The sequence below is a fragment of the Microtus pennsylvanicus genome, chromosome 18, assembly GCF_037038515.1.
Source record: "Microtus pennsylvanicus isolate mMicPen1 chromosome 18, mMicPen1.hap1, whole genome shotgun sequence".
In the NCBI taxonomy this organism is placed as follows: Eukaryota; Metazoa; Chordata; class Mammalia; order Rodentia; family Cricetidae; genus Microtus; species Microtus pennsylvanicus.
In genome coordinates, this window is record NC_134596.1 from 41,245,678 (window position 1) to 41,365,170 (window position 119,493).

The following is a 119,493-nucleotide window of genomic DNA, read 5'->3' on the forward strand; positions in this document are numbered from 1 at the left end:
CTAGGTTCCACTGGGATAGGCCTGGCTACACATAGCTCCTGCGATGAACCATTTATGTTCAGATACAGTGTGCTGCTCCTAACCCCATATCCTGGTTTAACCCGGCTGGGCTGGCCCAGGCATTGCGGATCTGGGCAAAGTCTGGTGAATCTGTCCTGCAGTGTTGACAGCCTGTGTGCCCAGTCTGTGGGTACTCTGTCTTTGCCGCCTCAACAAGCCCTAACCTGGCAGGCAAAGCTGCCGGCGCCTGCCCAGATCCAGGCTGCTCCAGCAGAGCAGGGTGAAAGCAGACTAGGAACAAAGATGCTTTGTCTCCATTCTCCACCCAAAGGTGGAGCCTGGGCTGGACCTGGACAGGGAAGGGCTGTGGGAATTTCCCAGTCACCTTTCCCAAGGTTGCATCAGGAAGTTCCCACAGGTCAGTCTGCCATAGCAGAGAGATGAGAGTTAAAAAAATAATAATAATATAAGGTGTAAACTCTTCTTTAAAAATAATAATAAAAAATTATAAGGTGTAAAGATTTATTACTTTTTTGTTTGTTTTGTTTTTTCAAGATGGGGGTTCTCTGTGTAGCCCTGACTGTCCTGGAACTCACTCTGTAGACCAGCTGGCCTCAAACTCAGAGATCCGCCTGCCTCTGCCTGCTGCAAGCTGTGATAAAAGTATGTGCTACCACTGCCTGGCTAAGATTCATTACTCTTGCATTTATGTGACTGTGTACAATCCTTTGTGAGTTTCGTATGCACCGTGTACATGCGGGAGCCCCAGGAGTCCAGCAAAGGGTGTCAGATCCCCGGGAACTGGAGCTAATAGTGGTTGTCAACTGCAGTGTGGGTGTTTGAACCCCAGCTCACCCATCTCTCCAGGCCCAGCCCTGTGATTCTACGGTAAATCTGAAATAAGTCAAAGAATAAGATGCCCAAGGGCAGGAGGACAGAGCAGATGTCAGAAGGGATGACAGCCATTGTCCCCTACACCGGGAGCTGTGCTCCCGACCAGTCAGCTGTCAGCAATGTGATGACCTAATTTGTCCAAACCTCACTTTCCACATCTGTGGAATGGGAATTGTGTGGGTCACGCATGTGTCTGTACATACTTATGCATGTGGGGTGTAATGGGACGGCCTATGAGGAGCAGCATCAGGGTTGGCCAGCATGGCATCATCCTTCAGCTTCCAGCATCCAAGAGAGGAGTCAACCTGCTCCACTCTCCTTCAGCCTTATTGGGGCTGCGCACAGCACACTCCCACCCCAGACTACCCCACTGGTAGCTCTACCCCTGCCTTCTGTCCCCTACAGAGGATCCGGAGGGAGGGGCCTGGCCTCCAGGGTTTGCACAGGCTCCAGATCTAGGCCCTTTCTGAGAAGCACCGGCAGGCACAGATAAGCATCTCAGGGGTTCTCGAGAAGTCCCTTGCGCAGCCAAGCAGTCGGGGCATGCTTTGTTCCAGCAGGTGCTAGGAAGTGTCGGGCTGAGGGACAGGCAGGCTCCCAGGGCAGCACTTCCCACCGCAGGCCACACACACCAACACCACGGGGTGCCCATGGTCAGTCCATCGCTTCCCTAACAGCTAAACTCAGCTCTTCCCCATGGGCCTCATTGTGCTTCACAGGCCGGCTGCTCTCTCATTCATTTCACAGACAGAAGGAGAGGGGGCTTGCTCTGGCATGCCTTCACCACAGCTACCCCTAACACACACGCACGCACACACACACACAAGTACACATGCACATACACACGCACCCGCGTGCGTGCACACACATGCACATACACACACGTGCACACATGTGCAACACATACGTGCACACACCCACATGCGCACACACAAGTATACATGCACACACACGTACACATGCACCATTCCCCAGGGCAAAGGACAGCGGGACATCATGTCATCCTTGTTTCCACATCCATGTCTGACTTTGATCTCCCACAGCCTGGGCAACCCTGGCAGGTAGGCACAAAGTCCCGTGCATCTCTGAGACCCTCTACCAAGCCCAGTACAAAGCCTGGCACAGACGATGGTCAGTTAAGAGTGAGCACATGACTAAAAGAATGCCTGAGTGTGTGAGAGCGAGCCAGACCCCAGCCCTCAAGAGACATAAGCTGGCAGATAAGTACACAATAGCACCCGGGGGCAGCAGCTCCCGCAGGCCCCAGGATTCCTCGTCCACACCCAGCCTTTCTGCCCAGGTGAGTTCAGGAGGACAGTCGGCGACAGAGACTGCCTTGGGGCACCGTGGAGGAAATGTCTTCTTTGCACACTGTCTACACACCAGAAAGACATGGCACAGGAGAAGGGGGAAAGGGCTGGCCACAGCCACACAGCAGCCTGTGCTCAAGTCTCCTGCTCTCTGGCCACCAGGAGTCCTGCCCTCAAGGCCAGCTAGTCCTGGCTACTGAGGGAAGGGAACAGAGGGTTCTGGAAACCGTGACCAGAGAGGATGGTTGGGGAGTGGGATATGGGGTGTTGAGCTGGAGAAAACACCCAAGGGACTATTCATGTCTTTCTTCCTTCATTCATTCAGCACTCAGCAATTAGACAAGCTCTCTGAGAAGCCTTCCCAGGGCACCCCCGGGACGCTCCAGGGGTGCAGTGCTGAATCTGACCTGCCTGTACCTGCCTCAGAGAAGTGCCCAAAAATAGAGGACAGAACCGTTGCCAGCCCACACTACTGTGCGTGGATCTGAGGGGGTGCTGGCTGGGCAAATGGTTTGGGAACAGTTGTAGAGACATGTTTTCTTCATGATGACAGAGCTTCTGGGCACCTAGGACCACCACAGAGCTGTGGTCTCCAGGAACACGATGAGGAACATAGACTAGGCAATATCAGGGTTCATTTAGAGGCCTGGAAATGTAGTTCAGAGGATAGAGCGCCTGTCCAGCAGGCCTGAAGCATGGGTTCCAGCCTCAGCCACCCATGAACCCTGTGTGGTATCACACAACTGCAGGGCTTGCTCTCAGAAGACAGAGGAAGTTCAAGTCATCCTTGGCTACATAGCTAGCCCGAGGCAGAGCTAGGTTATATAACAGCCAGTTTCTAACTAATCAATCAAAGAATCGATTAATATAACATAATATAATTTAATGAAGAGAAAGTCTATCTCGGACCTAAGGGGCCTGAAATGCTGGCCAGACATCCAGGAGACAGCAGGCTGGGGACAGAGCCTGTACGATGTCAGGGTAGAGAGTAGTGATGTCTCAGGGCCACCGTGACAGCTAGGGAGCAGGGGACAGTACAGTTAGGACAGTAAGGGCTGACAACCCTGATGGAGAGGAAGTTCCTCCCCAGGGGAGCCCAGGGAACTTCCGCCCTTCACTCGGAGCTGGGCAGTGGATAATAGCTGGCCTCGGGCCTTGAAGCCATGGGGCCTTCCTGCTCAGTCACACAGCACACGGAGGAAATAACTTTATTAGTTAGCGGGTGAAAAACAGGAAACGTACACTGTGACTCGGGCACCGGCCGGGTTTCACTCACATCTAGTTTCTAGGAAACAGATAGGCGGCCTCCGACAAAGTTGGTTTTTCTCAGCCAAATCTTTCTGGAAACACCAGGCTTTTCTCGGGGGGGGGGAAAAACATGTCCTCCAGACAGTAGGGTAACAATGACACACATCCCCACTCTAACGAAGGACTTACTCTCCCTGACAGCACACCCTAGCAGACCGCTGCAAGGCATGGGGTTAACATGGCTCTTTCCCTGAGCCCCTACTCAGTATCCATCACTCAGCACAATATTGAGAGTAATTCTGTCAAAGTAGCCCCCCCCCCACCTACCCAAGTCAACGATAAGAACTTAGGACAGCTCGGAGAATAAAGCAATGCCCTCCGGATAGATACAAATGGAAAGATGATTAGTAGGTAGAACCGGTGGAAACATTGCTACAATGTCTATATAAAGTGACCCCATTAAAGATTCAGCCAACCAGGAAGAATTAAAACTGTTGAAGTCCTATCAGACAGTGGTAACAAGGTTTGGTGGACCAAGTAAACAAAAGGTCACCTGTGAGATTTCAGCAACTGCAGAAAGAAATGGCCAACACAGATACTGAACCAGACTGCAATGCCTGGAAAATGGAGCCAAACTGAAAGATTTCAAAATTATTATTTTAATTATGTGTGTGTGTGCGTGTGCACCAGAGTGCAAGTGCCACAGAATCCTGAAGACAGTGTAACAGAATCCAGAAAATGGTGTCAGATCACCTGCAGCCTGGTCCTAAATAAAGTTAAAATCACAAACAGTAAGCAATGCTTTTAACAGCTGAGCTGTATTCTCAGCCCCTGGGTAGCCAAATTTATACAAAACACACACAGACCTCCTCAATACACTGATAATGAACTGAGCTGTACAGCAAAGCTAGGAGACCCCAAAGTCCCAGTGTCATGGGACTCATGCTCCCTGTCAAAAGAATTCAAGAGTAGGAAAATCTGAAAATGAATTGTATTTGTATTAGGAGAGTAGGGGGAAAAATCATGATTCAGGTCAAAGCATCAATTTAAAAAATTAGTATCTGTTCATGATAAAGTTCCCAGCAAGTAAGAAACATTAGAAACTTAAAATTTGAAATCTAACATACTCACCCACCCCCCAAAACCTGGTAGCAAACATTTTATGAAATTCCGAGAGCTGCTTGTATTTGTTTGTTTGAGTCAGGATCTCTTTCTGTAGCTCAGGGAGGCCTTGAACAAGGAATTCTGCTGGAGTCTGCTGTGTGATGGGATTGTAGGTGCGAGTCACAGGGTCTGGTCAGCAGTACTGTTTTAAAAACAGGAATAAGGGCTGGCAAGATACCACAGCAGCTAGAGGTGCTTGATTTGCAGGACCCACAAAGTGGAGGAAAGAACCCATTCCTGATGTTGTCCTCTGTTTTCTGCAGGCATGGTGGCAGACACATCCGCATAGATGGATGGGTAGATGGATGGGTGGGTGGATGGTGGGTGGATGGGGGGGGGGTGAGTGGGTGGGTGAATGGTGGGTGGATGGATGGATGGTGGATGAATGGATGGATAGGTGGATGGATGGATGGATGGATGGATGGGTGAATGGATAGGTGGATGGATGGATGGATGGATGGATGATGAATGGATGGATGGGTGGGAGGATGGATGGATGGATGGATGGATAGATGGGTGGATGGATGAGTGGGTGGGTGGGTGGATGAGTGGATGGTGGATGGATGGATGGATGGATGAATGGGTGGATGGATGGATGGGTGGGTGGGAGGATGGATAATGGATGGATGGATGGATGATGAATGGATGTATGGGTGGGAGGATGGATGGATGGGTGGATGAATGGATGGATGGATGAATGGGTGGGTAGATGGGTGGATGGATGAGTGGGTGGGTGGGTGGATGAGTGGATGGTGGATGGATGGATGGGTGGGTGGATAGATATATGTAATTAAATTTAGTAAAGAGAGAAGCAAGTATGCCTGGTATTACTATTTCTATTCAACATCATATCAGAAGCTTGGGGAATTACTAAGGAGAGAGCAAAAAACTGTAAAGATTGAGAACCAAAAGAAAGCTAGCAATTGGCTTTCTAGATTATATGATTTTTTACACAGAAAAGCAAAAATAACTAAGTCAGACTTAAAAGAGTTTAGCAATTTTCCTGATGTAAAATCAACACACAAAAGTCAATTGTGCTCCTATACGATACCGGTTTTTACTAAGAAAAGATATTTTAACAAGGATATACGATTCCCACTATCAATAAAAATACGTATCTTGGAAGAAAGCCAACAAACTTCACTGGAGACTCTGAAGTTATCTAAGTGAGCTGTGATGTATACCATGTTCATGAGTAGTTTTTCTTATTCGTGAAGACGTTACTTCTCCCTATAGAGACCCACAGAGGCACAGAATCCTCATGAGATTCCAACCAATCTTGTTTTGGGAGAAGAACTGACTGTGGGCTTGTTCCTTCATGGTCTGTATGGAAGAGCAAATATCCAAAGCGCTTGGCTTTCCCTAGCCAAGGAGCAGGAAATCTGAGCATCAGCAGGAGTGATGGCAGACAGGTTGGCATAAAGACTAGTGTGTCATAACTCTGAAAAGAAACCCTTGACTGTTCACCTTTGGAGAAGGTCAGAAACTAACTCACGGCTATAAAAACTGATGAGTCAAGGGGGAGACACATTTATCCCGACTCGCTATTTAAAGTAAACCTCGAGGAAATGGGCTCACAGTTGTGGAGAGGAAGTTGTTTTCTTTAATAAAGGAACTGTAGCTAATAAATAGAGAATAATATAATCAGAAATCACCACCTTTGCATTTCCTTAGAGAATGGGGACAGGAAAAATACAAAGCTAGCTTGGAGCAGCTTGCAATGCCCAGGGTAAGGACATTCTCGGGGAGCGATGGCATGCCTTAAAGGGACACAGAAGCCAGTCTGAAGCCTCCACCCCCACACCAGGCCAAATTGGGGAGGCTCAGTGCGTCATCACAAACCCACTGAGCAAGGCAGAAAACAGCAAGCCTGTGCTGTAAAAACAAAGGAATGCTTTAAAAACCTGATGAGAAAAAGCTGTCGCTGCCTGCCTGACATTTCCAAACGTTTCCAGACAGCTCCCAAACCTTACCAACAGTTATTTAAAAGACAGCCAGGGAAATTAGATATTAGATGTGTGATTCTGATAGATAACTGTTATTTATCTGTGTGGGGCTGTTGAAGACCCTGTATCTGTGTGAAATGAGATGAGATGGTTAATACCATTTGTCTCAAAATAGCCTAAGACTGGGGGTCCAGCCTGAGCGTTGAGAGTCAACGTAATGCTGACGGTACACCGTGATTCATTATGCCATCCGTACCGCTGTGTCTCCAAAGCACACAGAGCCCTCCTCAGAGCACTCAGCATGAACTAGGCTGCAAAGCAAATCTGAATAAATTCCAGTGTCCTAGCAACCATGCTCTCTGACGAAAGAAAACAGTCGGAAAATCTGAAAATGAAGAGTTTTCATCAGCAGACTAAGGGGCTAGCATAGTAGATGCGAACCCAGTCAGGGCCAGGAAACATGCTCCTTTCACTCCTTGCTAGGTCTTTAGATTTATTTATCATGTATACAGTGTCTGCCTATATGTCTGCCTGCAGACCAGAAGAGGGCACCAGGTCTCATTACAGATAGTTGTGAGCCACTGTGGGGTTGCTGGGAATTGAACTCAGGACCTCTGGAGGAGCAGCCAGTGCTCTTAACCTCTGAGCCATCTCTCCGACCCGCTTGCTCGGCCTTTAACTGCGCCTGTGCAGCTACGTCATTCAATGCACCTGTTAGTGTGGTCAGCGTGACATGATGCCAATGGGAGGACAAATGAGAACAATCTCTTTGTGGGAGCCGAGCATCGGAAACACTTATTCTTAAGACGGGTCATTAGGAACTCTCCCAAAGTATCTCTTCGGGAATTGGTTAAATGTGTGAGAGGATTTACCTAAGGTGTGAATCTCCATAAAGACGGTTTTTATAAAAAGCAAGGCCGTTCTCTTTTTGCACCGTGCAAACAGAGATTGTTCTGTCCGAGATGTAGTCCCGGCTGGCCTTGAACTTCAGATCCTCCTGCCTCCACCTCCAGAGGGCTGGGGTCACAGGCATGGACAACTTAAGATGTATTCATACGTGAAAAGGTTAAAGCAGAACATGGAGCAAGGTGGCGTAACTAGTTATAAATGCATCGTGCATACATTGCTGCCTACACCAAATGAGAGCCTCTCACAGGATCCACGCAGAACTATGCCTCTTCTCTCTGTTATGGTTTACAGACTTCAAAGTAACTCATTCACATCAATCGCGATATTAATATTATTTCGAGAGAACTTTATGTAAGGACATGGTTGAGAAATTTTCTAGGGCTGGGGCTGTAGCTCAGTAGTAAAGAGCTTGGCTGGTGTATGGGAGGCCTGGGTGTGATCCTCAGACTGATAGAGGGAAGTGGGAGAGAAAATGACCGTATGTGTGGGGGGGTAGCATCCATATATGGCATATAAATATTGCACCCCAGAATAGCGAGGTGAAGACAGGATGGGCTTTGTTCCGCCAGCTTAGGATGCAACCTGGTAAAGAAGCTCCAGCAAGGCCTGCAAGGAAGCCGCGTGGATGTGTTCATCTGTGATCCTGGCTCTTGGGATAAGGCAGGAACATGGAAAATTCCAGGCCAACCCGGGTCTACAGAGACGCCTTACCTCAGTAAACAAACAGACGCAAACCAACACAAAAATCAACTGCAGATGAATAAAAGACATTTGCAAAAGGTAGTATTAGTTTTTTTTAATTAATTTATTTATTTAAGGATTTCTGCCTCCTCCCCGCCACCGCCTCCCATTTCCCTCCCCCTCCCAAGGCCAGCTGGCCTGGGTCTGAAAAAGCATGGGATAAAACCGGACTAGCTGAACATAGCAGACAATGAGGACTACTGAGAACTCAAGAACAATGGCAGTGGGTTTTTGATCCTACTGCACGTACTGGCTTTGGGGGAGCCTAGGCAGTTTGGATGTATTAGTTTTTTTAAAAAAAAAAACAAAAAAGACAGGTGCCTTTCTTTCAGTGCTGGGATGTAAAGCAAAACCAAACCAAACCCATTCTTTTCAAAACTAAAAACAGAAGCCGACAGCTTGCGTACAACCCAGGAAGCACCCTGCACTCACTCAGAGGCAGAGCAGATGGGCGAGCTAAGAGTCCCCCAGCTCAGCCTGCTTCCAGAGAGGCTGAGGGCAGAAGGAGGCACTCCACCCTGTGGGTTCCCTAGCATGGTAGCAATAAAGTTCCACACACGGGGACACTCCAAGCAACAAAATGTGTGGTCTCTCCTCTTTATTCCCTGTGATTTTGAGACAGGATCTCACGGTAACAGCCCAGGTTGTCCTTGAACTTACAAACTTACATCTAGCGCAGCCTCCTTGAGTGCTGGGATCCCGAGTCTGTGCTGCCTACCACATCCCATGCATCATTACAGGAGCGCCAGGCACAGGGCCTGGAGTGGATGGGGTGGTGCAAGGGGCTGGGGCTGAGGGGGTGTCGGGTGGGGATGGGGTTGGCTCCGTTGGCATAGTGTCTATCTTGACTTCAAGGATCTGAGCTGGTAAAGTTCTTGCCTTAAAACATAAGGATCCGATTTCAAACCCAAAAACTACACAGAAGTACCGAGGGCACAGTGCACCGTGCTCAGAATCCCCGAGCAGGGGAGGCAGAGACAAGCAGGCCCCTGGAAGTCATTCAACAACTGTCTAGCCTCCTTAATGAACTCCAGGCCAGTGAGAGGCCCTGACTCTGAAAAACAAGATAAACAGTGCCAGAGGAGGAACAACTGACTCCGGCCTCCACACGCACACACATACGTGCATACAAGAGTAACGCTAATCATCTTGGGCTAGGGCCCACCCTTGTTACCGTAACTTGCTTAACCCCTGCAAATACCTTGCTCACGTTCGTGTGTACCAGAGTGCATAAGACTCCCTAAATATGTCTTGGGAGGACCCAGTGCAACCTATACCTCTAGCTTCATCTTTATCTTATCACAGGTAGCCCTGGGATCCTTTAATCTAACTACCAGTCTCCAAGTGGGCAGTGGGAAGCCAGCATGGCCTTTGAGCTAAGGATGGAAAATTGGTCCTGATGGCAAAACCCCGAACAGATCATGCCCAGATACCTTGGTGGCTTAGTTTGAGGGCCAAGGGGACACTGGCATTCGTGGAAGCGGCAGGTGTGTGCCAGTGTCATCTGTGGAGGTAGTTGGTGTGCACTCAGCTTTCTGTGAAGGAGAGGCCTCTTACTCCCAGGGTTCCAGGAGTTTCTTGGAAATAAGAGGAAGCATAGCAGGTCTCCCCATGGCTAGGAAGCCCCTCCAAGGCAGAATGTGTTGTATTTTTCCTAACACCCCCACACACCCGTGCATGTTCCCTTCAATTGTCCCACCAGCGTCATGATGTCTGGGGAGTATGACCCCGAGGGAATGGCCAGCCTGACCTAAGAAAAGCCAGTGGCCTCTGTGAAACCAGCATGAGTTTCTATACTCGTGTCAGGAAGCGAAGTCTTGACCCCAGGAAAGGAACCAAAGGATTAAACCTGGGCCTCTCAGTAGGCGGTCAGCAGTGCCCCGGTCCCTCTTCCCCCTCTCTAGAGTCTGGCCCCATTGAGATCCAGGGATATTTATTTGTGTGTGTGCGTGCATGCGGGAAAACAGAACGAGATGAAAAATGCCCTTGCATCTGGAAAGCTATTTTGAGCAGGGCTGGCTGGGCGGTGCTCCTGATAACGAACCCTGGCTGACCCAGGCTGGGCTCTGGCCTTGCGGCCTTTCTCCCCACGGGGACCCAGAGTTCTAACAGCTACACAGCTTACAGGATTGGGGGCTCCAGACCAACCCAGTGGCTCATTCAGGGGTGCTCTTGGGGAAGCCTCTGATGCTCCCTCCCTAGGTCTGTCTTCCAAAGGGGAAACTGAGGCTTCTCCTGCCCCCTCCTGGGGATCTGGACAGGGGACGTTGGCAGTAGGAATGTTCTGTTAACTCTGTGTATAGGCAGAGATGGGCCACATAGCCCACCAGCCTAAGACGCTGGTGGGAAGAGGCTCTCTGGGACCCTCCGGCTCCCACCAGCGTGCTCCCTCCTTCCCCCTTCAATGGATACACTGCATTCTGGAGACAGCTAGCCTGACTTGATTCCCAGCTCACCTGACCCTCTGCCTGCTTCCCATCGCTCTCAGGAATAAGTGGCGGTCCACCTCCCAGTCCCCCACATCTGTCAGCCCTTCTGGAGCTGGACCCCCCACCCCAGCTCCCTCTCTGGGCTCTGAAGCCAGGCTGATCTCTGTCTACTCATCCTGCTTGTGAGTCAGTCACTCAGAAAGCTGAACACACTCCATCTGCTCTGTCCCTACCACGTGGGGTGCTTCAGGGCTGGCTGGGAGTGATGTTTTCCAATGTGCCTGTCACACAATGGACCTTAATGCACGCTTCTTCCTTCCTTAGGCACACACGCCCTCTTTTCTTTACAAAACCCCAGTGGCACACACATAAATCTCACTCCAGCTGTGGACAGGGATGGTGGGAGGAGCAGGAAGCAGGGAGAGCCAGGCTCTGAGATGGAGACACGAAAGTGAGGGGTACCACTCGTGAGTTTATCCGCACACGAGACAGAAAGCTGTATGCTGAGCTCCCATAAGCTTGGCGGAGATGGGGACCTGTCTTCTGCCAGACAGTTTGGGAAGGGGGTTCTTCAGGGATGGGAGGATTGCTCAGCCCGTAATGTGCACGCAAGGAGACTTGAATTCAACCCTGAGAACCTATGTTTAATAGCCAGACATGGAGGAGAGTGCCTATAATCCCAAGGCCAGTGAGGAACAGACAGGTGGATCCTTGGGACATGGTGGCCAGCCAGCCTGGTACTCCAGTCAGTGGGAGACTCTGTCTCAAAACCCAAGGTGAATGGCTCCTAAGAACAAGCTCCAAGGGTTATCTCTGGCCTCCACATACGCACTCTTACATAGGCGCACACACATGTGCACATACACACAAGCTATTAACAGCAACAATGAAAACAATCGAAGCGGAAGGGTGACCCCAATTCTAGAGAATGAGGTCATGCTCCCAATGAGTTCTGCAAACCTCAGAACAGCAGTGGGGGCTGGGATGAGGAAGGGAGGCACCTCAGAGCCCCAAAGTCACCAAACGTCTGATCCGGTAGCTGGTTTGGGACCGCAGCACTGGTAGACTTGGAGCTTGTTGGAAACAGAGGCTCAAGCCTTGTCCTGGCCTGAAAGGGAGAATCTGCAATTGGCAGCCCTCTGAGCTCACGGGGCACTGTTACAGTTAACGGGAGCTCCACTCTCAGCGATTGCTCCATCTTGGGAGCATCCTCTGTCCTGTTTGCCACTGTGTTAGTGACAGCCCTGAGCCTGGATCCTTGAACTGGCATAGCACATCCTGGTCTCCCCCATGCAGGAAGTCATCCCCTTTCCTTGGGTGGGGGCAGCGTCTCTCTAGAAAAGGGTTTGAAGCCTGATAGTGGTGCTTTTACCAACTTGAGGACACTGTGTATTCCTAGAGCCTCACATCCCCGAGACAGGGTGAGGTAGGCAATAGTCAGGAAGGGCAGAAACGGTTTTCTCATAGATGCCTGGTGATAATCTAGAGAGTCCAGGTGCTGTGATTCACCCCTCAGCCCGGACCTCCTCTTTAATGGTTTGTCAGCTTCTGTCAGCTATCCGGCGCCTCAGCGTGGCTGGCTGCTGGTGCCTGGATGCCCACATTCCTGGGTTGTGATGGAGTGTGTACTGGGGGCCCAAACTGGGGGTACCCAGAGGGGTGTGCTTGGCTGTGAGCCCTGAGGCCTGGCTGTCTAAGGAAAGACAGGAAGCTTTCTCTCTTCACTGACGGGGCCAGGAGGTATGATGGGAGTCTAACGTGGCAGATGAAGATGCAGCCAGACCTCGAGACAGCGCCTATCCCTGGTACTGGGCAGGGTGGAAGAGAGGGTCGGGGTGAACTGAGGTTCAGCGGCTGACCAGGGGACAGTTGTTGAACAGAAATACTGAAAATTCCTGAGCTAAAGTCAGACTTGGCCGGGTTTCCATCCAGGCTTTGTCACCTCTGAGGCATGTGGTGTGGGGACATGTTACTGCCACGTCTGGTCTCAGGACGCCACAGGAAACTGGTGGTGTAACCCTCCTGAGGCCATGATGACACGCACAGGCCTTGTGACAGCAATGGACTTAAAAGGACACCCGAGTGAAGCCGTTACAACAGGACATTCTTTGGAGAAGGAGAAATGCATGAAAGCATAGAGCCCTCCAAGAACCCACTTCTCCCATCTACTCCTGCTCTTTGCCTGCTTTGGTTTCTCTCTCAATCCCCTGGAAAATTCCATCCCCAAATTCCAGCCCCTTGTCATCTCTGTCCCACAGGGCTTTATGCTGTGCACAGCCTGGCCTTTCCCCTAACAATAAGGAGAGGAGAGGAGAGAGGAGGAGAGGAGAGGAGAGGAGAGGAGAGGAGAGGAGAGGAGAGGAGAGGAGAGGAGAGGAGAGGAGAGGAGGGGAGGGGAGGGGAGGGGAAGAGGGGAGGGAAGGGGAGGGGAGGGGAGGAGAGGAGAGGACAGAGGAGGAGAGGAGAGGGAAGGGGAGGAGAGGGGAGGGGAGAGGAGAGAGAGACAGAGACAAAGACAGAGAGAGACAGAGAGAAAGCTGCAGGATGGGGCGGACGATCCTGAATGAGCAGCCACATCTTATCCCAGATCCCAGTTACTGTCACTATTTAAAAGACATAGTTTAAATATTTTATGCTTGTGTGTGTTTGTGTGTGTGTGGAGAGAGAGAGAGAGAGAGAGAGAGAGAGAGAGAGAGAGAGAGAGAGAGAGAGAGAGAGGGAGAGAGAATGAGACTACATGGGTATCCAAAGAGGCCAAAAGAGGGAAAGAAGGCATCAGAGCCTGGAACTAGAGTTACAGGTGGTTGTGAGCCATCCAGCATGGGTGCTGGGAGCCAAACCTGGGCCCTCTGGAAGAGCAGAAAGCATTCTTCCCCGCTGAGCCATCCCTCCAAATCCCTGAAGGACAAAATTTGACCCAAGAGAATTATCCAAAGAGGAGGCATCCTGGCCTCGCACAACTCTTTCTTCATGGTTCCATCCTTTCCCTTACAGCAGGTATCGCCATGGCAGGGGGCATCCTTCACCTTAGCAAGGAGAACTGGAGAGTGGGCAGAGAGGAGTCTAACTGAGGGAGGCAGCAGGGCAAGGACCTGGCAAGAGGGTGGGTGGGATTCTAAGAACACAGGAAGGAGTTAGCTACTGCTCAGGACGTCTTTGTAGAAAGCTGACCTCCTACCAAGAGCCAGTGCTGCACCCTGAACCTTAAATCTCTCTCCAGAGCCATGGGTGAGGGGTTGGCCCCTGGTTGATGGGTCACTGGAGGTATGCCCCGCAGGGGTAGGTTCTCCCCGCTCCCTCCCTCTCCCCTCTGTCCTTCCTTCCCAGCCTCTACCATAATGTTCCACTTCACCATAGACCCAAGAGGAGAAGACCAGGCGACCGTGGACTGAAACCTCTGAACCCATATGATAAAATAACAGCCCCCCGCCCCAAGTTGATGTCATTCATTTATTGTTTTTTGTTTGTTTGTTTTTCAATATAGGGTTTCTCTGTGTAGCCCTGGCTGTCCTAGAACTCACTCTGTAGACCAGGCTGGCCTCACACTTAGAGATTTGCCTGTCTTTGTCTTCTGAGTGCTGGGATTAAAAGCCTGCGCCACGGGGCTGATGTCAGATAAACTCAAACTGTAGACCACCTTTTCTTTGCCTTTGTGTGTGGGGGGGGGGTTGGGTGTGTGTGTGCTGGAGATTAAACCCAGGGCCTTGTGCATGCTAAGTACATACTCTACCAACGAGCTACACACACCTCAGCCCCTTGCAGACGTGCAGTGATGGCAGAAGCCTGACCAGGGATTACTGAGAGCCCGCTCCCAACACCCAGTTTGAGTCTTAATGACAGACAGTGGTAAGATCTAACCCTAGAGGAATGGCAAGTCTATGATGCATTGAAGGTGACCATAGTAACAAGGCCTGCCCAACCAGCTCCTGACCAAACTGATCCCTCTACACCAAGGGTCTGCCTAAACAGGAACTTGCAGCCCTACTATCCCCACTGTTCTACAGACACTGTCTGACAACCAATCAAACATAAAAGACAGCTGCCAGGGCTGGCAAGATGACTCATGGTTAAGAGCACTTGCTGCTCTTCCAGAGGACCTGGGTTTGGTTCACAACTCCCTGTAACCTCAGTTCCAGGTAATCCCACATCTTCTCTGGCCTCCACAGGCATGACTGCAGGCACATGGTGTCCGTGTGTCCATGCAGGCAAAACTCTCATGCACATAAAATAAAGACAAACATTCTTCAAAAAGGCAACTATTAATAGCTCCTCGGATAGGAGTGGGACTTCATGAACCCCTTCCCCATCCCCGCTGGGGTTTTGGCTGACGTGGCCTTGTGGCAGTCTGGGCATGATGTCACAGCCACTTGAGCTGCTGTGCACAACAACTGTCGTGTCTGGTAAAACACTCTTGCTTCAGTCAGCCCGTGGCTGGCTCTTGCAACCCTTCTGCACACTCTTCCTCATATTCCCCAAGCCTGGTGAGAAAGGGGTATGAGACAGATGTCCCAGGTAGAGCTGGGCACTCTGAATCTCTTATGACCAGTTTTTCTGGGGGGCTCTCAATATTAGTGACCACCTACAGCCAAAAGAAGCTTCCCTGATGAGGGTAAGAGGCACAGTCACCCATAGGTATAAAGACAAGAACTAAGGGGCGGTTCAATACCACATCCATTTAGCAGAATAATCGTATTAGGTTCTTTCCGAGGACCCAGGACCTAGCCAGATAACCATGGGGCTCGGGCCCAGTGACTAAAGTGAATCAGAAAAGATGTACAAACAGAAAAGTCTAACAAGATGGATAGACTTAAATCCAACCATGTCAATAACTACATTCAATTTAGGTATCTTAAATACAGAATCAAACAGAGATTGTTATATTGGATGAAAAAGCAAGACTCAACCCTGTGTTGTGTGCAAGAAACTTATTTTAGACAAAAAGATATAGATAGATCAAAAGAAGGGAAGGTTGGGAAAGTAGCTCAGTTGCCAAAGTGCTTGCCAGGAATGCACAAAGTCCTGGGTTCGGTTCCCAGCACCCCATAAAGTGGGCATGGTACATGCCTGTAATCCCAGTAAACAGAAGGTGGGGGAGAAGGGTGAGGAGTTCAAGGACATCCTTGGCTACACACACACACACACACACACACACACACACACACACACACACACACACACACCAAGCTCCAGGCCAGCCTGAGCAACAGGAGACCCCGCCTCAAACTAGCAAACAAAAGGTCATAGAACATTCTGTCACAGAACGTTAGCCAAAAGAAAACTCAAGTGCTTTTAAGACTTTCTCTCTTTGTTGCTGGCCTTGAGCTGATTGACTATGAACTATCTTGGTATAATTTGCCAAATTCTTTATTTACCTAATATACCAATTACACACATGCCAGGTTGCTTGATACTGTCTCCCAGTTAACTGATGCTCTATTCATTTAAAAGAATATTCTTCAGGCTGGAGAGATGGCTCAGTGACTGCTGACCCTGGTTCAATCCCCAGCACCCACATGACAGCCTGCAATTGTCTGAAACTCCAGTTCCAGGAAACCCAACACCAAAACACCAATGCATATAAAATACAAAATAAGTTAAAAGAATATTCTTTTTGAGTCACCTCATTTTGGACAGTTGCTGTTATTAAATAGTCCTCTCATCTTCTGAAACGCTTCATCTACTGTAATTTCATACACGTTTCTGTAGCTTGCGCGTTGCAGTCTTCACTGATGTGCAGTTTAGATCTTCTTTATGACTACACCTTAACTTTGGGCGCAACTAATGCAGTCATAGCGACAGTTCCCATCCTGTCTGCAGTTTTCACATGCCAATCCCGAGTCAGTTTTGATAGTTTTTCTCATTGTGGTTGTATTTTCCTGCTCCCTTGCAAGATTGACATTAAAATCTTTAATTTTATTATTTCTTTGGTTTGTTTTGTTTTGTTTTGAGACAAGGTTTCGCTGGGTAGCCCTGGCTATCCTAGAACTTGATCTGTGTTGGGAGCAGTGAGACCCCAGATCCTGAATTTCTTGTAATCCCCTGATCTGAGTGCCTACAGCTGCTCTGAGCACGAGATCTTCAGGAGTTCCTGATGGCAGGAGAGTGGTTTTTGGTGGGTTTGGCTGGGGCATGGCTATCTCTATATAATCTGCCCCTGAACACAATAAAGGGGGCATTCTTGGGGAATTCAGGGATGACCCTTGTCACTGTCTCTGTGTGTGTCTGTATTTTAACCTCTAGCCCCCTTGCCCGAAGCTCGCAAACTGGGTGCCAGCGCACAGAGCGCAGACACGGGGACGCGGTGCGCGGCATTTGGAGGTCTCCACCGAGATATCGGCAGATCTGTAGACCAGGCTGGCCTTGAACTCACCAAGATTCACCTGCCTATCCCTCCTGAGTGCTGAGATTAAAGGTGTGCGTGCCACCACTGCCCAGCTTTAATTTTTATACGCTTTTTAAATGCCACGTTTATGACTGCTGTGCCTACATGTTAGGTCAGTGCCTGAAGATCCAGAAGGGGCATCAGATCCCTTGGACCTGGAGAAACAGACAGATATGAACTGCCATGGGGGTACTACAAATCGAACCAGGGTCCTCTGGAAGAGCAGCCCTTAACCATGGAGTCACCTCTCCAACCCTCGACATTTGATTTTTCGAGGCAGGTTTTCTCTGTGTAGCTTTGGCTGTCCTGGAACTCGCAGACCAAGACAGACCAGGTTGACCTCAAACTCAGAGGCAGTACCACTACCCGGCCAAGCCTTGACATTTTTAAAATGTAATGCTAACAACTATAATTAGCATCTGAGTGAGGCACATGTGTGTATAATGCATGTATATTCTACAGCTTTGCTCTGGGACAGTTACTTGGAAACACTTGAATCCTTTTAAGCATTTGAGATCTGCTCAGCTGGACTGGAGCAGCAAAACTCTCTGGGTACTCTAGCCCAGTGCCTTATGAGGCATGAAGCTTTCTGGGTACCTGGCAGGAACGTGATTTCCTCTAATCCCTCGTGGTCCTTCTCTCCATAGTTTTGGGACACCGTTCTGTATGGATGCACAGGTTCCTGGCATGCTTTTAAGGAGGCTACAGAACTTAGGAACTGAGGTCCCTGCATACTCTTGCTCCCCGGGGTCTCTCTGCCCTGTCCCTGTTTCATTAATGGAGCCCACTAAGCTTTGCCTTGGTTCTGCTTCCTGTGCTGGGCAGTGAAGCTTTCTCCTCTGCTGCAGTTACGGATGTCAAGGATTCGGCCGTTGGTGCTTGACGTCCGATGTCTTGAAAACCATGGTGCCACTTACTGTTGGCCCAGGAGAAGAGAAAATCCATACACTATGGCTCTGCGCTGATCAGAACCAAACAACAAAGGCCCAGGGGGCTATTCTGAGGCATGTTTATAAGTCAGGATGATCAGGAGAGGAGACAGAGAGGAAAAAGAGTGGGGGCAGTGACAGAGGGAAGGGAGACCATGCTGAAGAGAAAAGGGATCCCTTGGTGCTGGAGAGATGACTCAGGGGTTACAAGGGTTCTTGCAGAAGATCTAGGTTCAGTTTCCAGCATCCAAATGGTAACTCACAAATTTCCTTAGCTCCAGTTTCTGGTGCTTTGACGCCCTCTTCTGGTCCAGGTGGGTACTGTATGCACGCGGTGCACAGACACATACACTTACAGACATGAAAGCAGTACAGTATAGACATGAACGAGTTTCAGGAGGAAAATCCTAGAGCAGGGTGGAGGGATGTGGTGGTGGAGAGTGTGACCTTAAGAGGATACTCTCCCCCTGGGACAAATGCTACAATCCATGTGAGTTCAGCGGTAGGGAGGTCAGAAATGGCAGGATGGTGGGAGAAAGTGGCTTAACTTAGTTTCCCCAGCTCCAGACAAGCTTAGCAAGAGCCCCTGGGAAGCCGGGTTGAGAGGAGGAGGTTGCAGCAGAGAGAAGGCAGCAAACAAAGGGAACATTCCCAGGAGTTACTGATGTGTGGGAGAACTCGGCATGACCCCAGCACGAATCCCAGGGGGACTCTGATCAGCTTCCAATAGCTCTCAGCTGAATGAGGGGCATGCCTGTCTCCCAGCACTGTAATCCCTGCACTAAGAAGATGAAGGCTGGTAGACCCCAGGGCTCACTGGCCAGCCGGTCAAGTCTACCCTGCCACAACAAACAAAGGGAGATCAGTCAGTCAAATGTCTGCCTCTTAAGTATAAGGACCTGTGTCCAGTCCTCAGAACCCACATGTGGTGGTGTACCCAGAAATCCCAGCACTGGGGAAAAGGCAGGATCTCTGGGGTTCACTGGCTAGCTCAGTCTAGCCTAACGTAGAGTTCCCAAGTCAATGAAAGGCCCTGCCTCAAAGGAAGTGGATGAGGTTGTACACCCACGTAAGCATGCACGTGTGACCCACAGAAATACACATAAATAAAACATCAATACTGGCTTGTGAGGAAAGTCTGAGGCCGACCACTGGCCTCCACACCCTGGAACACGTGTGCACACATGCAAACACACACAGATGGAGAGAGAAGATTAAGCACGCAGCACCAGCATTTGCCACTGTTTTTGGGTGACACTCCTGTCACCTCACACCTCCGGGCCGGGAAGGACTGTGCCCTCTCAGACTGTGAGCCAAGACCCCTTATTTTCTCAGCTCCTTTTGTCACAATGAGAAAACAGATACCAGGTGACTCAAAGGCACAGGGAGAGCTAGTCATGGCAACCCATGTCTGCAATCCCAGCACTTGTGAGGCATTTGAGGCAAGCCTGGGCTAAATAGCGAGACTGAAGCTAAATAAGCTACACACGGGAAGCAGCACACTGAAGCACTTCTATGGCAAGCCAGTGGCCTCTGCTTTAGGTTTGCACTCTAGACCAGACCTTCTCTGGAGACTCTGGGCCCTAGGTGACAGCACTGAACTCCCACTTCCTTCTATCCCTTCTCCCACCAGGCTGTGTTCTCGATGCTGAGCTGGGAAGTTACTAAGCTCAGCAGAACAGTTTGAAGAAACACAGACGCACTCACAGTCGAGGGATCACGAGAGCGAGCTTCTGGAAGCCCTGTCCCATGGTTAGAATGAACAATAACAACATCAACAATGTCCTGTTGCTTCATTTATTTGTGCTGTAGTCACCGGAAAAGTCGTCAACCCCCAAATGACTCATTCCCTGAGGTTCTGAATGGGATCCTAAAACCACCACCCGTGTTCTTCCTGCCTTTGAAGCGGCAGAACAAATGACAGCAGAGATGGGCACTGTCCCCCGCGTCCAGAATGGATGCTGCACAAACACCATCTCAACAATAACATCCTCATCTAAAAACAACCAAAACAAGCTTGTTATTTCTGCCGTTTGCCTGTGCCCTTCAGTGAGGAAGCATGTGCACCTGTGCGCAGAGACCAAAAACCAAGATGGTTTGTGAACTTGCTAGGGCAGTTTGTGAACTTCATGCAGGCCCTGCTCTAAGGGCAGGAAAGTGAACTGGATTCTCACAGTGAAAGTTGTGGTACCCGGTGGAAACATCCAGAGAGGAGGTGTGGATGAGGAGACTAAGGGGTAGAACAGGATGTGTCCTGGGAGGTGACTTGAGATAAAAGATTAAAGAGGGTTTCATAAACAATTAGGGGTCAAGGGCAGGGGCATGGCTCAGTCTGTCAAGTGCTTGCCATGTAAGCATGGGAATCTGTTGGTTCTCCAGCACCCATCTGAAAACCCCAAGTGTGGTGGCATGCATTTGTAGTTCCAGAGCTGGGATGCAGACAGAGGGTCCTTGGAGCTCACTGTCCGGCCAGCCTAGCCTAGTCAGAGAACCCCAGTCAGCTCCCAGTGAGAGATCCTGCCTCAAGGAAAAAGGTGAATGCTGTGAATGAGGAAGAAGCAACTAAGGGAAAAGGCTTGTCAGAATCTTCTAGCAAGACACGCCAGCTCCCTGGCACCCCACAGCTATGCCCAGTTCCACATTCTGCTTTCCTGTTTGGATGCTCTTACTGGAGCATATCCTACACCTCTACCCACAGAGAATGTCAGCCCCTCCTTCTCAGCACAAATGGGACGCTGCGGTCAGGGGAGAGCAAACAGGAACCAATGCATCTATTCGGCCATGTGCTAATCCTGGACAGCTTCCTCTCTGGGAGCCCAATACCAGCTAGACCCTCTCCTGTCATCCGAGGCCAGTGTATCGCCAGCCTCTCCCACATCGAAAGCCTCTCCGGAAGAATCTCACCAGGAACAATTCCTTACACAGAAACTAAGTGAGCAAAATCAGAGAACCAGGTGGGATGCACAGCTCTAGTTCCCGAAAGGCGGAGGCAAGAGAATCACAACTAGGCTGGACAAGAGTGAGGTCTCACCTCGAAATAAACAAGCTAGCACCCCAGAAGCAGCTATGGTGTGATGCATGCCCCCATGCCCAGCCCTTAAGAGGCTGTGGTGGGAGGATTATGGGTTTAAGACTAGCCTGGACCACATAGTGTTACTCAATCAATTGTTTTCTAAAATTTCTTGACTCCATTCTTACAGAAATGACATATTTTATAGGTTTACAGTAACTCTTGGGATTATCTGTGTTTTCCAATTCTCTCCATTCTCCTAGTTTCTGCCCCCAATTTCATTAGAACTGAATTTTCCCAAGCTCACCAATGCCTTCCTTGGGGTGGGGGCTGGTGAGGTGGCTTAGCCACTAGTCACTAAGCTTGATGGCCTGTTTGACACCCAGAACCCACATGGAGGGGAAAAGAGCCAACTCCTAAAAGCTGCTCTCTGGCTCTCTCTAAATGAACTGCTTCTTCATCTGAGCCTAGGACACCAGAGTCCAGCTTCTCCCCCCACCCTTCTGGCCGTCCCTTCCACCTCTTTCTGGTTCCGACTCACCCTGGCCACACGTGCCGTACTGTCCTAGGCTGACTCACTCACTCTCCGGCTTTCTCCATCTGATGTCTAGCAAGCACCCTGAACTTTAATGGATGACAGACTCAGTCCTGCTCTCGCTCCCTCATACGAGAACTTGCCAGTCTTTCCCACTTCAATGGCCATTTGAGTCTTCCAAGGTGCCCGGTTCAAATACCTTGGTGTTGAGTGACATTAATAAAATGTTCTATGCTCCCATCCCCCAACAGAAGCATCGGAAACCAAGCAGAAACCGTGAGAAGCAGCCTTGTCAGAGTTCTGGAAAACAGAGTTACAGCAGTAGTCGAATACTCAGTAAAGACAGAAGTGACCTCACAACTTGAGGGCACTTACCAGGAACTGGGGGAGGCAGGGAAGGGAAGCCACTGTGCAGATTCAGCTGGGTTGATGGAAACACCCAGTGATGGACAGCGGTGACGGTGGTGGCTCAACACGGAAGGCACTAAATGCCACCGAGTTACACTCTGAAGACAGTTAAAATGGTAATTCCAGCGTATGTCTATTTTGCCACGAGGGTGGGGGGACTGATAGCACTTTCTGACACTGCCCATCTCATGTCCCCACTGTGGGACCCTGGTCCCCAGCTCTAGAAGCAGGACAGAGATGCCAGGCACGTTCACCTTTAGCTCACAGTGTCCTACAACACCGAGGACAGCTCACAGGTGCCGAGGGTAACAAGGTAGATCACCCTGAGCCCGGGAGCAAAAGGCGGGGAGGGAGGCAGATATTCAAAAAGCATTTCTTGAAGAGGGAATTTGAAAATGCTCATCCCAGAAGACCTGAAACTGTCACCTCGGGTAGGTCCCTAGGATCTGTGGAAGTCTGGGTAAGGCTGAAGAGTCAGATGAGGGAAGCAAACTGTAAAGATTTTTGTCTGCTCAGCTCCTGGGATCCACGAAAATCTGTCAAATATTAGTTGTACACCAGCTAGAAACACAGATTTCAGTAACCACCGGTGAGGAAGAAAACACTCCATGGGAAGTACAGGAAAAAGCACTACGCAAATGGACTGCTGCTACAGCTTTCAATAGCTAGCCCGAAAACCCAGGCTGAGTCTGCGTGCCTCTCAACCCAGCAGAGCAGACAAAGCTCTGTGAGTTTGGGCCAACCTGGTCTACACAGTGAGTCCCAGGCCAGCTAGGACTATAGAGAGAGACCCTGTCTCTAAAATGGGAAGGCTTAAAAGACATTCATTTACATGATCTAAAAGACAAAAGTATAAAGATGATTATAAAGCTATGTTATTGGGCACATAAAAATATACATTGTGACAACATGGAGAGGAGCTATAAAAAAAACACAGGTTTGGAAGGTAAGTTCGTATCAACTCAAACTGAATTGCTACATATTTAGAACATTCAATATAATTCCCACAGTAACCACAAAGGAAATATTTAAATATCCTAGAAAAGTTTCTCAGTGGGTAAAGGTACTTCCCTCTAGGCTTACACCGTGAGTTTAGTCCATGGCTTCCATGCATGGTGAAGGGGGAAGAGTCTTTGTAAGTTGTCCTCTGACCTCCACAGGTGCACCATGGCACAGGCACCTTCCTCCCTCGACAAATAAATGTGATTTTAAAAGCTTAAAAAAAAATCCTTAAGATGTATACCAAAAAAATGAGTAAGGAACGAGGACAGTTCCCAGGAAACAAGAGGAAGCCAGGAAGCAAAAGAGGACATAAGACAACTGAAAACCAAACCAAATGGCAGAAGCCATTCCTCGTTGGTAATCCATTAGGCACAGAGTTAAAAAAGAGCTGGGGTCCAAATGTAGCTTAGGGGTGGAGTGCTTGTTCAGCATGCCCAAGGGTCCTGGGTTTGATGCTCACGGGGGAGGGGAGACAGGAACTTCAGAACAGATTTGAAAACCACGATCTAATTAATATACACTCGACATACGGTTCATCTGCGACCCAGCAGACTGTAAGGAAAAACAGAAACAAATAGTACATATAACCAAAAGAGAATAGGGATGGCTAGAACACGGTATGAAACAAATGGACTAATGTTTCAGGAGACGAAGGACAATGTATAAGTTATAAATGTATAAATGAGCTTGAAGATGTAACAATTATTAGTGGATATGTGGCAAGCAACATTGTATGGTACTATTCACCAAAATGAGTCAATATTTACAGAATCGAAAGAAAATATCCCACAATAATGGAGAGTTGTGGAAATATCAATAAACACGTTCAATAAGAAACAAAGAGCTGGGCATGGTAGCACATGTCTTTAATCCCAGAACTTGGGAAGCAGAGCCAGGCAGATTTCTACGAGTTGGAGACCAACCTGGTCTACACAGTGAGTTCCAGGACAGCCACTCCAAAGAAAAACTGAAGACTAGATGTTATCATTGGTGATGTCTATCAACTACTTAAAGAATCAACATTAATCCTTCTCAAAAAATCCTGTTCCACAACTTCATTTTGCCGGGCGGTGGTGGCGCACGCCTTTAATCCCAGCACTCGGGAGGCAGAGGCAGGCAGATCTCTGTGAGTTCGAGGCCAGCCTGGTCTACAAGAGCTAGTTCCAGGACAGGAACCAAAAAGCTATGGAGAAACCCTGTCTCGAAAATCAAAAAAAAAAAAAAAAAAAAAAAAAACCCTGTTCCAAAAAACTATCTTCCTAACTCATTTTGATGAAGCTCAATTACCCTATGAAAGTTAAATAAAGACATCAAAGTTATAGACCAACAGCTATTAGGAATACAGATGCAGAATTCTTCAACAAAACATTCATAAACTCAGTTCAACGTCACTATAACCAACTGGGATCTAACCAGGAACCCAAGGATGGCTCCACGTAAGAAAATCAGCATACTACACAATAGAGCAAAGTAAAGAAGAATCTAATCACCTCCATTGATAAAAAAGCAGACACCACCCTTTCAAGATGCAAACACTCAGAAACAGGGACCCAGTTCTCTTCTGAGCTTCCCTTTCTCCTCATTCATTCTCCTTACTAGTGTTTGAAGCCTCGGAGCACACACCTCGTGACTCTCAGACTCCTCCCCCTGGCGAGCTCTCACGTCATCCAGGTTTTCGCAAGTCACTTTCTCAAAGAAGTTCTCTTTGTTTAAACTTCCATTCACACACCTTGGGACTTCTCCCTTCCTATATTTGTTTTATTATCACCCAAATGTTATGTAATGTTAAATCTATGCTTAAAACCTAAGACGGACACAGGGCTCTACACTAAGATGCTATGCAATTTTAAAATGTATATTTAAGTGACACATTCTTCTGGATTTCATTAACTACACATACTTGGGAGGTGAAGCTGTAGCTACAGTATCGAAATGTGCATGAGAAGGGCTGAGCACAAATCCCGGTGAGCATCAAACAGAGAAGCCTGCGGTCCTCAGAAGACAGGGTGGTAGTGTTACTGAGTTGATGCGTGTTATGAAGATTACTAAGGATCTTTCTAATACCAATAATGGAGCACAGACACAAGACAAAAAGAAAGGAGGAGGGGGGACTCAGCTGAATTCTGAGGCATGATTGAGACTTCAAACGCACAGCGCAGAAGTAGCAAAATGGGGTACGAATTCTAGAACACAGGTTGAGGCTTTGGCTAAGAACCTTAAAGGCTCAGCTTCTAGAGTCCTCAGATTAGATGTCACGTCACTGGAGGGAGAGAGATATAACTGCCTCAAGTCCACATGGGCGAGAACCAAGGGAGCCAGGGGCTCACATCCAGGGCCACCCTCTGCCCAAGCAGCCTACAGTGAGAACCTTAGGGAGCAATGCATTCAAAGAACAAGCTTCAGTTCTAAGATACAGTTTTAAAAGGTTAAGCAATGCTGCACCAGAGGAAGAACTAGAGCCGACTCCAGAGATTTTAACGGTGAGGAATTCCTTTCTCCTAACAGCAGTAAAGCTTCTTGTATTTCACAAATTCACAACTGAAGTAGTATCACCAAAAAGAAGCAAAGGGATATTTCTCCAAAGTAAACCAGTGACCAAGACACGCAGGAAAAATGTTCATCACTGGCTGTCAGGGAAATGAATGTGGTAACCCTGTAGACACTGGGATGACTACATTAAAAGTGCCAACAGCAAGTGTGGGCAAGAAACCCTCATGCACAGGGAGGCTGAAAGCAAAATACCTGGTCTCTGTGGCCGAACAATCCTGACAGTTCCTTAAAAGGTCAAAGGTCAGGAGAATCAAAATGTAGGCATGATTTATGCACAAGCACCACACAACACGTGTGCCCATCAGCTGATGAATTTTTAAAGTGTGATACATCCACGTACTGGAACGGCTATGATCAAAGAAGCACGGATACATGCTCTAACATGGAAAAGTCTTGAGAAATGACACCAAGTGAAAAGCCACCATAAAAGACCATTTCTTGTATTCTAGTCATGAGGTGTCCAAAACAGGAAGTACATAGGGACAAAGACGAGGGCTAGAGAGGTGGCTGTGGTGACGCAGTTTGGGGTACTTTCTTTGGTTAATTGACAAAACTGCTCTAAAACTGGTTTTGGTATTGGGTGTCCTATCTGTGAGAAAAATCCTAGAAACCACTGAGCCGCACATGTTACATGTATAAGCACACGGCATGAACACTCAATAAAACTGCATCTCTTTGAGTTCAAGGCCAACACAGTCTGTGTAGCCAGTTCCAGGTCAGCCAGAGCTACATAGTAACACCTGTCTCAAAAGCAATAAATAAAAATGAAAAATATTAGGAGTCTTCTAGATTCCCCACAAGTTACACCTGTAATAGTAGGTACTTTTTAAAATTTACTTTAAACCAAATCCTTTTTTTTTTTTTTTTGAGATACTACGTTTGCCCTCAAACGTATTCTATGGCAGTGAATGACACTTTCCTGCCTCTGCCTCTCAAGTACCGGAATTATAGGCATCCAACACCATGGCTAGTTTTTCTGTGGTGCTAACGACTGAATTCAGGGCTCTGTGCATTAGAGGCAAGCCCTCTACCAACTTGAGTTGGAGATGAATCTCATCACCTCTAAGTAGCCTTCAGAGACAGCTGACAATCACTTTTAATTTATGGACTTAAACATGAGACAAAGAAATAACGCTATCAGTTTCAGCAAAGCACGTCTGGAGATGGATCCATCCACGTTATCATCATCATTCCACAGAAGAAACCTCTAGAGGGCCTGGGTTCACTTCCCGGAGCTCACATGGTGGCTTACAAGTCTCTGTAACTCCAGTCCCAGGTGCATGTGCACGGTGCACCAGGTACATATAGATAAAACACTCACATGTATAAAATAAAGGGATGTGCAAGGGGGGACCGGGGTGTGGTCAAAGAATTATATAATTAGATGAAAATGTTCCTAAGAAAGCTAGTGCTGGGGCTGAGGAGAAAGGTCAGTAAAACGCTTGCTACACAGACATGAAAACCGGCACTCACTCCAAGAGCCGGGCCATAACTGTGTTTGTTTTTTGTTCTTATTTTTTGAGACAGGGTTTCTCCGTAGCTTTTGGTTCCTGTCCTGGAACCTTGTAGCCTCTTGTAGACCAGGCTGGCCTCGAACTCACAGAGATCCACCTGCCTCTGCCTCTTGAGTGCTGGGATTAAAGGCGTGCACCACCACTGCCCGCCCATAACTGTGTTTTTAACCCCAGCACCGGGGAAGCGGAGACAGGCAGCTCCTGGGACTGTAGACTGCCAATCTAGACTAGCCAGCTAGCTCCAGATCCCTGCTTCAGAAAATAAGGTGGGGGCCAGTCTCAGTGGGTAAAGCCACCTGCTGCCAGGCCTGGCTGCCTGAGTCAGATTCCCAGGACCTAGATGGTAAAAGAGCCGACTCCCACAAGCTGCCCTCCAGACATGTAACATACATAGACATAATAAATACACATATACACATAAATAAAATACATAAAATGTAATTTAAAAAAAAAAACAAGAACCAGGAAAATGGCTTCTGAGCAACAACCTCAAGGTTGATCTCATACACAGACAAAACCACAAATACACACACTGAATATGTGCCAACGAGAGAGAGAGAGAGAGAGAGAGAGAGAGAGAGAGAGAGAGAGAGGACTCCAGAATCATTCCTGCTTCCCCTCCCCTTCCTTCACAAGCAGGAAGCCCTGTCTGTAAGCTCCAGATGGGTAGGATTTTCCATTTGCTCACTGCAGTATCCTTGGTGGTTAGAGCCATACCTGGCACTGAAAAGGGAATGAATATTAGCTCATAAATTCATGCTCTAGTTGAAATTAGAACTATTAAAAGAAAAATAATTAATTCGTGTGTGTGTGTGTGTGTGTACATGTGACTTTTTAAATGTAGACTTATTTGGCATTTCAGTTGCTGGAACACAGTAAGGCTAAATTCTCAGAGGGACACTGGTATGCTATGCTCACAGACGATATGAAACATAACTTGTTCAAGTTTGCTCTTCTTTCCTGATCCATGTGAATTCAAAAGGCATTTTATTTTATAAAAACTTACACCTGTAAGCAATAGATTGACTATAACAGAGGGTTGAACCTGGAATACACGGATGCTCTTGGGAGCCCACAAGCCCCGAAAATTGTATGCAAAATCTAACGTGTGTACTGGTACTGGCATGTGCATATTTTTGGTGACTGAGTTCATAGTTTAGTCACATTCTTAAAGATGCCTATGACCAGAGAGAGGTTAGATTCTGTCTCAGCTAGAAACAGCCACAGTGGCTTAAACCAATCTGTACAATAATACGCTACCCAACAGCTCCATCTATGGGTGAACAGTTGTCACCTGGCAGAAGAGCAGGCATGTCTCAGGGACGGATGCCCTCGCTCTGGTGTGAGTCATTCACTGCGGCTTCCACAGCCTCTTCTTCCCAGGTGGAGACGCGAAGATGAGGAGGCAGTTGGTAACTTCGACTTACAGTACTTCAGCACCAAAATAACCTGGGCAGTTACGCTGATAAATGTATATACAGTTCAACATCTGTCAGTCTTAAAATGCTTATTTATAGTGAAATTCATATAAAACCGTTAAAAACTTTTCTATTTACACTTTTTAAAAATGAAAAGTATAGTTTCTTTTTCCACAGCTTGTCAAAATTCTTTCCCTCCCATCCCTTACCCTTCACTCAACTTGTGATAGACAGCAATCACAAGACCAAAAAACTGCACGTAAACAAACTGCTCCCTAGAAAAGTAAAAACTTAAAAACATTACATTTAGATCTGCGAGTGAACTTTTCCATACACTTTCAAAGGGGCTTAAACAAAAGTAGTAAAAGTTGTTCTCAAAGTCTCAGTCCAACATGGGTGTGCAACTTGGGTGTCAAGAGAGCATGAACGACAGAGTTCGTTCTCCTCGACACTGCTCAACATTTCCTTTGGGCTAGACACGTCTTTTCCTTTGCGACCAAACCTCCTCTAATCCATCTTCTTAAAGCGGGGAAGGGAGGTAGGAAAGCCAGGTGATCTGGCTTCCTAGGACATGTAGGAGAAGGGATTCCGCCTGCTTGGAAACATTTACATTAAATAAATAGGCAAGTGTGGAATACCACAATAAATTAGTATACAACCAAGGAGCATATACAAGCTACCCCAAACACTTCCCGGTCAGTGGTCTGATGTCCACCCTCTGGCAAGGACTCGTCAATGCCAGAACTTCCCTAGGTCTCCATAAACTAACCATGAACTGACCAAATGTAAAATGTTAACCAAATCAATACCTCCAGGGATATGCAAAAACAAATACGATTTTGAAAGAATGTTCAGATACATCATTTCAAAAATACAAACGCTCCACATTTTCCTCCTTTTCCTTTTCATATCCTCTGGTGGCATCTGCCCAGTGGAAGGCAGCTGGGACCCACTCACAGGAAGTCTCTTTCCACTCCCAGCTTCAGCAGGACGCCAGGGCTCCATGGGTGTGCACCTTTTCCTTTTTTTTTTCTTTTTCTCTATTTCTTAAAAAGTACATTCCTCCGTGAGTTTTATCTTGTTAAAACGCTGCTCCTGCAGCAACGTCTCATTGGAACGCTGTGTTTCTAAGTCCACAGCCTAAACGAGCAAAGTGCTTTTCTAAGTTCCCCTGGACACTTGGTAACCAAGCAGGCTTTAAAGTGCACTCGGGTGTCTGAAGACTAGGAGCGGTCGGCAGAGTTCTGGGAGGGGCTGGGCTCAGGCCCATCCTCCGTGCCACTGTCCACGTCCTGCTCCATTGCCGTCTCGTCGTCATCCAGCTGCTGACTGGTGAAGTTGTTTAGCTCGAGAAGCCCACTGGGCTCTACGACCACGTTGGAGCTGGAGTGACAAGGAATAGCATACTGAGGAATGGCCTGGAAAAGAAGATGCGGGACAGTGTGCTTACAGTGGAGAAAGGTAGCGGGGAATGCACCCCCTCCCCGCCCCGAAATAGGCACAGAAAACAGAAAACTGGCATGGACCAGACAACTTCCACATGGAGCACTGTGCTAGATCTCACATAGGGCATTCTACTACATTCCGTGGCAATGTTGCATAAATGAGATTATCATTTTCATGTTACAAGTGAGCAACCGTGAGGTGAAAGATGTCCTTCAGGTCACACAGCTGTCAAGGTTAATGCTGGATTCCACCTCAAATCCCATACAACCAAAATGGCCTTTGTACTCCTTTATTGGGGCCTCTTCTAACAAAGAAGGCTAACGGCTCCTGCACATTTAAAAGCTAGGCCTTTTGCTTTGTTTTTTCCATCTTATCTGAATTTTATCAGTTTTGTTTTTTGAGACAGGATCTCACTATGAAATCCTGGCTAGCTTAAAACTCACAGAGATCCACCTGCCTCTGCCTCTCAAGTTATGGGAATAAAAACATGCACCATCACACCCAGCCTGAATGATACAATATTTTGTTCTTCATCTTCAAGATGAATGACTTGTTGCTGACACACAATCGGTTTTAAGCCTCTTCGGTGGTTCAAAGAGGAAACCAACTTGTTTAGTCATAGCAAAACACTTTTATCGCAACTAAGTAATAAAGGTATGCCAAAAACCTGCCATTTAAACAACAACTACAACAACAACAAAAATTACTAGGTTAATACTGGCTGGAGCCCCTTGGTAAGCACTTATTGGTGACTTATGGTCCTACCAGAATCTTTTGTCTTCAAAGTTGGAGCGGGGGTCTCAAGTATCCCAAACTGGCCTTGAACAGACTATGTAGCTGGGATGACCTTAAACTTCCCATCCTCCTGCCTCTACTCTCCACGTGTGGGGATTATAAGCATGCACTACCACGCCTGGAATATCAGCTATATCACACTTCTGCTCTTAATCCTAGACATGAATAAATTGCATTTTCATTCCTGCTAATACAATGCAGAAAAACATTTCAACTACGCCACCCCAAATGAGTATGGCCATCTAAGCCCCCAGATGTTACAATCCATTTTAGTAAAACCAGTAAGAGTCACCATCTGTTGGTCACACACTGAGGCAGTCACTGTGCTAGGTGCCCCTTACACACACTCTACAGATGAGGCGTGACTATTCCCACGCCCGACGAGGAGATGAGATGAGGGTGACGTCAGTAGTGCAGGCCACAGTCGTGAGTGGCAAAACCAGAAACCAAAACAGTCCACCTCTTCAGGGAAAAGACAGCAATCACAACAAAATCTTTTGTTAAGAAATATGTATTTCACTAAATTATTTTTATAGATGGGAAAAATAATTGAATAATTTAACAGCTACTTTTGACACATCTTAATTATCAGCCCTCGTATTATGTCTCATTTGGATTAATTATGGTTAATCTGCATTCTCGCAAATGGGAAGTTTATTTATGAACTTTGAAGCACACAGCAGTGGCTCTACGCCAATTCTAGATTCTCCACAGGTCCGTAAGTGGGAACTCTCAGTGAACTGAAATGGGCTGCTCTCATACTGTGCAAACTATGTACCAGTTTGGAACAAATAAAAACTGCCAATAACAAGGAAAATAAGTCTGAAAATCCTGCATTTAGAGACTGAAATAAAACACAACCCTAAGGGCTAGTCTGACTCAGTCTGAGTCATCAGCCTTAACCCACAGCCCAGAATGGCGGACGGCTTTTAGGACAGACGATAAAGGCGGAGAAGGAGGCTGCCGATGAACTGCCCACGGTGGCGACAACACCTCAACAAGGTGATCAAATGACACTGACACAAGAAGCAAAGGTTATGGTTATGCCAAGTTAGACACACACATGGGGAGCGTGTTTCTGCAGACATTCCAGCCGGCTGAAGTTGACTATTCTGGGAACCACAAATTCAGATGAGGAACAAGAAATGTTTACAAAGTGTCCCTGAAATCCAAACACTTATATTCCAGTTTGTCAGACCACACAGCCCAAAATGTGAGCCTCGGAAAGCAATGACCTTGTGAGTGACATGAAATCGGGGTGACACAAAAACATGGTCCCTAAATCACACAGTGCGCTGTGTGATCATATCTACCAAGTTTCTGTGATTGCTCTCAAAACAAACAACAATAAAAAAAAAAGCTAAATATAAATTCGTATATTGTAATAGTCTCTAAACCAACTCAAAAAAAACCTATCTCTGCTTTTTGTTACCACCTTAGAGTGGCTAGTCTGGTGACACCCCAAAATGTATCAAGCCCACAACCTCCCATCTGCCCAAGGCGTCTGTTTTCCTTCCGGGTCTTACCTGGATGATAATTTCTGCTGGGCTCTCTTCAGCTTTCTTTTGGCCTACATTCTGAATACGCATGAACTGGCCTGTCGCAGGCACTCCTGCTGCTTCCAGCTTTCTGGTCGTTAGGGAAGGGCCAACAGCAGATGGACTCGAACAGGACTCTCTACATTTCGCCATCCCTGCCACCACCACGTGGGTGGAGGGCAAAGCTCCTGCCTCACCAGCGAGCACACTGGTGGCTAGAGCCTTCTTTGGGGGATCCACTACCATATGTTCTACATTTGTATCAATCTGAGCTTCCATCAAAGACATTTGCAAAATGTCTGACACTGCTGTCTTCTCAGAGGCCTGAATGGGAGGTATGCTTGTAACTGGTGACGTCAGCTTAGGAACAGAACTGCCACCAGATATCTTTGTAACTGTGGGAGGCTGGCGCCCCTCAAATGTTATCTTTGTAACAGAGGATCCTTGGGTTATAATTGGCTGCTCCACCTGAAAACAAATTGGGGTTGTGTGTATTATAGCTACATCTCTTTGAGGAAAAACTAATCAAACACTCCAGAAAATATGGTAAAAGAAACATTTGTGCAGTATACTAGAAGACATTTTGAAGCTCCATGTTTTAGTAAGAGGGCTGGATGGGAAGGATCTGTTTTCTTTTAAGGAACCTAGGGAAAGAGGAGGGGTTGAAAGAACCTTTGTTCAGCCAGCCAAGCTTTGAGGCAGTAAAGGAAAAAAAAAAAAATCACAGCAGCCTAGTTTTTCTGAGATTTACATCCCGAGATACCTTCGACCCGCTCAAATGATTTTACATAATCTACTTTTAAAATTAAAAGTGAGTTGGATTTTTCAATCTTTTCCTTCAAAGTACAACTGTACAAACATATTCTATATATGTAATTGCAATATATAAATATATACATATATATATACACACACACATCAGTCCAGAATTATCAATTAGTGCTAATAAAATTTTTTTGATTATCCACGTATTTCTTCTGCTATCTAGGTGATAAATCTAGAGGGTAAATTCATCAACTAGACGAAAGGAAGACAGATGGTCAATTTTGTTCCTTAAAAGCCTGCGGTTTACTTAGCTGACGTGATTCTTTAGAAACGGCCTAGGAAAGCCCAGCTCTCAGAGTGCTTTTCCCCCAACACCAACACCAGCACAATGAGGCTTTGGGGTTCCCTTGCTTGGAGGAAGCACTGCTGGCTGTGATGACAACCTTAAAAAACAAAACAAAAAACCTCACCTATGCCCAAACCCCCGCGAACAAAGAAGTAATTTTGCAAGCTATCAAAATTCTGTTACCTGGCTTGCCGGTTGTTTCTCTGATGACGTTGAAAGCGCCATTTGGCTCTGGGGAGTTTGGGGTTGCACGTAGATTTTTGGTTGGTTTGGAGCTTGCTGTAGTTTAGGGAGCTGCTGCGTGGTTTTCACAGCAAGCACCTGTACTACAGTTTGCGGGGGCTGTGCCATTAAGGTAGGAAGCTGCCTGTCTTTGGCCACCACGGGATGCTGTGTGTGCGGTGCATCTGGCTTGGGCTGTGCTTGTTCCTGCTGGAGAGGACTCAGTTTCTGATGTCTGATGGAGAGCTGGGGCATCTGCGTGAGCTTGTGCTGGAGCTGGTCTGCCTGCAGGTGGAGGGTCTGCTTCTGCTTGGTCTGGAAGCACTGCAGAGTCTTCACTTGCAGCTGAGTTTGCTCCAGCTGGGGGCTAAGTTTCTGCTGTTTAGCTGACTGAGACTGAGTCAGGGCAGATCGGTAAAACAGACCTGTCTGAGGATCCAATGTGTCCATCTCTTCAACCTCACCCTCCTCAGTTCCAAGTTCCTCACTGTGTTTGGTAAAAGCAGTGTGACTGCTTAATGCCTAAGTAAAAGAGACACAAAATAAGAATGAAATAAGAAAAAACAAACGAACAAACAAAAACCACCTACAGTGTCACATTTTTCTTGAACTGGAAAATACTAGAGATTCATTCCGATATTTTTAGAGGAGCCTAAAGAGACTACAAAGCTTCATGGGCTTTTAATCAAAACCCATATTTTGAACTCTCAAACAGTAATTACTTCAAAATCCAGTCCACTCAATATTACACAGAAAGTCCTGGAGAACCCCAAATCTATAGATTAGGGGAATAAGGTGCCCTGAAGAACAGGTGGCTCCCCAGGTCAGGAGCCACACTTCAGCCTTTGCTTGAGGGACACTCACCTGTCTAAAGGCTGCAAAACCAAGGCTTGGGAAAGCCCTCTTTAGCCACATGCAAGCCCTTAACCCCAAAGGTCAGCTAGACTGTCTTGGAGATACGTCCATCCCAATCTCCACAGCAGGTCTCTCTGAGGAGAGGTTGTGTCACCTCAGAGTCCAGACTCACTAGGCAACAGCTTCCTAGAGACCTATTTCCTAGAAGGGAGTGAGCCAGGGGACAAGGCAGTCCTCTTCGTGGGCAAGGAGACTGACCGCCCAGGGTCAGTTCATCTTAACTGTGCTCTAGCTATCTAGCACTGAGGGCAACTGTTAGAGCCAGGCTCTCTGGCCTCTCTGTATATAAGAAAGATCAACGTCAGGACAGACTAAGAGCTCCCACCCAGTGAAATCTTGAGACGGGTGGCTTTCCTTCGGGACACAACAAAATCCACCTTATCCTAGCTTTCCTGCTGCCTTGTCATACAGTACACCATTACTCTAACTTCAAAAGTGGAACGTGCCCTTGGATCAGACTTGATACACACAGTTGTGGTTCAGCGCCTCTTCACTGTCTTTCGGGTTTGCTGGCAGCCAAGTGCCTAAGGAGAGTCACAGCCGAATCTGATACCCACAATGAAGCTATGAGGCAGAAATGCCACTATAGGTTTAAATCATGGTTCTGCCACCTGGAGCAAGTTACATGATTTTGGCTAGAAAGAGGTACGATATACCTACCTTTCAGAATCATAGTGAGGTGTACTTACAGCTCAAAACATGTCGTCACACAAAAATCAACTTAACAGCATAGCTTTCTTTTTCCTCACTATTTCCTCACTGAATACCAGGTTCCTATCTGATATCAATTCATTTCCTTCCTGTTGAATCTTCTTTTACTGGTCACACATAATTAAAGGAGTAAAATATTTCCCTTCTTGTTCATAATGGCCTCATGAGGGTTCATTATAAAGAATAAAATAAAAGCAAAAACAAACTTAGCAAACAGCTGAACAAGTCAAATGCTACTTCGTTTTGAAAAATCTTACTTATACCATTAGTAAATCCGTCTGCAATAGTAAGAGACACAGAGACAGTGACCAACTCTGAAGTTAGGAGACTCACCCAGACAGCCCAACCCTTCTGAAATGCCAAGAGTCTCTGCAACGTTAAAAACAAGAAAATACTGCTTTCTAATTATTTTCTGGTGTCCAGACCCCAATTCAGACTATTCGTTCCTCACAGATGGATGAGTTACACATACATTCTACAATTCAGATAGAAAATAAATGAACCTTATTTCAGGAATAAAGAGGTTACAGAACAAAAGAAGAAAAAGAAGAGATACAACCTGTTGCATAATGTGGGTGATTGCTCCAGGGGAAGACGCTGGGATTGACTTTACCACAACTGAGGTCTGTGTCGCAGTCTGTGACTGAGCCACATGTTGGAGCAGGGTCCGCTGGGGCTGGGAAGGCTGTTGGGGCTGGGAGCGATGGCTGACTGAAAATAGAGGAGGTGGGTGATGTTTCCTTAAAAATCACCACAGCAACGGTAAACAGTGACCATCATTTTAAACACACGCATGAACTTGTATCTAGGAACTCTGTAAACCCTAAGATCTTCTTATGAAACCACTTCCTCATCTGCAAAATGGGAACAGAGCCACTGTATGTGGAGGGGATGTGCAGAGAGGCACAGTGAGAACTTGCCTTTAAAGCAGCGCCCTCTTGTGAACTGTTGGGTTTTCTCTAGAGACTTTAGCCCACTGAGCTCACAGGGAAACAAAGCGTTTCCGCAGCCCCAGACACGCACTGCTCCTCTAGTGGAGAGAACGTCACAGGACAAAACGACGCTGCACAAAGGTCCCGTCTCACTCCTGTGAGTCTGGAGCCACTTGGTTTCTATTAAAGCACCAAAACTCAGAGCCTGGCTGTTTACCTGTGTTTCAGTGGAATAATAAAAATTTGCTTTTTTTCTTACAAAAGGCAAATGAAAAAAAAAACTGGGTTGAAATTGGTCCTTAAACAAAGGATCAACAGGAAAAAAAGGTTGCTCTGCCTGCCACCTCAGTTTTAGCTCAAACAGACCAGCAAGAGTGAAGCTGTAGGGATCAACCCCACTTCCTCCTCTCCCACCACAGGGCTCATTCACACTACTCATCCTTATAGATGTCATCATTTACCAGCCGCATTTTCTTCTTTTTTAAAATTTATTTATTTTTATTTATGTGCATTGGTGTTTGCCATGGGTGTTGGGACTCCTGGAACCAGTTTCACACAGGTTAAGTGGCCATGTGGGTGCTGGGAATTGAACTTAGGTCCTCTGGAAGAACAAGTATTCTTAACTGCTGAGCCATCTCTCCAGCCCCACATTGGTCTCAACTTCAAGTTTTAACAGTATAGACACTTGCCACATTCAAACCCATAGAATACTCAAATGCCTTTAGTTACTGGGAAGGAAACCCTTGAATCAAGAACAGGTAAAAAACAAATCTGTAAATGAGCTAAGAGTTTTGAGAGTATGAAAACTCCTCCAATAACCCATAACTGTAAGGTTATGTAGCTTAGCTTCAATTTCAAGGAGCACTGCTCCATGCTTAGAAAGAGTGAGCTGCACCTAAGATCAAAGCGTATGTGTGGTGGTCTAAGGACTAGAGTCCAGCTGTGACTGGTCACAATGCTCTTCTTTATACACTCAGAAATGCCGCAGATGCGCCATGAGGTTATAGACAGCATCCCCTGGACTCCTCTTATGCTGCGGTGGACTACCTCACTGCATTTCACAGTATGCTTTTATGTGTATTTTAGATTATATGACTTAATAATCTTCCACATAGTCTCAGCTAAACTGAAAATAAAGACCCAGGATTTAAAGTATTACTGAAATCATTTACAATAGAACTAAATAGGAAAAAAAATTATGACATTAAACTCAAGCAAGCAAATCAATGAAAATTTTAAATGAAAGCAATATAAAAAAACGAATGACATCTGAAGCATAACAATAAATTTCTGATGAAAATGTTTAATTATATAGACCATTTTGATACCCATACTAGCTTTCATAATTATTACAGTAAGCTTTTTTTTTTAAAGATTTAGTCATTCACTAATTTATTTATTTTGGAGAGTGTGTGTGTGTGTGTGCGCGCGTGCGTGTGCACCACATATATCTGGGTGCCTACAGGGACTAAAGGAAGGTATTTGATAACGTGGATCTTAAGTTATTACAGGGGATTGTGAACCACTGAATATGGGTACTGGGAACCAAACTCAGGACCTCTGGAAAAGCAGTATCCATACTTAACTGCTGAGCCATCTCTCCAGTCCCAGTAGTAAGACTTTTTAAATTAAAGAAACAAATTAGACTTAACAAAATATCAAAAAATACTATGTAAAAATAATTCTCCTTCAAGTTTCTATTAGTATTTTCTTACCAAATGCTCATATGTAGGTCACTAAAGTTCAGTGACCCCAACACTAGCACTCACTGCAGAACAAAACAGGGCACAAAGCAGCTTAGCTGCCCGACACTGCTGTAGGCGTGAGCGGTGGGGACAAGGGATGGAGGCCGCGGAAAGGCCTTTACGAAACAGATGGCGCGACCTTAGCTGGCCCACAGAAGCCCCACACAGTCATCCATTTCTCTAGACAATTCTTTTTTTTTCCTTCAGCAAAGAGTTCGTTTTCCCTCTACTTTGCAAAATAACCTTTCTTTCCCTTCGCTAAGTGGAGCTTACCTTCCCTCTACCAGAGCAGAGCAGAGCAGAGCGCATCCATTTAAGTAGTTCCCCATAACTAATCATCGTCTACCTTTCATTATGCTACAAATGGATGCACACCACTTACCTAGAAGGGGAAAAGCAATCTCTGTCCCCTCATCAGTGCGTTCTGAAAAGGATAAGTAAGGGAAGAAATCATAGGTCTTTCATCTATTCACTATGTGTTTGTCTAGGCTTCTGGAGGCGCCAACATTCAGTGCTCCAGCACACCGGCCTCTGCACCAATGGCTTTCTGCTAAGTATCTGTGAAGTTCATTGTTTTCTATTATCGTCACTGGATTTTCTTTCTGGGCAGTTTCACCCATGAGTCTCAGTATCTGCTCAATAACACTAAAGAACTCCCGTTTCCCTATGGCCTCTAGAATCTTCAGATACCGGAAACTTTACCTTCTCCCTTAACCACTGCTTAGACAAACCCCGGGTGTCTGCTCTCTTCCACCCTGGGTTACTCACATCATGAGCTCCACCAGTTCTCAAGCTAAGTAAGTGTGCAATATTCCAGGTGTGACCTCACCTGAATGCAAGACAAAGAATTTCACTTCTCCATGAGTACCATCCCCAAAATCTCATTAGTATTCGGTTGCTGGACCATAGGTAAATATCTAATCTGCTTCCCGTGTGTGTGTGTGGGGTGTGTGTGTGTGTGTGTGTGTGTGTTTGTGGGATGGGGAAAGAGAGAGAGAATGATTGAGATGAAAAGGTCAGGGAAACCCCCAAGGATGCCGATCTGCTCTGAAAACAAACAGAAGAGCTAAGATATAAAGCTATGACCTCCCCCACATGAGCACCCAGGAGATCCACAAAGGCAGCACTACCTTAATACTATGTTGCAAGAGGACACCTACCAGTGGTGATGTATTCAGCAACTAGTTCTGACTCTACCACAGCAATGGATGGACTCTCAGGAGAATGTCTCTTTTCCTGGGTCATCTGAATAGGTACTGCCATTTGACTCAAGTCAATAGTGGGTTGTCTTGGTTTAGATTCCAATTTTTCCTTTACTGCATAAAAAAGTCGGGGAAAAGTTAACTTTTATTATAAACAAACACTAAAACCAGAGTTGTCTATGGGAATAATGAACCAGACCTCTGGGGTGCCACAATGCAGTGACTAGAAAGACAATGAACTGAAAACTGCAGACTGCCCAGTGTGGTTGGATAGCCTGCAGCCTGCATAACCACGCCCAGCAGCCTACAATACTTCCTAGTCAGTCACACTCAAGTCCCCCTGTTACTCCAGACAGCCAGTTGTTTCTCTTTACATACTCCTCCCAGGATGCTATTCCTTTGTATCCCCAGTACACAACAGCACAATCTGCTCTGGGGTATACCCCAGAATAGCACCTCCCATTGATTGATTACTTCATCTGACCTACTCAAAATCTAAGGGCCGGGAATGGCACCCAGAGGTCAGGTGCTTGTCCAGCACACACATGGTCTTGAGTTTGATCCTCAGCACAAGGGGGAAATTCATATAGCCTTTACTGAGGGAGGACTGCAGAGTTCAGTGTTGACCTGGGCAATATCCAGGCCAGCTTGAGCTATAGAGTGAGACCGTGTGTGTGTGTGTGTGTGTGTGTGTGTGTGTGTGTGTGTGTATGTGTGTAATTTAAGGTATGGCCAAAAAAGTGTTATAAGTCTTTAATGACTTTTAAAGAATAAAACAAAGTTTTTCACTGTTAGGATAAAAATAGGTTCTCTGCTTAAGTGTCTAAAATGTCTGATAAAACAGCCTCTAATTAATACAGATAGTGCATATGTATAAATGTACTTAATTTATACATATAGTAGTATATGTATAGATATATTTTTTAACTTCTTACCACTTTTTCAACAAAATCTCTTTAGTCAACATTCCTATCTATATAAATGATTGATGGAAATGGTTGAATCTGTCAAAGACAAGCAGCTACAAAATGTACCCAAGGCTAAAAAATATTACTAGAAGGAATCATCTACAATTTATATCAAATATAAGTATACAGTTTAGCATAGAATTTACAATACACAGTTTTCAGTAACTAAGTCCACTAAAAGACAGCTCCCACCAAGAGCAGAATCAGAAAAAAGAGAACAATCATTTTAAACAAAGAAGCCAAACCCTGCTGTGATCCTGGCCCTGGCCAGGATCCTGCCACTGAACAAGTGGGTAACCTTTCTCAATGTCAGCTAGCTTCTCCAAAACATGAAAGGGTTAGATGAGATCATCAATACAACCCCCAAAATATTCACATAAATGTCCTATTATAGCAGAAAACTCAGTGTAACTTACATAGGGTGTCCTAGAAGATATCAAAGATATTTAGTAACTACAAACACCGACAGACTCTTACTACACACAGACACTCTAGTGGATAACCTACACAAGAAGTAAATAAATCAATCAATCTGAAAATAAGGTGAGAACATGAGCATGTTTACAATCAAGTCTAACGGCATTTTATGGTGCAAAACTGCTCCGGCAGCATCAATGAGGACAGCAGGCCCTTCGATCTGTGTCCCACTTGTGCTTACAAGTGACAAGCCCATCCCTCCATCTGAAACAGAAGTCAGCCCTGTCTGTCTGTCTGTCTTCTAATGACAACTCTCCATCTATACATCGTACGCCGACGTGTATCTTAAGGAACAGTGATTACAAACAAGTCCAGAAAGGGAGAAACTAAGCAACAGTGGTGTATTCCAGCACAACCCATCTCTAGAGAAAACATGCTTCATCAGCTGAGCATGTGAGTTCATACCTGTTGTCTGTTGGAGTTCTAACAGAGCTTTGATTGTTGAAGTAGCTGATTGTGATTCACTGGATACATCCTGATATATTATGGTAGGGCTAGTCTCCATTGCAATCTCATGTTCTGACCAATCCTGACGCCGGGAAGCAATTACATGAACTACAGGCTGGGAATCTGTTTTATATTAGTTAAAAAAAAACAAACCCTATAAACAAAGTTTCTCTTAAAATAAAGCAATTTTTTTTTATCTTCGTATTTAATGTAAACGTCACACTTGACTTCTCTAAGAAGACTGCAGCTATCAGAAGGCACACTGTCTCTCACTTCTGAGCTCACTTACTCATTCACTCACTTAGCTTACACTGGACATCTAAATATCAGGATCCACATTTAAAGGTTCAAGAAACCCACAGAATAATCCAAGAATGCTCAAAAAGCACACAGTCTATTTGAGGAGACGAACATGTAAAAAGACAGTACAATTCAATATGCTAACTGCTGCCTACACAGGTGTGCATCTATAAAGGTGAATGCTTGTTTGTGTTTACCAAAAGCAAAACATTCTAGGAGACTAGCTTTCCCCAGTGCACATGAAAACGTTTCTATACACAGCCTGAGTACTTGGGACAGTAAGGAAAGAGAGTCAGTCTAGAAAGATCATGATGTAACACAAGTCTAACAGGTCAAAGCCAGGTGAAAAGCTTCAACCCTGTCAGTTACTAGCAAGATGATTCTTCGGGTCTTAGCTCTACTGTTGAATAAGAACAAGACTGGTGGGTATAACACATTGATAGTCTGTGATGCTAATGCCATTCCGAGGAATACCTTAGGCAATGGTGTCACTGTGAGAACTGAGAAGAAACAGCTTGCTACATGTCAGCTACACAGCACCCCAAACTGTCATCATATATTTACAGTCCACTGCAGAGCAAAACATTATTATAAGGTGTATGATGATATATAAATAACCTCAATGAACTATAAAGGTCAGCAGAAATGTGGTTGTTGGGAGATAACTGAAAACTCGATTCTATTTAAGTTGGTTGGAAAATAAATTTCAGCACTAGAAGTTCTTTATGTCCAAGCTGTGGAGGCACACATAGAAATACAGAATGTGCATCAGATTAAGCAACACATACTTAAGAGCTCTCTATAAACCAAATAAGCCAGAGCACTATGTCTAAGACACTGCATAAGGAAATGGAGAGAACACAAAGATAAGATCCCTAAGGCTCAGATCTGGACATCGCAATGGGGGAAACAGAAATGGAGAGATAGCTTCACGTTCTGGGGTAAACATCAAATGATTAAAACAAGGAAAGACTGCTTTTCCTTGTGCTGCTTAGTTAAAGCATCAGAAAGTCTTCTGGTTGCTCAAAAATACAAGAAAAAGCATGGAGGTCCACCCTCTGAAAACATTACATCTGAAAGTCAGGAGGATGCCCAAAAATACTGGAGCAAGGGAATAATTCTTATAATGAAACAATTTTCCTGAAGAAAATATACAAGAGGTTCAGAATGTGTAATCACCATTAGACAGGTCAGGGGTGGTGGCACAGGCTTGGAAGCCAGAATACGGGAGGTGAAATAAGAGGAGCAGGAGTTTGAGATCAAACTGGACTATCTGAGACCCTGTCTTTAAGAAACAAAACCCCTGAGTAGAAAACATCACACAGAGACACACCAGTTCTATTAAGCTTCCTACCACATGTGCAAGACCAGCTGTTGTTGCCTATAATGCCAAAGGCCATGTGAAGAATACTGTAATTTTTCTTCACATAATAGAAGAAGAAATACAGGAAATTGTGTTTGTTTGTTTGTTTGTTTGTTTAGAGACAAGGTCTCTAGCAGTCAAAATGACCTTGACCTCATGAATCTCCTACTTCCACCTCCCAAGTGCTGGGATTTGCAGGCATATACCACCTTGCTGTTTATATAGAACTGGGGATTGAACCCAGGCCTTCATGTATACCAAACAAGCACTTTTTCAACTGAAACACATCCCTAGTATCCCAATAATCAAAATTTTAACTTGAAACTGATTATACTAAGAAAACACTATTTTATATAACTTAAGTTCTTAAAAATAAGAATGATGAGCACAAGCCCTTTGTGGAACAATGTATTTGTACACTGTGAAGTTGTGTTGCTCTTATTAATTTAATAAAGTGCTAAATGGCCAACAGCTAGGCAGGAAGAAGTATAGACAGGAACTCTGGGTACAGGGGGAACTCTGGGAAAAAGAAGGGAGGAGTGGCCAGCCAGATGGAGAGGCAAGGAAAACGCCCTAAGTCATGTGGCAGCATGTAAACGGATAAGTATGGGTTAAGTTGTAAGAAGTAGTTAGTAACAAGTCTGAGCTATCGGACCAGCTTTTATAATTAATAAGTCTCTGTGTGGGTATTTGGGAGCTGGCAGGTGGGAGAGAAAATTCAGCTACAAATGGCACCCCATGGGGGTCCACATACATCCACATAAAGCCTGAGAGAGTTTGAAACAGAGTAAAATGTGTCTTTCTGATGACCACACACTCTGGGGTAGGCTCAGTGCTATCAACAAGCAGAGGCATGGCTCTTTTTAGAGGCTCAAGCACCTGCTTGGGGTTTATGAGCAGCGGTTGGCACACTACTCAATGGCATGTGACTAGGTAGAAACACCTACAGCACCGTGGACCCAGAAACTTTCCAAAGCTGGAGCGAGAAATATGGCTCCTGCCAGTACCTCCACCATGCGGTCAGGTTCTCAGGAAACAAAGGCACCCGGGTGGAGCCAGCAGCCAGCAGCCACTAGCTAAGATGCATAGCAGTTTATAAAGTCTTTAAAGAAAGAGTAGCAATTTAAAAAAAAAAAAAGCCATGTAAAGATGAAAATTACAGGGAGTCAGCATCCTGTAACGTAATAAACCTTTTGATGGCTGATGAATGGGTGACAGTTGCTGAGACACACTGGGTTATGGATGCTGCTGGATCAAACCAACCTCTATGTTTTAAAAGTCTTGACTTCAAAATGCAAAAAGTTATAGTTTTGTCCCCACAGAAAACAAAAGGCTGAGGATTCATTCAGGGTTGAAGAAGATCAGGTTTGAGCAAGGAAGATCCCCTGGAAATCCTGGCTACAGACAAAACATAAACCTAAAAAAACTACAGGATAGGTGATGTATATTTTATCTGCTCAAATATAAAACAAAAAATCATCTTTGGCTGACTTGTGTACATTTGAAAGTTTATGTGTTTTCAGAGCAAGGAGATGAGACAGCAATAAAAACGAAGGCCAGGTGGTCCAACAACTCAGAGTTCCTCAGTTGCAGTTCCACTTCCAGAACGCTTTAAGGCTGCTGGCTGAGATGGTCCAGCCTCAGACTACTCCAGTCAGGACTTGACCATTATCCGGATTTCTCAGAGTTTCCCCCAAAGATGTTAGTGGCCCCAGACAACAGAAAGCAGTCTAGAGAAAACAATGTCCACATTCCCAAGAAATGGGTTATGGATGTTTGTCATCATTTGGGGAAGTTAGATAAGTTATCATTGGTCATGGTCAGAAAAAAACCTAAACAAAAGAGTTAGATACACAGATCTCATTCTAAAGGAAAAAGGGGGGAATATAGTATAGAAATGATGGGTTTATTATTAAAGGCTTTATTAAACATTCTTTAATCCAAAAAGCAACTATTAATCTCAAAATATTTTACACTGGTATGGCTTTTGGTTTATTGGTACAAGTTTAAAGTTATTTTTGTTATATTGTATGGATATACTCTACTCTTGTTTGGGGTATTGTGTTTATGCTGCTCATTTAAATTGCAATGTATAATTAAGAAATACATCTCTAATAATAAAACTTGTAGTCATATTAGGTATGTTTTCAAGGTTAAACAGATATTAGATGATAGATGGTCTTCAAATACTTCAAAGACATACAGATTATGGTATTAATGATGTTTAATAACCTGAGGCTTTTCATGACAATGAGACAAATTTGCTACTGACAGCACCAATCTACTTCAGAGAAGATGATGGGCATCGAAGAACCTCTACATGGAGTTTACTTTCTTTGTGGCAAACCTAGCCACTTGGGCAAGAAACTGCTCTTGCCTTGACTGCTGACAGTAGCTTTCCAAATTGGACAAATAGAACACAAAAGAAAGTGACTGCTGAACTTTACCAAGACAAGGTAGGTCAGGCCTTCAAATTTTCCTGCTTCTCAGAAAAGCCTGTCAGATATTCCAGGCCTGTATATCAAAGATGGATGCCCCAACATTGCAGAAGAACTTTGGGTGACTGTTCAGGTAGTCAGATGCCCCTGCCATTAGGTAATATTATTTCCTTTTGGCATCTTTGATGGAGTTAAAGACTAAATAGTTAAACTTATAGTTTTCTTTAGTTATGATAAAAAGTAAATTAGGTATGAAACTTTAGATCCACAAAGACAAGATAGATAATACAGAATTTTTTCTAAATTTGCCAAAAACAAATGGACTGAATATTGTAACTCTAACTCTTGATAACTGTTTTTGTTGTATAAAGTTTTACTATGTTAAAGTTAAAACCTTCCTTTTTATAATTAGACAAAAAGGGGCAAATGTTGTGGAACAATCTTCTGGTACACTGTGAAGATATGTTGTTCTTATTGGTTTAATGAACAGCTAAATGGCCAACGGCTAAGCAGGCAGAGGTCCAGATGGGAGGGCCAGACAGAGAGCACTCTGGCTCCTTGAAAACTATGAAAGTCTAGTTCTAGACTAGGGCAGAGGTAAATGTCATGAGTTATGTGCCAACATGTAAACTGATAAATATGGGCTAATTTAAGTTGCATGAGCTAATTAGTAACAAGCCTAAGGTATCAGCGAAGCTTTCCTAGTTAATAAGAAGTCTCAGTGTGGTTATTTGGGAGCTGGCAGGCAGGACAGAATAATGTACCTACAAGCCTATAATCTGAGCACCCAGGAGGAACATCAATTGGATGTCATATAATCTGAGCCATATAGTTTCAGACTAGTCTGGGTTTCTGTCTTCTCATTGGTGATATAGGCAAAGAGAGTCTCTTCAACCCAACTCTGAGATACACTGAATATTGAAAGTAGGGACAGTGTAAAAATACGGTGGAAAAGATAGAAAAAGTAAAAATTTCTGTACAGGAGTGCTAACCACGTAACATCTCCTCAAATACAACCATTCCATAGGGACTGGGAGACTATGCCATCTCTTTCTGTCTACATGTAACAACCCCAACCATTACGATACAAAATGAGAATGTGACCCTAGGAGAAAACCCTTCACAGTCTCCCCCTCTTGTGCTCTTTTGGCTTAGGCTCAGACCTAGTGATGATTCGATCACAGGACACTTGGAGGCTGATCTGACTGCTACTACTTGTTTCTGCAATGTGCACTCAGGTGTCCAGCCTTCTGACACTTTAACATGACAATGTGGTACTGGCATGCCTAGAACTAGACCTCCATACTTCTCAAGGATGGTGGCCTGCTGCAGATTTCCCTTACATGTTATAACAATTATTTATTGAATGTCTTCTATGTTAGGTACCAGAAATACATACTTTAGTGTTACATTCAAAGGCAAACCCAGGCATCTCTATGCCTTTGTCATAAACTGTCTATATCACACTTCCATAGTCTCAAGACCTCTCGGTCAGAAGGGACTTATAGGTCAATGTTACCATCCATTCACCCTACAGTCCCACAGGACCCACGGCTCTCTAACAGTTCCTTCATTTCTCTTGTGCTGCTGTGATATAAAGATCTCCCTGTGGTTTCTACAATAGTACTATTGTCTCTCCACTTACCCACAGAGACCCAAACACTTCCTTCATCTATATCACAGACTGCAACATGACTAGCGGTTCCCAGACTACTCCCAACCAATCTATCCCCACCAATCCTTCCTCACAGAAAATGACTACCAGATGTTTACCTCCCTAAGCCAGCTCTTCTAAGCTAATTCCACAAATTTTCTGCAAAAGAGGGTTCTGTTGTCAAAAACACTGGGAAACATTTTATATTATGTAATTATATATCCTAGTTTTCATCCTTAACAATATAAATTACCAAATAAATTAGCTAATGAAGTTCTGGGGGGGCGTTTTTTTTAAATTGTCTTTACTCTAAATCCCTAAGATGATGGATCTCCAGGGACTGAGTTCTGACGTAAAACAATGTCTTTATGACACTTATTCTCACATCTGCCTCATGCCCAGCTCCTTTAGATCTCTACTCTGAATTCATCTCCCTGTTTTCTTCTGGTTTGCTTAATATAATCTTGCATTTAATCCACTTTAAAACCTTTTAGATGGACGGTGGTGGTGCACACCTTTAATCCCAGCAATCGGGAGAGAGAGGCATAGAGATCTCTCATGTCAATTTGGTCTATAAAGCAACTTCCAGGACAGCTAGGGGTACATAAAGAAATCCTGTCTTAAAAAACAAAAAACAAACACACACACACCCCAAAAGAAAAAAACCTTTAGAGATAAAACTGGATATAAATGAACAAACCAGTACTTTTTAAAAATCTGGAAACCAGTAAGGATATCCTTTATAAATATAAGAAAGAAAAAACAGAAGAAATATTTAGGAATGGGAAAAAAGCACTGAAAACAAAAAAATATGGTCTGATTTCCAGTGAGTGACTTAGGCAAAAGTGTCTTTGATCTAAGAGTCTTGGTTAACTCACTGTCTGTTAGTATCCAAGCAACAGTCAAGAGCTCCTGCAAGGTTAGGAGAAACTGCAAAGGTGATACAGTGGTTTGGAATGAGGGAATTAAAATGAGTTTATAAGCATGAAGCTTACTCATTCCCTGGTTATTATTATCCTTGAGACAATAACAGAGAAGGAAATGATAAAAGTACAAAACAAAGTGATTAACATTTAAAAAGAAGTATCAGAAGCATAATGTGGTATGATGAGCCCTGCCAGGGTGGTCAAGTCTCACATCAGGAGGACGTCCATGGTGTCTACCCTACCTATGAAGACACCGTTCAGGATTCAGCTATGGGGCTGAGATGTCTCCTTGTGGGGGTGGATATACTAAGAAGGAACCTTAGGACTTTTGAAGCAAAAAAGAAAAAAGAAAAAAAAAAGACTGATTCTTCCTTAGAATAGAACAAAGAATAATGAACTTTAAAGAATCATCTACAGATGTTACATCTGTGGATAAGTGATTAATGAGGAACCCTGTGGGTACAGCCTCAGAGTAACTCCTCCCAGAGAGGGATGCGCTAACTTCACAGTGGGTAAAACCAGAAGCAGGCGTCCTAACCAAGTGTTCATCTTATCAGTGTGGCAAATGACTAATCAGGGTCACACAGTGACAAGAGGAGGGGCAAACGGAAGAGGATGGCTGCATGCAATACAGCGGAGCATAATGTGTGACCCTGGCTGGACGTGACTAGGAGACACAGCCATAGGAGCATCACTTAGCAACTGGTAGTATGGCAACATGAATTATAAATTAGATAATAGTACTATTAATGACATTAAATTCCTTGACTTTGATAATGGTGATTTAGTAGCAAAAAGGATAGCCTATAACAAACAGAGACCTAAAAATGTAATTTAGAGGTAAAAGGATTTGGTACCTATAACTACTCTCAACTGGCTGAAAGAAAACTTTAAAATTGTACACACATGCAATGGACACAAGAGAAAAGAAACTAGAGACAGAAGCAGTAATGCAATGGTGTGGATATTGTTCACTGGGAGAGCATATGTTTAGCCAGGTATAAGGCTATAGGTTTCATCCTCAGAACCAAAAAATAAAATACAAAAAAACAAAACAAAACTGGAGAGATAGCTCAGTGGTTAAGAACACTGGCTGCTCACAACTGTGTATAACTCTAGTCCCTGAAGAATGAATGCTCTATTCTGACCTCTTCCAGAACCAGGCAGGCACATCAGTACATAAACATACATGCAGGCAAAACACTCATACACATATAGAATAAATTAAAAAAAAAAATAAAGCCTCCAATCAAGCAAACAAAACAAAATATAAGTAAATAGAAATCAGTGGTAATAAGAGCTACACATAACTAGTTTACATACAGATTCACACTCAGCAGGAAGATAAAACAGATATTAGTAAAGTACGTTGCAAGTTATTATAATCCCTGATGACAGGCTGAAGAAAACGATCTACTTTCTAAAATCGGTGTTGTGGTGTTTATTGAAATCAGCAGCTTCTTCTGTAATTAACAAGCTTTCAAAGATCATCTTAAAGTCGACTTGTTTTGTGAATGAACGTTTCTCATTTTCTTGGAGTGTGGACTTTTAGCCTTCGGAATAATTTTGTTCGTCACTAACAAAAACTTGTATGCTGCAATTGTAGGTAAATCTTTCTAAATCTCCTGGTGTGGTGGGACCCTGTCCGCCCAGCACTAGGAAAACAAAAACAGGAGGAGCACAAGGCCAAGGTCACTACAGAGAGGAAAGGCAGGTTGGGCTGTGCGGAACCTTTTCTCTACGGTAGGAGCAGGAATGAGGCAAGAACTGTATTTTACTCAACATTTATAGGGTCTAACACAGTTCTTAGTGCATAGTACAAACCAAGAAATAATTTTCAACAAACATCAAACTATGTAAAACAAATATGAAGGCATCGTTAAAGAATTAAAAATAACGAAGGGTATGATATCAAAAAAATGTGCTTTCTAACAGTGTTTAAAAAAATAAAAAAGCAGCAGGCATGCCAGCAAGGCTGATGCAGAGGAAGAGAGGAACAAGGACTAGGAGGAAAAAAAGAGTGTATAAGCACAGACATAAACATAAGCAGAAAAACTCTAATCCAAAATGCTCCATGAACTGAAACTTTCTGAGCTAAGTGACACGACCAGCAGAAAATCCCACACCCGACCTCACATGACGGTCAGTCAGAAAATGTGCAAGAAAAAAACCTGGAAACTTACCCTCTGACTAAGTGTATAAGGTTTATAGGAAACATATATGAATATCATGTTTAGACTCGAATCCCATCTGTAAGATCTCTCCACTCTCTCTCTCATGCATGCATGCACACACACGCATACACAAACACTAACACACAAATACAAAATCTGAAATCAAGACACTTGTTATCCCAAGTATTTCAGACAGGATCCTCAGCACCCAATAAGGGCAGTCAGGATAACTGAGTCATATGAACAGAAGACAATGTCTCAGGGCTTCAGAGTAGACCCTGAGTGTATATTCTGAGACTTCCTAGATAAACGTCATAATGATGGTAATACTGAAAATTATCTCCTACTGTGATATTCAGTTTCTAATAACTTTGAGGGTTAAAGGAAATGTTACTCATAATTAGGCAGAATAAAAAACATAAACTAGGACTCCATACAAACAGGATGCACAGCTACCCACCTACTGCTCACCTCTGGCCACCCTGACTCTTTCTCAAGGTTCAGCAATAATCAATTCTAAAAGCATATTCCTTTCTTATATACTTCTTCTACTTACCCAAACCAAAGAGTAGAACATAAACATTACCATCTGGAAACTACAGCTCTGCCCAGATCAATACTACCTACCTGATAAAAACATCACCTTTAATCTATCAACAATTTGATAAACATTTGACACGAGGTAAGAATGGTAAGCTATATCAAAATGAAACATCAACTCACTTATTAAACAGGCAAAATCAAATCAAATCAAAAGAACTACGAGCATACAAGTTTGGTCTGGAGTCCCTAGAGGAAACTGAGGCACAGTGTTATCAGGGTTTGTGCAATCAGAAGTACAATAAGTCTTACCTTGGGAACTCTGGGAGGACTCCGTGGAAGAGGAACTACTATCTGTGTAACCCTGTGGTTCTTCTTTTCCTTCCTGAGCAGATGAATTACCGGCCTCTGCGACCCTGGATGCTTGCTGTAATGTTTCTGTTACCAGCTGCCTTGTTTGTTCACTAACAACTGTAGCTTGAAATGTCACTGGTTTGGGTTTAATGAGAACCTAGAAGAAAATCAGAAACATCCCCAGATGAAATGTCAGAGCACCATTTAAATACTAAACTAGCCAGGCACAGTGCTTTATGTCTATTACCCCAGCACTCGGGACGGGCTAGAAGACTGTCACTAAGTCCAAGACAGCTTTGGCTAGAACGAAATCTCAAAAAGAAACAAAGAACAACAGAAGCTAAACTTGTAGGCCATTTCCAGATAAAGAAATTATCATCATGCATATTTATTATTAGGTTTTGGGTCCGGTATTGCTTACCAAAGACTATTTCACTCCACAGATGAACAAGAAGCTAAGCTATGCACAGTATTTTAAATGGGACATGCTAAACTGCAACAGATATGGTTCTTTTTATTTTTTGTGTGTCTGTGTATGTATATGGATGCCCTCAGGGGCCAGAAGAGGGTTTTGAATCCTCTAGAGCTGGAGTTCCCAATGTGAGTACACAGAATAAAACTCTGATTTTCTGGAGAAAAGGAAAGAAAATTTCTATCTGAGAATTTTAAATATTCAAAAGGCAAGAAAAGTTACCACATCTTACAACATACCTGCGTTTTTCCTTGTTGTCCATAGACAATTTTTGTGGGGATGATTTTAGCTGCTGGCTGGACTGTGGAACCTATTCCTTTGGGCTGTGTTACAATCATCTTGGTGATGGGTCTTGTAGCAGTAATGATAGCTGGTTTTGCTCCAGCTGGCACTGTCTGCAGAGTCTTTTCTCCCTAGATTGAAGCCAATCATTATTCAGTAGATTTATATGCATTTAAATTATTAAAACAAACAACTGCCATTTTACTGAAAAAGGACAGAAAGATTTTGCCAGGATGGGAAAAGGACTGTAGATTATGCAACACAAAAGTGATTAAAAAATCCTGGACTTAGTTAAATATTGTAAGTCATCTGACCAACTTTCTAGCCAGAAGGGGAAAAAAAAAAGAAATTAGGTAAGTTTTTAAAAATCACCACATCTGAGAACATCTAAGAACTTATACTGCCCTACTCATAGAATACCTATATTAAAACAGAAATTTCTGGAAGAACATACACTAAAACCTTAACAACTGTTATATCTGAGAGTTGAAATTGTAAGTCATCTCCCACACTAATTTTTACTTTTTAATAACCTGAAGTGAATTATTTATGTAACAAAAAAATGGTGCAGTATACCACAGATAAACATACACAGACAAATAAGGAGCACAGCGCAGGATGCTGTAGAAAGGACTATGGAGAGATAGAAAGACAAACGATATTGACATTCTTTCCAAGGCTCCATGGAGGGAAGGGGGAAGAAACAGCACTTCTCATGTCTTACCAGGACGTATGAATACCACTTTAGTCTATTACAGATTCAAGCCCATTAACCTGTCACCGTCTTCTGAATTTTCACCTGCTTTATTCTGTCTCTCTGTGTGTGTGCGTGTGCGTGTATGTGTGCGCATGTGCTGCTAGAGCCTGAACCCAGGGCTTCAGAGATGTTAGGTAAATGCTCTACCACTAATCCTTACCCTCAGCCCTTTGTTTTCTTCTGAAGTACCAGTTTCTGGTCACAGTTTTAATATCAGCACAGTTTTATTTTATAATTTTCAAATTAAATTTCATAAAAGTTAGCAGTTTTCACAGTAGCAGTTTTTTAATTTTAGCTATCACCATCATAGATGTGTAGCTTTCAAACTTAGCAGGTGGTAAGCTGAAAGCAACCTGTGAGCTGTCTAAAGAGTAGCCATTCAAAATTCATATCTACATCTGGGCCTAAGAATTATAAACCTAACTATCAGCTACAATTATCTAAAGGAAACAATATGTCTTATTTCAGCTCACATCCTGACTGCAGCAGCGTTCCCAGAAAGAGCTGTGATTTGTCCTCCAATGGCCACTAGTTTGCAAGTATGCAGCCTGTCCAAGCACGGTGACCCACACAGAACCCACGTGCAGCTTGCAGGATGTCATGTGGGAACGCTCCTCTGATGTAAGTGGGCCTGCATGGATGCAGGTGGGGAGTAGGAGCATGTGCTGTGTGCTTCGTGTGCTGATGACAAAGGTCCCATAGACCGATACACTTACTGGCATTTCCTGCCAAATTACTGCTCAGTATCTACTAGACAAAATTCAGACATGACTCTTAGATCTCCAATAGCAGACAAAATACCCTGCGGGAGGGAGGCAGTTTCAAGACAGGGTTTCTCTAGTAACAGCTCTGGCTGTCCTGGATCTCACAGAGATCTGCCTGCCTCTACCTCCCAAGTGCTGGGATTACAGGTGTGCATCACTACCACACGGCTATACCCTTTTTTGTCTTATAAATTCAAATACTACAGAATCCTGGCTTTCCTACTGAATTGCTATGTAAATTGAAAAAGGCCTAATGCGGACCATTTTCAATATTACAAAAGATGTGGTGCATAAGCTTTTAGGATCGACTTCTAGTGAGGTCAGAAAAGGTAAAGATGCTTCTGAGTCTGAGTGCTTAAATACCAACAACAGTAAGAAGCCAGTGACTGAGAACTTCCCATATGTTGTTAGACACTGTTCTAAGCACTTTCAAAACACCCATCATCACCCTACTGTAGACATGAAGAAATAAAAGATTACAGTGGCTAATAAGCCACCCAAAGTCAAAGAACAGTGAGACAACAAAGCCTAAATGTGTCTAAGTCCAACCTCTTAACAACTGCCTTCAGAGTTTAAAATGGGAAAAACGCAACAAATCCCCATCTATCAATTTTATCTTAAACTCAAATATTTCTGTTTGTCCAGCGTAAATCAAACACTAATCTACTGGCCATAAGCAGGAATAAAATTGTTCCAAGTCTTCCTGCAGTTAAGCATGAAACTGAGCACGCAAGCCATGGTCACAAGCCACCTTCATTAAGAGCAGTTATGAACAACATGCTTTCAGACTACTGTGAAAATGGCATCAGAAGACAGATAGAGGTGATTCTATCACAGCACTAGAGACTCAAGCTGGTCCACCCACTATGGGGTTCTGACGTTGGATGGCCTTTAAAATATTTAGTGGAGTGATGGAGGAATGGCTCAGAGGTTAAGAGCACTGGCTGCTCTTCCATGGGACCCAGGTTCAATTCCGAGCACCCACATAGCAGCTCATAACTCTCTGTATCTCTGGTTCCAGGGGATCCAGTACCCTCACACAGACATACATGTAGGCAACACACCAATGTACATAAAATAAAAATAAATTATTTTTTTTTAAAAATGTTTATTGGACTACTGAGTGTGTTCAAGGTCTTACTTACTCCAGCATTTAGCAATGTTGTGACAACGTTTTTGCCAGGGAGGCCTTGAATGGTCGTTCCTTTTCCTGTGGTCTTTTGAACAACAATCACATTGGGCTTGGAAGTCATTGGGATTGTAGTGATTTTGGTAGTCGTTCCTTAGAGAGTGGGAAGAAAAGGAGGCCTGAGTTAAGGACTAGTGATACTTGGCTGTTCCTGTTCATGATGTATACAAGTAATACAAGACTACATAATGTCATCGTTAGGTGATGTGCGTGTGATCCTAAGGACAAAAATGAAGGCTTGGAATAGTAAATTCTAAATCACCCCAGAATAATAAATATTAAGAATTGACTTTTTTTTTTTTAAGGTTTCTAAGACAGTTTAACTATATAGCCATAGCTGGGCTGGAATTCACTATGTAGACCAAGCTGGCCTCAAACTCAAAGAGATCTATCCGGCCTACCTCTGTCTCTGCCTCCCAAGTGCTGGGATTAAAGGCGTGCACCACCACAGCCCAGCAAGAAGTGAGTCTTAAAGCAACCCTCTTCTGAAAATCTGAGGACCTACACCAAATTCCAAGTCTACAACTATCGCTGTCCATTTCTCCATCAGCACTCTTTCCTGACTGGTTTAAAATGAAGCAGAAATCTTATGACACGTGTTCCCCTCAAATCTAATACTAAATTTATGTGGTCAGCATGATGGAAAAACTCTTCAAAAAAGGAACATTAGAGGCATATATCGAAATTCAATAAATTGTAGAAAGGATTTATGGAGAGACATAAAACAGTTGTGTGTAGTAGTCAAAGCCTATAATCCCAGCATCTGAGAGGTGAGGGCAGGAGGATTGTGAGTTTTAAACCAGCTTGCACTAGAATGAGACTCAACATTAGAAAAAACAAAAACAAGAAAAAGCGAACACAGATACGCAGATCAAGTGACAGTCAGTTTGAGCATCTAAGTGTGCACAGCTCTAGAGACCGAAAGGAGGAAGTAGACTTCCAGGGCAAATTGTTTTCAGCCATTAAGATCTACTTTCTTATTATACTAAGAGAGATAATTCAACCTCAGGAAAACAAGCACCTCACGCTCTCCCTCATATTTGGATCCTTTACGCATGAAAATAAGGGAATGTGAGGGTCAACAGGTGTCAGCAAAGGAAGGAGAGCAGTGGTGGTGCACGCTTTAAACCCAGCACTCAGAGGCAGAGGCAGGTGGATCTCTGTGAGTTTGAAGACAGCCTGATCTACAAGAGTGAGTTCCAGGACAGGATCCAATACTACAGGGAACCCTGTCTTGAAAAACCATTAAAAAAAAAAAAAGGAAGGAGGGCGAGCAAAAGGGACATCGAGGTGGAAAGGGGGCTACTAGTGGAAGCAGAAGGGAAGAAGGGAAGGACAGGAATGGGGCACAAGAGGCTAAAGAAACAACAAAATAATAGTTGTTTGAAAACAGCATAATGAGCCTAATCTTCTATAAGACAGATAAAAGATCTAATTTCTAAGTGTATATGTAACTCTACTAAGAGAAATACAGTGTCCTTCCCTCTAGAATCTGCTTCTCTCCCACCTATCAAATCTATCTACTATCAAATTTGTGCTCTATATTCTAACTGTCCAAGTTAAAGGCCAGGTACAGACTTTGGATTCCTGCCTTGAGTCCCTGTACCTGCAAAAAAAAATATGACCTTTTCATGTCACTGATGGCTCGGTGTGTAGCCGAGGGTTCACCAGCAACTCGGCTCTAAACATAACAGCCACGCAAGCGCACTCAACACTGCTCTCCTCTGCTTCACTACTGTTTCTCCGTTTCACGCTTCTCCATCTCCCAGTTTTGATATTCTACACCAAACCCAGCATCCTAAATTAAGCCTTTATACCAAGGCTCTTAACAGGTTAACTTGGTTTTAAAGAGTATTCTTAATCTCCCACTCTTCCCTCTTGAAAGTCACAACCCTACGTGCGGGCTAACAGGGTGGCACAGCAGGTAAAGACTTGCTCACCACGCCTGATGACTGAATTCAATCCTTAGGCCCACAGGGTAGAAAGAGAGAACCAACTCCTGCAAGTTGTCCTCTGACCTCGGCACCTCCATTCCCCAAAATAAATATCAAAACCAACCAACAAAAATAGCAGCTTACATAACCATATTAGTTCCTCCTGTTCAGGAATACAAACGGACGATAAACTATGAGGCTTCCCAGCACTGATCCACTAGGTCCACACTCCTGTGCGGAGCTTCCGAAGTTCCCACACTGATCCACTAGGTCCACACTCCTGTGCGGAGCTTCCGAAGTTCCCACACTGATCCACTAGGTCCACACTCCTGTGCGGAGCTTCCGAAGTTCCCACACTGATCCACTAGGTCCACACTCCTGTGCGGAGCTTCCGAAGTTCCCACACTGATCCACTAGGTCCACACTCCTGCGTGGAGCTTCCGAAGTTCCGATAGATTTTAAGATTGCTCCATCTACCTCTTTCCCTCAGTATGCTGATCTCATACTGAGCATATTAGGCCCAATTCTACTTTTGCTCCTTAAATTTTCTGTGCCTAAGGAAGCAGGCAGATTCTACTTTTCTACAGGCCTGTGCAGTGAATGTTTAAATACAGAATGGGCACTCAACAAAAACACAACTTATTTGCAAAAATATTACATAAAGTTATATTATTTTCCACTGGAAAAATACTAACATTCCTTACTAGAATTTCAAATGAACATATTATAGGAAGTAATTTTACACCAAGAATAATAGGGTTCTAGTTCTAAGATTTATTCAGAAGGGGCCTGGGAGATGCTGTTCTTGCCAAGAACCTAAGGTCAGCTCCCAGCACCCACACGGGGCCTCATTACCATCCATAATTCCAGGTCAAAGGGATCCAATACCCTCTTATGACCTCCACGGGCACCAGGCACATACATGGTGAACAAATGAACACACACACACACATGGGCACGCAGACAAAACACTCATACACATAAAATAAATCTAAAAAGTGTTTAAAGAATTATGAAGCAATCTGCTACACTGGGGCAATCCTGTTATAATTCTTCACAATATACTTGCTGTTGTGTAGGAATATTCAATACCCAAAGCCTCATCCGGGCTTATGGGAAAAATCGTTTTCTTCCTTCAACTACACTGTTAATACATGAGCCACTATAAATCACAGGAACCAAGCTGCTCATCGTTCAGTTAAGGCAACTTTAACTCTTGATTAATTCTAATCCGTCACATATGATGGGTAGGCCTTTTTAGACACTGGGAAATTATCAAATATTTGGTAATGGAAAAGTGGGTTTATAAAAATGATCTCAAACAATCATAAACTATGCTTTTAAATTAACACCAAAATATAAGGGTCTTTTGGTTTTAAGACAAAACTTGCTTAACAACTGGTTTTATTTACATGTACTAAAACATCTAATGAGTCCTTATAAAGGTTTTGCAACTTAGGAGACAGTCATAAATCAAGTCTACCAGTTTAACAAGGGGGATGGGAGGCGGTGTCAATAATACCAAATGGGAGGAAGAGGACTAAGAGGAAACAGCAAGTATAACATTGCTTTAGTCTGGAACATCAATCTTTTCTAGAATGACCAGTATTAAATGCCTGAAATTCCAGTGTACATGTCTGACCTACGGAGAAGTCTATGCGAAAAAAGTTACACATCCAAAAAGAAAAGAAGGCCATGGCTGGGCTTTTGCAGTAGAGGATCTGCAGTTCTCATAATACAACAGAACCCGCACAAGCGGGCTAGCACCTTGTTTTGCTTTAGTTTGGTTTTTAAGATTTGTTTCTTTTGCAGTTCCAGAAATCAACCCCAGGACCTTGCTCACTCACACTCGGCAACTATTCAGGTACCCGAGCTTCACTGCAGTCAATTTAGGATTCTTTTTTTTTCTCCTAGTTTTTTGAGGCGGGGGTTTCTCTGTGTAGCCCTGGCTATCCTGGAACTCTCACTCTGTAGATCAGACTGGCCTTGAAGTCGGAGAGTTGCCTACCTCTGCCTCCCAAGTGCTGGGATTAAAGGTATGTGCCACCACAACTGCCTTATGTGGATATTAAAAATGAAGCACATAAATCTTTTTCATGTGCACTGGTGTTTTGCCCGCATGTATGTCTGTATGAGGGTGATGGATTCCCTGGAACTAGAGTTACAGAAAGGTGTGAAAAGCCATGTGGATGCTGGGAATTAAACCTGAGTCCTCTGGAAGAGGTTAAGAGCCAGTGCACTTAACCTCTGAGCCGTCTCTCCAGTCTCAAATCTTTTTGTTGTTTTTTTAAGATAGGGTTTCTCTGTGTAACAGCCCTGGCTGTCCTGGAACTCACTCTGCAGACCAGGCTGGCCTCAAACTCACAGAGATTCACCTGCCTCCGCCTCCAAAGTGCTGGGATTAAAGGCGTGTCCCACAACCTCCCGACCCATTTACCATTTTTTTTTTGGCACATGCCGAATCCTGTACATGTTTATATATCATAGCAGAAACCTGTACATGTTTATATATCATAGCAGAATCCTGTACATGTTTATATATCATAGCAGAATCCTGTACATGTTTATATATCATAGCCGAATCCTGTACATGTTTATATATCATAGCCGAATCCTGTACATGTTTATATATCATAGCCGAATCCTGTACATGTTTATATATCATAGCCGAATCCTGTACATGTTTATATATCATAGCCGAATCCTGTACATGTTTATATATCATAGCCGAATCCTGTACATGTTTATATATCATAGCAGAATCCTGTACATGTTTATATATCATAGCCGAATCCTGTACATGTTTATATATCATAGCACGACATACAGATTCTGGCACTTCAGAGAACTACCAACAGAGACGATACTTAAGGGTAAAAACAATGGAATCAAATAACAATTACATTACGATCACAATGGGTTCTCCGATAATGATGATGAATTCCAAAAATTCTTTACTTTGGGGGTGTGTGGGATGCTTAAACTGGAGAGGCAAAAGAACTGCAGGCTATATAGTTGCAGGTTAGGCCATAGAGCTGGTGTGAGGCTAGCCTAGAATACACAGTGAGATCCTATCTCCAACAGTAACAACAAACTATGAAACAAATCAAAACTATTACAACCAGGTTTGGTGGTATGAGCCTACACTACTCTGAAGACTAAAGCCAAAGAATCACAAGTTCTAGGTCAGCCTGAATAACTTGGGAAAAGCCTGGTTCAAAATCTGAGGCTGAAAGGGGTAAGGATAGGGGCACTGAGAGGTGTGCTCAGCTGGAAGCCAGGGCTGGGGGTGGGGAGTGGAGTGTGAATATTATGGAATGCTGACTTAAGTTTATTGGCTTAGATCCTACTATCCACAGACTCTTTTTGTTTGTTTGATTTGGTTTTTCGAGACAGGTTTTCTCTGCATAACAGCCCTGGCTACCCTGGAACTTACTTTGTAGACCAGGTTGGCCTCAAGGCCTGCGCCACCATAGTCCAGCTCCACAGATCTTTAAACCACTCTACCTTGGTTTCTGTGTAATATTTTATGCAGCTTTCCCCAAAACTAATTCAATAAATAAGCAGAAAAAACATGCAAGCAACAGTTCCTTGTTAGACACTGGGAAGATAAAGAGCCATGGCCAAGTCTTGCCCCAGGCCTGCAAAATGCCCTGAGAGTTAAGACAATTAATTCAACCCAGAAGGAGCCAAACTTCTGCATAAAAGGAGCATTTTTCTACAGTCAAAATTCAACAACATTCACAATATATATATAATCTAAAAGTTTTGTGATGCATATGCATATAAATAACATGATTTCCATTTGTTTCTTCCAATAAAAATGAAAATACAACTTTTCTAAAAGGTACCATGGAAAATTTAACCTGCCTTCTAAGGTGTTATACAAAAGAAGCAAGAGCTTCACAAATAATATATATGTTCACCACAGGATTATTTATAATAACCAAACAAGAAAACATATAAAAGCCAAAAATTCCACATCTGTAAACAATTAAATCACTCAATAGTAAGAATATGATTAAATTATGGCACACAAGAGAATATTACATAACCATGGGGTAATCAAAATACATTTACTGATATGGGAAAAATCTAAATTGTTAATTAAAAATTGAATTTTAAATTACACAAAACATTATAGATTCTTAATTTTGCTTGTACCTTTCTAAATTCTCCCACAATTAGAGGAAGATTTTTTTTTTTTTGTTTTTGTTTCAAAGTCTTACAGCTCAGTGTCTGAGAATATTTTATCAAAAATGATTCTTTTGTATGGAGGACACAGGAATCAGAACCCACCACCTGCTCATAGATGAGGGCAGAAATTACTCAAATTTGTTCAATCAGGCTACCAGCTGATGCTGAGATTTTTTTTAATTACTATACTATAATCTCGCTGTCATAGGACAGCAAGAATATAAAGTAAAAAAAGCACTAATTTTTTTAAAATAAAGATTGTGAAATGGGAGCCAGAAAAATGGCTCACTAGGTAAAAGTACTTGCCACCAAGTTAGATTACTTGAAGTGAATATATCCTACAATGCTGGAACATTGTAATAATTCTCTCATGCAGAACCACCCACTCACTTCAAATAGCAACTAACCTTGAACAGTTTCCTCTTGAACACAAAGATGGTGTGTGTGTGTGTGTGTGTGTGTGTGTGTGTGTGTGTGTGTGTGTGTGTGTGTGCAGATAGATAGGTATCAGATCAAACCTCTGCTTCTAGGATGTGTGGACAATCTAATCTAGTAGAGAGCAGCAATGCCATAAATAAGGTCCCAGAAGAGACCTCCTGACATCTAGACACACCCGCAAGCTATACAGTACTATGAACTCAGACACAAGTAAGAAAGCTGCTCTGGGTCATAAAAAGCTACCTTCCACAGAAGTCAACTCTCTGAAATGTGTTTGAGCGAGAGCTTTATACTGTTGAAAGGCACTATCAAATGATACATTAGAGTATTTACTGTTTTACTTATATATCCACTTAGAAGCTACAGCACAATGATCCCGTCCTCCTCGGGTTGGCAAGCACTGGGTTTTCTCACTCACACTCAAGAGTGGAGCCAAAATTAACAGCTTTGAATAGAGAGCTCTGTGCCAACGCCATGCTCTGTTCTGCTTTTTTCCATTCTCTGAGTTATCAGCGACATCAAATTACCGCCAGGAACTTTATTCCTCTCACTTTAAAAGTTAGAACAACTCACCTGGGGCAGACAAAACATGACTTGTCTACAAAAATAGTAGACAGCCAAAATTCATAAGGCTTGCTTAATCACATCATTTACATAATTTTAATTAAAAATAATAATCAATGAAAACAAATGCCACATTAACATTCCACTTCAGAATCTGTAACCCATATACTGTAAAGATTAATGTGCCAATAAAAACCAGGTACTGTTACAGCATACCAACAAATAGGCAGAGGCAGTTCTACTATCTCAGTAAAATATTTCTAAAAAGCAAATGGTACAAATGGTGCAGAAACAAAGATGTTCACTAAGCTAAAGTGGCATTAATGACTGAGACATTCGGATGCACATACAAGCTCTTCCACCGTCCTCTCTGCAGGCACTGGACACTATGTTACCTCTAAATCCTCAGGTCTCCTCTTATAAAGCTGCCACAACACCTCAGGTTATACAGAGTCTAAAGGGGGTGACAAATGTGAGACTATTCTTTAAGTGAAAAACACTATGCAAACATAAATCATAGCTCTGCACTGTGACTTACAACTAAATGCTCTTCCAACTTGAGACTTACCAACAGCTATATTTAATCACTACATATACGGTCTGAAACGTGTCAAATTTTGAAGCAAAATCTGGTGTTAATAAAGTCCTGCTGTAGAGAAACATGGCCTTTTTAAAGATTTGTTTATTTATTATGTATACAGTGCTCTGCCTATATGTATGCCTGAGTGCCAGAAGAGGGCACTAGATCTCATTACAGATGGTTGTGAGCCACCATGTGGTTGCTGGGAATTGAACTCAGAACCTCTAGAAGAACAGCCTGTGCTCTTAACCTCTGAGCCATCTCTCCAGCCCCCAAACATGGCTTTTCTTCTAAATGAAAATAACCATTTTAGAGTGTGCTTTTAACACACTCTAGACATACCTACCAGAAACAATATTGCTGCTAATTATCTTGCCTCCCAAGGTAGCTAATGATTTGGGTACTACAGTAATGATGCTCCCACTGGTAGTTTTCACATAGGTCGCAGCTCCAGGGGTTGTGGCTACTCGACCTAAGGATGGGCTCACTGTTGGCCGGGTGTAGGTTGCCTGAGTACCTATAGGAAGTAGTGAAAAGAAAAACTGATCAAACTTTTCAACTAATAAAAAGAACTGTAACTGTACAATTTCACCATAGTTCAATGTCATATGTCACTAATAAAAAGAACTGTAACTGTAAATTTCACCATAGTTCAATGTCATATGTGTCACTTTAACTTGAAAATGGAACCACAAGGCGTCAAGATGTCCATTTACAACTTTATGGCCAGTTTTCAATGTGTACAGCAAGGACCAATGCCAAGTCTATTCTAATTAGTTCTACACATAAAATTTTGTGACGTGTTGCATCAAATTACCAGCCCAAGGAAAGGTAGAGCATTCCCTTCCCTTCTCCTGCTATCATTCTTCCACTAGTTTTTACCTCAAAGCTTAAATGTAACCGCCTTCCTGTCAAAGCCCTGTAGGTGTCTCTGTTACAGATATCTACGGTCCCTGAGTCTGTCTGATGTTGTCCCAGAGCTAAACTCAGTGACACCATTCGGCCAATTAAGGCAATATCTGTCTTATACCCTGCTATTCTCTAAAGAGATTTTCATCTTTTCAAGGACCAACGCATCATTCTACTAGAGATACAGCTGAAACTGCCAAGAACTGTCAGGAAGTTTACAGACTAAAATCACCTCTATTTGAGCATTTCCTCCACTTTAACTGGCCAGTTAGAAAATCTGTCTTTACATCTCTCTCCAAAGATTTTACACCTCTCCTACTATTTCTACTTTTCTCTTTCCCAGAGGATTGAAAACTCATCAGATGAGCATGATGCCCTTTCATATAAACACAGGAACTCTGAACAACTACTCCTACAGGAAGGATCAGCCTCAGGGAAAGTGAAGAGGAAAAGGAGAAAGACTAAGATGGCATTTGCTTAACCTGAAGTGAGATTCGGAAAACACTGTAACAGCTATTTCCAAAATATCCCACCTTGAAAACAATACTTTTAGGGTAGGAAGTCAGATGCTGTAAAAACTTAGAACCACTACAACCACAAAAGGAACAGTAAGAAGAATTAGTCTGATCACAGAATACATTCGAACCAGGAAAAAAAAAAGTCTAGTGCAAAATAAACATGGTACAGGGCTATAAAGTTTGAATGTTTTGAATTATAACAACAACAACAAGCAAACAAAACAAAACAACTCCAGCTTCTGTTCAAAACAATTAAAGACAGAGAGAGAGAGAGAGAGAGAGAGAGAGAGAGAGAGAGAGAGAGAGAGAGAGAGAGAGAGAGAGGAAACAATGTTGTACTATAAACACAGAAACATGGCCCGGTTTTGCTATGTATGGGTCTGGCTTTTATGTAGGTCTAGCTGGGTATTTGAACTCAGGTCCTTACACTTGCGCCTTAACAAGTGCTTTTACATACTGAGTTATAGCCTTAGCCCCTGACTTGATATCATTTAACATGTATAAGGTTCACAAAGGGTAGTTATTGAAAATGTGCTTCCCTGCTCCCCCTCAAGCACGGGAACAACAAATGCTCCAGTCTAGACGGTCCCCACTACTCTGTGATGTGCAGACTCTTGTGAGTGACATCCTTGATGGTGGGCACGTTTTCAGCTACTCAACAAGTGCTGGCTGAGGACCTACATGTGGGGAATAAGATTTGTCCCTTATCCCATGAAGCTTGCTGTCTATGTGGATGCCACTCAACCAACAACTACACGAGTAGAAACTGGAATAACTCATAGCAATGAAGAGAAATAACAGAGGACTATGAGGAAAAAATCAAAGAGGGCTAACTAACTTCAGGGCCGGGACAGAGTTCAGAGTCAGAAAGACCTGAAAACTGGGAGAGTGAGTGCTTCGCGCGCACCAGGCCCCTGGTCTGACCCCCAGCACCCAGGAGGTGGGGACTGGAGGATCAAGAATGAGTTCAAGGTCATCCTCAGCTTCACACAGAGTTCTAGGCTAGAGACCCTGTCTCAAAGCAAAATAAAAAGGACTTCTTTGTAGAACTATCTCATCCCTTTCTCGATGTGCAAGTCATAACGCTGGCCGGGGGCTTGTTTGATGACATGAACGGATGGCCTGATGCTTGTGAGACTTACCAGTAGGAGTAGTTACCAGCTTGGTTGTCATGATTGCACCGTTACTGCTAACCACCATAATAGGGGAGTTGCTACTGGTGGGTAGAGTTGCAGTCACTGGTTTGGGTAAGATTTTACTTGGTTGAACCTGCTGTGTGATGATTTTAACACCTTTGAAAGAAAAAAGATAAATCTCAGTACAGATAATTGTAAAAGAATGCCACTTAGCCCAATAGGGCAACAGTTACACACGTCTACTGAGTCTCACTCTAGAGATGCTTCTTTAACACTGATGAAACTCTAAGCTTTCGTCGCTCAAATTTCTCTCCTAAATCCTCCCAATGCAAGAATGCAGCTATATTATTTTAACAGATTTCTTAAAGAAAACTAAACCTGAACTTTTATCTATAATACGAGTTTTCAAACGAGTTAGCGAAAGCAAATAATCTGTTTCATCCAAGTACTTGAGAAGAAAGGACTAGCATAAGGCATCACGAGCAGTCCACACAGCCCTTCCAGCAGCAACAAAGACGTTTCGTGACTCGGAACTGACGTGATAAGCTGATAAACAGTTAACAAGCTAAGCACAGTTTTTGTTTGATTTGTTAAACGGCTGACTGATCTCTCATTTGTTTTATATTGAAATAGGATCTTATTATATAGCCATGGATGGCCTGAAACTCACTGACTAGTCCAGCCGGGCCTGGAACTACAGATCTTACTGCCTTTGCCTCCTGGGTGCTGGGATTACAGATGTGTGCCACTATGCCCAGCTTAAAAATCTTTTCATGCTTTTGTTTTTGTTGTTAGAACTGTTGAACCCAGGGATTCACACATGCTAGGCAAGTGCTCTTCACTAAGCTATATCCTGAAGTCCTAAAACAGCCTTCTGAAAAAAAAAGTATTTTGTTTGTTTGGCTTTTTTCAAGACAGGGTTTCTCTTTAGCTTTGGGGTCTGTCCTGGAACTAGCTCTTGTAGACCAGGCTGGTCTCAACTCACAGAGATCCACCTGTCTCTGCCTTCTGAGTGCTGGAATTAAGGTGTGCGCCACTACTGCCAGGCTCTAAAAAAAAGTATTTTAATAACTCACTTTATCAAATGCAGAATGCCAAAAGAGGCCACACCAGTACTGCACCTATATAAAACATGCATGTGAAAAAGAATTCAAAGGCGATATGCAATAAAAACAATAAAAATGTTAAAGAAGCTATACTGGGACTTTTTAATTTTTTTAATTTTTATATTTACAATGTTATGATGTTTACACTGGCTTTCCAAACATAAAGTATTCATTAAAATGCATGAGATCTAGCTACACTTCTAAATCAGTGGTAACTAAAGAAGGAAAATTTAGTACCATTTCTCAATTGCCAATCTTTTAAAGAAAATACAGAAAAAAATATTCTCAACACAGGAAATTAAGAACTGCATTATTTCTGGTGTAGTGTGATAATTTATCTTGACTGTCAATTTGACAGAATTTAGAATCACCATGGGAGCAAACCTCTGGGATTGCCTGGAGGAACTTTCTGGATTAGGTTAAGAAGGACGACCTACACTTCCTTGGCTCATCCTGGACTGAATAAAAAGGAGACAAGAACCGACCAGCAGCACCGCCCACTCTGCTGCTTCTCTGAGGACGCAAAGTCAAGCTCCGGCCACCACCACTTCCCCACCAGAGTCTCACTTCAAGTAAGTAAGCCCTTCCTTTCCTAAATGGCCTCTGTCACAGCATCAAGGAAGCAACCAATGTAGGCGGTAGCTTAAACTGAGAAATTACAAAACAGGTCTATGTATTTAGTAGCTTTAAGTAATTCTAAACTTCTACTAGCTAAGAAAGAAATTAAAATTACAGTATCTGGGCATAATTAGGTAAGTAACAACTCTTGTGACTATTTTTTTAATCTACAAAATAAAAATCAATTAGTATATACCTCAAGGCTATTATTGTAAGGATTAAACAAACTTGTAAAGTTTCTAATACATGTTGAATTCAGTAAGTATTATGGAAACAGTTCTGAATATAATGAACCATAAGCAGTAAGGTCATCCAAGGAAAATTATTTCTAATATTTCTTACTAACGAACAATAATCCTGTATAATGTCCATGCAGAAAGAGGCTCCAAGAAATAACCACACACAAAAAAATTCACAAAATCAAAAGGCAATTCTACTCAGTCCTATGCAAACCAACTGACCATGAAAGAGAAAGCCAACCACATAAACACATTTCCAAAGAGGATCTTAAGAACTCTGACCCTCTCAGAAAGTGGCAGGCCTGGGAAGCCACCCTCTAAAGGACTAAGTCACTCTGGAGTGCTACGTCTAGTGGGATGGCGTGAGGAGCTCTTCAGTCCACACAGTGGACTAATGGAGTTACAAAGCAACCACCACTGAAAGGCTCTGGGGACCACAGGGCAGCCCCATGGGTCAGAGAACTGACATCAAGCCTGATCATCTAAGTTCCATCCCAAAGACCCACATGGTGGAAAAAGAGAACCTGTTCATGCAAGGGATACTCTGACTTCCACATGCACACCACTGGCACACATGTAGGCACAAACACATGTTCTTACTCAGAACATGTGCACATACACACATGTACACACCAAATATAAATAAAATGCAATAAAAAAGAATGTCCTGTGTGGTGGTTTGAAAGAAAATGGCCCCCAAAGAGAGTGGCACTATTAGGTGTGGCCTTCCTGGAGGAAGTGTGTCACTGTGGGCTTTGAAGTCTCATAAACGCTCAAGCCACGCCCAGAGAGGAAAAACCACTTTCTGTAGCCTGCATATCAAGGTGTAAAACTCTCGGCTTCTCCGCCACGTGAGCCTGTATGCTGCCATGTTCCACCATGATGATAATTTACTAAACTTCTGAACCGTAAGTCACCTCATGAAACGTTTTCTTTTATCAAAGTTGCCATGGCCATGATGTCTCTTCACAGCAACAGAAATCCTGACTAAAACACTCTGGAAAGGGGTTTTACGGCAAATAGCAAACAAAGAAACGTCTACCTAACCAAACCCAATAGTTAAAATCACGTTCCGTGACATCTGAGACAAGACCGTTTCTCTTTCCCCTCCCTCAGCTCTGCAGTTACAAAGAGCATGGTCCCTTCTGCACAGCTCTTAGCCAGAGGACATTCTTTTCAGGAGAATCAGGACTTCAGCTTATCCTCCTCACAGCTGCTTAACGCCAACTGAAATACCACAGAGAATTTCCAATCCATAGTAGAATCCAATAGAAACAAATACCAAAAGGACCACAAAACCCCTAAACATCTGGTAATGAAACAGCAGCCCTCTTGCATTTTTCCAGTTACCTGACTCCTGTTTGATCTGAATGGTAGGCTTGATGCCAGGTGGCAACGGTGACTGCTGTGGCTGCTGCTGCTGAGACACTGAGGAAGGCTGGGCCACGGGCTGCTGTGTCTGCTGCTGCACTTGCTGCAGCTGCTGCTTAGGAGACTGCTGATGCTGTTTAGGAAACTGTGCGAGAATCTGGGTAGGGGCACTCACTAAGCTTTTGGGGGAAGGAAGTCTTGTTGATGCCATTTTGATTGCTGATGTGGATACACCTACAGAAAAGTAAAGAAGATTTAGGGCATTTGGGATTTTTGGATTTCGGCTCAGAGGAAGCCACGATACAACTTTCTTCAGTCATTCCAAATTGGGTTCACCCGACACCAGCCGCCTCCACCATACCACCCAAGTATGACCCCTGATAAGATCAAAGTCATGCACCTGATGTGCACTAGAGGTGGTCAGCGGCATCCACCTGGGCCCCAAAATTGTCCCTCTGGGTCTGTCTCCAAAAATTTGGTGATGAAATTGCCAAGGCAACTGGTGACTGGAAAGGTCTGAGGATTACACTGAAACTGACCATCCAGAACACAGAGGCCCAGGTTGAGGTGGTGCCCTCTGCCTCTGCCCTGATCAAGAAGCGTCCAAGAGACAGAGAGACGCAGAAGAACATTAAACACAGTGGAAATATCATGTTCCACAAGATCGCCCACATTGTCAGAGATCTTTCCGGAACTATTAAAGAGATCCTGGGTACTGCACAGTCTGTGGGCTGCAATGTGGATAGCCGCCACCCTCATGGCATCAACAGTGGAATGCCCAGCTAGTTAAGAAGCAACAAGAGAAAATATTTCAATAAAAAACTATCTGATAAAAAAACAAAAACATCAGCCAACTAATGTCTTGGGAACACGAAGGATCAAATGTAAAGTCAACTACTATTAAAAAAAAAAACAAAGCCATTTACTAAGTAGACTAACTGCAGTGCCCACTCTTGGTTATATTATAGTCTTGCTTCATCGACAAGCTTCTAATTTTTCTGTAATCACCTTACTTATTTTCATTGTAGTCTAATTCTAGTATCACTGCTGGCTGCTATTCTAACTCTTTCTTCCCTTTCTAACAAAGCAGCATCTTTCCCCTTGAGAAACCACAGTCCTGGGCATTGGCATACACTTCCAGGGAAGCCTGTCCCTAAGTCAGCTCTAGAGGATAATTCTCAATTGACCTAAGCTTGCCATGGTACTCCATTACTTTTCCAGCAATAAGGTAAAACTAGTTATAGCCAACATGCTATGAGAGGAATCTTCCTGGAGAACATCTAGGTAAGGTATTCTCTCTTTTCTAGGATTTTTTTGTTTTCCCTTGGTATTTTCATGGCTATGGTGCCTACAATGTATGCATCTAACCAACAGCAGAGTTACCCAAGGGAAAAAAAAATTCCTTACTGGCCCAATGATTCACCCAACTTAACTGAAGACTTCTGTCTTATGAACTTCTGAAATAGTAAAGCTTCTTAGACACCAATCAGTCAATCGGCGCTTACTCATGTGCAGTCATTCATTCACTCTTCACATTTTGCAAATAAATGTAGACATTAATCCAGTCAGACTCAGAATAAGTAATTTATTATACATTTGGATGCACAAAAGAATGAAGGGAATACTACTAAATCAAACATGTTAGTCTACCTTTGGAAGAATTATGAATGAAGCTACATTAATAATTTTGGTTAAATATGTGTTATGGTTTAAGTATATACCAGAGTCCACGTATTAAAATTCAACCCCAATGTAAAGTCTTAAAAAGCTGGAAAAGTCAACTGACTTAATGACTGCAGTTTAGAACAGAGCCTTTAGAACACCATAAAACTAAGCACGGTAGTCTGGACTACCGTGACTGAGGATCAGTGGCTTTTTAAGAGAAGGTACACACATGCACTCCTTTCCTCTTGCCATGTGACCGCTGTGTACGCTCCTGAAGCTCTGAAAGTACATCACTAGATGGAAGTTCCTGAGCTTAGATTTTCAAACCATAAGCCAAAATAAACCATTTTCCATTATAAAGTTACCCAGCTTGAAATACTTCATTATACCAAATACAATATAAAATAGTTGAAAGTTGCAACAGGAACTTTAGGGAAAGAATGACACCCCAAAACCGTTTTTATGTAAGAAATTGTAAAGTTGGGCCAAAGAGACAGCTCAAGGGGTGAAGCATTTGCTGTGTAAGCTTGATGCTCTGATCTGATCCCCAAAGCCCACATAGAGGCGGAAGAAGAGCAGCAACTCCACAAAGCTGTCTTCCTCCTGATGTTAAATGTGGACAGTCATAAAATTGGGAGGACAGGGAATCTGACAAGGACAGAACCCTATGGAGTAAGAGAGCAGAACAGAGATTTCTTCAGAGCTGGTCTAAATATAATGAAAGAAACAATACCAGCAGGTACAACATAATTGGAAGCAACGTACTGCATAAGCTGAAACAGGCTCGAGATAGGAGATCTAAGGTCAGCAGAAGACTGTCACACTATTGTGAAAGGAATTCATGAAATCCATAGAAAACATGAGGAAAACCACAAAATGAAAGAAAAAAACTTCTTACTACGTAAGAGAAGGTAGCAACAGAATAAAAAATGCAACCAACCTAACTAATTTGCAACGGCCCATTCTTTGGTCTTTGGAGAGCAAAAGAACATACCTGAGATGACCAAAACATTAGTTACAGCTTGGGATCTTGAGCAAAAATCCAGAAGAACCAAATAAGGAGCAATCCTCTAACAATAAACTGTTTTCAAACACACAGAAAACATACCAATTCACACCTCTCTCTATGATACCAGCACCAGACTTTCAAATAACAAATCACACATGCACAACAGCAGGTACAATACGCTGTGAGCCTTCCCCTAAGGAAAAGCCTAAGCGTGTGTCTATCTGCTTCCATGTTATAAATGCAAGAACTTAGAAAGGACAGAACAAGGTGCAGGAGGTCAGAGAAGAGAAAACTGCAAACACTTCATTCCCAGGCTAAGGGAGGGTGAGCAGGGAAGTTTTCGCTGACCTAATACACTTTCTCTCTCTCTCTCTCTCTCTCTCTCTCTCTCTCTCTCTCTCTCTCTCTCCCTCCCTCCCTCCCTCCCTCCCTCTCTCCCTCTCTCTCCCTCTCTCTCTCCCTCTCTCTCCCCTCTCCCCCCTTCCCTTCCTCCCTGTTGTCTTCAAAAGTCCCCCACCACAGGGACAGAACTAAACAGTGGCTCTCCACTCACCTTGTGCTACTGTTGACATGACCACAGACGGTGTGGAAGACACCACAGCTGTCACTGCAACTGTACTAGAAACAGGTGATGGCGTGGAACTGCTGTTGCCACTGTTGCTACTGGTGACCAGAGAGGACTGTGATGCAGTTATAACAACAGGTGGCTTCTGAGTTGTGGACGCAATGACTGATGTTGGTACAAGCTTAGTGACTGCTGCATAGTTATGGGATTTGGAGAGAATGTTGGGCACGAAGGTTGAACTTGGTGATGTGGTCACTATAATAACCTAAAGGAGGAAAGATAAGTTATTTTCATGTACCTACTATATACTATCAATGTATTTAAACTCATATAATTTAAAACTAGTTTTGCAATAGGAAAAACAATTCAATAGAAAGGAATATACAGTTAATTGAACTTATATGAACACTTTCCTTTACCGGCAATCATCAAAACTACACCAATCTCCAGCAAGTAATTTAAGAGGCACTGTTCAGTATTGTGCAGGATGTGGCTGGCTCTGGGAACATCCCAGTACACCATTCGGGGAATGAATCCACACCATCACATGAGCAAGCAATCTGGAGATGTGTTCACCTGTAAATACTTATTGAGCATCTACTATGTGCCAGGCATGGTTCTAGACGCTGAGAAAACAAGAATGAACAAAACTCACTTGCATAGAGTATACATTCTAGTGCAGAGAGAGAAATAAAAACATACATGACATGTAGAAACAAATGGAAAAGACAATAAGCCAGGGTAAAGAAAGAAGGACGGTTAGAGTGTATAAACTTCTCAGTGAAGAGCTCTCTGTAAGGTGACATTTCAGCAGAAACCAGAACGAGGTATGAACCATGTGCTAGTCATACTTAGACAGACGCTCAGTGGCATGGGGAGTGGGAAACAATAGCTCTGAAGACAAAAGCAAGCTTTGGATCCTCTATGGGACACACTGGCGTTGATAAGGCACACAACCATGGAGAAGTGATAGAGGACCAGACAATGGAAAGTCCTGACAGCTCACGCCATGCCAGCAGCAATACTTCTCTGTCATCTTCCTCCATAACGTTCATAACCTTATTAACTAATAAGGAGAAGAACATCAAGCAAAGTCTAGGAGTGAGGCTAACTAAAACACCTGGCCTGTCAAAGTTATTTAAAAAAAAAAAAAACTAGGAAAATCTGAGAAACCTTCACAGTGAGAAGTGTCTAAGGAGACAGGCAAACAGAATGTGGCATCCTGGGGGGGATCCTGGAACAAAGGACAGGAAGGAAAACCCAAGGAAATCCAAATAAACTATGGTCTTAGGTTAATATTAATAATGCATTATTACTGTAAGTTAAAACAATGCATCATACAAATAAAAATATTAATAGGGAAAGAGGTGTAAAATATGCAACTTCTACAAATTTTCTGTAAATCTAAAACTTCTCAAAACTGAATCTATTTTTTAAACGTATCTGTCTGTGGATGGAAGCTATAGTGGGCAGTAACAGCAGACACAGACAAACGAGGACTTCCTATGAAAACCAGCAGACATAGTGGCGACCACCGTTAGTTACACCTTCTAAGTGGACTAGAAGGATGTGCTCCCAGCCTGGAAAGCCAGGTTTAGCCAGTAAGGCTGAGAGACCATAGAGTAAGCAGCAGTGCAACTCAGAGAACAGCACGGAATAAAAGACCCATGGCCAGAACCACCCGGTGTGCTGAAGACAGAGAGGAAAGCAGTGCAGAAAGCCTACAGTAAAGGGGTTATAAGCAGAAGCTGATCAATATGAAAGCCAGACTAAAGTATCTGGATTTCATATTAAGAACAGTTAAGCCATGGGAAGATTTTAAGCACAGAAACAAGGTGTGATATCTATTTAAAAAGATCATTCCTGTTGCCATGAAGTGAGAGGCAAAGTTGAAGCCACTCCAGCAGGCCAGAAGAGAAGTGGCAGCAGTCTCCTGGGCTGGGGGTTATCAGAAAGGAAGGGAAATGATCAGATTCAAACTATTCTGACAAGCAGAGAAACTGAAACTTGTGGAGTTCCTAGAGCAGAACCAAGAAAAGCTCCCAGAGCTGATATGTGCACATTTTATTTAGTTGTCCCCGATCCCATGACACAGACACTATTATTATCCCCATTTCACAATAAAGAACATAAAAACTACTTATGCTTTGGTGGTACGCATTGCAGCTTTATTTTGGGGTAAGCAGTGTAATAGTAATACCCAGTTTTTTCACTATAATCATTTGTGCCTACCTAGGACAGAACAAATTGTTTTGAAAAAATCCAAAGAAGTTATGGGAGAAATTCTTTCAGTTTTACATTGGTCCTAAAGAAAATCTGAAGTTAAATCAGTCAAAAATTTTCTGAGTGAGTCTGTATTTGGTATCTACATCAAGGAAACATAAACCATACCATCCCTGCATATTTTCAGTGTAACAAAGAACTTAAGACATGAGCACTTGTCCAGTACGTTAAGGAGTCTGCTGTTTAAGCAGACATGTGGAGAAAGCTGGTGAGTGTAAGCACACGCAGGCTGGAGTAGCAAACAGTATGCAGTACTATTATACAAACTGACAAGTGCACCAATACGCCAATAGGTCATACGCTTCAGAGTCAAATGAGCCTGCACTTAGAGCACCCTGCCTCTGCCACTTTCAAATGACAGGCCCCGGACGTGTTAAAATCTTTAGGCTCCAATTTATTTTTTCTATAAAACAGGGATAATAATTCCAACCTTACAAAGTCAAGACAAGGATTGGATGATACAATCACTGAAGCATCTACTAGGCACATAGCAGGTGGTCAATATGACAGCTAACAAATGGTGCTTACTAGACGCTCACTGCCCCTATTTAATGTAGATGGATACGAATAAAGCATTGTAGACCACTTCTATCCAGAAACAATATGGAATATACTGTGTTTGTTTTATTAGAAACATGTTCTTTCCTTCCCTGCCTAAGTCTGATATCCCTGAGTATGCAAAGAATCCACAGCTACCAGACCCACAATAATAGGGTATTAAAGGCAATTTGGTTTCACTTTTGCCAATCCTGAAGCACTAGCCACAGCTTCCAAGAGGCACAATGCCGATGGCTGCGGTACAAGAGGATTCTCCAGGCCTGGCAGGAAAAGGAGAAGGAAGTATGTACAGCTCAAGTATCTGAAACTTCAGAAGAAAGGCGGGATTCTAACTTAAGAAGGAATAAATCAGCTGGAGAGATGGCTCAGCACTTGAGAACACTGGCAGCTCTTCCAGAGGTCCTGAGTTCAATTTCCAGCAACCACATGGTGGCTCACAACCATCTATGAGATCTGGTGCCCTCTTCTGGTGGGCAGGCACACATGCAGACAGAACATTGTATACAAAATAAATAAATTTTAAAAAAAGAAAGAATAAATCTAGGGTCTCCAGAAGCACATGTAGATTACAGATACAAATGATAAAACATACTTTGAGATTTCAATACACAAATGATTTCTGATCTGTACAGGGCTTTGCTTCCCGAACTTGAGTTCCACCCTGGAGAAATCACTTACACTTTAAAGTTGCTTATTACAACAGGGGAGATTAAAAGGTTTTGAAGCCAAGTGAACCAGACAGTGTTTCTTCAGGCCATAATTCAAATTACTGACCTTCTAGCACTCACAAAAACTCCTTAAGAGTGCTGGGACTTGCACCCTAAGGACAGAATGAAAAATATCAATCAAGCACATGAAAGCATAAAGCTATATTCTGTTGCTGTTTGCATCTGTGCCGCATCAATGTTGTTTTAAATGAGGCATAGTCACATACGTGGAAATGTACCTATGCTGAAAATGCACAACCTATTTATTTAAATGTGAATACCGTTTACAAAATCAGAAACAATTATACTTAATGTAAAGTCACTTTACTATATAATTAATTGTTAAGTTGACTTAAATACAAAGTATAAGAAATCCAAGGTAAATACAATTAGGACAACAGCCTTGGATAAAAATATTTTTTTTTAAATCCAATTACCCAGAAAACAGAAAACAAAACAAAGCATGGAAAGTGTATTCATTAGTCCTCGCCACTCTCTAAGTGTCCAGAAGGCTTTAAAGCAGATGTCAGAGGAGGAGTGACGTAGGAGAGCACAGCCTTACAACTGGATCACAGCAGGTGCTCAGCAATTATTTGTGGAATAAATGAGTCCTAGTTTTTATTTAATTTGCCTTAAATGATTATTTTGTTTAAAACACAAGTAAACCTAAATCTCTAAATCTGAAGATTCATGGTATGACCTATACATGAATTTGGAAAGAAATGCGCCTTCTTAAAAGCATGAGTCCGACAACCTGAAATACTCATCCTCCCCTCAAAATCCTGACGACACAAAAAAGTCAGTAAGGAGAAAGAAGAAGAGAAAGTGAAAACAAAGCACCCAGACTCCACTTACAGGGAGTCCCATCTGTTACAAACCTTTCTCACATAAAATCTACCAAAGAAGATTAGAAAGTTAATGATGTGAAGCCATGTTTATTAAGCACTCACTGTGTAGGCTATAATTATTTTAGGTGAATAATCTCACCTAATTCTCCTGGCAACTCTTAAGAAAAACTATTGTAACTTTTGTTTTAAAAGGAAACAGGTTCAAGGAGTTGTTAGCAGAGGGCCAGTGATACACACAGCTCTGGGGAAAATGACTAGACAGTACTGGGTCAGATCTACTTATGTGTGGACTGATTTGTTCATTTATTAATTCATTCATTCATTCATTCATTCAACAAATATTAACTAGCATCTAGCATAGCTAAAACACTGTTCAAAATACTAGGGAATATTGTAATGAATAAAACAGAAATCTAAGCTATTCTCAGTAGTCTATGGGAGAAATAGAAAATAAACTTGTAATTTATAACATCAACTACTTAACAAACTTCATAAATAAAAATGAAGTAAGATTTAACAACCTGAAGCACAGTCGTATAATAGTCAGTTGGTGTCAAGGACAGCTTAGGATGGAGCTAGGGATGATACAGCTCAGAGGTAGAATACTTGTCCAGTATATACAAGTCCCTGTGTTCACACACACACACCTACAAAAAGAAAAGGGATTCCATACCACCATAAAAAAGTGGCCTTCAGAAATGCTTCCTTGAAACCAAGAAAAAATGCAAACATGTTCAATAAACACTGAAACCATCAAAGACAGTTAATTTCAACGTATTAGTGGATAAGTTTCAGTGAACCAGTAGATTAAGACATTTGAAATAGTTCGTTATTATTAGTGAAATGTTGACTTCCAAAAACAATTTGAAAAACAAAAGAGCTCGCATTTTTAGGTACATGTCCTGTGGCACATCTTAAATATTCAACCTCACATAACTCTTGTAATAGTCTCTGACTTGGCATTACTCTTGTCCCTGAGAGAAGACTCAGAAACGTTTACTATCTCATGTAACACAGCTACTTCCACATTGACTCTAGAGTACTGGGAGTCAAGTTTATAATACTCAAAGCAGGAAACTGGAAGATTCTTGCCGATGAACCTGACCACCCTAAGGACAAGTAGCAGAGGGACAGGGTAGTTAATGTCAGTTTCATATATAAGCTGACTGCCAGATGCTTAAGGAAATTCTGAAAAGAAAAACATTGAGTAATAAAATGAACTAGTCAAGATAAAGAACATGAAAAAAGAAAAGCAAACCAAAATACTTATAAATATAATCAAATAAAAGAATACAATCATCCCACCAAAAAGCAGGCTATTATTTTTAAAAAGAAAAACAAGGGCCATCTAACAGAAGAAGGAAGAGTTATTAGAAATTTGAAGTATGATGGTTGCCAAGGATGTTAATGCAATCAGGCATTCAGATCAGCCGTGCTACATAGTGAGTCACAAGTCAGACTGAACTAAATAGTGAGATCATTTCACCAAGAAAAACAGAATATTATAGCAAAAATGAACAATTCCATGCAAGTATTACAGGATACTAATCAAGAGTACAGAAAGTGGTGATACACATTCACCACGCTAGGGCCTCTTCTAACATCTTCACATATATTACTTGCTATATCCAAAGCTCTTATAGACACACTGGGCTCTCCCCCTCTATTTCACAGAGAAAGCCTAGGTAATAGAGTTTAGTTTCCCCATGGTCAAAAAAGCTAATGGCAAGCTGGATGAAAATCAAGGAAGTCTAGATTTCAAGACCCCTACGCCAAGCCACTGTTACAGTGGGGGGAGGGGGAACGGACGGACATGGAAAATGGGAACGAATAGTAAGAGCCAATCAGAAGATCAATTCAGAAAGTTCCACATTCTCTGTAAGTGGCCCACAAAGGAAATGTAGAACATCGAAGAGTTAGCCCAGGAACTTGTGAGGACTGAAGGCAGGCGTGTGACAACCTGACGGCAACTCCACAGTCTCCAAAGGTGAAAGTAGAAGCTAAACAACAGAATGGCGCTGGGCATCTCAAGAACACTGCTGGAAGCTGGAAGCCAAGTGAACAATGTCTTTAAAACTCTCAGGGGAAGCTTCCCTTTGTACACACAGGGTCTCAAAAAACTTCACAGTCACTAACATACTGGGAACCTCCTAAAGGACATGCTTCAGTAAAATAAATAATCTAATACAAAGGGAAGAACAGAAAGATGCTCAAAAGGAAACCAGAGAACACAGGTGTAAAATCAGCGTCAGGTCACCAGAATCCACACTAGCGTGTGAAGACTGGGGACTGCAAGAACATGGAATTGACAGAGCACCAGCAACAAGGTTGGAAGTGGACGCATGACAGCACACACAGAATAAAAGGGAGAATACATTCATTCACTTACCCATACCCCTTCTCTTCCCTAACTCTATTGGCAAAGCAAAAGTGTCCTAAACACAAGACCACATAAACAAAGACTTTAAAACTTTTCTAGTTTGTTTCAAAACAGCATTACAATTATCAAATACAACCCAAGTCTAGAAGCAGACGTGACAGCTGTCACCTTGAGCAAGCCATCTGGCAACTAAGCCTCATCTTTAAAAAGTGGATGGTAATACCTATTGCAATGCCTTCTGTGCAGATTAAACGAGAGACATGAGCGCCCATCACAGCGACTGGGAGCCCCTCCACCACATACCTTCTGTGTGGTTGTGTTTGTCGTCTGTGTGGATGGTTTGGTGAAAGTTATTTTCACAGGTGACATGTGGGGTGGTAAGGAGTTGGCAATGCTCTGCATAATGTTGCTCATCTTGGGACTGCCACTCACAGGCACAGTGATAGTCTTTGAGACCGGAACGACAGCCTTTGGAACTTCCTTCAGAACCACAGGAGAAGAACCAGAAGAGTTTGTCCGCCTGCGTTTCCTGGGTTTTTCATCTTCATCTGAACAGCTGACACCTGAAAGACAACGATAATATTCCTACTTACACAAAACTAGCACTGCCTCTGACACATTGTTAAAAATGTCTGTGCCAATCTTTGCCTCTCCCTTTCCTTTAATTATTTTAATGTTTATTTGATATGCATTGGTGTTTTGCCTACATTTATATCTGTGTGAGGGTGTCAGATCTTGGCGTTACAGACAGTTGTCAGCTGCCATGGGAGTGCTGGGAATTGAACCTGGGTCCTCTGGAAGAGCAGTCAGGGCTCTTAGGCACTGAGCCATCTCTGCAGTCTCACCTCTCTCTTTCTTTTACGCCCAATCTACCATTAAGTTCTACAACTTTCCCTCAGAAAAGTTGTTTCTCTGAACATGCACCATCTTCTCCTTAAACTACTCCTCCACTGGGAGCTTCTTGTCTCTTTTCTGTATTTTATAGAAAAACCTCCTAAAAGATGCTCCTGCATCTTACCACTTCTATTCTACACTCGTCTATGCTACAGCAAATCAGGAAATTTCGCAACCTAAAATTCCCTAAGTTTGTATTTATTTCCCTATCCTCCAAAAATCCCTGCCAGACCAAACTTCAAGGAACCCTATCTTTTCAGGTACACAATACCAACATCCTAACCCAGTGACCCCTAAAATTGTGACCCACTAAGCTTCTCACCATTGCCCAAAACTGCTTCAGCACCCTCTTATCTGAGTCTGTCTATCAAAGACCTCTTCTTCATCCTGCTATCATCACCCTGTAAGCCTCCCCTTTCTCCTCTGAGTAAGCACATAAAGCACTTTGTACACCCTCTCCTGTGCCACTTACCACGTGACAATCTGACTGTCTAACGAGCTCTCAGACAAGAATGACAACGACTATTTGGTCTCTCTGGTACAGTGACTTGCACAAAGACGGTAAATGAATAATAAAAACTAACATTGCTTTTGAGTATAAAATGTAATTTGAAAGTGCATTACTTTGTGAGATAGTTTCTTCATGTTTGAGATTCACTAAGTGTAGTTTTAAAAATGATTTTTAAAAACTAGGCCCTGACAGTCATTTCTAAGACCACATTGGTTAAATCTACAGAAACCTGAGATGAACTTAACAGTCCACGGTTCTTAGCATTTTTTATAGCCTAAAAACCTCAATTCTTTATTTTTATAAAAGTTATATGACAAATATACAAAGCAACATACATGGGAAATTTCTACAGAGCACACATAAGAATTACATAGTATGACTCATGGAATTGGTAATAAAATGTAAGTCTTTAACAGCTTCAATTTTTAGACTCTATACAGGACTGGCAATGACCTAAAAACCTGTCTAAAAAAGGAAAATGTCACCTCTAAAATAAATAAGAAAATTCAGTTTATTACTATATTGAAACCAACTAAAATCAAATACTAATGATGCAAAGCAAACAAAATAAAACATGAAACAGTTTTTAAAATAAAATTAAGAGACATTGATAGGAGCAAAACTGGACATCCAACTGTTCTTGTGAGCCAGGTATGGGAGCAGAGCCGCGAGCCAGCCCTGAGGAGGCTGAAGCAGAAGGAGCACAAGCTTGAGGCCGGGCTGGGCTACACAGTGAGATTCTGTCTCAGGAAAGACTGCTGTTTAGTGCAGAGAAGAATCAGGAGTTCAAACTTTCCTAAAGATTATGTCAACTGGAAATATAAACGGTAGCCTCTAGAAAGACGGTGACAGTAGAAAGACAGCTGGACTGGAATCCAGGGAAACACCGAATAGGCACATAAGCACAAGCCTGCAGTCCCTACTCATGTCTGTGTTCCGCAGCCGTCGAAGATGAGGATGGCTAGGACAGTACTGTGCAAAGGCAGATTTCCCACAGAGCAAAAAATGATGGCATTTCTCAAATTCCAGAACTGAGGAAAGAGCCAACACCTAGTCATATACACAGAAGAGAAGTCTTTAGAACCTTCAAAAACTAACCACTGAAAACAGTTTGTGACCTGTGACTGGTCTAACCAAAGCTTAGACTGCAGCATTTTGTCCAGAGGGCCTGGTCACACTGAGACCTCACTTACATCACTTCCTCTTGGCAAGACAACCACATGGAGGCAGGACCGGCAGGACTTGGAGAATTAACCATTGCTATGCTGCCGCTTGGAACAGGGGTAGAGGTTGGGTTTGACGTGGTACTTGTGTAGCAATAGCAAACCACTACTGAAGAAATTATTTAAAAAAAAAAAAAAGAAAAGAAAGTTTGCTGTTAACTTTCACCACAACTGTCCAGACATACAGAGAAACTGCTTTTCTTGTAGGCCAACTTTACCATTCTCATGTGATCAGAAGCTAGATGCTAGTACAAGGTACCAGACTCAAGGGCTAAAGACTATTTTGAAAATCACTGAATAAGTCTTCTCGAGTATTACCAGCTTGTCAACAGGTAACAGAGAATGGCGGAGAATGAGAGTACAAAGCAATCAAGTTTAAACCTATGTTGAGAAAAAGGAAAACCATTCCTCATAACAGCAAGAAGTGGACAGACACAAACCTGAGGTACTCTTTATTAATAATAGCAGCCACCAACGAGGCTAACTCTCCCTAACCACAGCAATCCCCAAAGCACGTACGTACAGGAGGAGAAACAAGTGACTCTTCTGTCATCTGCCAACCAAGTGCAAGAATAACTTAAACTAATCCAATTCCAACCTCCTTCTCACTCAGAACACCAACAACAGCCTGGAGCTACCATGCCCCGAGTTCTTTCCCGTCACCATCACCGTCACCAACTCTCACACTCCACCCCCTTTTAAAGATGAGGAGCCCAGACATAAGACTTGCTGAAAGTCACAGAGCTAGAAAATGACAAACTCAGATCCAAACACCAATTTTACTATTAAAAATCCAACTTTCTTCCCATTCTACCAACTAGCAAAAGAAAAAGGTCAAAGTGGGAAGAGAAGAAATATAACTACAACAACGAAGAAAGCAGGAACCCAGCAGAGCTGAGTTTGCACAGATAACTGCCTCCCTGAAAAACGCAGCTTTCTCTGGCACAGAGCCAAGCCGGGCCAAGAATAACAACTGTCTCACTCAACACAAAACTTGTCTCACCACTAGACAAGACGAACCATGTCTCAAAGGAATCTGGCAAACACACTGACTTTAGAGTAGCTTCTGATCCAAGCACACTCTCAAATTTAGTGCCACCTTGGTGAGAAAATGCAAAGATTGGTTAAAGCATGTCAATCACACGATTAAGGGACAGTAAGAAAGTGTTCACTGACTGGAACAGCGAGCCTACATGTACCATTGATTCCAAAGACAAAAACAGTTTTATTTTTCTAGAGCTATCAGCTGAGCAGGTACTTCTGCTACCTTGTTTATTTTCTAGTGCCATCCCTAAGTCCTTCCATTCACCTCTAACAAGTGACACTCACAGGCCTGGTAGCCCCTGTCTGCAACCTCAGCAGTAGGGAGGCTGAGATGAAAGGACAACCTCAACCTGCATTCAAACCAAACAAAATAAACAAAGTAAGACAAATACCAGAAATTCCATCGGAGAAAACTTTTTCTGTGATTAAGATAATTTTCCCTTTGAAGCAAAGAAATCTGATTTTGATGGAGATTGAAAACCTGGCAGTTTCTAGCTTCAGATAAAGATATAACAATCTCATAATTTTTAGCACTTACTAAAAAGACAGAAATCCCTGCGAAGAGCCGCCCCCAGCAGCAGCGCTCCTACTTACCTTCTTTGCTGGCTGTCTCTGCAGGCACAGGAAGGGATGCATTGTGCTGGACAGCTGCGTTGGCCACAGCATTTGCTGTTACAGTGAAGGCAGTCTGGGGAACCAGCCGGGGCATCAGTGGTACCAATCTACGCCCTTCAATGGACCATTCTGAAGAGCTATTAGGTCCAGACATACTAAACAAAAGAGAAAATGCTGCTACAAGGGTGCGCACTTGCTAAAAATGAGTCAAACACACACAATTTTTAAATGATTAAAAAGTGCCCTGAATTCTGGAGAGGCTTCATTTTAAGCAAGCAAAATCAAACTTAGGTACAATTAAATTCAAGGAATGCCACACACTGAGGTTCTTACATACTTTATTCGTTAATCTGAATAACTATAACTATGAAAACTTTTTCTATGCTTTGAAAATAAAAATTGGTATTAGTTTTATGAAATTGGGTTTTGCAAATGAAAACAAATATCTCTACTAATAAAATTAACTTTTAGAGCTTAACTTTGTAATTATACATGAAAGCAAAAGCACTGATAGTGTTAAGAATCGGACTTTCTTTTACAGGTAAAGGTGGAAGTCAATGAATCTTTGCAAAATTTCCTAACTGCCCGCATGGCCAGAGATTCTAAAGGCTTTCAAACACGGAAAACTGAGGCAGTAAACGAGAGGAGTTAGTAGGAGGGAAGCGACTGTACATGAAGGCAGGTGTCGCTGATTAATATTCACTGCATTTTTATATTATCATCCTTCCTGCTTCCTGCTATAACAAGAGAGCAGAACTGAGGCTGTTGAAAGAGATCCACCACTGTTCACCTTTATTTGTATGGTGTACCCTGTACCCCAAAAGGCACTTGAGGCAACTTGACCCTCTCTCTCTTTCTAAGACATTCTTAAGTCTCCCTGCTTTAGACTTCTTGAGTAAGTTTTGTTCCAGAAATCAGACAAGAGGCTAAGATATCAAAAGACAGCTGCCATATCGCTAACTTGGCTTCATGAAACACCCTAATGATTAGTGTCAAGGTTTAAAAGTAATCCAGACACAACTAATTTTCTTCACTAAATCAGAAATATTTCTTCAAGATTCTACCACAGATTCTACAGGCCAACTTAGTGCTTACGACTCTATATTCAACGATTCTTCAGAGTTAGACAGAGTACCCCAAAGCCTTAGACAGTGGACAGATGTTGACAGTGATGGTGTCATTAAAACCAGCTAAGGGCATATCACATAGCAGGCATTGCTCTGTGTATCTCCCGTCTGTTAACTCAGTTCTCTCAACAATCCTATCAAGTTGAAAGTATCAGCATCTCCATTTTCTAGAATAAGAAACTGAGTCACAGAGAAGTTAAATAACTTGCCTCTGGCTACACAACTAATGAATGTCTCTTTCAACAAATATGTATCATGCTCCCTAATTATTTGTCAAATAAACACAAGGAATAAAAGCTTTCTAGTAGATTTTATGGGCAATTTATACCAATTGAGCAATTATTGTCTAATTGCTGCAGGAAACAAGCGACAGCTTAAGGTATGCAAGACAGGAAGGAGTGCTAACACAGGCTTCAGCTGACACAGGCTTAGCCGTTAGCCCCCGTGCCCCCTTGGCAAGAGGGAGTGAACTGAATCAAGGCTACACAATGAGACCCCGTCTCAAAACACTGAAAGGAAACAAAACAGTGTCTCAAAAAAGGGAGGGAGGGAAGGAAAGAAGGAAGAGAAGGAAGGAAGAAGGAAGGGAGGAGAAAAAGGATTTAGGCTGAAGAATTTCTAGAAGCTGGCAAATCCAGTTAGGTTACTGTGAAAAATATATTAAATTCTTTTGTGATTTAAAGCAGTCCTACATAAAACAAGGGAAGGCAGACTTCCCAAGGTCCCCGTAACCTCGTGAATATTTAAGTTCCATGTTAACAATGGTTCAGAAACAGAATAGTCCAAACAAGAAAAAGACAGAAAAGAGATTACTGATTGTTAGAAGAAAACTTTCCAAAAGCTAGCATTTTCTATAATAGCACTCCTATTCTGATATTACTTTATTAGACTGTCTCTGATAAACTTGTTTAGTGTGAGTTTACCACACAAAGTGACTCCTCTACACTTACCTGGCACATTGTTTAAGTGGTGGCAGAAATTATGGAAGATTAATACTATGAAGGAACATGGACATAGCTACTGAAAGATGGGGCTTGCAGTCAAAAAGGCACAACTGCAACCTTTAGGAAGAACTGTAAGTCTGCCAAATGTCCCCTCGCAGAAGCAAGAGAAATGAGGTCAAAAGCTCCTATCCTTAGTGGTGAGGCTGTAAACATGTGTTAGCTGCACAGGTCCTCTAAGAGAACTCAGAAATTAAATATTGTACCTGAGGGTTCACAGGTCCCCCCAGTTTGTACACTCGCCTGCCTCTAGTCGTCCAAGGACCACAAGGAAGGTGCAAACCCTGCACTGAGAAAGCCACACTCTAATGAGCTACAGCTGGCAGCACTGAGAACGCTGCACAGTATCCTGGGGATGTCTGACAGCGGGCAGAAGTGCAGAGATCTGATACTCCAAACTATCATTTTAGTCTAACTGTAGAGACGATGAGGGCAAAGAGTGGCCTGAGCAAAACACATGAAGCATTAGTACTGTTGTAACTAAGACCTCAGTTTCCCAGTCAAGCCTTGGCGCAGAGGCCTCTACAGTTTCTCGTGCGTCCAGGACCCTTCCTTCCTGCTCAGTCTTCTCAGCTTTCCCACCACCTTTCAAGAACATTCCTTCTGGGCTACACAGCAATTTCAAGTGGGGGAGGGAGAAGGATGAGGAAATGCAGTCAGCTCACACGCATTCCTCTTGTTGTTTTAGACTAAAGCCCTCACAGGCCATCTCTGGGTCTCCACTGCTTACCCAAGGGAAGAAAGTGTTACCATCCTCATTCCTGACTACTGTGCTCAACAAGTAAATGGAGAACCCAGTCAAACAAAAACCACAGTATAAAACATCAGAATCTGAGCACAGAAAAGCCCAAGGTTTTTCTTTCATTATATACTGAAGAAACTCTTTTCAAAAAAAGAAATTCATTTATTAAAGAAACCAGAAAGAAAGGAAGGGGCGGAGAAACACAGGTAGAAAGAAGCCAACTCTCAATTATCCATGCTAATGGAGAGAGGAAGGAAAGGGAGAGGTCAAATAGGTTAAAGAAATTCGCATATTATCCAAAAATTATTTTAGCAAACACTAGTAAATTCTTGCACCAATTGTTTTTCAGGCCAACTAACAAGCAGTAAAATGTGTTATAAAAATTTTCACCTCCTCTCCCTTCCCATCCTCTGACTAGAGATATTCCCAAGCAGCAAAAATGGCTAAAGGTTGGGCAGTATTAGGAAGGTGAGGAGGAAAAAGAAGGAGAAGCAAGGGGCATGGTTAATTCATAATGGAGTATGTGCCCCTGAATAATTGAGAGCGTCAATTTGGAAATAAATACAATAAAAAGCCTGAAATAATAATAACCTATTTGCATACCTGTAACTTGGTCTTTCACCCAAATATAAGGATAAATTCATTCTTAAAAGGGGAAAAAAGGAAAAGGAGACTAAATAAATGTTATCCTTTAAGAATGACACCGAGCATCAACTTACAACTCATTGACCCACAATACCATTTGAACACTTCCAATGTATTAATTTTCTACTTCAGTATCGAGCACAGGTTCCTATTACCAGTTCCCCAGTTAGAATTCAGACTCCATTTAAAGCATTCCAATTCAAAAGTCTGAAGTAAACTCAAAGAGGGACACATTGAATTTGAGTGTTTCAGCTGTGTCAGCCTAACAACTAAATGCTACTGTCTCTACAGGGATTTCTACATTCCTACAGTGCATACCTACCATGGAAGAAATCTCAGACTTACAGAACAAACAGCAAAACAGTCAAACTACACTGTTAAAGAGGTGAGTACCCCATTCTAGGTGTTAAGTAAAATGAGGGACAGTCAAGTACAAGAAGCCAACAGAGCTGTGTAATCAATGCAAATGCTGCCAAATGCCCTATGTCATCACATTGTGGTAACTCACTGAGCTCCTTTCTCCTTTAGCTCTATGTCATATTAAAACATAAAAATCAGAACAAACGGATTATACTTGAAATTTCTATTATCACTGAGAGGATTACTTTCTGATCCTTTCTGTTCTTCAGGAGGCACTATCTCTCTACAACTAATGGTGGATTCTGCTCAGTCCTCTGCCACCCTCTACCCAATCTGTCAGGTATGACAATCTGAAGACAATTTGATAAGAAACCTTCATAATTTTAGTGTGTTTGCTTTTTAAAGTACATTAAGTTATGTTTTATCTCTTAAAAGAACATATATTTTATTTATTTTTCTGAAGCTCAAAATATCTGAAATAATTAGAGCCATATAAAAATTATAATGCCTATTTATAAAGCAATATACATATCAAATACCAATACAAGAAACCTCTAAGCACCTTTCAATTTAAGGAGGCATGCTACTTGGTATTGAGCTGAGCTTCCAGTGGTCTTTGATTATACAGAGATTGCCTTGTAATAGGATTTGACCTAAGTACTTTAAGCTTCCCTAACAAAATGCAAAACAAAAACAAAAAGTAACCAACGGAGTAAACAGTAATCACTACGGGCAGAGTTTCTGAGTATAGAGATATTATTAAGATAAAAGACTCAGGGGCCTGCCACACCAAAGGAAGACTGTCTCAGAGCTACTTTATACTACATCATTTAAAAACCAGGGTGGTAGACTAATGGCTTACTTATGTGCAATTGTTGTTAACCGTTCATCGTTTACTGCTCTCCGAACTTCAGCACGGTGGCGTTCTGTTGAGATGCTATGAAAAAAAATAGCCATTATAGAACTCTGCCAAGCAGGCAGCTCTTCTCTACACTTTTATTAAGGTTTACGTCAACATCTTCTGGGGCTGAGGGTTACTTTGCCTAATGTGTATCTTCAAATGTTTCAAGGTCACAGGAAAGGTTTCATACTGATTCTGTGTAACTGCGGATTATTTATCTGGAGATCTCAGGAAGACAAACTCAGCCTGGACTGCAGGTTCCCCACCTGTAAACAGCAGGCCATGGTAACTAGCAATGCTTCCTGTTAATAGACAAGGAAACAGGTGCTCAGAGCCTCCTCATTTCATGGCTGCTGGCAGGAGGACTGGGCACTTAGAAGAAAGTCTTCTAAGGTCTTTTCTAAGGCGTAAGAGTCCAATGAATATAATAAAACCAGTAAGAGTGGCAAGATAACATGTTTCTTGTGAGTTCATGCTATGACACGTGACTCAACTTCAGCTAGGTGCCTTCTACATTATGTCACCAACGGTAAGAATGTACATACATTAAACACTGATAAATGAAACAGTTTTTAAAGACTACATCCATTCCATTCATAAATACCCAATAAGGTGAATACCACTCTTCTTATTTTCTTTAGTACTTAACACTAAATTTATAGCATGGATCACAACACTTAAAGACTAAAAGCAGACTTTACGAAGAAACGTAAACAAAAAAATAAGACTAAGAATCTGCTTAAATACATTCTTATATTAATGCTAATTATAAGAGACTCTTCCACTTCTTACTTCTAAAAAAAGAACAAAATGACTTTAAATGTAGAAAGCAAACAAGTCAAGGCCGAACATTTTTTGAGAAAGCAGACATAAAAATGAATCAAGATAAAGCACCGAGGAGCCCCTCTCACTGAGTTGTTGGACGGATCCAAGCGGCACTCTAGCTCAGGTGAAGGAGTCAGCTGGAGTTAAGGCCACGACTGTGTGGCCAGCACCCACTGCCATGTTGAGTCATCTTTCCCCTCCAGTAAATACCACTCTACGTCCTGTTCAGTTGCACCAGCTCTTCTTTCTTTCACCTCTGTCAAAAACACCTGACTCAAACCCTCTCACTGGGTTATACGACAGAGACTAAGTTTCCCCATTTCTACAGCAGAAAGCACACAATGGAACAGGACCACTAAGCACCCAACACACTGAACACCTCGGCTCTTCAATTTGAGAATGAGCAGAAATCAAACTTTTATTCACATCACCAAAACTTTCATGACAAATTACCTAAGGACTTTTGAGAGCTCTCCAAGAAGATCTTTCTTTTCCTTGGTGAGATCCCCCTGTGCACGAAGTGCACTGATAACTCCAGCATATGCCTCCAATTCTAGAAAATAAAATTATTTTATCACAATAAGCCTTCAATTTTGAAAAATGTAGTTATGCAATATTAAATGTCATGGCAAGAAATCCAAAATCAACCAAATGCAAAATTTTTAATTCCTTTCAAAAATGTTATTGAATAAAAAGATTTAAGTGTTACTTTCATCATTCATATTGCTTTACTATACAATGTCTCACAGAAATCAAGGGTATAAAATGCTTAGGAAAGAAAATCTCTAACATATTACTGAAGAGCAGGTAATGTAGCCAGACATGGTGGCCATACCTTTAATCTAAGATCTTTACATTTACAAAAACTATCATCCAAGGAATTAAACATAAAAACCTACCATAGAAATGACTAGTTAGTCCGGGTGGTACATGCCTGTAATTCTAGCACTCATAGGTTTGAGCAGAAAGATGGAGAGTTCAAAGACAGCCTAGGATATGTAGCAAGACACTAACTCAAAAAAATACAAGCAGGAGAGGTGACTCATGCTTGGCATAGATGTATCAGCACTTGAGTTTAATCCACAAAAATCTACTTTAAAAAAGGAAAGAAGAGGAGAGGAGAAAAACGGAAATGAAAAGCAGATATGGCAGTATACAGCTGTCATCCCAGTGCTGAGGAAGACAGAGAGAGATAGGAGGATGCCCCAGGCTTGCCAGCCATTAAGCCAACCTAGACTAGTGAACAAGTTCTAGGTGAAAGACCCTACCTAAAAAATTTTTTAATTAAAAAAAAAAAATAGATGGGGATGCCTAAGGAACAATATTTGAGGTTGTTGTTTTCCACATACATGTGAAGAAATATACAAATACCCACACACGAGCATGTGCACACAAAGATACAAACACACAAGTCAGACATGAAAAGACATGCCTGTAGTCTTGGTACTCAGAAAGTGAAGCAGGAAGATCATAACTTTTTAAGGCTAACTTAGGCTAAACTAGAACCTGTCTCAAAAAACAAAATAAACAAACAAACAGAACAAAAAAGCAAAAACATATATATAAATCAAAAGTCCTCAAGCCTTTCCCCCAAAATATGCAGGCCTCTCACGACCACACAGTGTGATCTCTGTGTAGTCTCCTCCCACACCAATTCTAGGTTCTATGCTACTTTTGGACAACGAAGCATCAAAAATAGGATGCAGACACGTGCTAAGTCCTTGTGCTTGTGACCTTGCTCTCTAGGAACATAACATCGTCAAGCTGTCAAGAAACCCAGAAAGAAAGGTCACAAAGAAAGAGGTTCAGCCACCTCAGCTATACCTAGTTCCCTCCTAAGCTTCTGGCTGAATGGAGCTGCAAGAGAGGTCAGACAAGGCTGAGGGAGCTCCTTCAGCCAATAGCCTTTATGATTCCAGCCCACTTGGGTGTGGTCTCTTTTGCTTTAAAAAGCAGCAGTAGCCCTGCTCTCGCTCTGGCTTCTGGCTCCAGCTTCAGCTGCCAGACTCTGTTCCTGGTCGCTCAGAGGGCTGCTGTCTAGGACCGTGATCTGTAAGTTTTCCCCTTAAATAAATAACTTTCTATTAATCATAATTCCAAACTGGTGTGGGATTGTTTTGTGACTTACACCTTCAAGACAACACCAACAAGAGAATGGAACAAAGTAAAAAAAAAAAAAAATGTGTTTTAGTCGTTAATACTATGAAACAGAGACATAGGAGCAAACCAGAATGGTAGAAAAAACATCCAAATTAGAAGTATTGTCACACTCACATTGTGATAAATATCTTCTGTCTGCCTACAGAAACCCAGTAAATGTGGGTTAAGTATAATAGATGTAAGCCTGCAGACTCAAATCAACCAATAAGCCAATAAGTCAACTGTGGTCTCACTTTGTTCACTGCATTCTCAACTCTGCCAGGGGGAGACATTAGGGGCTAAAGAGATGGCTCAACAGTTAAAGAGCACTTGCATGGGTTCAAATACCAACACCCACATGGTGACTCAGAACCGTCTGTCATTCCACTTCCCGAGAACCCAACACCCTCTTCTGGTTTCCCCAGACACCATGCATACACAATGCACAAACAGACATGCAGGCAAAACATCCACATATAAAATAAAGATAAATTTTTTTAAAGGAAGCCTTATATAAAAGAATGGGCTGAGTAAAAGCAGCAGAAATGTTCCACCGATACCCAACTGTGATCAGCCTGCACGTGCTGAGTATGTACTGCACACCATGCAGACACGGAAGGGGGTGTCGTTCAAAAGCACAGACCTGCCCTCCAAAGGCGAAAAGCAAATACTAAGTCCAAGAAATATATTTCAGCTCTGACAAGAGCTGGAAGAGATTTTAAAAAATGGCATTAGGAATAGCCAGCTGAAAACTCACTATACTAAATGTTTATGTCCCATTAAAATACTTATGGAATATTCTAGTCAAGAAATCAATGTTGAGTCCTAATATATAGACACTAAAGAGTGTTGGGTCCTGCCCTCAAATATTTAACTGCAATCACCACAGTTGCACACAGTGGTGAAGGCGTCTGGTTTGAAACAAGCTCTCACCAGGATGAGAGAGAGCAGTCCTTCTGCAGAGTGGGGAACGAACGCCTGCAAAAGGAACAGAGAGCAAAAGAACTGAGACTGCTTCATGTTACTGCAGTAACTTCCAGGAACAACAACTACTTTGAAAAGTTTCACATTAAAGGAAGTAGAGTCACTAATTCAAACCAAATTACTAAAGGAATATAAGACAGAATACCAGGGAAAATATTTAAATATTTGTAGGGTATAAAACAAAGTCCTTATTCTCAAAATGATTAAAATCAAGGTCTAATGTATGTGTTAGATAGATGACTGATAAATAGACAGATAAATTGTTAGAAAGGTTTTATTTCACATATATAAGAGAACAGAGAAAAAGGGAAACAGAAGTAATTTGTGGTTAGACTAAGCAAATCCTTTAATCCCACCTTAAAGAATTATTTGATAGAACTCAGTAACTGATTGTAGATAGGACAGAAGAAAATGAGTAATAGTTTAGATTTTGCCAATGTTTAAGACAATAACAATGCCATAAAGAAACAAATTAAAGAAAGAAAGTGGATAGAGAAAAAAGACAAAACACTATTTCTATCTCAGGTTCTACTGCTTGTTTCTGAGACATTCTTACATTTGTAGCTAGGACTGGCTTTAAATCCTGATCCTTCTGCCTCTGCCTCCTAAGAGCTGGAATTACAGGCAGGTACTGCCTTATTTTAAAACGTACTGTTTCAAAGAAAACAGAATTAACTGAAGAAATATGACAAGCAAAGCTGGCAAACTTGATTCCTGAAGGTTGTAGCCTAACCTCCACACATACCCCACAGCATGTGTGCAAGATCTCACGTGTACACACACACACACACACATAAAACAAAAACATAATTTAAAATGTAATATATATATTTTTCTTTCTAGACAGGGTTTTATAATGTACAATGTAGCTCTGGTTGACCTGGAACTCACTATGTAGACTAGGCTGGTCCTGAATTCAGAAAACCTGCCTCTGCCTCCCAAGTGCTGGGATTAAAGGTAGATGCCATACCTGGCTAAAATGCAGTGAAATCTTTTAATATGGCAAAATTTATGATATTTCCAGCTTCATTTGAAGCCAACTAAGAAGTCATGCACAAAATTAGGACGTGGCAATATCCAACACACAAAACTGTGGCTCTGAAACATTTCCTCAGCTACAAAAACTCACAGCATCCCTGTAAGCAGTCCGGTCACCATTAGAATCTTTACTAACTCACAAGCTTCCTTCATATTTAATGACAAGCATGCTTATAGGATACTGAGGTCATTCCATTACAGGGCCATTCTGGTGATATATATAAACAAAATGAAGCTGGGCAGGGTGGTGCATACCTCTAATCCCAACACTTGGGAGGCAGAGGCAAGCAGATCTCTGAGTTCAAGGCCGGCCTGGTCTACAGAGAGAGTTCTAGGAAATCCAGAGTTATATAGTGACACCCTGTCTCAAAAAAACCAATAGAGGCCGGGCGGTGGTGGCGCACGCCTTTAATCCCAGCACTCGGGAGGCAGAGGCAGGCGGATCTCTGTGAGTTCGAGACCAGCCTGGTCTACAAGAGCTAGTTCCAGGACAGGCTCCAAAACCACAGAGAAACCCTGTCTCGAAAAAAAACCAAAAAAAAAAAAAAAAAACCAATAGATAGATAGATAGATAGATAGATAGATGATAGACAGACACACAGATAATAAATATGCCTCAAAAACAAAAGATGTGCTACACTACTTTTATAAAATCCTAAACCATCCTAAACCATGTCATTTAAAGCAATCAGCCACTTCAATTTATACTTTAGTCATAAAGCCCCAAGTCAGTTAAGTTACAACTCAAGAGTTATAAAGATAAGGAAGGAGAGGCAGTCAAAAAGTAGCAAGTATTTACCTGCTACTGGTGCCATGAGTGTATCGTAAACTGTCTAGCCTGACTTCTTTCTTTTTAATGTGTATGAATATTTTGATTATATGTATATATGTTTATGTGTATGTCTGATGCCAGAGAGAGCATGGAGCCAGAGAGAGCATGGATCCCCAGAAATGGAATTACAGATGGTTGTGAGCTGCCATGTCAGTGCTGGGAACCGAACTCTCTAAGAGTAGCCAAATGCTCCAAGTGCTGAGCCATCTCTTAAGCACTCCCCACCACAATTTCTTCATAATTAAAATGTTTGGCATCCCACATTGAAACAATTTATAGCTGCTTCTAAAAGAACAAAGTTTTAAGCTAGCAACACTTTTTAAAAATTTTGTGGCTGAGCAGTGGTGGCTCACGCCTTTAATCCCAGCACTCAGGAGGCAGAGGCAGGTGGATCTCTGTGAGTCTGAGGCCAGCCTGGTCTATAGAGTAAATTCCAGGACAGTCAGAGCTATACAGAGAAACCCTGTCTCAAAAAACCAAAAGCCAAAAATTTGTGTGTGTGTGTGTGTGTGTGAGAGAGAGAGAGAGCAAGCGAGCGAGCGAGAGAGAGAGAGACAGAGAGACAGAGAGACAGAGACTGAGAAAGGGAGGGAGGGAGGGAGGGAGGGAGAGAGAAAGTATGCCGTGTGAGTGCAGGTGCCCAAAGAGGCCAGAGGAGCTCAGAAGAGGGCATGAGATCCTTGGAGCTGGAGCTAGAAGCAGTGGTGAGCATCCTGACATGACATGACTGCCAAGCTCTCTCCAGCCCTTAACCTAACAATTCTCAGAGACAGTGTGTATCTCCCCTAGACTTAGGACTTGGAACTAGGGTTTGAAAGCAATCCAAAGGTTCATGGTCAAGACAGCAACCTGGGGAGGAAAGCCCACCTTCCTAAGGGTCACTGGGGCCAGAAGTGCCATGGTAACGGCCGCTTCCTTCAGCACAGAAGCAGCACCCAGCAGCATCTCCCACACATCTGCCTAAAACCACAGACACGTTCATTGTTTTTATTTTTACTTGAATTTTTTTTCTAATGCTGATTTTTTTTATTGCACCCTAAAGTCTATTTCCTTAGTTTGTTCTGAGATAACTCTTTTTCTTTTTTTCTGTGCTACCTCTTCTTCTAGCTGAAGAACAATTTGATCCTCTTCAGTGATGATCAATCTGATGTGGCAAGGGGAGCTGCCAAAATAGGTCAATCTGACCCTAAGTTCTCTAAGTCTTTTTAAGGGTGATTTGTTCATGGGATATACTCAGGAACAGAGAATCTGTATATTAACCCAAGAGCAAAGCATCGCTCTCTGCATTTTAGACGATGTGCAGAAAACAGAAGAAAGCACCCCCCCTTTGAGATCCTGAGACTGTAGCAGGACAGACGTAAGAGCCCCATCATGCTAAGACACAATGGTACACATTACTTTTATAAAGTGGCATCTTCCTGGTACCTAACAGCCTTCCGCCTACCTGTAACTTTGACAGCGTGGGCTGTTTCAGGGGTGTTCATTCTTTAACACCAAAACATTAACCCCTTGATGTCATGATTTTATAGGGTGCTATCGTCAAGTCATTTTCATACATCACCTCACGTCATTTATGGAAAAAACTAAGGGCAAACTTAAAGATTACTAACTTTATGTTGCTCTCAAAACCCAGAAACCTCAGTCCAATTTACTGTCCTCGTGATCTTTTCATCTTGCATTTTTTTTTAACTATGAAAGAAATGGAGTTCTATTTCATAATCAACAGCAAGTTACATTAGTGCCTGTGTATAGCCAAGTACCTTCAAAATAGTGATAAAAGTTTGCATGGAAGTTTAAAAGACTGGCCCCCGGAAAAGAGCCCTCTTCCAACTGCTAAAACAATGTCAAGCAGTTTATAATCCGGGGGGGGGAGGGGGTGTAGAGAAGGGAAAGACAGAAAAGGGCAGAAGTTATTAGCAGTAGGTCTACAGTAGCTACAATTTCATCTGACCTACATATAGAATTTTCAACAAAGAGTTCCCCTGAAGGAAAACTTTAGTAGCCTACAAGTACATTCAAAAGTAGCTGCTTTAAGCTCTATATTCTCACATGCCAGTCCCAATGATGGGCTTTTTATTTAATTGATAGTCACTGCTCATTTTCAAATTATTCCGTCACTTATTTTATTTAGTGCACTAGCCTCAGGCTACAATGGTAAACGAGACAAGGGCCTTATCTAAAACAGCATTTTTCACAGATTTTCACTCTAAACCAAAGATCAAATGATTAGGCAGCTTTTTTCTCAATATTCACAAGAATGGGATGTGACTAACACCATTTTGCACACAAGGGTAAAGTCAGTTCACTCACACAAAACACGTGCCTTAGCATTAGGGCTTGCTTCTCTCCCTAAATGCTGGTTGAAAAGGGTTGTTACAAATGTAGAAAGGAGAAACATTAAATAGTCAACTTTAAGCATAAATTGTGTTTTATCAATTACAGTAATTAAGTAATTGGGAAAATAGGCAGCTTGCATTTGGCTTACGATTCAGAAAAGGCATGATTCACACAGACACATCTACTAAAGTTAGTAGTATGCTTACATGAAACAAAAAAAAAGAAAATTAAAAGTTAATTTTAAAAAAAGGAACACACAACAGCCAGGTTTCCCATTTATCATGGCTCCTTGACATTATGACTCCTGTATCTCATTTACAAAAAAAAAAAAAAAAGTCTTTTCAGGCCCTGAGAAAACTGTGAGAAAGATGAGGGCGCTAGCCACCAACAGCCATGGCCCACACAGAGAAGGAAAAGGGTTACAGAGAAATAGAAAACAACAAGACTAACACCATCAGGTAGGCTGGTGGAGCACAGCTGTGGTCCAGCACTTGGGAAGCTGAGGCAGGAGAGTGCTACTGTGCTACTCAGTGAGACCCTGCTCGGGACGGTAACAACAAAATCCATACCCAATTTTCGAAGAATTCGTTTGCATTCATCCCTGCTGAGATCCAAAAGGGTTGGCCACACAACAGGCATTGCTGCTTCTGTCTGGTAGCCCCAAAGAGCTTGTCCTCCCTATCAGAAGAAAAACAAGTCAAAATCACCAAAGGATATGCAACAGGCCATTCACTTGGAGATCCCTCCACGGGCTACCAAGCAAAACTGAAACGATACCTCATAACCATGTTTTGCGGCTGCTGAGAAATGACCAAACCACCACGAGAGCACCCTGATCCAGCTAACAGGGGAAGAGCATGGGTTCTGGAGTCAAACACTTGGTTCCAGGTCCAGCTTTTCATCCTGGTGAACTGGCCTGTCTGAACCCACTTCATACAGGTTTATGAAAATAAAAGCAATTCCACCCGGTTTGCAGTGGTAAGTATTAGGAAACAGGGCATGCAAAGTTCTTTCATGGGGGCTGGCATAGAACTTGCCAGATAGTTTGTACCGCACGTGCAACCTTGGGCAAGCGACTTGACCTCTGCCACCTTCCTTACTAACAAGTTATAAGATAAAATAAGCCAAGGGTAGAGCATGTTATTTGGGTAAATGGAACTTAGTAAAGAACTCTTTTCTCACATTTTGGCAGTAAAACAGTCATGAGTCCACTAGTTATCCAAAGTTGAGATGCCCGGAATTTCGCACTGAGAATCCCCTAGCCTGGAGGGCAAAAAGACTCAGAGCCGGTAGGTTCACACACTACTGGTTGAACACACAGCAGACCTTCCTTAAACATCTGCTAAACTGATAAATGGATGGTTAGCAGGCGAGAAGAGCGAACGAATGAATGAATGAACCAGCTTAAGAGTCGAACACTAAACAGAGATAACTCCTCTGGGCTGCTAAGCCCAACTCTTGGCCTCAAGTGGAGCCCCCCTTCCCCCTACTTCCCATCGTCCTCCGAGCTCAGAACCAACCCCAAGCGAGCCAAACTGGACGGCGCGCCCCAGCTGGCAGGATGACATAAAGAAAGGGGGTGGAGAGGAGGAAGGGGCAGAGCCAAAGGAATCCGCTTAGCTCCCCGAGCCAGTCCCCGCCTCCCGACAGGACCTCGGAGGCGGCAGGCGACCGCCCGAAATCAGGCACCACGTCACGGCATCCCAAAGCATCCCCCTGCGGCGAAGCGCACGGCGGAGCCGCACAAGCCAGGCGAGCCGGGCGGCGGCAGCCGGTGCGCGCTCGGGGAACCGGGGAACGGGAGGAGGGGGTCGCACCGACTCGGTCGCCCCCATGCCCAGCTCGGGTGTCAGCGGGCAGCCCGCCCCGCCCCCTCTCCAAACACGCACTCCCTCCGCAGCACCACAACAAGGGCAGCCCGCCCGGGCTCCCCGCCTGCGCCGCTCCGCGCCGGTCCCCAATGTCAAGCCCGCGCCCCCACGGCCGGCAGCCGGGTCTCGGCAACGCTGGCCAGCTCCTCTGGGGAAGGCGGACAGCCGGCCGGCCGGCCCCCGGAATCACCACGGGGACCCTAGACCTCCACCTCCGCTGTCCCATCACCAGGCGTGCCGGAGCGCCCCTCGGTCCACTTGAGGGAGCCCCGCGATCCCGTTAGGAAACAACGGAGGATGGGGCTGAGCGTCCCCGAGCCGGGCTCCCCACGTCTGGCCCGGCGCCCCCAGACCCTGGATAAGCTGCCAGCTCTTCCCCGGAACCTGCCTGAGAGACACCCACCTGCCCGGCCTTTCGGGGCTCATCTAAAAGGCTCCTCCGCCAAGACTAGGGGACACCAGGAATTAGGTTTGTTTGCGGTGCCTCAGAAGGGGCAAGATGGCGACAGAGGCCAGAGCGCAGGCGCAGCCGCGCGCGGCTCGTCGGGAGGTGTAGTTCGCCTTTCCCGCCTTTTGCGAAACGAGCCCTCAAAAGCCTCCATTCGTCCCGTCCTTCTTTTTTTATTTTTTTTCGCCCACCCCCTTCTCCCCCCCCCCCCGCGTTTTGAAAGGGAAGGACGGGCGTCGCGGAGCCTGCTGGGAGTTGTAGTCCGAGCTCCAACTCCGTCCTCTTTCTCTCGCTGCTCGCCTGTCGTGTGCGCAAGGAAGTCTGGGAGTGTAGTTTCTTTTGGCTTCGCGCGCCCTAGCCTCCCGGCCGTTCCCAGCCAATCGGCTGCCCTTTTCAGCTGAACGTGTGGCGTCACACGTACCGTCCAAAATGGCGTCGGCAATCAGAGCCGCGTTTCGACCTTTACTCTAGCGAGGTGAGGGATGAAAAGAGCCCGACTTGGTCTCTGATGAATGCTGGGGGATGAAGATCTGGTTCCCCAAACTCTTGGGAGCCATCGTCAGCGTCCTCCACCACCCCGACGACTCGAGAGATTCTTCACGCCACAAGAACGGAGAGAGAGGACCTCACAGTGACCCGTACCCCGTTCTCGGTGTTGAGAGTTGCAAATCGAGGAAGGGAATCCGAGCGTTCTCGGCTTGGGGCTATGCCGTGTGCGAAATAGGAAAGCTAGTGATATCTTGTGCTATATCTGTCCAAGGGAAGAAGGGATTTGCTTGTGGCACTCACTACAGCATGGTAGGTTCACCCGCAGCCTTTGTTACTTAACTGCACCATGTTGTCAAAGTCTTGTCCCCCCGCTTTACAGATGGAAAGAGGCCCGATGTGTTGTTACAACGATCCGAAAAAAATCAAAGTTAGTTTCTAGGATTGTAAATTCCATCAAGTTTTGTGATGTCCTCCCTCTAAACTCTGGTAACATCGGATGTGGTGAAAGTATACACATCTGAAGGAATTGTTAGTATGCATTCTGCAGTTAAGCAAATTCCCTGGCAAACCAGGGTTACCACAGGAAGGACTTCTAGCTCAGTGGTAGATTGCTTTAAGGGTATGCGTAGGGGGAGGGGCAAAATCTACTCTGTGGAAATATTCAGATACACAGCGTGGGTGAAAGTTCTTTTTCTAAGTGGGACGCTATGAATTACATTTCTAATCCCTGCACTGGGGAAGTGGAAGAAGCAGGTCAGCCTGTACTGCAGGAGGTCCTGTGACCAAAAACCGTTTGGGGTTTTTGTTTTGTGAACCACTGCATAAATGTTAGTCTGTTCGTGCTCTTGAATGGAGATGTAGGTTAGTCAGAAATAAAAAGGACCATTTGAGTTTACTCCACGCCTTTCTTGACCTTCCTGTGCACATTGTGAGGTCAATTGCTTAAGAACACCTTATGAGGTGGTTAATTAAATCTTAATAGGAGACTTTGTAATTTAACAAACATTCCTTTATTTGACCCTTGCAGCATCTACACGAGGTGGGTGTAATTAAGTTTGCCCGTCCTATGGATGGAAAGGCACAGTTGTCCAGGAACTGGTGAACCAAGAACTATATAATAGAACCCTGTCTCGAAAGGCAACAATAGGGGGCTGGTTAAGAGCACTGGCCTCTCTTCCATCCCATATGGTGGCCAACAACCATATATAAGTCCAGCCATATGTAATTCAGGAGTTCCTTAGGTGCCGCACGAATGTACTGCACAGCACAAATGTAGTGCACAAACACATACAAGCAAAACACCCATACACAGAAAATAAAGTTTTAAGAAGGCAACAACAAAACCTAACTCTTGGCCAGGCGGTGATGGTGCACGCCTTTAATCCCAGCACTTGGGAGGCAAAGGCAGGTGGTTCGCTGAACTAGAGGCCAGCCTGGTCTATAGAACTAGTTCCAGGCAGCCAAGACTGTTACATAGTGAAACCCTGTCCTGAAAAACAAGCAAACAAACCTGACTCTTCTTATTGTAAGTCAAATAAGAGTAACAATTGGGGTTGATCCTCCATCTTCTATATAAGTTCTTACAATTAGTAGGGATGTCCCTAGCTAAAAATAAGTCCCTGATACAGGTTAAAAACCACCCCTAAGGTCCACATAAGTAAAGGACAAAGGAAGGTTTTAAATTTAGGCAGCCTAGGCTGTCGAGAAGATTCAGCAAGTAAAGACACTTACTTATCTTGCCAGCCTGCTGACCTGAACTCAGTCTCCAGAACCCGCTCATGTGGTAGTGGAAGAACTGAGTACACAAAATCGTCCTCTGACCTCCCGCATGTATACACACACAAATGATACAAACTTATTTGTCGTAAATTTAGGCAGCTCGGTCCCAGAGTCTACACCTTCCGCCAGTAGTAGCTCTCAAGCTTTCGTGTTCAGCGGGACCACATGATGGTCCTGGTAAAAATGCAAACTTTTTGGTTGTATAGTTAGGGCCAGATCCTGTTTCCAACAAACTCCCAAGTAATAATGCTGGCACTACATAGCATTTTACATCTTCCCCTTTCTCCTGTCGTGAGTTTTTGTCTAGAAACATATCTCCCCATGTATTCTAGGCTAGCCTCAAGCTTGAGATGCTGCCTCCGCCTCCTGAGTGCTGGGATCACAGGTACATGCCACTGCACCTAGGTCTTAAACATATTTATTTTGCGGCTAGAAGCTGTAATAGCCTTTCTGTGCTATCTCTGACTGCTTTGTACATCCAAATGATCCTATATCCTTTCTCTTAAGGATCATATTCAAACTACCCTTCTCCCTTACATCTCATGAAACTCCTCCTGGCCCTACCAGTCCCTCTACCGCGAGACAGACATTTCCGTGTCTTTTCTTACATGTACCATGTTACAGAGCTAAATACATAGAGTTATGGTCATTTGAAAAGTCCTGACGAGAACGAACTCTATGGAAAGGGACCAACCAGGTATATGCACTCTTGTGCCTAGCACATAATGAAAATAATACATATACTCACAGCTTTCTCCGTTTCAGCTGCTGTTCCATATGTTAGCTTTCTTAATCCATGCAATAGCCTGATAGTGACTGTATTACTCATAGTTCTCTAGAGGAACAGAACTGATAGAATAAATGAGTAAATAAATATATGGAATGTATTAGACTGGCTTATAGGCTGTGGTCCAACTAATCCAACAATGGCTGTCTTCCCAGGGAAGGTCCAAGAATCCAGTAGTTGTTCAGTCCATAAAACTGGGTGTCCCAGCTGGTCTTCAGCACACACTGGAGTCCTGAGGAAGTAGGCTCTATGCCAGTGAAGGAACAGACTTGCCAGAAAAAGCAAGCAAGGCAAAAAGCAAGCTTCCTTTTTCCATGCCGTTCGTACAGGCTGCAGGCAGAAGCTGTGGCCCAGATTAATGATGGATTTACTCACCTCAAAAGATCCAGATTAATGCTGGTTTGTTCTCCTGTTTGCTGCGTCTTGGGCTCCGTGTGGGTAGAGCGTGGTTGAGCTGTACAGCCAGGCCATGGTGAGCTATGCACATCTGTCATCAAACAGGGAAGACTGGCAGGCCATGAATGCAGTGACCTATGACGATGTGCATGTGAACTTCACTCCGGAAGAGTGGGCTTTGCTGGACCCTTCCCAGAAGAATCTCTACAATGATGTGATGCTGCAGACCTTCAGGAACCTCACTGCCATTGGCTACGATTGGGAAGGTCATGACACTGAAGAGCATTCTCAAAGTTCTAGGAGTTGTGGAAGTCCTCTTAAACGGCATGAGAGAATTCACATGGAAGAGAAGCCCTGTGAAGTTATTCAAGATGATGGACCCATTGCATATCATAGTCAACTACGACTATATAAAAGAGCACATACCAGAGAGAGGCCCTACAAATGCGACCAGTGTGGTAAAGCTTTTACATCTCCCAGTGGTCTTCAGATGCATAAAAAAACACATACAGGAGAGAAACCTTACAAATGTAAGCAGTGTGATAAAGCTTTTGCATATCATAGTTATATTATAATTCATGAAAGAACACACACTGGAGAGAAACCCTATAAATGTAATCACTGTGTTAAAGCTTTTACATCTCCAAGTGAGCTTCAAAAGCATAAAAGGAAACATACAGGAGAGAAACCTTACAAATGTAAGCAGTGTGATAAAGCTTTTGCATATCATAGTAATGTGATAATTCATGAAAGAACACACACTGGAGAGAAACCCTACAAATGTAATCACTGTGTCAAAGCTTTTACATCTCCCAGTGATCTTCAAAAGCATAAAAGAACACATACAAGAGAGAAACCTTACAAATGTAAGCAGTGTGATAAAGCTTTTGCACGTCATAATTACGTTCTAATTCATGAAAGAACACATACTGGAGAGAAACCCTATGAATGTAATCAGTGTGGTAAATCCTTTATACATTCCAGTCATCTTCACAGGCATGCAAGGATACATACTGGAGAGAAACCTTACAAATGTAATCAGTGTGGTAAAGCTTTTGCATATCATCATAATGTACTAACTCATGAAAGAACACACACTGGAAAGAAACCCTTATGAAGGCAGTCAGTGTGGTAAAGCCTTTTAATATCAGAAGCGTCTCTAAATACATAAAAGAACACATAGGGGATAGAAAAATTATTGATGTGATCAATGTGATAAAGCCTTTCCAAGGCATAAAAGAGCACACAGCGGAGAGAAACCTATGAATGAAATCAGTGAAGTAACGCCTTTGCAATTCATAGTAATTTTCAAAAATACAAAGGAACACATACAGGAAAGAAACCCTATGAATGTGACTAATGTTGAAAAGCCTTTGCATGTATCAAGTCTTCAAATTCATGAGAAAATATACTGTACAGACACTTGATAGTCAGTGTGGTGGGTTTTTTTATTTTATGGTGGTTTTTCTACAAGAATAAGGTTTTAGTGCAAAATTGGTTAAAGCCTTTTCATATTAAAGTTCTCTTTGAGGAAGTGCAAAATAAATACTGAAAAGATTCTAGGGCTGGAGAGATGGCTCAGAGGTTAAGAGCATTGCCTGCTCTTCCAAAGGTCCTGAGTTCAATTCCCAGCAACCACATGGTGGCTCACAACCCTCTGTAATGGGGTCTGGTGCCCTCTTCTGGCCTGCAGGCATACACACAGAATGTTGTATACATAATAAAAAAATATTTTTTTTAAAATAAAGATTCTAATTAAAAAGAATTTGGCACCATCTTCAGCAAACATCCATTATTAAGTTACACAGGAGTGTTGATTTTGGAGAAGAAATGCTGGCAATATCAGCAATCTGTCCGTAGATTATACTGTCCTTTATTTTGTTTGCCCCTGCAAACACATATGAAAGAAAGCTTTACAATTTAAATAATGATGTGAGCCTTTTAGATTTCACACCGCTCCTCAATTACATTAAATATCTAATCCAGTTGAAACATTTATGGATGTGAATTTGTCTCTTTCCTGTTGTTGTGATATAACATGTTTTAATGACAGTAATGTGAAAATACTTAGTAGAGAATCTAAGAAACAGTAAATACATCATATGCATATTAAAAGCAGGATTTTCTTTGGTTGATATGTAATAAAATAGAATAATCAGCGATCAACTCTATATCTCATAGCTTGATTGTTATAGATATGTATATATTACTTATTGTTCTATTTTCTTCTTCCTGTCCCCATGAATTTTCCATCTGTCACTTCATCGTTAGTTACTGCCTTATAAAAAGATTATCCATTGATGCCAGATAATATAATATTTTAAAAAAAAGATCCATATTAAAAGTGAATCTTCCCACTTCAAACAGTTTAGTTAAGAAAAAATCCCTCACGGGCATACCCAGCCACATGGGTTTTAATTAATTCCAGATGTAGTCCAGTTCCAGTTGGCAACCAAAGATAGCCATCACAGTAGCCATGTTTTAGTGGATGAAAAAAAAAAAAAAGACAAGACACAGGTTAAATGCCATGCATAAGATACCAGATTAATAAAGTAGCAAAAATATGATTTGAAATGGATAAACTTCTGGGGAAGAAGTAAACTCACCTTGCTAGACCTTAATGAACACAATTGTCCAGTCTGAAGTAGTGCTTAGAAGCAGATAGAATACCTGCCTTAACTATTCCTTGCTTAACTAAGCAGCTAAGTATTAAAATGGAGTTCTATTAGTTTATATATTACCATGAGGCTCATAGCTTGTTACGCAATACCTCACTTCTCCTGCAACTTCTGGTGTCTCTCTAACTTCACCTTCTTTCTCCCTGTATCTCTGCTTGGATTTCCCCCCTAGCTATATTCTGCCCTGCCATAGGCCAAAGCAGATTTATTCATCAACCAATAAAGCAATGCATATTCACAGCTATAGAAGGAATCACCCATCAGTCCTCAACCTTACATAATTTTCGCCTGTGTTTGTTAGCCATTCGTGCTTAATAAATTATCCCAAACCCTAGTGGCTTGGAACAATGAATATTTTGTTTTAATTCAGTTTGTAATTTCTGACAAAATCACAAGTAGCTTAGCTGGGTGATTTGGAGGGGAAGGCAAGGTTGGGAAAGGGCCTCCTTCCTATAATTCAGGCTGGACTGGAACTCACTACATAGCTAGGCTGGCCTGGAACTCACTACATAGCCAGGCTGGCCAGGAACTTTTGGCAATCCTCTTACTTCAACCTCAGGTGCAATGCTAGCAGTTGGGCGATTACTGAACATTTTTGAAATATCAACTTCCATAGTCCATAATAACTATTTATATCCTGGTTTCCAGCCAAAACAACTCACCTCCCTCCTACAACTCCCTCACACCCTTCACTCAACATTCCCAGTCTGTCCTCATGATAGAAATAGGTTTCTGGTTTCTTCTCCTTTTTTTTATAACTACATAAATAAGTGAACTGTGTGTGTGCATGTGTATGTGTGTGTGTGTATGCGTGTGTGTGTATGCGTGTATATGTGTGTGTGCATGTGTGTGTATGTGTGTGTGCATGCGTGTATGCGTGTGTGTGTGTGTGTGTGTGTGCATTGATGTGTTCGTGCACATGGAGAGCTCCATGTCAGAGGACAACTTTTGGGAATAACCCTGGGTTCTGGGGTTAAAGGAAGGTCACCAGCCATAGGTAGAATGTGTTTTTACCCTCTGAGCCATCTTGCCAGCCCCACCATATTCTTGAGGACGACAGTTTTGTTATCCTGCTCTGGTCTAGCTGAGTTTCGTCAGATGCATTTACACTCAGTGTAGCAAACTCTTTTCCCTGTGTATCTAACATCCAATGACAGAAACTGGCACAGAATGGCCACAATAAACTTCTGTTCCCCATGGGAAAGAAAGAGAGGGGGAGAGCCATAATGAAAGCACCGGCAAGCTAACCTAGGATGTCATGCATCTAAGGCTGGCTGAGCACTTCAGCCCTGACACTGTTTCTCTGACTGAGGCTCAGGTTGTGGCGTATGCGTGATTCTCCACAGTCCCTGACCCCACCTTCAATACTTGCTGAATTCTGAATGAAAAAGAAAGAATAAAAAGCCTCTTTAGCCGGGCGGTAGTGGCGCACGCCTTTAATCCCAGCACTCGGGAGGCAGAGGCAGGCGGATCTCTGTGAGTTCGAGACCAGCCTGGTCTACAAGAGCTAGTTCCAAGACAGGCTCCAAAACCACAGAGAAACCCTGTCTCGAAAAACCAAAAAAAAAAAAAAAAAAGCCTCTTTATTTTAAAAATAATAAAATATTTTTAAATATTCTCTTGTTCTTGGTGGGTTATTCTTTACTTCCTTGAGAAGCCAGGTAGCACTTGTAAACTACTTGGAAAGCATCAGTTAGATTCACTAACTCGTTAGGTACCTTTTACAGTTGCCTGCTGTCCCTGGCAGCAGCTCCATTAATGTTTCCTCTACATTAAAGACTCACTTTCCTCCTCCTGCTTCCAGGAAGGTTTTCCTCACTCTCCTTTCATCTCTCACAGATGGCTTTCTCTCAAAACCTCAGGCTTCTGCCTAAAGTTTTTTGAAACTTGTTAGGTCAGCCCTAACACCAGCACTGAAACCACACTTTCAGTTCTGGTATAGCATCCTACTCCGGGTCCCAAAGTTTGACCTGCGTATTGACTACCACATAACATTACCACAAAAAATTTCCAGTGGAAAACAGTAAGATTTATTTTTCCCTCGTGAATCTGCCATGGGAGTAGGACTTGGCAGGAATATGAACGATAGCCGGAAAGTACAAATTGCGGATAATCACGCCCAAATTTAAACTCAGCTCCAACTCCTAACATACATGACTTTCCTACTGCATCAATATGATACAACTGTCTTGCATGGATGGATATTAAAATTTAAAACCAAAAAGATCTGTTGCCGAAGAAAAGTTAAAAGACAAGGGGTTACTATGAAAACAAGCCACATAACAGAATAGCCACAGGCTCCACAAAAAAAATTCTGCAGAGTCGGGCGGTGGTGGCACACACCTTTAATGCCAGCACTCAGGAGGCAGTGACAGGCAGATCTCTGTGAGTTTGAGACCAGCCTGGTTTACAGAGTGAGTTACAGGACAGGCTCCAAAGCCAAAGAAAAACTCTGTCTTGAAAAACTAAAAGATAGATAGATAGATAGATAGATAGATAGATAGATAGATAGATAGCTAGATAGATAGATAGATAGATAGATAGATAAAATTCTGCAGAGGCCATACATGGTAGTTTATGCCTTTAATCCCTGTACTCTGGAGGCTGAGGCGTGTGGATCTCTGAGTTCAAGGCTAGCCTGGTCTACGTGGTTCCAGTTCAACAAGGTTAGCCTCAAACTAAATATGTAGCTGAGAATAACTTTGACCTCTTGCTCCTCCTGCCTCAGCCTCTTGAGTGCTGAGACTACCTGCTTGAGGCCCATTCCTGGCTTGAAGTCACATGGTTTCATTTTGTTTTGAATTTGAGAGAAGATCTCATTTAACCCAGTCTAACGCTGTGCTTTCTCTATAGGTGAAGATGACCTTGAGGGTGACCTTGAACCACTGCTCTTCCTGCCTCTGCTTCTGAGTGCTGAGATTATCTCTGCACCACCATGCCCAGCATTATGCCATGCTGGGGATCCCACTCTGTATGCCATGCACGCTAGGCAAGCGCTCTACCATCTAAACTACAAGCCAGCCACAAAATAGCCAGGATCTCGAGGCAAAGAACGCAAAGATTAGCAACCTCAAAAGGTAAAACGAGGGATGTTAGAGCCTTAAAAGTCCTCAGCTTGGAGTGCCAGTAAGACAAATGCAGGGAGCACTCTGGAACGTCCAAAGACAGGTGTCCAACCGTGGGCCAAAGTCGTAGGTGGTCCTTGAGGTGGTGTCTCTGCCCTAACAATTCCTGAGTCTGTGATTTCCACTGTACCTCATGACAGCGTTCCAGACTCATTGCCTGTTTAAGCCACAGTGGACCAAGTGGCAAAAGCATTGCCTGTGCTCTCGACCATGACTTGACACTGATTAATGGCTCAATCACCAGACAGCCCAGGAGAGCTGCAGATGAGAATCGGAACAAAGACACAGTCCCACACATTTGAGTTTACTTCTCTACTTCCTGGGAAGGGGGGGTGGCTAGGCGTTTTTGAGGTTCACACAAGTGCCAAAACACCTCAGGTGAGGGACTGATGATAATCTGTAATTATCCAAGGCAGGGTCTAAGGTAGTTCCTAAAGATGGAAATAATAACCCTGTCAGAAGTGGAAATCAGCTACTACGGGGGAGGGGATGATAAATCCAAACATGAGATCCAGCTTGTCTTCACCTCAGAGAGTTTGCAGCTGCATGTGATGTTGTGCTGTGATTTGCCAGAGATGAAATGCAAAAAGGAAAAAAAAGAAAAGAAAGAAAAAGAAAAAAGCAGCACATCCTCTCCTCTCCAGCCAGCTGGAGGAAAGGCTTGGAGGCATGTTCTCTTTCAAGAAGTGCTGAGAACTCGTGAAGTCTGCAGAGAAATGGCAGAAGGTGTCCTTTTCCTTGTCAGTTCCAATCAAGGTCTTCCCCTGAGCAACCCCAGCGTGTCTCGTAGTTTCCCGCATGAGCTAGGCAAGACACCTCTTGGCTTGAAAGGGCTTTGCTGTGATGCTGTGGGCTTCAAATTTGTCACCCTGAGGTCAGTGGTTCAAATCCACGCCTCACTAAAAGTTAAAGAGATAAAGGAACACACGCCTATGGAGAGCCCAGGGAGCGTGTAGTGAGACTCCGTTGGGGGAAGGGGATGGACCGAAGGAAATGCACTCATGTTCACATGAATATATGCAAACACACGCACACACGTGCGTACACACATGACCTGCATGGAAGCATCACAAGGCAATCAGTGTTAACAGCGGTTAATTCAGCAGATCACAGTCAGACTGAGAGTGGAGCCTAAGGCTTTGAGAACACAGGGTCCTGCTCAGATTAGAATCGTTGCGTTAATGAGTGTGGAGCTGAATCTGAGAGGGCATTTCCAGTCACAGCACTCTGCCAGGTTTCCTGGAACAAGGCTTGCACCTTCCCTGTGCCTGTGACTGAACCCCTGCACCCGGCCATCCTTACTCCATCAGCGATGCCTTTACCCCTCCCCTGTGCGCATGGCTGCACCCCTGCACCTTGCCATCCTCACTCCACTAGCAACGCCATTCCCTACTCCCAAGTCTTTATCTTTTTAAGTGTAGGAAACATTTAATATCAGTCTTTTCTGTCTAACACTGAAACACTTCTACGACATGGCATTCAAATCTTTTTCAATTTTTTGTTTGTTTGTTTGTTTGTTTGAGACAGGGTTTCTCTGTGTAGCAGTCCTGGCTGTCCTAGAACTCACTTTGTAGATCCGGCCCGAGTACTGGGTTTAAAGGCCTGTGCCACCACTACCCAGTTTGCGTTTCAATCTTTTCATCTCCCCAACCCTGTAAGACTTTCATGCAAATGTTTAATTCCCCACCCCCCAGTGAAACTTCATTTCTTATGATTCTTTTAAAATGAACATTAGGGAAAGACTTCAAGGTCAGATCCCAGCCAGTGGAGGGAAAGACAGTCCCTCCACTGTCTTAGATAAAAGCCAGGTGAACTTTCTGTCTAGGTTTGCTTGCTGGCCTGGTATGTGCTCTGGTGTACTCTTTTTGCAAAAAGAATTGCCCTGGTGAGCTACTTTTTCTTTGTGTATTCCTTTCCATGACACTGAAACTAGCCTGTGCTTCTAACAACTGCATGAAAAAAAAATCCTGCTGTCCAACTCACTGTCTTTTGAAAATAATTTTCTTTTTTAAAAAAGGGAACGAACAGGTGGGTCAGTGGTTAAGAGCACTCACTTCTATTCCAATGGCCCAGAGTTCAGTTCCTAGCACCCCAAGGAGGCTCACCACCAGCTATAACTCAAGTGCCAAAGGCTCTAACTTCCTCTTCTGGCCTCTGCAAGGCACTGCACACCACGTGATGCAGACATACACACCAGCAAAACACTCAGACACGTAAAATAAAAATAAATCTCAAAAAAATTATTTTAAATGTAGAGCTCAATAAAAAAATCAATTAAAAATTATTTTAACCTATGAGTATGAATGTGTTCCTGCTTGTCTCTGTATGTGCACCGTGTGCAGGCAATCCTGACAGTCAAAAGAGGGCAGCAGATCCCCCTGGAACTAGAGTTCAGGCAGCTGTGAGCTACCCAGTATGGGCACTGAGAACCAAACTCAAGAATAGCAAACGCTCTTAACCACTGAGCCATCCCTCCAGCCACTGAACACTATTTTCTAAGCACAAATGGAAATAGAAAATGTTCACGGAAATCAGAAGAGATCTGAATTCGAATCCAAAGTTTTCTACTTTGCAGGGTTTTGTTTTGCTTAACGAGCTACATCACTTCTCTCATACCTTATAGAATTTTCTGTGCTGGGGATTGAACCTACAGTCTCACACACCAGGCTAGCACTAGACCACAGAATTATACAGTGTCTGCCCTTCCAGTGTGTAGCTGTTTCTTCCCAAATTAAAGCCTTCCATTTTAGAGGCAATTTCTTAGGATACAGGATGTAAAGAGAAGCAAAACAAGCATATTTCAGGACAAATTTTGGAAGATGGGACAACAATGGGATGTCCTAAGGGAAATAAAATATTCCATCCTACAGAGAAGATCATTGAGACAGGAAGTAACAACTCCAAATCATTTCAGGAAGTCCCTGAAACTAGCCAGATCCATCTCCCTCCCTAAGAGTATAGAAATAGTAAAGACTGCTGAGAGGGTGGAGCTCCAAACAGACTCACCTGCCCAGCAAGACCCTGGAAGGTGCAGAGACCAGCAGAGTTGCCTAGAAGAAACAAGGACAGCCAAGCTGTCTAGAAGAGGCTCGCACGAGCTGAACCTCCACGAAAGGACACCCGACCTGTGGAGCTGCCGGCAGGCTGTGCCGTGCAAACCAGGTTTCCAGCTTTGTGAACTGTCACCCATGCTGGGTAGGATGTTGGTAGTACCGCTGTCTGAGTCACTTCTGCTTCGGTAAGTACCCATCACCCATATACCCCAATGAAACTCACTGGTCCACGAAGCTGGACTTTGGTGTTATCCTTACCTTGGTCTGTCTTCCACTCCTTATCTGAGGTAACTAGACATTTGTTCGTGTCTCCCAAGGAATAATGTCACACAATACCTCCAAATGGGATTTTTTTTAAAAAAAAAAAACTATCCTGTGATAAACCATGTAAAGTGCCTAGCTCAGTGATTGGTAAAGTTAGCTCTGTTCACCGATTTGTGAAACCAGCTTCGTGCTTGGTAAAGTCAGTCCCTGACTGTCCATTATTCATACCTGTTACCACCTTTTCTCCATTCCATAATTTTTTGGCTTTAATAACCTCATCTTGCATTTCATGCTGCCCTGTGTTTTTCTCCTTAGGAATTTAAGTATGTGTGCCAGAAGTTGACACCATTTGTCTTCCCGTTTGCCTCCCCACCTTCATTGAAACAGGATCTGTCACTGAGCCTGGAGCCACAGATTCGGGTAGATAGACTAGTCAGCAAGCCCCAGAGATCCCCATCTATATCTCCCCAGTCTCAGGACTACACGCATGTGCCGTCATGCCTGGTGTTTTAATGTGCATGCTAGGGACAGAACTGAGTTATCCCCAGACCCTCCTAGGTCTTCTCAAGGGCTGGTTGGTCCTGTAACTCATCCCCTTTTGTAAGCTAAACATGTCTCAAGGGATGATCTTGAACAACCAGCATAGGATTATTTTAGGGAAGGCCTCTCCTGAATGATGGTCTAATTGAAACAACACGTAATCCTGCTCTCCAGGAGACAAATGAACATGTCTATCTTCCCCCAACAAGTGCTGAATGGTACACGCAGCAAGGAAGAAATTTCCCTACAATTAAGTGGTTCACCGTTGATTGCTGTCCATCCAGCCCAAATTTACTCAGAGCCTCTATTTCCAGATGTCTTTGTTTCTTCCACTTCCAGCCTAGCCAGACTAGAGAACATTCCCATAATTCCCACGAGGACATTCTTATTCCCGAAAGGGTAACCTGATATATCTTTTTCTGCTGATCTGATTACAGAATGAAATACATTCCTTGGAAAAAATGCACAAGAGTGAAGTTTTCTTTCTCTCTGTCTTTTTTCCCTGCCTCCCCCAGTATAGAAGGCTCTTGAAAGTGAGAAAAACTGGAACCAGAAGGAAAAAAAATCTGTTGTACTGCAAGCAATTAAGATCACATGTAGTTAATATAACAGATGTCCTGTGTTAAAAACCTCAGACCCTAAGCCATAAAGGATGCTACCTATACCCTTGAGTTGATTTTAGGGAAAGAAACGGAACCAAGAAACAGATTAGGAACTGGGGAGGTGGCTGGGTGGGAAATTTGCTGTGCAAGCATGGAGACCTGAATTCAGATTCCCAGAATCTGTAATCCCAATACCCGTATGAAAAGCTTAGAGACAGGAGAATCCTCCAAAGTTGGTGGGCCAGTCATCAAACGCCGCAGTAAGCAACAGGGACACCTGCCTCAAACAAGGTAGGAGAGGAGTGATACCAGAGATTGTATTCTGATGTGCTGTGGTGCACACACATACTTGAAAATATAAAAATAAAGTAAATCCCAGAATCCCCGGCGCCTGTGTTCTTTGTAACAATGAAGAACTAGAAGCAATCTACAGTCTCAATCCAATTCCACCAGCATTTTGTGAAACCCTAAATCCGGGGCACCGGCGTTAAGGGGATACTAGTGAAGCTTGACTTCTAATCTTAGTCTATCGCTCTGTGCACTAAGTTGTTTTCCTCATTGGGAAAATTGTCGCGCACCGCGCCCCCGAGCCTGCGCTCTGTGCGGTGGCACCCAGTTACCGAGCTTCAGGCAAGGGGATGGAGGTTAAAATACAGACACACACAGACAGAGACAGTGACACGGGTCATCCTTGAATTCCCCAAGAATGTCCCCTTTATTGTGTTCAGGGGCAGATTATATAGAGACAGCCATGCCCCAGACAAACCCACCAGAAACCACTCTCCTGCCATCAGGAACTCCTGAAGGTCTCGTGCTCAGAGCAGCTGTAGGCACTCAGATCAGGGGATTACAAGAAATTCAGGATCTGGGGTCTCACTGCTCCCAACAGAAAATCACAGTGTTCAGCTGTGGGCTCAGAACAACCACGAACTACGAGGTATGGAGCTTTAAGAATTCAGACTTTGGGGCTGGAGAATGGCTTAGCAGACAGAGGCGTGTAGTGCTCTTCTGGAGGCCCCAGTTTGGTCTCCAGCACCCATGTTGGATGGCTCACGACCGTCTTAGCTCTAGTTCTATTGGATCCAGCACCCTCATCTGGCCTCCAAAAGCACCTGTTTCACAGGAACAAGCCCACACACGATACACACAAAATCTCACCCACAAAGAATTCAGATATCTACAGTCAGAGACTGGGGAAACCCTGCTCCAACGGCAGAAGCAGAGATCAATGGAGTTCCCAGCCAGCCATACCAGCAGAACTCAGTACTCCGATTTCATAAGGGTTTCAAGAGACAAACTGGTGGAGATGGGGGCAGAAATCTGTGAATTGACAGCTCAGTGTCCAACAGTTGGCTGGAAGCCTGGACTGATCAGGAGAGTCCCCTAGTAGCCCTGTTATCTGTGTTTGTGGAGAGTGGGCCTCAACCATGTGGCCCAGGCCAGTCTCTTGGGTGAGAGCTGGGATTACAGAGCTGGGATTCCCCTAAACTGAGCAAGACCTAGCTTCTAACCCAGCTTCTGTTCCCAGCTGCCTGACCACACAGAAGTTGCTGCTTCTGGGCCATGGGAGATCAGGAGGAGCACTTGTTTGAGAGCCTCCATGCCTCTCTAGTGTAGCTAGTGTCTGCCAATCTTTCACAGATCCTAAACTTGTGGTTTCCTTCTCATTCACCAACCCGAGATTCTCCGAGAGGAGTGACTTTCATAGTAACTGACCTGAAGACTTAGGGAATATGTCAAAAAAGCAAAACTATGGGCTGGAGAGATGGTTTAGTGGTTAAGAGCACTGACTGCTCTTCCAGAGGGCCTGGGTTCAATTCCCAGCACCCACATGGCAGCTCACAACTATCTGGATCCAACACCCTCACACAGATACACAATATAAGCAAAATACCAATAACAGAATAATAAAAAATAATAATAAACAAAGTAAAAATATTTAATCAGAGGGGGAAATGGCAGTACAAACAAGACAGCATTGGAGTTTGAGCATTTGAAGCAGTAGGATTGAGGGCAGCTGGTGAATTACCAGCAGAAGCCCTGCAGCCAAGGTGATTCAAACAGGCTCAAATAGCATAGGGTGAGCGGTTCGTGACAGAAGCTGAGGATGAGCCCTGGGTGTTCTGGCTGAAGCAGATCCAGAGTGATGTGTGAGCAGAGAAGTCGTGACAAGGACCTCTGGCCTTACAGAGGGTAGAGTGTGCAGCAGAAGGAAGTGTCCGGCCTGGGTGCATGAGACTGCAGGAGGTTCCCGGGCAGAGAGAGGTTCTGCTGCAGATAAAGACCAGCCACGCGGAGGGAAAAGACAGCAGCAGACAGAGTCCAGAGGGCTGCAGGCAGGTTGGTGAAGTGAGAAGGGCTTAACAAGACAGGGAATCAAACAAGGGAAAAGACGTGAGGTCAGAATGAAAGAAAGCCTTAGCTCCAAGCTAAGAGCTTAGATTAACCCAGCAGAACAGGCTGTGAACCACCCTCACGGTTTCTCCAGTGTGTTTCGCTTGCCCCCTAGTACAGGTTGAAAATTATTTGTTTTGTGGCTGTTTCAAATCCAGGTCCAGCCACCCTCGGCTCTTATTCTGGTTGTCCTGAGGGTTGTTTGTGGTAGGTGACACACCCAAGTGTTTTGGAACTCTGCAGATGTGCCACACCCTTTTGGTCACGTGCTTGGGTACTCAGTTCTTTTAAGAAGAAAAATATTTCCTAGTATCAGTGTCTCGCTAAAAATTAGGCCACAGAGGTCAAACCGCCACGGCAGGCATTTCAGGAAATGGGGAACAGCGGGCCTCTGTGAAGCAGAAACAAAGCCTGTCCTTAGGGAGACAGCACCTTTCTCCTGTGCCTGTCCCCTTCCCTTTTTTGTCGTCTTCAGGGTCTGCTCGGTAGAGTGATGACTTCACAGGGCCGCCTCCCTTTCATTAAATCTCATAGTACTGGATGCTCACAGACCAGCAGGAAGGAATGTGCAGGGTGGGCTGGTCTTAAAGGTGTAGGAGACATGCTTGGCTAGAGCCTGCGGAAGAGAGGCCAACGCTGACTCTCTAGCCCCAAGGCTGCTGCTAATGGCCGAAGTTCTCTGAGGCCAGTAATAATACTATGGGGGAGATGCTAGTGCAGATCCATCCACACCCTTATCTACGGCCAAAAGACTGAGGTACACTTTATATGCAGGGACTTGAGAGCTGGCCGAGCTGCTCAGGAAGAAGGTGCTAGATCGAGCCACTCGCCTGCTAGCCACCTCTCCTCATGCCCCAGCACTGCTCTTCCGTTCTAAGCATCTGCACCCTCCAGCTCTCCTAGAGCCTGGGACGCGCTTCTCGGCTCTAACAGCTGTGGGTCGGTGAGGCTGCCTTGGTCCCCGCGGGGACCTCCTGTCTTCAGCAATGATTCTCTGCAGCTCAGCTCTGGCACTCTGGCCTCCTCTCCCTGTGTAACTGATCCCGGTCCTCTGGTTCTGTCAACACCTCTTCTGTGTGCACGATGACATGTGTGAGCCCCCAGCTGGGTGGCAACCCTCAATGAAGTGCGAGTCTCCTCCCAGCTCACACAGGCTGCCTTTCTGCAGTAAGCCAGCCGCCTGGGACCCACTCGTCTTAGAAACGGCTTTCGCTGGGGGATCAGGGAGAAGAGATCCCCTAAGCCTTCAGATTGACAACCCTGCTCTCCATCTTCCCCCACAACCATTCTGCTTACGTCTGCAGAACAACATACGTCGCAGCACGATGCTATGTGTCCTGTTTCAAAACCCTTCCCCTTTTCTACCAAATTCAAAGCAAGTTATCTGTGTCGGCATCTGGTATCTCCCCCAAGAAGACACCCAGATACTTTTTATCGGCTTCCCTCCCTCTATCAACAACAAAAGCTCCAGCTGGAATGTGCACATGATGGTTTTCAAAGAATCCCGCTTGCCCCACCTCCCTCCTCCCTTGTCAGGTAAAGCACTTGTGAGCCTGTAATCCCAGGGCTAGAGAGGCAGAGACAGGTGGATTTCTGGGGCCAGGTTGCCAGCCAGTCTAGCTGAATCCATGAGTAATGTGGAGATCGATAGAGACAGACATTTAAGGCTGAACTATGGCTTCCACCTGCACTCATAACCATGCACCCATATAAGCATGAATGCACGCACGCATGCACACACACACTCCTGGGTATCATCTATTTATAATTTATTAAGGTTTGGTTTGTTGAGACAGGGTTTCTCTGTGTAGCCCAGGCTGTCCTGGAACTCGCTTTGTAGACCAGGCTGGACTCATTTTCACAGAGATCTACCTGCCTCTGCCTCCCACGTGCTGGGATTAAAGGCGCACGCCATCACCACCTGGCTTCATGTATTTATTTAATTATTTGGTCATGTGCTTTAGAGCCTAGACCACAGAGGTTAGATATCATCTGTCTATAACACCAGGGTCTGGTAAATGCAAGGTGTTCGGGAATATTTATATGGATGGATTGTTCCCTCCGTCCTGCCGTTTTATTTGGTAGACTCAGAAAAGGCTTCCTGTTATCTCTCACGCCATCTGAGCCTCTTGGCAGAGGGATGGCTTTTAAGTGTCCTTTCGTCTATTCTTGTGTCTGATGATAAGAATCTCTTTAGAACATCTCTAATGAGGACATGGTGCCAAGGCAGTTCCCACTAGACAGGTGTAGGTGTTTCCTTTTCGGAGGTGTTCTCAAGCCCAGGAGGCAAAGGTCCAGCCCAGTGGTGAAGGGGACAAAGCCAGCGGGTGTGTCACTGCTGTCATTTCCGTCTGCATCCTGTTGCTGTCCCTTTTCGCTCTCACAGGGGAAGGACATCATATTTTAAGTATCATACGTCGAAGATCCAGGAATCTGAAAGTTTACCCCAGAGATTGGGAGTCCACGAAATGTAAACAAAAGATCCTGGTCTTTGGAGCCAGCGAAGTGAGTGTGGCTCAGTTGTCATCAGATGAGAGCTGGCAGGGGGTGGCTAAGGAGGCTCGGAGTGGCGGTCTGCGATTTCCTATCGTTGTTGCTTTGGATAAATTGCCCAACTTCTCTAAGGCTTTGTTTTATAGTACGTAAAAGGCGGGAATAACGCTGGGTGGTGGAGGTGGCACACGCCTTTAATCCCAGCACTCCAGAGGCAGAGGCAGGTGGATCTCTGTGAGTTTGAGGACAGCCTGGTCTACAGAGTGAATTCCAGGATAGCCAGAGCTACACAGGGAAACCCTGTCTTGGAAAAAAACAAAAAGGGAGTACTACTGTTCTCACTGGTTTGCAACAAAGAAAATGTATGTGCACCAGACAGGATGTCTTTAGCTTCCAGGCATAAACAAGGACCCAAAGTGCCTAAAACCATAAAGGAAATTTTATAATCTCACATAACAAGAAGTCCAAAAATAGTGGAGTTTCAGGACTTGTGAGCTCACCAATGACTCAGGTTTGCTCCTTGTGCTCTGCTAACCTCAGCAGAAAGCTTGCTTAGGACAGTCAGGATTGCATAGGGAGCCCCTGTCTCAAAAAATCAATCAATCATTAAAAACGAGAAAATCTTTCCCAGATGCCCCTCACTGTCTCTCGCCCCATATCTTTGACCAGAGCTAACTAACATCTCATGCTTTAACCCAACAACTGACAAGGGAAATTAGCGTTGCTGTCACAGCTTGGCTGTCATACTGGAGACTGAAGGGGTAGGACAGATGCTGGGAGAGCCCTCAGCAGTGCCTGTCACGTGTGGCTTTGTGATAAACACTCTTTGTTAGCTATGTACTATGAACTCTTATTATGTGAACTTATTGATGATGCATCTTCCGAGGCCTCCATTTCTTCATCTGAAAGATGAGGATAAGATATTCTGGTTTGGTAGTATTGGTGCCTACCTGTGATCCAAGAGCTTGAAGAGTGAAAACAGGAGGAACAGAAGTTCAAGGTCATCCTCAGCTACGGGCTGAGCTCAAGGACAATCTGGACTACGGGAGATCCTGTCTCAAAACACAAAAATAAAAGAAAAACACAAAAATGAGGACCAAGGAGATGGCTCAGCAGTTCAGAGTGTGCACTCCTGCAGAGGACTGCAGCTGAGTTCCCAGCACCCATGCTGAGTAGCTCACAATCGCCTACAAATCTGGTGGGTAGAGGCCTCCTCCAGGCTGCACACAAACATACACATAGATATAAATAAATTTAAAAAAAAATTTGGTTTTTCAAGACAGGGTTTCTCTGTGCAGCCTTGGCTGTCCTGGAACTAACTCTGTAGACCAGGCTGGCCCAAATTCAGAGATCCATCTGCCTCTGTCTCCTAAGTACTGGGAATAAGTGTGTGCCACCACCACCTGACTTAAAAAAAATTCAAAACAGGGGGAAGAAAGGATGCCTGGTTTTGGGGGAGGTTACAAGATTAAGTTAGATAACACTTAAAATCACTGGTGCTTAATAAATAGCTACTTAACATAGCTGTATCTAATTATTGCCTGAGTGCTTAAACTGCAGGAATCTACAGAGATTTCTAGGGATGGCCCCTGAGTGTGAAACTCAGAAGATAAATCACTAGAAACAGTTCATACTTAACATTCTCTAATTGCGATTCTGTGTGTTAATTTGCAGGTCTGCAACTCTGTGAAGTGCAGTTCTGTATCCCTTCCTGAGTGGGGCTCAGTGAGAAGGTGGCCTCTACAAGGCAGACCTCTGTCAAGACGCCCTTGCCGGTAGAGGACACGAGGGGCCGCCCTGCTTTCCCTGTGGAAGCCTCTGATAACACAAGACTGATGATTCCAGCCATCTTAGGAGGAGTTCTCAGTTTTGGGTGGGCAGGAAGAATCTTTGGTTTCCCTTGCTCCTTTGCAGCCGCCGCCACTGTGCCTGGGTCAAGATCCTGCAGCTGTCCTGTCTCCACCGCCACTTATGAGCAGTGTGACACGAGGCTAAGCATTTACCTGTCTTTGCTGCACCTGTAAGCCTCACCGTCCCTCACTGTCCCCTCGCACTCCTGCTCACAGTGACTGGGAAGGACCTGTGACGCTCTCCTCTTGCCCATTCGCCTTCTCAGGATCAGTGACAGCCCCTGGACAGCCCTCTACCCCTCCCTGCAGCACGAGGACCCTAAAACGCCATGCACTGGTGTCTAACGAGGTTGCCATCGTCTCCCAGGATTGGGATTCTATTGAACTCTTCTGTCTTCACCACTAGGTAGAGAAATCTCGAAGTAAGAACAAGGTCACCGCTTCGCCCTCAGGTTGCTCCGGAGTCACTGCACTGAGCTCTTCTCGGTGAAAGGAGGCTCAGCCGTCACTCGTGAAGTTGCTGCGTGTGTTGTGTGGGGCCCCCAGGGTCACCCCTGGAATCCCAACCTTAGTAAAATTGCATGATGGCTCACTTCCTGGAGAGACTATCCCAGCCAGCGGAGCGTTTCAATAAACAAACAATAAAAGCGGAGAACGAATGAGAGCGGGGGAAACGTGGGGTCCCAGGAGGAACGCTGGAATCAGACTTGGCAAGAAGCAGGGAAGACATTCAAAGCCAGAGATTTACGACTGGGAATTTTGTGTTTCCACACGGACCTGCCTGATCCAGAAGAGTTAGCAGACAGCACAGGATGCAGTGCCAGAACGATTTGGAGAAGGCAGGACACCTTAGATTCATTTCACTTGGAAAGAATTCTGAGTTTGTACGTTCCAACAGCCTTTCAGGGTTGCAGTTACTGGAACGTATACATGCCCGCTGCTCCACACCTATGCCCCACTGCCATATACAGGGACTCATCTTTTGAGGATCAGTGGGAAAGGGGCTTGCATTGCAAGTGTGAGGGCTTCAGTTTCGTCCCTCGAACCCATGGCTAAAGCCCAGCATCGTGGTGTGTGCCTGTAATCCTAGCAATGGTGGAGACAGCAACTCTGGCTTACATGGTGAAGTTCCAGGTCAGAGAGACTGTCTCAAACAAACGGTTTCAGGTACCTGAGGACCAACACCTGAGATTGTCCTCTCACTTGCACACATCCTGTACACACATGCACACCCCACCTCGTGACTGCCTGCATACACACATAATATTTTTAAAAGATCATACTTTCTTGTTCCCGCCTCCTTCTGATGTTTATGCTCCCCCTTCCCCCCAGGATTAGTCTTCCTGAATTCTTGTGTTTGACTGAGTGGTACTAAATACCTTCATTTCAAAACTTTGGGTCCCATTCTTTCCTATTTCGCATCCTTTCACACGAGAAACCTGGGGCATCAGTGGCTCTGCTAGTCTTAATGATTCTGTGCCAGCAGGGTCAAAGTTAGGGTCTGAGTATCAATTGCATTAGTCCTAATGATGGTCTATGTTTTTAAAAATAATGTGTTAGTTGGGGCTAGGTTTATAGCTTGTCTACTATGTGCAAGACCCTGATTCAACCACAGTACCACACCAACACACACACACACACACACAAAGCAAAGCGTTCTTAGAGCCATTAACAAAGCTTTGGGTCTCTGAATATGCCTAGAAGTGGGATTTTAGAACGCTAAGGTTGTAGTTTTATTTTGGTGAAAACTTCAACAGTCAGAAGTAAGTT

General features: G+C 43.6%; 2 protein-coding genes across 17 annotated transcripts; one reads left to right on the forward strand and one right to left on the reverse strand.

Annotated features, from left to right (window-relative positions):
• Positions 1-29,427: 29,427 nt before the first annotated feature.
• On the reverse strand, positions 29,428-97,352 carry Emsy (EMSY transcriptional repressor, BRCA2 interacting). 16 transcript variants are annotated; one of them, XM_075953271.1, is made up of 21 exons: positions 97,229-97,350; positions 95,524-95,632; positions 88,078-88,177; positions 86,761-86,835; positions 85,497-85,538; positions 82,003-82,178; positions 78,040-78,299; positions 70,949-71,225; positions 67,701-67,955; positions 64,394-64,543; positions 62,171-62,341; positions 54,068-54,204; positions 51,359-51,532; positions 50,606-50,804; positions 40,857-41,021; positions 38,965-39,120; positions 38,187-38,228; positions 35,687-35,838; positions 33,463-34,023; positions 32,157-32,636; positions 29,439-29,807 (listed from the first exon to the last, which is right to left on the reverse strand). In XM_075953271.1, exons 2-21 carry the CDS (start codon positions 95,591-95,593, stop codon positions 29,613-29,615), a joined length of 3,837 nt encoding a protein of 1,278 aa, XP_075809386.1. In that variant the 5' UTR covers positions 95,594-95,632; positions 97,229-97,350; the 3' UTR covers positions 29,439-29,612. The 16 variants fall into 16 exon arrangements, 14 of the variants coding, with proteins under 14 accessions (XP_075809391.1, XP_075809393.1, XP_075809390.1 ...); XR_012908358.1 differs by lacking the exon at positions 85,497-85,538 and having other exon boundaries at positions 32,157-32,812; XM_075953273.1 differs by lacking the exon at positions 85,497-85,538.
• A 3,309-nt stretch (positions 97,353-100,661) lies between these two features.
• Positions 100,662-101,947, forward strand: LOC142837358 (uncharacterized). Its single transcript, XM_075952414.1, has one exon. It carries the CDS (start codon positions 100,798-100,800, stop codon positions 101,839-101,841), a length of 1,044 nt encoding a protein of 347 aa, XP_075808529.1. The 5' UTR covers positions 100,662-100,797; the 3' UTR covers positions 101,842-101,947.
• The last annotated feature ends 17,546 nt before the right edge of the window (positions 101,948-119,493 follow it).

What these genes read in the sequence shown, in the direction of transcription:
- LOC142837358 (XM_075952414.1), top strand. Translation starts at nt 100,798, where the DNA reads ATGGTGAGCTATGCACATCTGTCATCAAACAGGGAAGACTGGCAGGCC.
- Emsy (XM_075953271.1), bottom strand. Translation starts at nt 95,593, where the DNA reads ATGCCTGTTGTGTGGCCAACCCTTTTGGATCTCAGCAGGGATGAATGC. An exon ending in GACAACAAGGAAAAACGCAG is followed by an intron (nt 50,805 to 51,358) that starts GTATGTTGTAAG and finishes ATTTTCTTCTAG; the next exon opens with GTTCTCATTAAACCCAAACC. An exon ending in TCACCCACATTATGCAACAG is followed by an intron (nt 34,024 to 35,686) that starts GTTGTATCTCTT and finishes TCTTTTACTTAG; the next exon opens with GCATTAAGCAGTCACACTGC.